At 47.0% G+C, this 144,179-nt stretch overlaps 1 protein-coding gene across 1 annotated transcript; it reads right to left on the reverse strand.

Moving 5' to 3' along the window:
- Nucleotides 1-6,979: 6,979 nt before the first annotated feature.
- ASTN1 (astrotactin 1) lies at nt 6,980-100,007 on the reverse strand. Its single transcript, XM_049635037.1, has 17 exons — nt 99,937-100,007; nt 99,734-99,871; nt 99,074-99,224; nt 96,504-96,641; nt 91,400-91,462; nt 90,513-90,679; nt 87,360-87,554; nt 85,855-85,982; nt 78,490-78,594; nt 76,074-76,262; nt 40,289-40,557; nt 33,378-33,511; nt 29,447-29,598; nt 28,258-28,393; nt 24,302-24,402; nt 14,618-14,801; nt 6,980-10,760 (listed from the first exon to the last, which is right to left on the reverse strand). Exons 1-17 carry the CDS (start codon nt 100,005-100,007, stop codon nt 10,523-10,525), a joined length of 2,559 nt encoding a protein of 852 aa, XP_049490994.1. The 3' UTR covers nt 6,980-10,522.
- Nucleotides 100,008-144,179: the final 44,172 nt, after the last annotated feature.

Raw genomic sequence — 144,179 nt, forward strand, 5'->3', positions numbered from 1 at the left:
CCTCGTGTCCTGCTGGCCTCACCCCGTCACTGCCTTTGTGGTCTCGTCTCTTCTGCTTCCGCATCTCTCCAGACTTGCCCCTTCATCCCACTGTCACCCACATTCCCGTTGCCCACCCGTGCCAAGACCCCGTCTTCTGTTTGATCAGACCGAGGGTTTCGAGATCCCAGGTCCGTGTCCCCGGTGAGAACACCACTTTGGAAGAGGAGGGCAGGCGGCAACAGGAGTGAACGTTTGCAGGGAAGAACTCTCAGAGTGCCTGCTCATACCCTGAAGAATGTCAGCCTCAGAGTTTTGGGGGAAAGAAAACAATTTGTCGATCAAGTCGCTTTTGGCTCTCTGTGGAGTTTTCCAAATTTCTTCTGGAAGGCCCCCATTCTGTGGCTGGGGGTAGGAAAACCCACACCTGGGAGGCCTGCTTGTCTTTTCCATGCCCGTCTTCATCCTGAGCATTCCTGAGAGGTACCGGCCGTCCGTGCTGGTGGCCTGGCCCCGGGCTCTGTGGGGAGGAACGCGGCCACACTCAGACATTCCAGCGGCTGCTCCAGGCCGGTGGCACTTCATGAAGTCCTGGACCACACCCTCTCTTTGGAGTGTTTGCTGGTGTTGCCATGGCAACCAAACACCCTTCCTTTATGTCACCCCCCTCCCATTCCAGTCAGCTCCGTCACCAACACCTCCGTCACGGGCCTCCTCACATCCCTCCCCAGTTGCCCAGGGACACAGAGCCTAGAGGGTGAGGATCAAGACCTCTTCCCCTGGCTGATACCCTGGAGTGAGACGGCTTGGAGGGTCCAGGGGGCTGACTGGCCTTTTCAGTCAGACCTTGGTGTAGACACAGCAGATGACATGGTGGAGCCAGAGTGCCGTGGAACGCTTCCATTCTGTAACTGTATAGACACCGAGTAGCTGAATGGTCTGAGAACACCACCAGGCTAGAGAGTGGGGATGAGACCTACGCCTTATACCAGTTAGATCAAAACCCCGTGGGCTCAGAGGGGAGTTCAGGGAGGAGTCCCACTTCCATGAATGCCAACAAACTCGTGTCACAAGGAGCCTTGAAAGCGCACAGGTCCTGTGCCACCGTCATGCCTTCTCCGCGGCAGGCACTGACTCCGTGCCAGTGACCCCGGGGGAAGAGGCACGATCGGACGTGTAAAGGTTGCCGTGTCTGCTGTGCTGGACGCAAGAAACACTGCAACCCCCTCATCGGCAAAACAAAACAATAGATCAAAGAACGGTCAAATTTTGCTGCTAGTTCAGTTCGCTCACCGTGGTGACCTAAGACAGATTCCAGGTTCTAGGGGAGACGGAAAGTGGCTCAAGCGAGCCACACGGCAGCATGCGGTAAAAAAAAAAAAAAAAAAAAAAAAAGACACACTGTGAGGGGTGCGTGGGCGGCAGCCTGCTTGGGATTCTTTCTCCCTTTCTGTGTCTCTCTCTCTCAAAATAAATAAATAGACATTAAAAAAAAACAAACAAACAACAACAACAACAACCCAATGATGCATTGTGGCTCGCATACTTAGCTGCTGTGTGGCCTTGGGCAAATTACTTAGGACCTCTGAGTTTCCTCTGAGTTCAGTGTAGACAGTCGCAGCATCTGTGCATAGGGTTCTTGTTGGGGTGATTAGACAAGAGAAGCCATGCCAAGGTGCTCAGACAGTGTTTGGGACATAATAAGCAATAAACACACGTTACTTGCTGTTAAAAACAAGAGCCTCTTGGGGCGCCTGGGTGGCTCAGTTAAGCATCCAACTCCAGGTTTTGGCTCAGGTCATGATCTCACGGTTTGTGGGCTTGAGCCCCGCACTGGGCTCTGCATTGACAGAACGGAGCCTGCTTGGGATTCTCCCTCTCTTCCTCTCTCTCTGCCCCTTCCCCGCTCACTGTCTCTGTCTCTCTCTCAAAATTAAGTAAACCTAAAAAAACAACAACAGCCTCTTTAGCAACAAAAGAAATCTCACTAAACAGGATAAACCCTCTTAAAGGAAGCTCCGTTTCGAAGATACGAAAGGATCTTTTGTCACATAAAAAAGAATGCATAAATATGAACTTAGAACATGTTTTCTTGCTACCCTATGTTGTCGATGTTATCAAGAGAAAGCTACTGATAACATCAGGGACAAATCTGGCTCCATTTTAGTGTCCAAGGGGCACAGAAGAGGGCCAGGGAGTACCCCTGTTGATGCTTACGAGGTGTGTTCCAGGCATTGTGCTAAGTGCTTTCAAAAGCATCCTCTCCTGCAAGCCTCAGGCTGCCTGTGTGGTTATTTAGCTACTGTGTCTCAGCTCAAACCCACCCTTTTGTATCCTGCTTTGCAATGCTGCTTTTGGAAAACTGCAAACATGGCTTCCTTTTTGTCTGTCAGTTCCATGTTAGGTTTTGTCCACAGGGGGCAGGAGAGGAGACTGGAAGGAAGGTGGAGGGAGACGGGATTGGTTCCTTCCTGTCTGCTTGCTGTGTGTGTCTATGCCATCCTACCAGTGGCTTTTCACCGTGGTAACAGCCCCATGTTATGGTCTCCATTATCTACATGTGCTCGAGGAACCTGCCTCATTATGTTCTCACAAGAACCTTCCAGCACTGGGCAAAGAACCTCTCCTCCTCGGGGGCATCCAGCTTCTGTTAAACCAACTTCCCCTCTTTGTTCTTCTAGCCCAAGGGTAGGGGCTGCTTCCTACAGTCATTATTAGTACCTCTGTGCTATTTTGGGGTTTCAAATATTTTCGCTTTTCTGATCCTCCAGTATCTTTTAAACAAATCCCTATATTAAATTCTCCCTGTTGAAATCTTAACTGAATCCTAACTGATACACTGCTCAAGTGGCAGAAACAGATGAAGACTTTGAAATCCTTCGTTTTATGCCACCTAACATACCAAATTAACACCATTAAGACTATCTTAAAATACAGATTTAGAAATGAAAATGGCCGTTCAGAAAACATAAGTAAAATGCTGTGAAATTGATTATGTAGTAATGGGGCCAGAAGGCCTCAGAAATGTGGTTTTTGTTCTCACTCTATTTCCATTATCAGTGCACAATGAACCTGTATTCACTTTTGGACGTATCATAATTTATATACGATATATGATGCATACATCGTAGATTTTCCTAAATAGTCCCGATTTCAGATAGTCTGTGCCAATTCTGCTTCGGCTAATTAGGGTGAACAAAAGAATGGCACACATCTTACTATTCACCATTTCCATACCCACGTGAGGCACTGATCATGGATCTCATCACTCTCTCTGGCTAGATACAGATGCATCCTCAGAATTCTTTTCAAATCACAGGCAGCCACTACCACTTGGCCAAATTTAGCACTCAAGTAGAAACCTATTCTCCAACCCTGTAATCAATCTTAGGGTTCATAGAAATTTTACTTTTAGCATCAAAATTTCATCTTCCAGATCATCACCCTGAAGAGCTACAACATTCCTGTGCCAAATGATATATATGTAATAATTTTTAGTTTGAAGTATATATTAAGACCCAGTCAGGAAACGGCACACATTTTAGGTAATGCAACAGAGGAAGTTCCAATTAGAAAGGTTTTGGAATAAAAGAAAGGGCATATAGAGAATTGTGGGGAAACCCAAAGATGAGCAGCAGGAAGCAGCTCGTACTTTGAGAAGATGAGATAGTGCTGCCGAAGCCCAGGAGGTGGCGCCACCGGAAGGGAGTTGTAATCACGGCAGAGCCGGAGGAGTTCCGAGACCAGATAGGCAGCTGGAATCATGAGGGAGATGCTAGAGACACTATCCAAGTCAGAGAGGGAGAGGTACCCTGGCTTGCTCCCTCCTCCTGTCCTCCAGTCTTCCCCCAAGCGCCTCCATTGTCCTGGACCCCCTCCAAGTGCCTCTATTATCCCACTGGACTGGAAGCCTATTGACATGAGAGTCTGGGAAATGTAGTTTATAATAGAGTCATCTCTATGTGACACGGAGCAGAGCAGCAGAAGGTTGGAAAAGGGATCTGAGGACAGACAGTTGGCTTTTGAGGACTGTAGGCATTACCATGTTATACTCAATAGTCACCAGGACAAATGCAGTGAGGGCATGTCCAATCTAGCCTTACTCTTGGGCACTTAGGTCCTGCGACATCACCAGGGCGTTGTGTGAGGTGGTTTCGTCTCTAAGCCGGTAGGTCTCAGAGCACTGTCTGACCCATGGGGCAGCAAGAGCCTCAGGGTCACTTGACATCTGAATCCTTCTAAACAAAGGAAGTTGTTCCCAACTGTTAAGCACAGAACATAGCTGAGGTTCTCCTACCCGGAAAGGTTGTAAGGGATCAGTTACACCCGATTCACAGCGCTGTGTCAACACGCATATTCATAAACTCTAACAAAGGGCACTTTTGGTGAAACATGGTGTCAAAACCTGCCCATTCTTACAGGAATCAATCCAATTATAGCCTACACTGCAAAGTTCCAGAACAAGGAGGAATTTTTTTTTCCCCTCACTTTGGAAAAGTGCAGACATGAGCCAAATCCTGGAGTCCCACATATATCCAGAGAAATTGTCAGCCATCCTACAGAATGCTGAGGTTTCATTTGACGCTAAACTGCTCATTAATTGGCACAATAAATTAGGCACTGTTGACGGGAGGAGGGTTGGAGGCTGCGAGTTATCAAAGTCAGAGCTGGGCCTGAATCAACAAGCCAAGGGATGCTGCCCTGAAGGGCAGAAGGTTTTTGTTCCCCAAGTTCTCTCTCAGATATCGGGTGTCACCATGCACGTATGTGCAACACAGAGACCAGGCCAAAGAACCCCTAAAGCCCAATACAGGGCTATGCCGAACAGAGCAGGAGTCACAATTTTTTAGCTCTGCATTACAGTCATATGACAGACAACACACCAAGCCGAGACCAAATAAACAAAAAGAGACAATGTGCTTCGTTTGCACTCTGAGCTGTTTTCTTAACGGTAGTGCTTAAGTTTGCACTGATCCAGCCACCTTCTCTCCTACTGCCTGAGATAGGGTAACAGGCCAGTGACCTGGGAAAATCTCAACGGGAGGAGTTTTTCCCTTTCTAGGAAACACAGTGAGAAACAAACTCCTAGGAGGCAGTGGCAGTATGGTTTCACGGTGAGAGTCAGACACCTGTGGTTGAAATGCCTGTACTTGCCCTTAGCTGTGACCTTGGGCACGTCGTATCAAGTCTCTGACACTCTGCTTTCCGCTTACTTAAGAGTAGTCATTTCACAAGACTCCCGTGAAGACTGAAGACTATTTTGCAGTGAAGCGTTTAGCACAAGTGCCTGGCACGCATTAGGTGTGGGATATGCACATCACATCCGGGAAGTTCCAAATGCAAAGGGACAGAGAAATACTGTCGTTGGAAGAAACCCTTCCCTTCCAATAGTTCTTTTAGATTCCAAATTGCCTTCTCCTTTCTCTTTCTTTCTTTTGCTGGCCCTGGAGCACTCATCCCCGCCCCTCAACCCAGGGTTTCCATGTAAGTTTCTGAGGTTCACCTGCTCAGATGTATTGGGATGAAGTGGCCATCTTTCTTTTTGCTCTCCTCTGTCAGAGCAAAGACTCAGCATGTTATGCATACATAGCCCAACCCGCACTTTCTACACTTTCTACTACACTTTCCTCTCCTTTTTGTGGTGAGTTCATGCCTAGGGGAGGGCAACCTCGATGCTCCGTCACTGGCTGGCTGGAATAGGTTGTTTTTGGCCACTGATCCGATCCCCTTTATTTAACAGACCCCCTTCGTGGCCTAAAACAATAACTGTTTTATTATGTTGCATAATTCTGGGGTCAGGAATTCAGGCAAGGTTTGGCAGGGTGATTCTTCTCTTCCATGTGACATTGATAGAAGTTGCTGGGTGGTATGCAGCTGGCAGAGAGACTCATCTTGAGGGTCTAAGACAGCTTCAGTCACATGTCTGTGCCTCAGCAGGAATGTCTAGAAGGCTGGCTCAGCTGGAGCCCTGGATCACAGTGCTTACACGTGACTCTCCAGCATGGTGGCCTCAAATTTCTTATGCGGTGGCTCAGAGCTCCAAAGGCAAGAGTTCCAGAGAAGGAGGCAGAAGCCCCAGGGCCTTTTATGACTCAGGCTGGGAACTTACAGCATTATTTCCATTGTAATCTATTGGTTAAAACAGTCAACCTGCCCAGCTTCAACGGGAGAGTCTGTAGAACACACGTCTAGGGGGAGGGTTTCGAACAATTTGTGGCCATGTGTGAAAACTGCCACAGTCTTCACCTCCAGATAGTTCCTGCTTGTATGGGGGAAACTGCTCTCATCACTACTTTGTGAGAGGGCCTACTAGGTGTGCAGACACTTAACGTCTGTTTTTTGGGGATAATGGGTGGCAGGAGAGAGAACATCTATTTAAAGTTACGTGGTAGAGAGGGGAAAAAAGTGGTTGAGTGCTTGGGCTGAGCACCATGAAGGATTTCATCCCGCTACCCTACCCCAAATGCCTCTATAGAGTCACAAGACAGACAAGTATCAGGGAGGGCCTTTTGCAACATTGGCCTTAAACACCCAAAGGTAAGTTTAGTGACTCCCACCATCCTGTACTTCTCTCTCATGGTTCTCTTCACCCCGGTAACGATGGACTCAATGTCTGGCTTTCCCCATAAGATGCCAGGTTCTGTGATGAAGAAGCAGCTTGTCTAACTCAGCAGCACACGCTGGGCACCGGGCATCGTGTGTGAGATAGGGTAGATGCTCAGTAAATACGTTTCATTGGCTAATTATCTGGATGGTGCTAGAAAAGATGAGAATCACTACTGCCTAATGACACGTTTATAATTGGCTGTGAGGTGTTTAACTTTTTGTTTTGGTTAGGATGGCGGGCTGTAAGGCACCTGAGGTGTAACGTCCGAAACTGGAGCAGTTCCCCGGTGGGTCCCCCCAGATCACTCTGACTGTTGACGGACACAAGGTAACATCCACACACCTGACACTTACTAACAGCTTTGTTTATTATTTAGTTGATTATTCCATTTTTTATAACCGTACAATAATTCTCTTTGAAACAATACTGTTATACCTGAAGTTGGTCACATGATATCCATTCTTCCTTCTATCGTAGTCAAGTGGGTTTTTTCCACACTCAGTGTTTTAATAGAACATCTGAATCTCAAGAAGTGTGCTTAACCAAAAATAATGAATGGACTGAACTCCATGGAAGATGACTGCATACTCAGTTAAAGGTCTAATGCTATTATGGTGGGTCATGTATGTTTAAGGGGAAACGCCAGGGTCTCAGGGGGAGCCCAGAGCCGGGGGAGGGTTGGCAGGTATAAGTGACTCCTTAAGACCTGTTTGTCAGCTTGGAAATTTGAGGTTTAATACTGGTCTGGTACCATCACCCTTTTTAGTCAGGATGGGTTCCTCCAAGCACGCTTTGGGAAAGGTCACCAGGGCATGATCAACAGTGTTTTCCCAGGAGCCAAGATCCTGCAGTTAAATCCTCAGAGGAAGTTAGAATCCTGCCCCACTCATGTTGGCCTTCCTTGTAACTTGAAAGTGGATGATGGGACCCAGCCATAGCATCTGTGTGTCTAGTGTGTGTTTAATGTATGTGGATAGTGCATGTGTGTGCGTGTGTGTGCGTGTGTGTGTAATGTAGGTGTGTATAGTGTATGTGCATATAGTATGTGTGTGTAGTATACATAGTGTGTGTATACATGATGTGTGTGTTATGTATGTGTAGTCTATTGTGTGTGCATAATGCATGTGTGTGCAACATATATGTGTTGAGTGTGTGTGTATACAGTGTGTGTATATATGTGTGTGTTATGTATATGTGTGTGTATTGTGTGTGCATAATGCATGTGTGTGATGTATATGTGTTGAGTGTGTGTGTATAGTGTATGTGTATACGCGTGTATGATGTATGGGTATGTATAACTTTTGCACATAGTGCACGTGTATAGTGTGTTGTGTGTGTAACGCGTGTGTGTGTGCTCTATGTACGTCTCGTGTGTGTGTGTAAGTGTATGTGTGATGAGTGTGGTACGTGTGTGTGATGTACGGGTGTGCAGGGCATGTGGTGTGCGTGTGTGGAGGTGTGTGTGTGAGCACACGTACCGCGAGGAGGGCAAAAGGGGACACAGAAGGAGGAAGAGAGTCATGGAGAAGGAAGGGATGAAGGAGGCAGGGTGGGGCCTGAGAGGAAGACGAGAAATCAGATCCAAAGCTAGAGGGACCTGGGGGAGGAGGAGGGGAGACTGGGAGAGAATGAGCCTCCTTATTTTAATAAACAGAAGAGGGGGGTCAAAGAAGTGTGACCCTGACGCCACTCGCCGTCCTCCCTCCTCAGCCCGTTGGCTCACGGGGCCAGGAAGTCAGCGCAGCCCTGGCGGCCCCCACCACGCTGCACAGACCCCGTGTTCCGGGCGGACTTGAACAGAGGGGGTAAGATGGCCTGTCTCTCAGCCTCGCCAACCGGTTGGGGACCAGCTGCCTGTGGCACTGTCCTCCCTGGCGGAGGTCAGCGATGTCCCTTTAGGCATCCCACCTGCGGCCCTGCACTGCCCATGAGCGGGAGGGCCGACTTTTCTGCTGGCCTCGGCTCCGGAAGTGGAGGAATTTCTGAGGCAGGTACCTTCCAGAATTCGAGACAAATCTTTCAGTCTTTTTACGGGAAGACGCAGGGCGGGCTGTGAGCCCTCCCAAACCCGCAGCCTCACCCCAGGCCCCGCCGCCAGACCCCGGGGGAAGCTCGCTCCGCAGACCCCTCGGTCCCCAGGGGTGCTCCGGTGGCTGAGTTCAGGGTGCACCGTGGGCACATCTGTCCCAGGCAGGTGTGGCAAAGGGAAAGCTCTCTGGGCGGGTCCCTGTGGAGCTTAGAGAAGGGACAGCTGCATGCCACAGGCAAACTGGCCTGTTCCTGTCGGGGCCCAGGCAGCGGTAAAGGAGGCATCCGGGGCAAACCGCCTAATGGGGTTCCTCTCTTTGCCTGGGGTTCCTCATCACTGAAACAGAGGCGAGAACAGCACCTCCTTGGTGGTGGGGGCGGGAGGCTGTCCTGAGGATTCAGGGATGTACGAAGTGCTCAGAGCAGCTCTGACACACGGTAAGCACGAACGGGATCTGTCATCACTATTTGGAAAAAATCCAGGAGAGTTCCATATCGTCCTGCATCTCTTTCCTGACCTTTCTCTTGTGTTTCCAAATGAGGAGCCCCGGTCAAAGGCAGGGTGACTGGAAGTGTGTGTCGAGGCCTCTGAGGTGTGTGGGCCACATGGCCCTCAAAGCTCTTACGGAAAGGCTGGCTCTCCTTTTAACTGGGCCACCACTTATATCTGTGGCTACCACACTAGGGTCATGGGACGGAGCCAAGGGCCCGGCCTCTACTTGCCTACACAGAACCTCGGCTACTCCCGGCAGCTGGATGGGAGGTGAAAACAGTGGTATTCTCCTGTGGATGGCCATCCAGAGAAAGGATCTGCAAAACTAGCGACATAATTAGGCAAATTTAGCAAGGGAGAAATGGACATTTGTTGCGTGTGTGTGTGTGTGTGTGTGTGATCAGTAAGAGCTTTAGTTCACAGAAACACTGACATGGAGGTATCAGCCCTTCCTGGACCAGAGTGGGTATCGGTCAGGCCTTCTCTGCCCAGGGTTAAGTGACTCTGACACTAAAGAGAATCCAGGCGTGCGACGTACATATGTGGTCTGGAGAAGTTCATCCTGGAGACACAGAAGTTTTTTAGAATAATCAACTCTACTTCTTTTCTAGAATATGACTGCTAACTAGTCTCCCAGGCAGACTGTTTCGAAGGTGCATTTGACAGGTAGCATTTTGTCGCCTCTTAAAGATCATATTGTCTGAAGGAGAGGCAGAGATCCACCAGAAGGAGATTTCATTCTAATCCTGTCTTAGAACGGGTGAGGATCTAAAAAATCCCGAAAGCCTGTTGGGACCCATGTTGGAGGCTCAGTTCACCTGAGAGGTGTGAAACAAGCAATAGGAAGGTGTGGGGGAAACCATGAGACCCGCACAGAGGCCACCCTCCCAATTTCCTGTGGTCTTTGTGAGCAGAGCTTAGGCTCCCAGAGTGAGATGCTTCCTGAGGAACGCTTGAGGCCAGGGCCCGAGGCCAGTCTAGCAACTCTCTGACCTCATCTCTGTCCCCAGCTAACGGACTCAGGGACTCAGTGAGCACAGGGTGCCTCGACCTGATAGACCTTTCATGGGAAGCATGGCAGAACTCTTGAGCATTTTGATGAACCTCACGGGAAAAAAAAAAAATTAAATGAAACAAATCAACTGTAAAACAAGCCCCAAAGTAATCCCCTGCAGAGAAATACTGCACGAAGCTGCCGGATGGCAGCTGTACCGACCATGCAGATGGAGAATGTCATACCAAAGAAGTTCCACCGGGAGCAAGGATCAGTTTCTCCCTGGTTTAGCTATTGCCTCTCCCTGGTTTAGAGGTTTTAATGTTCCATTAAAAAATATTAAAAATCCACAAACCAACCCAGATGTTCCTCTCCTCTCTCCTGCTTCGTTTCGGCAGCCACACCATCTGGCTTCATGGCGCTAGATGTCTTTGCTGTCCCCATAGTCGTTGTAAGGGACGCTCAGGGTCTGCTCCTCGCACGTCTTCCTGAGGTCCCGGCTGAGCTCTGACCAGTCAAGTCCGTAGGGCTTGATCTCACTGTAGCGGCAGCCCAGGTACTTCAGGGAGCCACGTCGCAAGCTTATCTTGGGTTCCTGAAGGAGGCCATTGCACCAACTGCTGAGATCGCCTAGCTGGGAAAGGATGAGGCCAGCTTTCCTATGGATCAAGCGTGGAGGATACTACTATTAGTGTGAGACTTCGTTATTTCTTTTAAAGCCTTATTTGCTTTTGAGAGAGTGTGAGCAGGGGAGGGACAGAGAAAGAGGGGGGCAGAGGATCTGAGGTGGGATCCACGCCGACAGCAGCGAGAAAGACACGGGGCTCGAACTCACGAACCTCGAGATCTTGACCTGAGCTGAAGTCGGACGCTCAATCTGCTGAGCCACCCAGGCAGCCCTAGAGTGAGACTTTTCAACTCCAAGAGGGCACAGCCTAGTATGTTCTACCTGCTGGTCTAGCATGGGCACTTAGAACAGGAGTCTTCCATAAATATCTGTCAAGCAACTGGTTGGATGGACAGATGGGCGGATCGAAGAACAGTCTGGCCGTGCCAAGTGGGACAGGCACCAAAACAAAAGAGAGAAACAAAATGCCATGAGGGAAAATAAAGAAGAGAAAATAACTGATATTTTAGTGGGAATTTATGCCCTTTGAAAATCATAGAGTTGGCAGTTTTGAAAGACAAATCAAATCCGTTTTCTTTACAGCCAGCAATTTACCGTCATCAAATGACAAATAATGCATGTGAGTGAGTATTTGCCTTTTCCAGGCTATTTCAGAACTAAGCAGAAACAGCTGATATACTGAACTTTGGAGGATATCAGTGTAATGAATTATGCCCGTATGGAGGTAGTGGCAGTGAACTAAGGGCCAAGACAGCAATGCCCTCAGGGCACATTGATGCAGGGCCATTCTTGGGGGAAATGCAGACTCACGGTGGCACACGTGACCTAATTAGCCTTCAGGTGAGCTCATGCTCCATTCCGACTTCTATCTTGGAAGGCCAGGAGGCCATGGCCATTGCGCCCCAATCAAGAGAGAGAGGAACAGGAGGGGACGAGAGGGCACCTGAGCTGCTGCAGATCGCCAGTAGAGAGAGAAAGGAACAGAGGAGAGTGAGGCTGCCCCAAGTTCACGCACACTGGAGTGCAGTGATCCCTCTGGGCCAACACCAGAGCCTGGGGGCCTCCATGAGCAGCCTCGGGGAAGCAGCCCCACAGTCCATCTCACTGGAGTACAGCCTTCTTCCCTGGGCCCATTTACAGTGTCAGAGAGAGGGGCTGCCTGACAGCCAGCTGTCAGACTCACCGCCTCTCTGGGCCCTTAGAAGCAGCGACGGAGCAACGTTTCCCTCACTCAGCTGTGTTCCTCTCATTCTACAAAGGCCTGAGTGCTCAGAGACCCACGGCATTTCTCATTTGAAAGAGCTCGTGGGAGGCTGTAAAATGCCGTCGTGAAAAGCTCAGTGAACAGCACCCCTTGCAGGATTTATCAGCGGCTAAGCTAACTTCTCATGTGAAGAACCACTCTTTTCTAATCCAATCAACAATTCTTTCCAGAAGATGGAAGTTTCTGCATTCCATTCAGGATGACCTTTCAGAGAACAATAGCCACATTCATTTCATTTCTCCCCTCCTGTCTGGCTGTGACTACCACCGGGGGCGATCTCATTGCGTTCCCGGGAGGCCATGCTGAGAGGCACAGAGATGATGCTGGAGGAAAGGTGTGGAGATTCAGCAGCACGGTCAAGGGGCTGAGAGAGGGTGAGGTCATCGGAGGGCAGTGGTATTTTCTCCGATGTCAGTGGTGGGTCAGAGGAAGTCAGACACTCCTCCTGCCGCAGAAATAGCATCTGATGCAGACCGTCTCTCCTCTGCCTCTCAGCCTCTGCAGTTTAGCCACACAGGCTTCCAGAAGTCGTCATCAACAGGGACTTTGGTGGCCCTTCCTCTTAATCTACCCCACTACATGTCATTAGTTGTTGACAAATTCTTGGAAGGTGAGAACAACCAATGTCGTTCTCAAAGTATTTCAACCCGCAAGTCAATCTGGAGGCCTCCGTGAAAGTTAAGGGAACAGACTTATCTGCTCACAGGAAGTATGTAGCCCACAGACCCTCTTCTGTTCACTCTCAAGACGAGCTCCAAAGTGGGCCGATGCATCTCAAGGCACAGCGCTCTTCCCTTCCTGTGGTTCTCCCTGAGATCCGTGACACTGGAAAGTAAAACTTGATTTCCACAAGCTAATGAAATTACACAGTGTTTTCTAATATATAGCCTTGAGAAACCAGCATCACACATGGAAGGGTCTCCAGGGAGGAGAGTCTGCGAAGAGAGTGTCAGGTCAGCAGCACGCCCTGCTTTACAGGGGGATCCACGATTCTTCCCCTGCTCCCTTTCTTTATTAACCAATTTTCCTCCCGACTCTTGAGGTACAAGAGAGAAATTTTAAGAGCAATCCTAATGCCCTTGGAAATCAAGATGATATATGCAATGTTAGTGCTATTCAAATTGTGACATTTATGTTCCCTAACCAAGAACCGTATATATACACTCAATAAATGTCAGGAGGGAGGAAAGGGAGAAGGAAGGAGGGGGGAGCAGAAAGAAGGGAGGGAGCAGAGCGAGAGGGGGAAGGGAGGTGGGGGGAGAGAGGTGGAGAGAGGGGATAGTATTAGGTATACGTAATAATAAGGGCAGGAGTAATAATGTATAGACCGGAGGGGACATATCTTAATGTGTATCTTCTCTCTAACCCAGGGTTTGCTTTTTACCGAAACTGAGACAAAACAAATGAAAAGCCCCTTATGTATTTCCCTCTGTGACATAGCTCTGGCATCTGTTTGCCCAAGAACCACCAGTCTCTATAAACTGCAGGAAATAATTTATGAAATGCAGAAAAGATTCTTCCTAAACTTACACTTCAAATCACTGTATTTTGGAAGATACTCCTAAACTTCCTCCTTCTTTCAAAAGTAAGAATGCAGGAGGGAATGTCCTGAACAATGGTCTTCTACGAGAGTTTATAATTTCAGGTCACAAGAAGCACTCTGACACTGGGCCTCCCTCCAGTTCGCTCAGAGGTCAGATGGGTGGGACAACTTCTGGGTGATACTTTCGTGCAGCCTATTGGCAGGAGTGCAAGGATTCTTCAAGTGCTAGAGGATTCCATTGTGTTGATTGTCTTCATTTTCTTTCCTTCTTTTTTTTTTTTCTTAGTCCTTGGCTCTCCCCTTTTTTCTTTATGAACTCCTAACTAATTCAAGGACATACAGGTGCCAACATTCCATGTGAAAAGCCTCTTACACCGTCTATCTGAACATTCCAGTGCTTCTGCTGAAATCTGTTTTTCTTGGAATATATAGCCATGATGTAGAAACAAAATGAAGTTAGTATCTGCACACATCGTCCCCATTTGTCTCTTTCTAAGAATGTTATCTGAGTTGTATAACCTATAAGCAGTAGGGACTGAGTATTGAAAAGTTGCAGCTTCAGGGCCAGGGAAACACTATATTGTCCTAACTTTGGCCAAGATAGCTGTCAAGGTGGGTACTGACCACCACGCTGTCTTTCAAAAGAATGTGCAGTTGAGCTGAAAATACGCCTGTGCAATGCATATTGCATAAGCAAAGTTCATATGCAATAAATATGTTTGGATAACCCCTTCAATAAAATTCCTAATTTTCTTTCACAAGACTAGGCTTCTGGCTCCTACTGTGTTTTAGCATTTGGAATGCCATGTCAGCGTGAAAAAGAGGTGGGTAAAACAGGTCAAGGGCAAAGATTTTTTTTAGAGTTCAAGAAATGTATTCATGACTTGGCTGCTTAAATACAGCTTATCCAAAACTAATCTATATGAACTGGGCTGTGTAAAAGCACAGAACTTCCTTCTACAAGCAACTAAGCTCACCCAGGAAATCTCTGTGAATTCGTGGATTCAGTATTATGGTGTAGGAGGTACCAAATTTCAAAGAGCTGAGGTCTTTATGAGAGGCAATGAAGTTTATTAGTTACCTGGGGCCCAGTTCATCCTCACACCGCCAGGTGAATTCTCCAAAACTCTCATAGTGCTGGTTGTAGTGGTAGAGGACTCGGTGTAGGGTTGGAGAACCCAGATCCAGGAGGGTGTTATAGGCCGTCTGTTGCTCCTTCCCACTGGTGTAGCCATTGAAGAGATTGTAGATCTTATCTGCTATCTCTGAGGAGGACAACAAAGGTAAATAAATAAGATTTTTAACGTTTGTGTATACACGTGCAACATATGAGTGTGCACGTGTATGTAGATGTGTGTAATACATATCCGTGTGTGTGTGTGAGAGAGAGAGAGAGAGAGAAAGAGAGAGAGAGAGATGTTGCTTAAATACCAAACCTGGAGGCTGGAGACAGGGGTTTGAGTAACTCACTTTATCTCTGCCCCATTGTTTGTAGCTCTCTTTTCTATAAAATGAAAACCTTCAAATGGAATATTGCTGAGGTCAATTTCAGTTAGAACAGTCTCTGTCTTTGCCCATGTTTCCTGAAAATACAGTGCCTGAGGCAAAAGACTTCAGATTAATACTTTATTGGCAAGTGCAATCCCAGGGAAGCTGGAAGGAGGGAGGAAGGAAATGAAGCGAGAAAGGGGGCTGAGTGACTCTAAGGGAAGTGTGCTAAGGGAGCAGGTGGTAAGTTTTGCAGGACAGGATGTATGAAGCTACCAGAGCCCCACCAGTCTGTCCCAGGAGAATGGAAGCCTTTACCCCCAGCTCCCATCTGTGAATGGTCTGCAGGGACTTCTCACATTTGCCTTCATGAGCCATTAGCTCTCCCGCGCTTCCGGCTTGCATATGCTTGGGTACCAAGTGGGTCCTGCAAAAGCTACTGGGAATCCCTGGGTGGCAGCGGGTAGAGATTTGGCTCAGGGATGAAGTGAGGTAGTCAGGCGATGCCAGGGCAGCATGAAGAACCCAGAGCCCTGAATGGTCACAATTTCTAAGGCAACCTTGGCCCCACGATTAGGATTTCAGGAACACCAAGCCTTTGCAAGCCCACCCCCCCGACCAGATATGAAAACACGTTTGCAGATCTGTGATGACACAGAAATTGAATCCAATACATCCTGCAGCTCCAAATGAGTAATCCTTCGGTTTAATTTAGAACTCTTATATTTCTCCTCCAAGGCATACATTGCTAAGACTGAACTTGGTGATGTGGCAAAGTGGCAATGAATTTGTATAGCCTTGGCATTTTTCCTATGGAGCTCCAAGCACTTTATCATTAAATGTTTTCGTATTAAACCTGTCAGAAGGGAGATTTGTTCACATTTCCTTCCTAAACAGCTGGGAACTGAGATCTGGAGAGCAGAACTGTGTCTCAGATCCAATGTTAAATCTGAGGATGAAGAAACTAAGTCTACAGGTTTCTGAGACAGAACTTTGCCCACTCGACCTCCTGTTAGCCAAAAGGCATAGCAACCTGATTCACTGTCACAACTCCAAGTGAACTCAGGGACTGTTGGTAATGACAGTCATTGTTGTAGGAGTTTTATGGGTTGGAAGGAAGAAAATTTCTACTCCTACTCTGTCCAGACATTGCAATGATTTCCTTACTTTTCTATCTTGCCCATCGCCTATGAGGACGGGGGCCAGAGCTTCTTCCATGTCCTGAGTGCCCAGCACAGGGCCAAACAACATAGTAGTTAAAGAACATCTTAGCTAAAAGAATAGAACTCATGATCTATCCAGTGATATTTCTCTATCCCACGCTCTACCAATCCTTTAGCAATCAAACTCTGATGGCCAGCACCTTAACTGCGTTAAAAATAACTTCAGTCCAGAAATCCACTGAGATATTCAGGATTTTTAAATTCTCAGGTTGTTAAAATAGGATCAAGAGGTAAAGTGGACAGTGACTTAGAATATAACGAGTACCTCTAGTTACTTATTAACGGTCTCTCGATTGTCAAGAAATTTACGTATATAAACTCTCATCCTCACACCATCACTGCAAGATGGATACGAATGTCTGTATCCTACACACGAGGACATTTGGAGAGAGGCCAGGTCACCCACCCAAGGTCACATAGCCAGTGTGGGCTGGAGTCACGATTTAAAACCACGTCTGTCCTCCGTTACTCTTTGGCACTAATGCTCAGGGGATTGGAGTGTTTCACCAATTTGAGACACAGGAGGCAGAATCCTGGTGGATGCACATCTGAGGTGACTGTTTCTAGTAGACCCATAGGTGGCCCCTAGGTGTCGAGAAAGAGGGACTCCCAGTAAGTATGCAGGGAGCCTGTCATTTCTGGAGCCGAGAGAGACAGGAGCAGAGAGACCAGTCTAAGAGCCGTATTGTTTGCAGTGAGAGGAGGGGAATGTGTACTGAGAGAAGAAAGACCAGGGGAGGAAGAATGTGGGCAATCAGACCAGAGCCCAGATAGGGAGGGCTGGAGTTCTGTTTATTGATGCCTCTCTGTTCTTATTTCTGGTGATGGGAAATAGCATCCCTGGCCCCAGGCCCTGGTTATGACTGTCTCCGCAGAGGAACGGAGATGGCTGAGAAGGTGTTTTCGGGTGTATTTACTATTCTCATAACACAACAGTAATATCCAACTAGAGAAGGCTGATGCTTTCCATTAGCAGCAGCACATATGCCCGAGGCCAGGTGGGAGACGCCCGGATGCCACCATAAATCTCCTAAAACCAAGATAATCTAACTCCAGGGTGTGCTTACAAGCCTACATCAGTAAGCGCGATGCTATATTCAGAGAGATCTATATGCTAGGTTCCTGGCGCGTGAGTATTTCTGGTTCCTCCTATTTCCACGGACGAAATTTAGAGATGTTATTTCATTAACTTTCATAGCATCTCAAGAAGTCATTAACTCAAAGAATGGAAAAGAATACAAGGTATTTTTAGTTATCATTTTACCCAGCTTTCAGCTTCACAGAAGTCTTGGGCTATCCAAAACAGGGATATGTCCTTCCTCTCTTTAAAATGCATGGTGTTCAGGAATACTTAAAATGCAGGTGGAGGGATGGCAGGGAGTCTACAGACATAACTCATCACAAAAAATCAAGCTGAGTTACTAGTTCTTAAAAGGGAAACGATACCTCTTAGGGAGCAGAATAAACCAACAGGGCTGGGACTTAAGCCCTCAGACACAGAGGATGGTTAAGAACAGGCACCGTGGCATATAGCATCATATGAAGGTGAGTTCCACCACACTAGCTGTGTGACCTTGGACAAATTACTTAACCTCTCTGGGTCCTAGTTGACTTTTCTGTTCTGTGACGGTGAATAATATACACCTTCCGAGATTATTGCGGGACTAAGTGGTGTTAAACATAAAGCCTTTCTTCAGCACAATGTCTGGACACAGTAAGCATACATGTATTCATCCATTCAATACAATCACCATGTACTTGGTATTTTTCTAGGCACTCAGGCTACATCAGGGAGAAACTGACAGAAGTCCTCACCCTTGAGGCGCTACGATCCAGTGGTAGGAGGCATTTAGGGGAGCAACAACCATAGCAAGTACAATAGAGTCTGTAAAAAAGTGGGAGAGAGTCAAGAGGAAGAAGGAAGAATGGGGGAGCTGTGTGGGGCCCTGAGATTTTTCAACACGTGGCCATGATAGGTCTTATTTTTTTAAATTTTTTTTAACGTTTATTTATTTTTGAGAAACACAGAGAGACAGAGAACGAGCAGGGGAGGAACAGAAAGAGAGGGAGACACAGAATCTGAAGCAGGCTCCAGGCTCCGAGCTGTCAGCACAGAGCCTGACACAGGGCTCAAACCCACGAACCACGAGATCATGACCTGAGCCAAAGTCAGTTGCTCAACTGACTGAGCCACCCAGGCGCCCCCCCCCCCACCATGATAGGTCTTATTGAAAAGATGACCCTGGAGCCAGGACCTGGAGGTCTTGGGAGGGGATGAGCTGCAGGGAGACGTGGGGAAGAGCATGCCAGGGAGAGGCAAGCCAGCACAGAGCTCCTAGGCTATGGCGGGCAGCATATCTGAAAACAGCAAATAAGCCACCATGTTTGGAGTAAGATGAGTGAGAGTCGAATGATGGTGGATGTTATTTTATTATTATTATTTACTATTATGATTATTACTGGTTCATCACTAGATCAAGCTTTTCCCAATGCCATGAGAGAGATACTGAAACACAGGAGTCCAAGAGACTGTGGGAAATAGTCTTATTTGAATGAGGGGGGGATTCCTGGGGCAGAAGTGAACTTTCTTTTACCCCAGCAGTGGCTGCTCTTTTTTTTTTTTTGTTTATTTACTTTTGAGAAAGAGAGAGAGAGAGAGAGACAGAGAGAGACAGAGATTGAGCACTAGGGTGTGAGAGCAGGGGAGGGGCAGAGTGGGACAGAGGATCCAAAGCAGGCTCCACGCTGACAGCAGAGAACCTGATGTGGGGCTCGAACTCACCAACTGCAAGATCATGACCTGGGCTAAAGTCGGACGTTTGACCCACTGAGCCACTCAGGCATCCCAGTGGCTGCTCTTTTTACTATGAAATAAATAAGAATCTTGGAAGCATCTATACCTCCTAATGGCTTCCTTGCTGCTATAACGAAAGTTCCTTGAATGGAGGTCCTAAGGCACCATTGTCATGAGTCCCTGGGTCTGTCTGGCCCCACAATGAAGTAACTGATCACAGAATTCTATATGAAAACATGAGGGCAAGGAACCCCACCTGGCTTCTATCTTTGTCCTTCTTGGCACTGTCCACACCGCCCGCCCCCACCCTCCAGCCTCTGTCCCCTTCCCCTGCAGCCTCTCACCTCCCCCGGCTGCTCTGTGCTGCCTTCACACCCGTGATTCTCAGCCCTGGGAATAAAATTTGATTCTCCACCTGGAAGTCCTGTGAAAAACACAGATTAATGGTTTCTCTGGAGTTCCTGATTCGGTAGGTCTCAGATGGAACCTGAGAATTTGCCTTTCTAGCAGGTTCCAAGGTGAGGCTGCTGCTATTGGTCTGATCACACTTTGAGAACCACTACTGTAGACAAATTAATTCTCTCAAGGGTTTCCTTGCTTCCTCTGGGACCGGCAATATGGCAAATAGCTCTCCCTTTCCCCTTGACCTTGGCAAACGCTCCTAATGTCCCTGTGTTGGCAGAAACCTGCCTGAAGCATTCTCCCACACAGAGGAATCCTCCCATGCCCCCAGAGAAGGGCAGCCTCTCAGCCTCTCATGAGTACTTGCAAACAATTTACTGCTCTCTCTGTACATACATAAATGTCCCTCCACCTTAAAAACTCACCTGCCTCTTCCTATTTCCCCCTGCTTATTTCCTGACCATTCTTCCACGAAAGAATCTGGCATCTAATTCATCTTTTCCACCTCATTTCTCATCACCATTTAGGGCAACTTCACTGTCGACATGAAAGTCCTCTTTAAGACTAGATCCCCCAGCCATCAGGAGTCAATTATCCTTTCTGAGACCTTCTCCAGCTTTGTCCCAGTAAATCCCAGGATCACATACTGTCAACACAACCTCCTTTCAAACTTCCTGTACTTTTTCCTGCCGTCAAATCTGTCCTTCAGTGATGGAAACCACCGCTCACTTCAGGCATCGGCTCTGACTGCCTCCTTCTCTACCTGGCACCATCCACATGGCCCATGGCCTGTGCCCTCAGCCGGCTTGCTCCATCCTTTGTCTCTTCTCTGTCTTCACACAGGCTCCTGGGATCTGCTGGGGGGACAGTCACAAGCCACTGAGCTAGGTAGTTCTGCTCGTGCTCCGTTGGCATTCTCAACACACCCCTGCCCAGCCCTTCTCACAACATATGACGCCTAGCATGACCTCTTTCTCTCCTGTCCCACATCCAAGCCATCGGCAGATCCTCTTGGTCCTACCATCAAAATAACTTAGGACTGGCCCACTCGGCACCACGGCCCTCGCAAGCGTCCCCTCTCCTCTGTCACTGCCACAGCCTTGGCTCCCCACTTCTATCTCGGACCTGCTATCTGGAGTCCACTCTCAGCACAGCAGATGAATGCTCCCGGACAATGTGAAGTCCAATCATGTCCCTCTTCCGCTTGAAGGGCTCCATTGCTTCCCTTCCGAATCCCAGGTTGAATGCTCAGCCCTGCACTGGGGCCCCACGGGATCCGCCCCACCGTCCCTCTGAACTCCTCTTTGCCCTCTCTCTTCCCCATCCCTCTCCACCATGGGGGCCTCCTTCCACATCTTTAAACACACCAAGCATCTCTTTCGTGCTGCTCCTCCTTCTGCAATGATTTTCCCCCAGTATCAGCGTGCATTCTTCTCCACCCTCTTCCCAAACCATGCCAGTTAAGATTCTGCCCTCAGCTTGGAGACCAGGCTGGTCTTATCATGGACACTAGCTCGTTCCTCCCGGGAAGGGTGCTTTCGGGAGAACATGACGAGAAACTCACTGGCTCAGTGGCTTTAGTGTCATGATGTGATAAAATTCTTCATAGGAAAAGTGTGCGTACAAGGAATAGAGAGAGTCTAGCTTCCTGCTGGGTAATTAGGAGCCGAGGTCATGCTCCGGGTCACTTAAAAGGTAATTCCCATTTGTTACTAGATTTAAACTCAGACCCAAGTGAGTTATATTTATGACCACCATCTGGGTTTGAAGGAGGCAAAGCATATGGTTTTTCGGTACAGCTGCTAGAACTGTATTAATTTGTGAGGATCCCCTCAATTAGTCCAGGCCATTAATCTGCACGTTTGCCCCCTACAGGACCCCCTTTTGGCTGAAGAGTAAAAGCACCTGGTGACGCTGTGTCATTCTCTCAGCAATAAATTGACTCTCCTGCTCCCAGCTGGTCTGCTGGGCTTCCAGACACTCTGCTCTGTCAGGGAGCCCAAGGGGGCAGCTGCACGTCTTGATTCACTTTGGGGGCTGAATTAACCCAAAGGAGCCCCACAGAGAAGCGGAAGAGTGGTCTCTCCCAGGCCAGCTCTCTACGTTGGCCATTCTTTGGTCCAGTGTCACGGTCTGTCCATCTGTTCCCGCAGGTAGCACTGTGCTACAAATCTCCTACCTGCTGATCCCGCCCCTGATGCCCCACCAGCCTGCGGCCTCTTCCGCAGGCAAGTCCGAGGGGCCTACTTCTGCCGGCAGAGACATCAGCAAATTTTCCAAAACAGAAATAACTGGGGCACCTTCCCACAACCTGCTCCTCTCTGGCTTGGAGTAAGAAATCAACAGATGATGACATAAGGGGGCCACCGGTCCTGTCCAGATAGCCTCTCATTGCAACCCCAGACTCTGGTTTCATCATCTAGGGATTTTGAGACCTTCCAAAGTCATTTGGTCCATACCCTATCAGCCAGGCAGTGCTCACTCTGGAGAGAAGCGTCCCAGTGGATTCTCATAGTTCTAAAAAGGGGGATTTTTTCCCCCCCGCCACCTAACTTGAACACTCTGCTTAAAATGTAGGTCTTTTATTCATTCAAAGACAGGTTTTCACTCTTTTACACAATGACCTTCTAAATATCTAATTTAACATTATAGGCAAAGTGGGAACTGATGTCAAATAATGGGTCTGAGTGCCGAGGCTGTTAGCTGCTCACTTTGTGACCCTGGTCAGCTGTTCACTCGGCTCCGAATCTCAATTTCTGCACCCATAAAATGGGGGCAATATTCTATCCATTCAGTAAATGCTTACCGGGTCCCTATCGGAAAGCAGACTCCGCATGGTTAGCGGCGGCATTTCTGTAGTCACGGAGACTTTGAGGCTGGAATTCTAAGCTGAGCCAGTTTCATCCAGAGAAATGTTGCGGCCAAGCAATTTGCTCATACCCTTTACATCACCTCATTTGGGCTCCTGACTCCAGTTGTATCAGGTTGGCCATGAGGGGCGCCATCTTAGAATGTATGTTCCCTAACATTTACTGCACCGTTCCTACAGGATGGGCACGAGAAAAAGACTTAAAGTAAATTCACTCATTTGATTCTTATTAGACTCTTATCAGGTAGGGTAGTCTTATCCCTTCCCCCATTTTATAGATCAGTAAACGGAGACATGAGGTGAGGTCAGCTGCTCAAGGTCAAGTAGCCAGCAGATCAGGAATCTGAACCTGGATGGTCTGACTCCAGAGCCTAAATTTTCCTGTCACCAGTCGGTCACCATGCTGCCTTCCTTCGAAGCGTTAGGGACGTGACAGTGAGCCAACAAACCATATTCCATTCTAGCAGAACTCACTGTCCAGTGAGAGATACTGGGCCCGTGAGGATACTAACAAACGGAGATGAATGTTCCAAAGGAAAGTAACGTGGTGCTGCGGAACCTCCAGCAGTGCCTGTCCTGAGGAAGGGACACTGGATCCCAAATCTGCAGGCGGAGGGGAATTAATCAGTTCGTTCAGGGCTGGGGGTGGAGAGCACTGGAGGCGAGACCGGCGGCGGGAGCGAGCGGAAATGGCGTGGGGGACCTGAGAAAGGTGGTGAGGCAGAGACGCAGAGATTGATGGGGAGAGGGGACAGGAAGAGGCTGGCAAAGTGGGCCAGGGTCGCCTCAATCAGGTCCCGTGTGTCTGGTGAGTATTTTGATCTCTGTCACGAAAGGCATGGCAATCCTTGAAGAGTTTTAAGAAGGGGCCCGAGCAGGGGCAGATCGCTGTGTGGAAAATAACCGCGCTCTTCACAGGCCACACGTGTTCAGTGAGGTGGTAACTGCGAGGATCCTTCCAGGAGCTGTGAGGGCTACCGCGTCAGTGGTTCCAGTTAACGTAGGTCTGGGGCACTCCTCCCCGTGTGTTTTCACATCACTGTGCGCGCCCCTGGAACGCTGCGGGGCCGTGTCCCTCACGGGCAACCCGATACACCTGGAGCCAGGAGCCACCCGGAAGGCCACCGGCGGGGCCAGCAATCAGCCTGGCCACCCCACTTCCCTTCCTGAAACTTGCACGGCTGGAGCTCCCACAGTCGGCCCGTGTCTCCGCTCACGTGCAAATCAAATCGGCCCTAGGCCACCGGAGAGACGGCGGTGGCTGGACAGGGCACTGTGCTTGGCGTCAGAGCTCTGCAGAAGGGGTGCCCAGGACGGCCAAATCCTGGCTCTGGAGGCCACATGATAAGCCTCAGAGCAGGGGACGCTCTTGAGACACGCCAGGGGGCAACATTTGGAAGGGGATCTCTAGCAAGTGGGCTGTTTGTGCCACGGATGTTGACGGAGGCAAACCCCTTAAGTGACAAGGGCCTATTCCGGTGCACTGAAGAGGGACAATTCTCTACCAAGGGACTGGCCCACGGATACTCTGAAATACAGAATTAAGGATTTGGAAACATCTTTGGCGGGGGGGGGTGGGGGGGGGGGGAGATACGGTAATTAATTCCCCACCTGCAGACTCTCTTATGCTTTAATTCAAAATAACCCTTCAGATGTGCACAAACACATGAAGCCAGCAAGTGCCCAGATCAGGGTCCTGAGGGCCGAGGTCACTGGCACTTCGGTGCACACCCAAGCGTTTGGTGTTGTCGCCTGTGCGTGCCCAGGGCTTTCGTCAGCGTGTCGTGCCAGCTGTCTGACTCTCAGACCGTGTGAAATAGCGGCAGACCATGAGGCTTTCCACCAGAGGCAGAGGCGGAGGCGATCAGACAGGTGCTGCCCCTGGGCTGGGCCTCGAATCCTCCTTCTCCGCGGAACCCACGTTCTGTCTGACTCCCTTGCTCCCGCTTTCGGCCCCCCGCAGGCTCTGCCGGCCCCAGCGTCACTCACCTTGAGCTTTGACATCATCCACCACGGGGCAAGGGGTCTTTACGATCACGTCGCTGGGCCTGGAACGCCGTCCGGTGTTGTCCACGCCCCACAGGGTGAACCTGGCAGAAGGGGGAGGAAACTGTCATCAGACAGAAGCTGAGGGCCTGGCTGACAGTCAAGCTGTGCTTGGGCGGGTTTGGCCCCGGCCGTTCTCGCAGCCTTGTGTCAACGTGCTGCTACCACTCACGTCATGAGGTGCGTAGCCCAGAGCCTCTCGTGGCTTCCCGGCGGGTCCTGGGTTGTAACGGGGTGCTTCGGGTATACTACTTGGCAGAAGGCATCAGGGCACCGAGCAGTGGTTCTCAAAGGGGGGCCCTCAGCCCAGCGGCATCGGCCTCACCTGGGTACTCGGCAGCCATAAAAGTTCTCCCGTCCGGCCCAGACCTACTGAATTGGAAACTCCAGAGGGGTGCTAACAAGCCTTCTACTTCTACTCTGACGGCCACTGAGCCGAGCGAAGACGTATGTGTCCAAGGAACCTGGGGTCAGAACTCGGGTCCGAGGCCCCACTCCCCACCGTGGGGAGTTACAGCTAAATCCTCTGAGCTCTACTTTCTCTCACCTGTGAAACGGGATGATGATGAACCCGCCTGCAGGTCCCTGTGAGGCCGAAATGAGATCATTACGTCCCGAAAGACCGAGGACAATACCCGGAAACCGGCGACACTGAGTAAATCACGTTCATTCTGTTCTGTCCTGTCTTGTGCTCAGATGGCACGGTGACACAGAGGGCCGAGGACAGTTTCTCCCTTTTGAAGTCAGAAGCAGAACAGCCAGCGTTGAGGGGTCCTGACTTGCCTGTGGCTGGGGGCCTGCTTCCCATGTACGGCTAGTTCCACCCCACCACGGACCAGAAGCCCCAAGTGGAAACGCGGGCTGCTGGGACTGAGAATGTGACGAGCTGCCTGGGGGCAGGGCCCAGACCACACCTGTGGGCCCCGCAGGACTGCCTGGGCTCCTGGCTGTCAGTCAGGCTGGGGCCGGTGCTAGGCTTTCCCTCCTATGTCCACAAGGCGGCTCAGTCTGTTCCACTGGCCTCTGCTCCTTGGTTCAGATCCACCATCTTGCCTGGTCCTAAACCTCATCTGACCCTGGTCCAAATTCCGGCACCCTGCTACCCTTCTCTCCCTGCCAGCCCTCTCCTCCTAGGTCTGAGTGGTCCCTCTGTGCCACACCGGCCCCACACAGCTTCCCAGTGGCTGCTTGGATCCTCAGCAATGGCGGTCACTGGAGTTTCTCATCCTCTGGGCCTCCCAAGCAGGCTCCACAATGTCAGTGCAGAGCCCGACGCGCGGCTCGATCTCACAAACTGTGGGATCTCAACCGGGGATTCTTAAACATTTTTGTACTGTGGACCGAGAATCCTCAGAAGAATGTTTTTTTAATGCATTAAATAAAATGCACAGATAGGATGGCAAAATAAGCCAGCTGGGCTGAAATGCACGTCTCCTTCCGTGGAGCCCAGGAGAAGAACCAGCCCTAAGCCTTCGTGTGAGTTAATGAGGTCATGGCAGCAGCCTGGAGTGGCTGGGGAGCGAGAAGCTGTGAGTGAAGAAAATGCAAACCCCGATTCAATTCTGAACCACCGCCACACCCCAGACAACCAGCCTGCAATTCTGCGGAAGTTACTCCGTGTTGCTGAACCTCTGTTTTCCTCAACTATAAAATGGGAGCAAAACCCCGACCTCACAGGGTCCCCGAGGCTCCCACGCATAGTAAGCACTCCATAAACGAAGGCTGACCTCTCCATTTTAATGATCAGAAAACTTAGTTGCAATCTTGCTTAGAATTACTTAGTGCTTAAAAACAAAACCAGGCTAGGGGCCAAGTGTTTCCAACAACTAATCCAGGGCTCCCTCCTTGCACAGGGACTGAAGGTCTGGCTTCTCCTGACCCTCTGCGGAGAGGAACGACTCTCCCGGGCCCTCCACGGCCCTCTTCGCGTGATCTGCAGCGCCACCTAGTGGAGTGCCGCAGAGCTGGCTGCTACTTCTCTCGCCACCCGCCCCCCCGGCGCCGCCCGCCCGGCGGCTTCCCCTCCCCCCCCCCCCCCCCCCCCCCCCCCCCCCCCGGGGCGGGTTCTCTGACTTCCCCGGTATTCAACACGGACAGAAAGTTCGTGTTTTACGAGACAGCAATACTGGAAGCTCCCCAAAGATAGCAGAGTGGGAGAAGGTATCGGTCTCCGGTCTTTGATCAGGAAATATGGCCCAGTCAGGCCAACATGAGGAGGGTCCCAAGATGGGTAAGGGCTGGCTCATAGGAATTTCAAAATTCCTAATTAACAGTTGTGACTTAGTGGCAGGAATTATTGAGCCTTTGTTAGAAATGAGAATTCCAGTTTCACCGAATTGGAGGCATTTGACAGCAGGCGAGGTGGTCCACCCTCCCTAATCTTTGCTCCTAAAGCTAAGAAGCTTTGCTCATACAGGGTTCGTGCTGCCCAACAGCACGAGAGCCGCTAAGAATCACAAGTAGGCTCTCTGTATTTCCCAGCTCCTCTAGAATATCCCTTGTCTTTATGTACTTTACTCGTATGGCCCCCTGGTTACTCTTTTTCCTAGACTGAAGATATGCAGGCTGAGCATCTAAGTTCATTTTGCAATCAATGCCACTCACACTTCTAGGGCTTTTCACCTCTGAATTCTTTAACTGTGGAAATGGAGATGATTTATTCTGGCTACTCTGACTCTATTCTTGTGACCTCATCTGTAAACTGTTACATGTTTTTCATACCGATGGGGTCAAAAGGTCCCAGAATGACGTCACTAGGAATTCTGCTTCTCCCCCTCCCCGCCAATTTTCCCATCATGACTTACACTCCTTCCATGTCTCCCTCTTTTGGAGTCTTTTACGTCTCTGCTTCACCAAATATTTGACAATTGTTCCAGGAGCTCAGGGCAAAATGAGGAAGAGCTCCCTGAGAGCACAGGGCTGTTCCAAGTGCCATGATACAGAAGTCCACTGTATTTCCTTTGAAGAAAAGTGCTGACCATCTCTAACCTCTAGAAATTCTCTCAAAGTCACTAGAGCTAGCTTTCTAAAAAAGCAGAGTTCTTGGGGCGCCTGGGTGGCTCAGTCGGTTGAGCCTCCGACTTCAGCTCAGGTCAGTTGAGCATCTGACTTCGGCTCAGGCCATGATCTCGCTGTCCATGGGTTCGAGCCCCATGTCAGGCTCTGTGCTGACAGCTCGGAGCCTGGAGCCTGTTTCGGATTCTGTGTCTGCCTCGCTCTCTGCCCCTCGCCCACTTGGGTCTTTCTCTCTCTCTCTCTCTCTCAAAAATAAACAAACATTAAAAAAAAAATTTAAAGAAAAAAAGCAGAGTTCTTGGCATTCTACACCTTTCATCTAACAAAATGAATAATCTCCCCTGACTTACAGCATTCACTCTATTTTTCCGGACTCACTTTCTTCCATTCCCTTTTACTCACCATCTGCTTCTGCTCTACGGGACTACTCGCTACTCACCTTCATGCCTCTTTGCTTTTGCCCTTGCTGGCTCCCTAGGCTGCTGTGCCTTTTCCAACATCACTCTACCTATGGAAGTCGTACACAACCCAAGTCAGACGATGTCCACTCTAGTCAGAATTCACCATTCCTTCCTTTTGCCTTCTACCACACGTTCCTTGTTCTCCCATCTAGCATTTCTTTCTTCCTACCCGATATGAAAGTGACTTGTTTGTATCTGTCCTCTCTGCGTGGCAGAGTCTCTGAAGGATGGGGCTATCCGGTCTTTCTTCATCCTCCCTTTCCAGGCCCTAGAAAGCTCTCCATAACGCTGATGGGGAGAGGACTTGAGAAACTCAAAATATTTCCCCAAGTTTCTGAAGGAACTCAAGCAACAAAACAGAAGGAGCTTAGAGCCTCAGGACGTTCAGGGTAAAGAATCGCTAGGCGGATGTGTGTCACTCACATGTAGATGGTGTCCGGTTCCAGGCACCGAATGATCAGAGAGATGGTGGTAAGCTGCTTGTCTGGCACCTGAGAGGGCATGGCACAAGGAGACTTGGCTCCAGAGATGATGTCGTCCACAAAGCTCAGCACCGTTTCTGCCCAGGGGGAAGGAACGGAAAAGGCCATGAGAAACAACAACGGCCAAGCGGTGAGGGCATGGCGTCAGTTCAATGAGAACTTAACATTAACACTGCTTGGTCCCCAGTCTTCTCGAATTGCTGCAGAGAAAAAAGACCTAGAAGGAATTGGCTCTTCTGTTTCGTGTTTCGTCAATTTAGAGCCGTTTGTCCAGAGTGAATGCAGATACAACTCCGGATGCAAGACATGCATACCCCATCTGTGAGCTCTTTTATGAAATGTTCTTGGCGAGGGCAGAGAACAGCTGCTGTGGTCAGTGGTCACTGCCAGACCTTTGCAGTACCTGTACACAGCAGGAAAAGAGCCTTCGGGGAAGCAAGAGACATTCTCCACACCCGAAGGCACGGCATAGGTCTCTCAGCCCGAGTGATGGTTTCAAAAGAAGCCATGTACCCTGAGTCGGACTGTGGATGCCACTCTCCCATTGGCAACCACACTCACGCGTAAGTCTTAGGCACGATTTATGTTGACCTTTCCCTACGTGTAGGCAGCAAAATCCTAAGGCATGGAACATTTCTCATGGGGCGTTTCCCATTCTTTAAGACTTCCCTCTTCTAGCTGGACCTGGGAAAGCAGAGTTTGCTTTAGGACAAGACACGGGGTAAGCACATCTGTTTGCACATGCTTGTGCCTGGAGGGGGGTTATTAGCAAAGGAATTTTTTTTTTCTGTAATCATGGCAGTGGTTAGCACAGAATTGTTTCCTAATTGTGGGCTAGGATAACCAGTGTACTGTATTGTTGTTTCTTTGTGAGTGTGCCTAGAGGCAGTGAAATGGACACCTCTGTAATAAACAAAAAGAAAAACAAAATCAAAACAAGACTTTGTCAGATAGCTCGCCATGCAAAAACTCTTATGTGGGCAAGATGGCTGTTCTAGCTTGTCCCCGCTCCTCCTGCACTGCCCTGGGACACAGGGGACCGGGAGCAAAGGCCAGGAGGCAGGGCGTTTTTCTTCTCTCTTCTTTTCACCAATGGATCAAGATGAGCCCACGAAGTCAGAGATGCTCACCTGTCTCCACTTTGGAGTGGTCCATCCTGTCAGTGACCTTTTCTTGACGGATGAGGTAATCTACAATCTGCACCCCGATCGGAGGCTCTGAGTGTTCCCACTCCAGGACCACAAGGGTGCTGCTGGGCTCGTGAACCGTGGAGAGTCTCAGCCTGAGTGCATACAGAAAGAAACAACACATGGGGTCCCTGTTGATACCTTCAATTTTTTTCTGATACTGGCCATCTTCTCAACTGTTACACCCTGAAGTCTTCCTTCTAACCTTTCTTAACCAACTGCTACAATGATCTCTCTGAGCGCCTGTCTCCTTCACTAGAGACCAATGGTTCTTGAAGATCCCGGAAATCTACATTTTATTACTCTAAGTGCCTGTTACAGGTTAGGAACTCAACCTATATTTGTAAGTAAGTGACTCAAAAATGAATGAACCCCTGCATCTTACAGGGTCAATGGATAGGGCTTATAGGGTCAATGGATAGGGCTTTCGGGGTGGCCCTTTATATGGCTTGGAAATACAGTTTCTGGATTTGCTCTTGAAAATAGGAAAATGTGCTTAAAAAAGCTCATACGAAGGCTCAGTGAAGGTGGTGTCTTGGAGAGCCCTGCATTAACAAGGCCATGATCAGCTCAGTTTCCATAGTGTTACCAGGATCTGCCCTGTTGGGGGGAACGCTGGCTTCCATCCTTGCTATGGATCTGCTGGCCAGGCTTTGCAACAGGCTCGGTGTGGAGGCAACACACATGGGGGCTTTACTGGACAAGAGAGATGTGACAACATGTTAATAAGTTCTCTTCGGGGTGATGTCCTGTGTCTGCAAACTCTGATTTCAGTTTCTTTCTTTGCTCTCGGGTTTCTTTGAATATCCTGATTCCCAACTCCAGTATTTCTTTGCTTTTTCCAGTTCATAGTCTCCTCCTTCCATGCAAATTGTCTATTTTGGCCACTCTTTTGCCTTCCCATCTCATACCTCTTTGTACTCAAGACACATTATTGACATTTGGTGGTATGGATCTCCTAATGGTCCCCGTGGTTTCAATTTGCTGCCTTGTTCTGACTTTGTATGTGTGTCTCACGTTTCTCACTAGCTTCCAATTCCCTGTTTCTTCCTAGACCACGGGTTTCTGGGGATGTTCCCAGTTCCTGTTCACTCCAGTCTCCCTCCTTCACATGCATCCCTGCCATTCACCCTTGGCCTCGGGTCCCATATCTCACAACCTCCCACAATCATCGTCCTCTGGTCTCTACTCAGGTCACAGATGCCTGTCACTGGTCTCAGGGATCACTGCGCAAGGTGCTGTGGATGGAGCACACTAAAGCAAAAGTCAATTTCAATTCAGCAAATATTTGTTAAACACCTATTGTAAGAATGACTTTGGGGCTAAAGATGCAGGGGAGTGGTCAATAGACAACTATACATGTGCTTATAATAATGTGTGATAAGAACTTTAAGAAGAAATCACGGGAAGCTATGGGAGCAATAGCAAGGAATTTAACCAGTGGGAAAATAATGCAAAACACATGCTCTTTAGTGGCTTACTATGAAGGAGCTCATAGTTTGCATATGACATTAAAGATGGAATAGACCCAAAACAGTGCGGATATTGACAAATTCATTAATTAGAGTCATATGCAGAGTGCTATTTTGAAGAAAAAGCATTAGGAAGCTTAAGTGAGTAACTAAGCCTTTCTGAGAACTCAGATTCTTTGAAAATATGGACTGAAGCCCCCCTCTCCTGAAAAATAGCGTGCGTGATTACAGAGACTCGTGTAAAACCAGAGTGCATTTCTATTTCCAATGACCAGTCAACATCAAAGAAACTAATGTCTGCCACTAAAGAAGTGATTAAAGTTGACACAAGAAGTGAAGTCCTTAATAGAGGTTCCTGCTTATGGAACCTCTGCTTATGGAAAGTTAGCCCAATTTGATCTTTAGCGATGACATATAGTAAACACAGGTTTGGAGAAAAAAATCAGCCCTAAGACACCAATGGTTGGCTCTTGTGTCCACCTAGTGATAGCTATTTGGCGGCTTCAGTGTTGTGTCAAAGGTTATTTTCTTAGTTGGTGAATCCATCCAGAAGCATCATCTGCTTCCAGTGGCCCCCTTTATACCAAAAGAAAGGACTTCTGACAATGAGCTTGATTCTCTTTTGACTCAAGAGGTCCAAGTCACGGCCGTAAAGAGCAAGAAACGAAGGGCCGGTGTATCTAAAACTACCCTTAGAGAGAGGTCGTGTAGACAACATTGGTCTGTACTGACCGTCTACTGTTGTGTCCTCCTCCTTCTCGGTTCTCTTCTTGCTCATCCTGGCCCGTTGGTAATGCCCACCTGTGCTCCCATGCAACAGGCCAGAGGGCAGCGTCCAACAGAACCAGCCCCCCACTTGCTGGTTTCCTCCTGCCGGCTCGCTCTTGCTGACTCGGCCCTCCTGTTCCCGCTGGTCCTGATCCTCCCTTTGGGCTTTCTCTGCCTCACCAACCCATGGGGCCACGCAGGTCCGGCTGTTCCTGCCAGCACTCTTTATTAGACACCATATGTCTGTGCTTCACTTCCAGGGCAGATGCCACAGTAGAGGCTAAGGCGGTTCCTGCCTCAGGCCCTTTACAGGAATTTCACCAGTTCTGTTCAGCCTTCCCCTGAGGGCAAGGAAATTGGACATGTTCACCGTGAACCACCCTAGCAGCCCTCTGTACTCTGTTCACTCCTCAAAGGCACATACCCCCTGATGCTCATCCCCAACTCTCCTCTTCCCAGTTTATACTTACTCTGGAGCAGCCCTTCTCATAGCTGTGGTTGCATCTCTCATTTCTTTGGGGTTGATTTAAATCTTATCTTTAGTGCCTATCTTTTTTTAAAAGTGTTTATTTATTTTGAGAGAGAGAGAGAGAGCACACTAGTCGGGGAGGGGCAGAGAGAGAATGGGAGGCGCAGAATCCGAAGCAGGCTCCAGGCTCTGAACTGTCACCGCAGAGCCCGACGTGCGGCTTGAACCCACACACCGTGGGATCATGACCTGAGCCGAAGAAGTCGGGTGCTTAAACGACTGAGCCACCCAGGCGCCCCCTAGTGTCTATATTTTCTACAGAGCTCCAGACTGTCTCTCCCTCTGACCACTGAACATCTATCTCCATTAGGACTGCCCTGACAGAACCCCAAGACGGGTCCACACGAACACAGCCTCCTCCTCAAGCCTGCTTCTTTTTTCAGCTGTGGCCTATTCATCTTCCCAGCCACAGGGGCAGGAGTCTTAACATCCATTCTCAACTCATCCCTCTTTCCCCCTCCCACCAACAAGTCACCCACTGCCCCCTGCTGGTTCTACCTAAAGTCATCTTTCTATCCTATCCTCCCCACACTATCGCAGCTGAGATCCCAGCTTCTTAGGTGGTGGTTCTGCTTCCTGCTCAGTGACCTTGGAAAAATTCAGTCCATCTGAATGCATTTCCTTATCTCTTAAATGAAAGTGATAACAGTACCTAATGGCTCCACACGGTGCCGCCACCCAGGGCATCCTTGGCCTAGTTAGCGGCTCGCTACAGGCCTCTCACTTCCTCCTTTTCGATACCACTTTATCCTCTGATCTGCACGTGCTGTCCTACCCCCTCCACCTTCAGGGAGAGATTCAAGGGCCACCTCCTTCATGAAGGCTTCACCATTCCCCAAATTCAGACTTGACCGTTCCCTTTCACACTTGGCTGAAACATCTCATAGAACTCATAGAACTCTTATTGTCTGTCTTCTACCTACAGCTTCTCTGTGTGCCTGCCTCCCCCGGAAGATGGAAAGCTCGCCGAGGGCAGGTACTGCCTCGCGGTTTTCTTACCCAGCACCCAGCCTACTGCTTTGCACACAGTGGACCCTCTGTAATCTACGTGTGCAGAAGCGTGCGGAGGCGTGCATGCAACAGAGGCAGAGAAGGGGAATCGTACACAGGCTGTGGGAGAGGCGCACAGGTGGGGAGTCCATCAGCTCCAAAAGCGGTGGAGTCACATCGACACCAGTCCTCGATGACGTCTCCAGTCCCTGAGCACCACAGGGAGCTCATGGTGGCCTCCTGCAAGAGCTGCAAGAGAGGGCAGGGGAGAGAGTGAGCGTCCAGGAGTCGGGGCTGGGCCACCACAGTCGAGAGACAGAATCGAGGCTCCGTCTGCTTCTTTGGTTTTTGCATTTTTAAAAACGTTCATTTATTTATATTTGAGAGTGAGGGAGAGAGAGAGAGAGCACACGAGTAGGGGAGGGGCAGAGAGACAGAGAGACAGACAGACAGACAGAGAGCCAAAAGCAGGCTCCGAGCTGTCAGCATAGAGCCCAACGCCGAGAGATCATGACCCGAGCCAGAGTCGGACACTTAACCAACTGAGCCACCCAGGCGCGCCAGGGCTCTGCTTGGTTCTAAATAATATCCAGGCAGTAGGCTGTGGCACCGCCTCACCATTTTTTGAGCTAAAATTCCTAATCCCTGGACACCGTTTCTGGGAAGCCAGACCTCGCAGGACCTGTAGGGTGCCTCTCTCTCATTAATGTGACAGGTGAAGGGCTGTCGCTTTGGAAGCAAGTCTTACTTCTCCCTCCTACTCCAGCCATCATTCCACATCCGGGTCCCTAGCGACAGTAACCTCTGTCCCATACACTGCCCTTACCTCCCTTTCCTCTGCCCTGAGGTCCTTGGCCCTTTCTCAAATGCCTCTCTGTGCCTCCTTGTGTGGCCTCTGCACCCTGCCCAGCATGGCTTCCTCATTCCTTCAGCACACCTTGTACCCCACGTACAATAATTACACAGTTCTGCCTTGGGTTGTGATTGTGTGTGAGGCCTCTCTCTCCTGGTAGAGGGCAGAAAGTGTGGCCGACACGCTAAGAACCGGGCTCCAGAGCTGTCTGCTCTGGGTGCGGACTTCGGCTCTGCCAATCACTGCCGTGGGACCTTGGGCCAACTGCATAAATGTTTCCTCACTGGAAAGACGGGAGACAAACAGCACTTTCCTTACAGGGTTGTGATGATCACATGAAATAATATACGCCAAAGGGCATAGCATAGTACTTGTGCTATGCACGCACTAGTCGCATATAAATAGTACACAGCAGTCATCAATAAATGTCAGCAATTATTATTGTGTTTGAATGACAGAGTGGGGTCTTATGGGGAAGCTTATAAATGCCGCAGAGCCTAGAACAATTCTTTATATACAGTGTTTTCATAGCAGATATTCACTATTAAATGAAAGCACAAAAGGATAAAATTAGACCAGTCAAGGAGCAGAACTTGAGATGGGGCAATTCTCTGGCGAGGAAGCAGATCCTGACGGGCACTGACCCCTCAGCGGGGTGCTGCTGCCTCAACCCCAGGCCAGGGATGGGCAGAGGGGGAGGCTGGCCGCATGGCACATGGCTGGCCAAGCTGGCCAAGGTCAGCTTTCTCTCTGGGTCAGCCCATCTATTGCAGCCGCCGCTTTTCCTGTGAGTCTCTTCTCTCTGACCCGCTCTTACCAAACCCACATGGAAAATTTGGGGCCAAGAAACTGAAAGAAAGAGACGGGGGGGGGGGGTGGGAGGGAGAAAGGAAAGAAAGAAGGAAGGAAAAGGAGAAAAAAAAAGAGGAGAAGAAGAAGAAAAAAAAGAGAGAGAGAGAAAGCCCTACAAAAATCAAAACGCCCACGCTGAAAGCCAGTATCCCAAGTTACGTTGCTTCAGAACTTGACATAGTTGAAAATAAGGGTCAATATTGATCTTCCTCATCCCAATCCCTCAGGTTGGGAGCGTCTAGGGAGGAGGGGCCAATTCCTGAGTATCACTATAATATGTGTGCAGTTTTAGAATCTCAAGGCCCTTGTAGGGCTAACACTTTAGTTTGAGCTCCTTGGAAAATGGTTATGATTGACAGTGGAGGACACTTAGAGTCAAAGAGGTGAGGTGAGCTGCTCAGGGTCACGGGCTAGTGAATGGGGGCAGTGACAGAACCTGAGCTCAAGGTGACCCATGCTACATCTCAGGCTCTTTCTAGCAAAGCTCTCTTCATACACGCTGGATCTGCCAGTTCCCAGCATGAAGCCGGGCGCACGGTAGGTGCTCACTTTATGCTCTGCCTGCCTGAACCAAATTCAAATCAAAAGTATACTTTTCTAAACTAAGAAAACAGACTTTCATTGAGATCGGTAGAATAGAGAGGAAATTGTGGCTGCCCGTTTACAGTCTTCCATCAACAATTACTAGCTAAGCACCTGTGGGGGTGTTTCCTGTGCTTGGCGTTAAGGATACAGTGATGCGTAAGACCTATACAGTCTCTGCCCACATAAATCTTGCAGCAAAAGAATAAACAAGCACAAGTTACATAAGTAGCCAAATAACTACAACTGGGTGGTGGGGACTCCAACGGAAAAGGGTGAAATGTGGCAGGAGGGACAAGGAGGGCGGCCGGTCTCACAGAGGAGTTTGGGAAAGCCTCCCTGAGGATGTGTTTTTATTGAACTTGGAGGGACAGATCAGGAGTCTGGTTACAAAAGATGGGGAAGTGTTCCAGGTGGAAAAACCAATATTAAGAAGACTTCAGCCTGGATGAAACCTGACCTCTAAAATCAACGGAGAAAAGGTTGCTCTGGCTCTAAGAGACAGAGTGAAGGGGGAAGAGGTTCTCAGCAAATAGGAAGGGGTGGGGCGTGTTACAGAGGTCGTGTGGGCCATGGTGAGGGGCAGTGTCACAGTCTGAGGGCAGCCGCAAGCCATTAAAGTGGTTATTTTTTATGGTTATTTATTTTTGAGAGAGAAAGAGTGGGTGAGGGGCAGAGAGAGAGGGAGAGACAGACAGTCCCAAGAAGGCTCCATACTGTAAGCACAAAGCCAGACTTGGGGCTCGATCTCATGAACTGTGAGATCATGACCTGAGCCGAGATCAAGAGTCAGACAATTAACTGACTGAGCCACCAAGGCACCACCCCCCGCTTTTTTTTTAAGTTTACTTTATTAATTTTTGAGAGTGAGAGAGGGAGGGGAGAGAGAGAGAGACAGACAGAGACAGAGAGAGAGAGAGAATCCTAAGCAGGCTCCACACTGACAGTGCAGAGCTTGATGCGGGGCTCATGAACCATGAGATCATGATCTGAGCTGAAATCAAGAGTCACACACTCACTGGCTGAGCCACTGAGGTGCCCCATTAAAGTGTTTTAAATAGGGGAACAACATTATCAGATTTCCAACCCAAAGGAGTAAGGACCAACACTTATGACAACAAACATTTCTTCAAAAGCTTTAACTTTCCACTTTTGACTTGCACAATTCCACGAGTTCTGACTCCCTCAATCCTGGGCCATAGCTAGCTGAGAAGGCAGGACAGGGTAGAAGAGAGGAATCAAGAAGAAGGCCTTTTGGAAAGGAAGGGGAAATAAACGTTTTTCTTAGTATCTGCAGTGTGTCAGGCATTGCCTGGGGGAGTCCTCATTTGTTATGAGATTTAATCCTGATTCCAGAAAAGAAATGGGATTTTCCCATTTTTGTTATTATTTTGTTCTAAGGAAAGCAGCTGAACTTTTGAGCCAAGTTCACCGGTCCCTTCATTCCTCCATTTATTCATTTCATTCATTGATTCAGCAAAGTGCTCGCTATGTGCCCACTACAACTCGCCACAGAAGAACAAGTGCTTCTCAGGGTCTCCAGGAGAGTGAACCATGTGAACACTTGTGATAGGAGGTGATATGCGTTCCAGAAGATGTATGGATACAGACAATGTGCCGTGAAGGCACATGGGTTGGCCTCGGAGAACAAGGGAAGGCTTGTCACAGCGGGTGATGCTTGAGCTGAAACCTGGAAACACTTCACAGCAGGAGTTTGCCAGTGACAGAAATGTATGACAAGCCATTCCTGGGAGGGAGAGTGACAAGTGTGAAGGGCTAGATGCACAACAGAAAATGTGTTTAAGGAGGTACAAAGAGTTAAAATTTGGAGGATAGAACATAAAGTATAGAGTGGGTACACCCTAACCGTGTAAGTGAAGACACCGTTGGGACAATGAAGGGCCCTTATAATGACATGCTAAGGATTTTAGATTGTATGTAACAGATTCTGCAGAACCACTGAATTATCTTGCTGCAGTAGGAGCAGATATCCACATCAGAGAGAAAACTCTGACTGGTCTCACAGGAAAACCAGCAAGAGGTTACTGTAACAAGATGGCGGCCTGATGTTACAGTGCATGACTGAAATAGTTAGGCTGTGATGGGGGTACAGTAACAAGAGAATGGATTCAAGGTATTTGTCTCTTTTTTTAAACTTTTAAAAATGTTTTTATTTATTTATTTATTTAAAAAAATTTTTTTTTAACGTTTATTTATTTTTGAGACAGAGAGAGACAGAGCATGAACGGGAGAGGAGCAGAGAGAGAGGGAGACACAGAATCGGAAGCAGGCTCCAGGCTCTGGGCCATCAGCCCAGAGCCCGACGCGGGGCTCGAACTCACAGACCGTGAGATCGTGACCTGAGCTAAAGTCGGACACTCAACTGACTGAGCCACCCAGGCACCCCCCAAAAAAATGTTTTTATTTATTTTTGAGACAGAGGTTGACAGAGCATGAGCAGGGGAGGGGCAGAGAGAAAGAGGGAGAGACAGAATCGGAAGCAGGCTCCAGGCTCTGAGCTGTCAGCACAGAGCCCGACGCGGGGCTCGAACTCACAGACTGCGAGGTCATGACCCCAGCCGAAGTCTGGACGCTCAAGCGACTGAGCCACCCAGACACCCCTGGATTCAAGATATCTGTGATCCCTGGTGATACACAGATGTCAGGGAGTGACAAGAAAAGGAAGCAAACTTGGTCTCCATTTGGGGCAACTTGGTAGAAGAGAATCCCATTCACTGAGATTGAAGCACAATGTTTGTGCTGTTTGGGGTGGAAGATGGTGAGTTCAAGTTCGTTGGGTCTGGGACACCTGGTGGGTTATACGGCTCCACCTCCTGGTTTCTGGGCTGTTTCTAATCACAGACTGAAATATGGCATCATAGATTGGTCCCAGAGAAGGAGGCCAAGGAGACCAAGAGAGGTTAGAAAATTGGTTCCAGACATGCCAGAGAGGTAGGGATAAGAACACACGCTGACTTACAGGTTTTGTGACTTAGCACCCCCACCCCCTCCTTTGCTTCTACACTCCACATCCTCATTCTTTGGGAGAAAGAGAAAATTGGAAGGAAAAGCAGAGGAGTAGAGAGAATGAGCAGAAAAGAAAGAGTGTGTCTGAGGAATGAGAAAGAACAAATACGTGATGGTGACTGAACCTATTCGGCCACCTTGTCTATGCGTTTAGAAATTAAAATATTCAAAATACGGCCAGATGCCTGGTATCTCCCAACCACTCTCGTGAAACCAGTGCAGGGAGAGAGGGAGGGGCCAAGATGTGGCAAGTAGGAGATCCAGAGAGGGGGATGATGAAGACAGATTCCTCTAGCTTCCCCATCATGCTCATGACGCCCCTGCAGGAAGCCATGAATCTCTGTCCTCCTCTCCCACCAGGCTCTTCCTTATTCTGCAGCTTTGCACGCCTTGCCCCACAGCACAGGGCTGGGAGTGTGCTCTCTGCCTCTGCTGTTCCCAGGCAAGTGCACAGGTGATCCTGGGGCACCAGCAGCCTTGGGTGCTCACAAAAGACAGGTAAGGGCGCTGGGTTAAAGCCACCGCAGCTTTGGGTCTCCACAGTGACACCAACCCCTCCTCCTCATCATCCTTGTAAACCCCCCTCTCGTGGGCCTTTCTCTCCAACTCCTCCTCCCCAGTCACTTCTACCAGACTGAAGAGGAATTCATAGGCCAAAGGAACCATTTATTCTTTTGAGAAACCTTGTCTTCAAACACTCAGTGAAATGTCTGTGGCAGAGGCGGAAAGGTGAGGGAAGCCCACGTGTGCAAAATCTGTCCTTGTTGGTCTGAGCATCACCTATGAAACAACATGATACACCAGGTGTCCCTTAAAGGAGGACAGAGAAAGCAATTATGGCCCCACCTCGATGGACACACCTCTCAGGCAGGCAAGCAGCTCTCTGCTCTGACTCTACTAAGTCTTGTCCCCAAGGCCACCTTTGCCTGTAGTCTCAAAAGTCCCACACCCTGAGCTTTCGTGTTTTTATTCTTGTCATCGTCATCACCGTTGCTGTTGTGTGTTTGACCCACTCTGTTCTGTCTGTCCTTGAGGAGATCAGAGAGCTAGGAGATGAGCTAAGCCACATGTCTCCAGCTTATCCCTTTGGGTCCATTCGTTTTCTCGCAGCACCTTTGGAAAGGGAGCCGCAGAGGGAAAGGGGGTGCTGCTGGGAAATGTCATGATCTAGTAGCATTATTTGAGGCGGAAGATTTGCATGGATGTGGTGTTTTATAGTCTTTGTTCTGAGAGTCAAAGTGACGGGCAGAAAACCATCCCCTCCAGGCTAAGACCAGACCCTTCCCTTCGGGACCTGGGCCTGATACACTCCTCCTAACCTAGCAGCTCGTCCAGGCTCAGGATCTGTTAGGGGAGCTGAGCCTCCTCTCATGACTGTCCCCTGAGGCTTTCTGAACAAGGCCTTTAGTGACTACGAATGCCGCGCCTCCCTCTCCACCTTTTTCTTTCCAGCCCTTGTTGCTCAAGGACCTACCCTAATGCTGAGTTGTGACTCCTGACTCATTACCATGGGTGTTGTGGATGCACTGATTTGATTTCATATGCAAACATGTAAATCTAAACAAATAATGTGCCTGGATTAGCTTAACAAAAAGTCTCACTATCCATATTCTAGCAGGGAGCTCAACTACACCCTGTCACCCCCCAGGCCATCTGGAAAGCCCTCTGTTGTTGCTCAGGCCTCCCAGAGTCAAGGGTCCCAGGCCTCTTACCCTCTGGGTCTGGTTGTTGGTCACCAGTTCATAGATGGGGGCTGCTCTGGTCACCTCCAGCAGAACTGGCTCAGCAGGAGTGTCAGGGCTGGATGTCACATGACACAGGGGGCAGGATGAGGGGCATCGTCCCTTGCTCTGGCACTCCATGCGGACCCCAGCTGCCATGCGCTTGGTGCCAGACTCTGACAGGCTGGCGATGTATTCTGGGAACGTCAGCACCTTGGGGTCTCTTTCCCGCTCCTCCGACTCATCGGATGGAGAGTTGCCTGCCGGACACAAAACGAAAAGGAACAGTGAGCAAGGATCATGAAAGAGCAAGGTCTTGCATGTTCTTGTGGCCCGAGTGCCGGAGTCAAGTCGTAGGGAGGTCATGAAATGTCACTGGCAGGTTACGGATGTGATTCTGACCTCCCATTGAATATGGGGAACCCATCCTCCCAGTAACCAACAGAGTTGGAAACAGCCTTCTAAATGTGAGATCAGGTTGTTTCCTTTCGGAGAATCATCAGCTCCACTGATCCCCTCAGAGGGAGGCATCTTCAATGCATGTGCAGGATCTAGGACTGTCATCAGGAATACAAACAGTAGCAACAGTGATTATTCCGGGACTCAGCTCCCTCATCCATTAAATGAAGATATTCCTAGTACTACCTCTAGCATTGTGTGATGAATAAGTGACAACATGTTTTTAAAGCACACACCCCAGTGGCTAGTGCATGGCCAACCACCATCATAACAGTCTTCATTATAACCACAGGTAAGATTTACCTAAACTATGAAGTGAGATCCAGTCCAGGCCTCCTTCAACCCTTACAAGAACTCTCTGCATGGACTTCCATCATTGCATCCATTTTATGGGTGAGGAAAGTGTGGTCAAGAGCCTTAAGATCACACAAGGGTAGTAGGTGGTCAGAGCTGGGATTTGAATCCAGTTTTGCCAGATTCCAAAGCCTTTGAGTCATTGGGGGAAGAAGAGGACTTCTCTGCTTCATTACCCATCAATGTATTGAATATGGGGAGGGAGTTCTGGCTTTTTCAAAAAGATCTGCACTCCAAAGCACTCCAAAGAGACAGATTCACATCACCCTTGATTGATGAGTAAAAAAGGTAGTTAGAGAAACTCTTGGTTTATTTTTGGTGTCAAAGATGAGAAATGCTTACCCGAACATAATACTTTGTTCCCTATGGAAGAAAGCATGGCTTGATATTTGTCCTCCAAGCCTTCATGATTTCCCATTTAACCTCTTCATTCCAGAGGAAGATGGAAGTAGGGTCCGTTGACCCAAGTCTACCTTTGCCTTGGGTTCCTTTCTACACCACTGCAGTCTCGAACATGAGACAATTTCATGCAGGCCACAGAGCTTTTAGAAACAAGGGGCAGATCTAGAACATTCATTCTGGTAGTCTTGGCCTGATCTGGGGGAAATGCAGTACTTGATGGGCCAGATCTCTGGGGGAAATGGTTGGAAAGTTCCAGAAGGTGACCGGGATACAACTCATTGACTTGATAACAAGGTTCTCTCTTGTGGGGTCCAGGGAGTGCTCTGCTCGCCTGTCTCGTTTGTTATGTAATATGAGCCCGTTTGGAAATGTCATGAGACATTTCAGCACTGTTGTCTCCCAGATGAACACCCTCATTATGTGGATGAGGCATCTTTATCCAGAGACTCCACTGACATGGCTTTCCTCCTGCTCACTAACACAAAGGATTCTCTCAGTGACTGCAAACACGGGATACAATTCATTTCACATTTGCTTTTTGTTTAATAACAAACCCAGAGTGGAACTGAAGCCTTTCCTAGTTTATAAAAACTGCATAACTACATGTACCAAAACCAAGAATGATGTTATCAAATAGGGAGGCCCAGGAGCCCACACCAGCGAGCCCCAAGGTCCCTTGAGCCACATGTAAATCCTGATTGACATTCAGGCTTATGCAACTCAGTCCCATGGCTGAGAGTATTTGTAAAATGACCACAATCTGGAAGGACTCTCCTCACCCAGCCCCTGGCCAGGCCTCAGTCTTCTTCAACAGGCTATATGGACTGGGCAGGGATAAGAAGTGAATGAGGTCTTGGATTCTTGATACGATTTCTAGAAAAAAAGGCCTTCATTCATTGGGGAAATGAATGAAACTCCAAAAAAAAAAAAAAAAAAAGAAAAAGATCAGTGAAAACACAGTGCGTCTTTTCAAGACAAAATTTAAAAATTTTTGCTGCACAAACCTTGCCACAGAGCTTGAGTGTCTCCTGGAGGGCCCTCGTGACCCTTCCGATCAGATTCATCTCATCAACCCACAGCCCTCCTTGTGGAGTGTATTCAACAGAGGCGGGGAAAAGAGGTCCCATGAAATGACCACTAGATGGCGATATCAAGTGTAAAATGACTTCTGTGAGAGGGAAAATCTTGCAATGAATTCTGTGTGGCCACTCTGGTACTACAGAAAATAAACTTGGAAAAGTAACACCTGGCAACTTAAAAAAGTGTGTGACAGTACCATTTTTTTTCCAGTGGAATAAGAAAAAAATTTAATGAGTAGCCTAATTCCAGAAAATGTATCCTAAGGAGAAACAATAGAGAGCAAGACAGGTAATTCTGAGAGACTGAGAATGAAAATCCTCCCTCAATATCCTTCACATGGAGTGACACTTCTAAGTGGAGATAATATGCCACCAAATTCCTTTCCTCTCGCCTTGAATCCCCAAATATCCAGGAACTCTGCCCCCCACTTGCCCACCACACACTCCACACGCATTCAGGTGTAGGACGCCTGCCCATTTATCACTTAGGGTGCACCGCTGTGACAGCCAGATGTGGCCACTAGAGGGCACCGAATCCCCAAACACAGTGGAGCTGAGTGACCACCTCCCAGCCCTCCAGCACTCCATCCTTAAGACTTGTAATTGCTGTAAACAGTTGAGAGGCTATTCCCTGGTGGCTGTCTGCTGACTGTCCCAAGCAAAATCAAGATACCACGAATCCCCTTCGATATCCGGGCAGGAGCACGGTTAGGGAGAAGAGAGGCGTGGGAAGGAGGATGCAAAAGAAGATGGTGGCAGACCACCAAACTCTTGTTTTGATCCAGAATCCTATTTTCTTTCTCCTGAAAATATTCAGGTTCATAGAAAGCAGGCCCTGTGAAGGACCCTCTAGCCCCCTGGTCATGCAGTACGGAGCTGTCTAGAGAGGAGCTGGATTTATACAGAAGTGATGAGCAGCGAACTCCCAAAGCCATCCATTCAGGCTCCAGCAAAGAATAGAGATGTGTGTGTGAGAGAGATTTTTCAAAGAGGAAATGCATTTTCCATGCGCAGTTAAAGGCACAATTGGGAAATACTCCTTAAAATGATGGAGTCCGGTGGTGAAAGCCCAGATAAATCTCCCTTTGCCCAAAGAGAGCACCTATAACATCATGTCTGTGGCAAGCGAGAGAGTAGTTCAAATCCTAAAAGCTTTAGGGGAGTCTGATCTTTGACATTTGCTTTTAACTCCCCCTCAGTGTTGGAGCGGGAGGCAGAGAGAGTGCATGGAGAGTCAGAGAGGAGACCCCCCTATTTCCTTATTGTTCAATGGCTCCCCCCTCCACCTCCTACTCTGGTTACATTCCTTAGGTACTTCTTGCCTCTTCTGCCCTCTAGATCCCTGGTGGAAATTCTCTAGTACTTTAAGTCACTACGTTGTCTCTTAATAAAATGAATATGCAATTTCAACAAGTTACAGAGACTCTGGACATAAGAAAGGAGCTACAATTAAGGGCATAAAAGATTATAATTGGCAAAAGTGCCTTCTGATCAAGGGCATCCAGGTGCCCAGAAGGGGCGTGGCCCCCTCTTATCCCTGTTTGCAGAATTCATCGAATTGCTCTCAGGGAGGCTTTGGAGTCCAGCCATGACACTTAGCTTTCATATAAGTAGAAGAACAGCCAACCTGGAATGTAGTTAACAACCCCAAAACTGCAAAGCATTTTGCAAATACAGTTTGCTATAAATAAATGCCATTTGCTTTAGGCTAAATCTGTATCCTACAGCACCCAGTGGATGAATTTCCTCAATAGAATATTGTAGAATGAGAATGTTGGCATCCTCAATGTTCCGAATCTCATTGTGGATGTGCCCATGGCCTTAGGCGTGTACATACTGACCCACCTAGACTCAGGAGCCTACGAGGATGATAAAAGCGAGGGACCCATCCTCATACAGGGTCTGCTCTGCTGGTAGGAACTGACAGGTCATGGAGGTGGATTAGTTGTTATGAAGTAAATTGGTACAATTCCTGTAGGATTCGGGGACTGCTTAAGACTCTCCCTCCTGAGTTGGTGCCCAAGGCAATGAGATGCTAATGACATCACAGCCAGAACTACAGAGGTAGTTCATTAGGCAGCAAAGAAATCAAATGCAAACTAATTAGATCCTAGCCCTTGGAGACGGCACAGGATCTACAGGAAAGAAAGCTTGACGTGGGGCAGATGAAGCACAGCCGTGGCAAACCGCACCCTGGAGCCCCCCAACACCCTGCATTCCACCACCCTCCCCGCCGCCAGCCTGCTCCTGGTCACAAAGGGTGTCCTGGAGGTATCTGAATTCACATTTCCATCCACGCCCTCCGGCTCAGATCAGTCTCTCGGGATGTTTGGTCACGTCTTTGGACAGAGAGGTTTAGGTCACTTGGGATGACTTAAAATGAACTCCTAGACTTGCCGTAAGACAGTCTCTGAGACCTGAATAAAGTACAATGTGATGGGTTAATAATCAAGGAGAAGGGGACAGGGCATAAACTGGCCACTTCTCTCTACTTCTCTGTAGAAGACAGCGAGTGTTTGGGGTCAGTAATTGTGTTTCAATTGGGTTTCATCTTTGAAACTCCTCTACCCATTTCAAGCGTATCCATATCCCTCCTCTCTCTCTCTCTCTCTCTCTCTCTCTCTCTCTCTCCATGGATATATGTTTGGGGGGGCAGGGTAAAGGGGGTGAATATAACAACCACGACCATAGACTTAAAAGTTAAAAACAAGTCAAACATAAAGAATAAAACCGAAGCATTTGTAAACAGTTGCTAGCCTCGTACTAAAGCTTCGAAGGATCCAGTGGCAAGAACAAAGCGTTATCCTAACCACAGCCAACTCCCCGTCTCTAGCCGGGACCTCTCCCACCGGTGTTAACAGAGCCTTGTCAATAGCTTGCTTGGAAATCCATCTGAATGTCCGACGGGCACCTCAAAGCCAACATGTCCCAAACTGCTGTGGTCATTCATCCACACTCTCTCCATCAGCCTGCCTCTTCTCTCCAAGGTGCTCGTCCAGCGAATGGCACCAGCTTCCTCACTGCTCAGCATGCGAGGCTGGGCTTTGTTGTTGGTTCTTCCCTGCCCTCCCAACCAATCACCCAGTCTCCACATTCTCTACCTCCCCAAACCATCCACTCCTCTGCTCGCCCACGGCTGCCCCAGTGGCACAGCAGTTTAAAGTGTGAGGTCAGAGTCAGACTGCCCAGGATTGACTTCTGACCTTAGCACTTGCTAGCTGTACAATTTGGGGTGAGTTTCTGAACCTTTCTGGGCCTGGGCTTTCTCGTCCATAAAAAAGAGACAGCAACTGAACTGCTTTCATAAAGCTGTGGTGGAGGTGAACTGATATAATCCATGAAGAGAGCTTTGCCGTACCTGGGACACAGTGAGGCCTCTCCGAAGTTAATTACTCTCATGATGCCTGTCTACTTGCCTGCTCTGCCTGCCACCAAACGGGCTCCTTGAGGGGCAAAACTGTGTCTAGTTCTTCCACTGTAATGTCCCACAGTGTTGTTATTGCCTAACAAGTAGTTAATGCATTCGACAATTCATTAAGCAAATATGTATTGAATGTCTACCGACGTCTGTCGAATTAATAAATCATTTATAATGACTTGTATAGGACGTGACTAGGTACTAACCAGACAGGCAGGGTTTCAATTCGTTTCTCGCCTTGCCGTCCTGGGTTCTTTTGAGATTTTCTGGTTTTCTCCTATAAAAAAGACGGACGTCCATCCAGAGCAAGTTCCACCCCTCTCAGGGACAAATGTGAACTGGCCCGAGATAATCTGATTGCAAAAATTTGAGGAAATACCGCAAAAGTACACCTTGCAAAACTGTACTTTTGCAAAATCTCAAAGGCTATGGCTGTACATGGAGTGTTTACCTTGGGATAGAAGGAGTTAAGCTTAAAAAAAGGAGCAGCCAATTGTGGCACCGACGAGCAGGCAGTGGTTTTCCCGTGACTAGTAAATGTGGGAGCGCTACAGCCACTAATGTCACAAAGTGGCAAACGGATATGATTGGTGTCCTGGGCCATGAGGCCGCGGGTATCCGACAGCGGCTGAGGTGGAAGGCACATCGCTGTGGGGGGCGTGAGTGACAGCATTTGTACTGGGATTCAGCATCGTGCATTCTACTTCACCAATAAAAAAAGACAGTGGTTGTAACAGCAAGAGCGGGGGGGATACTCTAGCCCCCAAGAATGGCCCTAAGGAGGAAACATGGAAACCTATATCTTCTGCAGTTTTCCTACCTTGCCCCATCTCAGCCTGTACACAGGAGCCCACCCACGTTTCCAGGCACACATTCATCATTACCCATGAGCTTAGAGGAAGCACATCTTTGGGGATGTGCTTTTGGGATTAAATACTAGAAAACCATTGGTTCACAACTGGCCAACATGTTGGACATAGAGTTTATATTCCTGCCCTTCCCTACACATGAATTCACAATTAAAAAATATCCTATGTCAGGATGTATTCTTTTGGCCCTCAAATTAAAGTTTCTGAAACTTCAGATCTAGTTCTTTGGTACTTCTTCAGGAAGCTTCTGGAAATAGCAAATGGTCTTTGTTATAGGCATGAGCAGCATCTCTGGGTGTGGTGAGGTCCAGTTAAATAATTAGCAGTCGTCAAACATCCACTGGGCACCTTGGCAAAGCACAATTAACTGTGGGGTTGAAGAAAAGGTGTCTTCTGGAAAATTGAATTTTTTGTTTAATTGATACTTAGCCAGAAAATGCTTACTTTTCCTCCAATTCCTGTTGACATTTTTCTTCTCTAAAAATGCAGTTTTCCAATTTTCTGCCTGCCTCGTGAAGCATTGCCTACCAAACAGAATTAAGCCTTTCCTCAAGGCACCTCAGGTGATCGTTTTGTTTATCAATTATGACTGTGCAGATTTAGAAGCTGTAGGAGACAGAAATAAAACGGTACATATACCCCAAAGGGCTTTTGAAAAGTTGATCGATAACCTAAGGTTACAGTTTCTTACGATTCCCTCTCCCCTTGATGGGCACGTTGTCAAACAAACGATTGCCTGGTTGAGGTTCCTGGCTAGTTGGGTTCACGTTAGACTGAAGTTTTGGTGCAGGTGCAGTGCTCTGTCTTTGCCAAAAGTCGTTAGTCCTCTTTGGCATGGGAACAGTTAATCGAGTAACGAACTGACCAAACCTCTGACCAAAACTCACCAAAGCCTCTGTCAGCCTCTTTTTTGGTCAGTAATACTGATGGTCCGCTTAGGAGGAGAGGTTGAGTCCAAAAAATGGAATAGCAGCACCTGCCGAGGGATTAATAAAAACACAAAGATGGTCTTTGCCTGGCTGTGACTCCATCTGCACCCCCTTTAATCTTGAACTTAGTGAAAAGGGGAAAAATGAAGAAAGCTCCATGAACCGCCGCTTTGAGGATGCCTAGAGACCCATCTTTATGCAGCCCCATGTGTCTCAAGAGGATCGATAATAAAATCCAAGAATTCCTAGGAAGCCCTAAAGCTTTGTCAAACATGAGCCCTTCTCGTCAGCTAGACTGCCAGTCCCCAGTGGGCCAGAAAATGCCTGGTTCTCACCCAATGCCTGGCACTTGGTGAGCATTCAACAAATACAAAGGGGTGGCAAGAAGCAAAGGGATTGTAGCTCTTTCTGGTCTCTCACCGCCTGTAACTCCTCGAGTCCGTAACACAAAGCCTCATTAGGATTCACCATAAAGTTGAGGCCAGGAAACCTGATGTGGCTCAGGGGGTTATCTGGAGACAGTTACTAAGTGCATATGGGAGATGGGGCTGGTATCACTGTCCTCACACACCAAAAATTCTCTCTTCCCTCCACCTTTCTCTATACATTTATTCATTTATCTATTTTAAAGTTTATGTATTTTGAGAGAGAGAGAGAGAGAGAGAGAGAATGAGTGGGGGAGGGGCAGAGAGAAAGGAGGACAGAGAATCCCAAGCAGGCTCCGCACTGTCAGCACAGAGCCTGACGTGGGGTTCAACCTCACGAACGTGAGAGACTGTTACCTGAGCCAAGGTTACCTGAGCTTAATGGACTGCACCACCCAGGTGCCCCCTTCCTTCCCTATATATTTATTAAGATCCTCTCTGCTCCCATCGTCCCTAATAGAAGTAATTCCACTGGTACCTGGAGCCCGTGTCCAGAAGAGCACCCCACCACTGCATCAGACTGAGTTTGGTTCCATGTCTTGTCTGTCCCACTCTTCTCCAGGATGGGGCCTTACTCACCCATATGTCCCCAGAGACTAGCACTGGGTCCTCCGCAGGTACTTGCTCAGCCTTGGCTGAAGTGTAATGAATATACGTGCACACTGTCGAACACCCTTTTGTAATGTTGACTTGATTCCATTTTTTCATTTGCCTCTTACAGCCCGACACGTTATTCACCAGATGCCTTTCATGCGACTCTGAGTGGTTCTCCAAGGTTTTTGTTCTTATCAAGTCTCTCCCCCTTCATTTCCTAGGGCTGCCAAAACAAATCAGCACCAACGGAGTGGCTTCAAACAATTTATTCCTCCAGTTCTGGAGGCACAAAGTCCAAAATCAAAGTGTCCACAGGGCCACGCTTCCTCTGCAAGCTCTCGGGAAGAATCCTTCCTCGCCTCTGCCAGCTTCTAGTGGCTCACCTCATGGCATTTCTTGGAGTTTCTCGGCTTGAAGCTGCACCGCTCCGATCCTGGTCTCAGCTGTTATGCGGTCGCCTTCTCTGTGCCCAAATTTTCCAAGTTTCCCTCTTCCTTCTAAGGACACCAGTCATTGGATTTGGGACCCACTCTGTGAATTATATAGGCAGAGAACCCGTTTCCAAGTAAGGTCACATGAGGTGGGCATGAGTTTTAGGGAGACGCCACTCAGGATGTAAGAGCTGCAGTCCCTCCACTGCAGTGTCCATAGCCTGTAGCATTGTGACATCAACCACTGAGCTCTCCCCTGATCGACGGCCAGTGATGCCTGGGGGCTGGCCATGCACCTGCTGGACTTCCTCCCAGGGCCCCAGGCAATGGGAAGAGAGAAGAAGTTTTCGGCTCCCTCAGCATCCCAAGGCCCCGCTGCAGCTCTGTGCAGCTTCTCGTCAACATCAAAATAAACCTGACATCGAGATTCAGAGTCACAGCCTTGTGGATGTACAGAGCTGCACGGGATTATCCCTGCTGACAGAGCGGCATGGGGAGGGAGGCGGAGGACGGGGCTCAGAGAGAGGGGAAAATGAGGAGCACCCGTGGGATGGCTCTTTGCGACCCTCCACTAGTGGAGAGACCACGCGAGTGAGTGGGCACGCTCAGCGGGCTCCCAGCAGAGCCTCCCGTGCTCTTGTCCGCAGGTTAGCTCTTTTCCCCAGTCTTGTGTGTCCTGTCTGGGAAGCTGTGCTGGGAAGCCAAGCACACCCTCAGACCACTCGGGGGCAGAAGGAGCCAGGATCACTCTGGGGAGTAGCCCAGGCACAAGTGGAGGGAGAAGCCTGGACCAGAGAGACACGGCTCCCAGGACCAGCGTGGGCCTCTCTGAGCTTCCGGTCCTTTCCGGAGTGGAATTAACGATGCTTCCTCCTATTTCCCAGGCAGTATCATTTCCCAGTCAGGGGTGCCCAGGAGTCCCCTTCGCTTTGCCAGAGCCATCCCCTCAGGGACATTCTGTGTGTGACTCCTTCCACCTCCTCCTCCATGTATTCAGTCTCCTGCCCTTTATGTGCTCCACCTGGGGGCTTGTCCTCTCTTTTCCTTCAGACTTCAAATCTGGACAAGACAAGCATAATGGAGAGAAACTCCTTGACATTCTGAAATGGGTGGAACTGGCATGTGACCAGTACTTGCCTTTGCTCCACGTGACAAGAGCCTGGCTTGCACAGTGTGTGTGTGTGTGTGTGTGTGTGTGTGAGAGAGAGAGAGAGAGAGAGAGAGACAGAGAGAGACAGAGAGAGACAAAGACAGAGAGAGTGGCTGGGATGCTGACATGACTTACACTCAGGTGGGAGCCTCTGGGGGTTATGTGGCTCCGCAGAGGGAGATTCAATGCCTTGCTGAGACACTGCGAAGGCTGGTGTATAAATATCTTTAACTACCAAACGGTCTAGAAATTTTTAATAAAAATATTATTTAATAATAATACTATTCCAACCAGCAAGGGAATGTTGTAACGGTCTCCATTTTCCTCTTGATACTCATCTAGCTTCTGTTTTTCAAATGAATGTGGATGTTAAGTCCTTTTGCTGCCCTGACCAATTTATTCTGCAAATTAACTATATATGACAGAAGTTAAAGTCCGTTACCACTTAGCTTTGCCTCACTGAAATTTATGCTGCTGTCCTGCCCGTTGGAGCCACGGGCTCCAATAGATTGTGGCTCCTGGTGGTGATTTGGATTCTGCTTAAGTCCTTTACCTCTTGGTCCTCCTCTCTTGAGTTTCAAATGTGCTGAGTGGACCAGGATCTTTTCACCTCTTGGTGACCTGTGCTCTGTTCTCAGACATATGGTCCCTGCAGCCACCCATCCAACCTTAATCAAACTCTCCTTATGAGACATAGATTCACCCAGAGCTGTAACCCACACTGGTCTGTGAGGGAGGGCTCACTGGCTCAGCCTGGCTGCAAGTGGTGGAAACAACCAGATGCACGGGAAAGCAAGGGTTGCAAGATGAACAGGCCAGCAATGAGCGGCAGGCGGATGTAATCTCAGGCTGTATTTAAGAGAGTGCACTGCCCATGCAGTGATGGGCAGAAGTGGTGTCACGTCAAGCCACCCTCCAAGAGCTGGTTCACTTCTGGGTGAGTCAGGGAGAGACATACTCTGACAACAGGGAGGGCAGTCAGGGTTCTGGGGCACAAGGACCCGGTATCCTATCAACAATGGTTGAAGCAGATGGCGGGCAGAGTCTGGAATGGATACCAGGAGACCTGGAAGCGGACTTGGGAGCTCTCTCTCCAAGGATCTGAAGGGCTGTCACATGGACGTGGGATCACATGAATTCTGTATGTTTCAGAGGTAGAATAAAGATCCAAGGAAGGAAATGGGAGAGAATGAGTTTACTGAGCCACAGGTTTTCACTGAGTGCCTACTCTCTGTCAGTACAGTACTCAGTGCTCATGTGCACAGACACATTTTTGCCAAAAGCTAATTTTTCCAGTGTGTGAGGTGGGAGAGTAGATAGAAAAGCAGACACTGATATGATGGGGAGTGATATCAGAGGCTTCAGAGACAGGCTTAGGGCATGCCCATGAGGAAATTTGGAAATCCACTTTGCTGGGTATGGGGGAGACTGAAGGAGGACTCTAGATTCCTTCAGGGACACATCTTGTAATAACTTACAACTGATACGAAGTAAGATGGGCCGCCTAGGAGATGGTGGGCAGAAGCATTCGTATGGAAGCCAGACAGCCACTGCTAGGGATGTCATGGCAGGGCAGGCAGGCGGGGGGGAGGGCTCTTCAGAAGAAGAGCTTTGTGTCCCTTTTAACAGCCAGATGTTAAACTGCTACTTTCTGTGACTTCATCTTCTTGGTCTTTCTCTAAATCAGTGCAGCAGGGCCAGGGATGTGCATCTTATCAGACATACCAAAGGATTCTGACTTCGGATAACGCGGCCATCCTCACATGACATGTTGGGATTCGACACCCTACACAAGAGTAATTTATTTTATAAATATTGCCAGAACACTTCTTAAAAATTCTCCACATTATCCCAATATGTAAAAGAAATTAAAGTGGGGAATAGATTCCTAGGCGTTTGGCATCTTGACTGTTTGGTAAAAAATAAACAACTCTATTGTTTATGGAGCCATTCAAGCATCTACTCAGAGCCCCAGGCACAAGCAGCCTAATTTGAAAACTACTGATTCAGACTCTGATGACATTGGCCTGAACTATTCCAGAAGTAACCAAGCGTGCTCCCCAGCCAAGAGGACCGCATGCTGACCCTGAGAAGGATATTGCCACCAGCAGCAGATTCTATTGTTGGCTATCCAATTCTATTGTTGGTGCTTCCTGGATTTTGCCAGACAAAAACCACACTGTGTGGTCAGTCCTACTTAGGTGATAATAATCAAAGTCAGAAAACTTTATACTCTTGACCAAGCATAGATCTAGTCAATCATGCACATTCATCTCATAAAGAACTTCATGGAGACGTGAGAAGGCCACATCCATGCAGACAGTTCTGTTCAGGGGGACAATAAAATGAGGGGCAGATGCAGAAGCCAGATCTAATGCTCTCCTGCAGACAGTGAGTATAAAGGTGTGTATTTATTAATACATTTCATTATTAACTCATCTCGTTCAAATGCCTTCAAGAGAAATTTATCATTATGTCCGACCAAGGTGACACTGTGATGTTACTCTACTTCCCTGCATGCTTATAGCAAGAGTAGAGATCAAGATGATTACAAATGTTAGAATGACCTGTGAGGTTTCTTCCAGCCAAGGAAGAAAGAGGCTGTTACTCAGGTAGCAGGGCCCAGCTGTCATCACCCATAAAGAAGGCCATCTTGTCACTTTGGCCATTAAAAGCCCTGACACCACAGTCTCCATTAAAGCCTACCTCACTCTTGTGCATACATACAATTTTTCTTATTTCAATAAGGAAATTAATGGTTGATGGGGAGAACAGCCAGCCAGCCAGCCAGCCAGCCAACAGCCAGGCAGAAATGGCCCTGCCTAGCCCCTGAGCCAGCAGAAGCTCCCAGACCCAATGATGTGTGAGGACATGGTCAGTGAGGAGGGCCGTCTCTGAGACCTTTGATACTGGACCACCAATGAAAGCAGATGTCTGGTGTTGAAAATGAAGGGAAGGCCAGAAAGGGGTGAAGCCCCATCTGTCTCAGCATAAACCGTTGAGACAGACACTGTAAGCGTATCATATCCCAGGCCACCACCTCAGCTGGCAAAGACCTTCTTCACCCAGAATTCCTCATCTCCTGAGAGGAGGCAGTTAGGCCTGGGTTCAAATTCAGAGGTCTGGGATATATTATGAGACGCTTAAACTCTTTGGGCTACAGTTCCCTTGTGAGTTAAATTGATGAATAACACAACTTGTCTCACTGGGTTGTTCTGAGAGTTAAATGGGATAAGACATGTCAAACCCTTAGCCTGGCCTCCAATAACTTAGCTCTCAATGGTAGCCATTGTTCACCATTACATCTCCAAAACCTAGCCCAGTCTTGTAGCACAGTCTGAGAACCCAGTAGGTACTCAATACATACAAAATGAGTGAAAAGTGAACAAACATTGACGATCAAAAACAGAACAAGGATCTTCATGAGCTAGAGACAGAACAAGAATACTCAGTAGTAAGTGAGGACTAAACTTGCAGGCTTTGGATCTGTAGGAACCTAACACACCAAGGTTGCCAGGAAGTCCGTTCCTACATAGTTAAGGGATCAGAAATCCCCCACATTGTGGGGAAACAGACTATGATTGAGGAAGGGCTCCACTACTTGCCCCCCAAAAGTGAGGCCAAGGAAGCCATGCCTAAGTCCAGGCTTCTGTGAGTACTGAGCTGCCTGCCTGAGATGGCAGGAGGGAGGAGAGCCAGAATGTGGCTGACCCACTGGCTTTAGTACTGGAGTCATGACAGCCCCATGGGATGGGAGAGGGGAAGGAAAAGATGATGCTAAATTCATAATTCGTTTGTGACCACGTGCTTCCATGTACACCTTTGATGCATGACAATCAATCAAAAGATGTGGCTGGTTTGCCTAATGGTGGCCTCTCAAGCATCACTGTTAGTAGTATGCTTGTTCAAAGTGACATGGTCCCTATGGTCCCAAGGTGACCCTCAAGGCTGGCAACCCATCCCTTCAGCAGTTGGGTGATCTTTTCATTAATCCTGGGGGGAAAGAGGGGACACCTGGGTGACTCACTTGGTTAAGTGTCCGATTTCAGCTCAGGTCATGATCTCACAGTTCGTGAGTTCGAGCCCCACCTTGGGCTCTGTGTCTCCCTCTCTCTCTCTGCCCCTCCCCTGCTCATGCTCTCTCTCTCTCTCTCTCTCTCTCTCTCTCTCTCTCTCTCTTTCTCTTTCTCTCTCAAAAATAAATAAACATTAAAAAAAATTTTTTTAAATGGGGGCAAATGGGTAGAAAAGATGCTGGTGACCATGTTGAGCTTTACCTATTTCAAATAAAAATGCTACATAAGATTAAATTTTGATCCCCCAAGCCAACCTTTCTAGTTACAAAATATTTCTCCCTGAAATTCAATACTACTTGGATGGTTCCTGCACAGGTGGGTAGTATATAAATGGCAGTATTTAAGGACCTTGAGTAATGATCTATAATACTTAGGGGTTAGTACTAAGAGAGTGCTAGGACTTCTAGATTCTTTTTTATTTTCACAGAAGAGAGAAAAAGCAAATCCCTCCTAGGTTTCAGGAAGACCTCAGGGGTATCTTTCCCTTATATCAATCTGGAATCAAAAACCCACAGAGAAATACAGAAGATAAGCCACTTTAGATATATCGAGTCATGAATCCTATCTTTTTCTAAACCTTGTAGCTATAGGATCTTGGATTTAATTTTCATTCCTATGGTAACAAGTCTACTGGAGGACAATTCGGATATTGTCTTCATTCTAGTCTAATGTCAAACAAATAAAGCCACACAATGTAATAGATGTCTGCCCCTGTGTGCATGTGTATGTGTAAGTGCACATACTCCTAACAAAATACAGTCTCACCCCAGTGCCAGGAACTTAAGTGATATCAAGGAAGCTGGGACAAAAGGACTCCTTTAAGATGGTTGATAAGAAAATTAATCATTGATATTTCCAAATCCCTGAGGCACATCTAACTGTACTTTCAGAAACAGAAGAAAGTGAATGTTGTCAACAAGCAACCAAGGCTGAAATTTTGTGTGTATAGTGGGAAGTACTCATCTCAAGGTTGTTACCAATATTTATTTTTTTTTTGAGAGCAAATCTTTTTAGATACTTCTTGTGCTTCTGTTTTCAGCCCTCCTAGGACTTTCTTTCCATCAAAAAGTTGGTTGACATCAAGCAAAAGTCAAAAGACCCAAACTGGAACTCAATTCAATTTAATAGAGCAAATACCAAGTTATTGAATGTCTATTTACAAGGTACTGTGCAAGTCTTTTGAATATACCAAAATGAATTATGTGTAATCCCTACATTCAAAGGCTGTATTACCTTGTGGAAGAGATAAGACAGATATATGGAATTTCAGTGCCTTTTTTTTAAACCAAATCATCAGATAAGGACCAGACAGTATCAGGATGATTAGACCATTCTAATCATTGAGGAAAGCTTCATTGAGGAGAGGGAGCTGTTGGGCTAGGCCTTGAGGGATGAAAGCATCCTTAATAACAAGAGCTACCATTCATGGTAGGAGTTGGCAACTCTTTCTCTGTAAAGAGCCAGAGAGTATATATTTTAGGCCTTGTGGCTCACCAGTCTCTGAAGCAACTATTCAATTATGCCTTTGTAGTGCACAAGCAGCCACAGACTATATGTAAGCGAATGGCATTGCCCTGTTCCAATAAAGTGTTATTTATGGATACTGAAATTTAAATTTTATATAATTTACACACATCGCAACATGTTATTTCCCCTTTTATCTTTATTTTTCAAATATTTAAGGAGGCAGAAATCATCCCTAGCTTGTGGACCATACAAACACAGATTTGCCTGTGGGTCATATAGTTTGCGGACTCCTCATCTCCTGAGTTCTCACTATACACGCGATGCTTTACAACACATGCTCTCATAGAACCCTAACCTGTTCTGTGAGGTAGATGCTATATCATTTCCATTTTCTAGATATCCGAAGTAAAGCTTAGAGGACTTAGGTCATATAGATTTCAAAAACCCTGCTCTGAACCACTAGGCCACCCTACCTCCTAGTAATGGTAAGCAGCTCAGGGGAATGGTGGAATTAATAGGTTTTCTTTAGCCAGAGGCATTCAAAGACCTAAAAAAACTCTTTACAAGGAGTATGAGGTTTGCCATCATGGCTTGCTCACAGTGAACTCATCTTAGATCTCTGTTACCATCATGTTCTCTCTTTTCACAGGTCATGCAGGGGGTGGATATAGTGTTTGATAGCTTCTACTTTCCAGAATGTAATATTCTCCCATATCTGAAGGAAAAAGGACAGCCTTCAAGCATTCGTTCCAACCTCTAGAGCCCGCTGCCCCCATGACCGCCCAGAGCCCACGCGTGGACCTTGCTAGCCCGTGCAGGAAGCGGGCATGCTCACATTCATCATTCTCTTCACATTGCTAACTTCTCTGCTCACCACTCTGAGCGGCAGTTCTCTCTTGTGCGACCTCCTGTCTCTTGTTTAAAAGCAATTTAATGTGCTAGAGAAGACGGAAGGAAAACAGGAGTTTCCATGTCCTTCCATCACCTCTTAGGATATCAGGTGGTGGTCTCCATCCTTCCTTGATCACCTTCCTTCTCTGAAAGAGCCGAATGCCCTTCACACCGTCTGTGGGTCACAGCGGATCACTGGCTTCCAGATATGATCCCGACAGCTTCATCAGTCAGTAAATATGCAACTGTTAAAGATCTGTGATGTGCCCAGCATCATGGTATGTACTGCGGAGAGTGCTCAAGTATAAGATACTGACTTCCAGGAATGTGCAACCTATTTGAGATAGCAAGACTAACAAACATGTGGTAACGGTAGTAATAACAACAGCTGATCTTTAGACATCTTGCCACTCTACCGAACACTTTGTATATACTCTGCCCACGAAACAGCAAATCCGGACTTAGTAAGGAGGGTATTATCCAAAAGGATTATTGCGTGGTACACGGGTGGAGTGGGGATACCATTGCAATAGGAAGAAGGGATTATTAAAATAGGGAGAACGCTCTGGTAAGGTCTGCAAGCATCTCAAGAGTTAGGAAAAAAGAGGTTTTTTTTTTTCTTTTACAGAAGGCAATTAACAAAGCTAGAAAGAAACAGGTGTGGTGAAGAGGTGTGAGGCCAGCCTATTCTCCGAAGAGGCAGTATGTTCCGTCAGGTTGACTGTGGGCCAAAGGCCAGGGGTATAATAAAGTTTGATAAGCAAGCATTTTGTTTTGATAGATCCGTGGGGACAAGCAGTTTGGGTAATCCTTTATAAAGAAAAGAACGGGGATTTGAGGGTCTGTATCTGGCCTTCTCATAAATAAAGGGGACAACCATGACTCTTATCACAGTCTCATAGGGAAGCGTAGTTCTTTGTGGTAAGCCATTTTCCAGAACACAAATGACTGGATTTCTTACCGTCCAGGCCAGATTCAACACTGTCAATTCTTCATACGGACCGTAGTGATTGATGCTGAAACTGTCCCTACCTTCTGGATGACAGGACTGAGCAACAGAGAGGTAAGTCACTTTACTCAAGGTCACAGAGGTCTAAATGGAAGTGCAACGTGCACCTGGGCCTGATCCTAGGGTGCACAATCAATCCCGCATAGTATGGTAAAGATTGTCAGCGTTACTGGAGTCTGGAGGGACAAAGAAGTCTCAGAAGGCTTCCTGGAAGGCCACATTCTAAGAATGGACAGGGGCTGATGAGGTTGTCAGGGACAATGTGGATGATCAGGTCAAAAAACAGAGGCGAAGGTGGCCAAGGAGGTCTTTAAAGAGTGTTAAGTCTATGCCACAGACGTTTTACATAGATAAGGTGACACAAGATGGGGTAGGGCCGCACTGAATGGGCCCCTGAAAAACCACACTGGGACTTTTAGGCTTGGGGCAACAGCTAGGGACAAGCCTCTGCCAGAGCTTGACGGTAAGTGGCATGGGGCACAGAAGTGGGTGAGGAAGATGGAGTGGGTAGTGAAACGTAGACCGACTTTGAATGACTGAATGTTTGAACAAATGGGAGACTGGAAGCCAAAGCGATCAGCCACGAGGCTGTAGTAACAAGGCTGCTTGTTACTACTGTCAGTCTGCGGTCAGACTGGGGCGACTCTCACGTATAAGAACAAGGGGCAAACCGAGGTGGGCGGAACTACAGAAGAAATACGAGGATTTGGCACCCTATCTGGATAGAGGAGGTTAAAGCTTTCACCTTATCAGAAGGTCTGTAACAAAAGCTTTTTTTCTACGTAGACTTCATAGAACTTTTGTTTTTCAGATCTGCTAATAACATTATTACAAGTAACAAATAGAGCGACAAATAAAAAGATGTTCAAGCTTTAATGTGAACGAACAACCGAAGTGAAAGTTAAGCAGGGTTTTGGGCTTTTTTTTATATCTTCAGAAAGCCTTTAGAATCCTAATATGTTTTACAAATCTCCAAAAAAGAAATACCGCATCCAACGTTGTTAGAAAATAATGCGAACGTGGAATTCATCTCTTGCAGAATCTCTTGTTGGACGGGTGTGCTACTGGAAAACAGCTTAACAGTGAACATTCTTGAGGACCTACTATGGGCTAGATGCTCTAACAGCCTCAAGACTCTTAGTCCTCACAATGTTCTGCCATATTCTCCTTATCCCATTTTGCAGATGAGGACACCGAGGTCAGAGGCTGTGAGTCACCTGTTCTAAAACTGCTCAGCCAAATCCTTTTCCTCTCCACTCTGCACCATGTTTCCTTCCACATCATAGATACACGAGATCTTCGAAGTCAGACTTCCCTGGTTTTCTCCAGAACACCCCCAATGACTGCATTTTGCTGGGTGGTTGTCAACGACTTCTGAAGGCCTTTCCTGGGATGCAGGATTTCCCACATCAAGGGCCTGCGGATATCACCTTCCGATCTATTGGCTTTCACCTGCCGTTACCCAGGGCTTCTGGCGGTATCATTCCAATTTTAGATGACTCTTCTTTTGTTCCCCCCAACCTGACATCTATAAACGTGACAACACGGGCAGGAAAGGGCACGATGAGCAATCTGCAGCTCCTTCATGCAGGCTGGTGTGATGTGGGGAGGAGAGGGAGGGCACAGATAAGGCCTGACGTATCACATGTCCTTGGAATTAACATGCACCACACCAGTGCTCACAGCCGCTACCATCACAAACTGTTTAGTGTTAAATTTAGAATAAAAACCAATTAAAAGATAACAAGGAGACATATGCTCAGAATGGCAAGAATCAGAGTATTTACAGAAATATGACCTCTAGCTACTGCAGGGAGGCAGCAGTAGGTTTCACGAGCCTGAATCTCCCCGCCTTGCCCTGTCCGTTCTCTGTCTTCACCAACACCCGAGGTTCATCTCCACCCAGATTGCTTTCGCAGGAAGAACTACGGTCATGTTTAATACGGTGGATGGACTCGCTTGTACCTGAACACCTGAGACCACACACGTCACCGCTAACCTCGTTCCCCCTGCGCTAGGCCAAACGACTGATCTGGGTTCAAGGTGCCTCTCCTTGGCGTCCTGCCATAGCACAGGCTGCTTGTGAGATAAGAATACAGGTGAAAATGCAGGTTCCCCATTCCTCCCGTATATCTCCATAAGGTGTGACTGCAGTTCAGGAGCCCCCCACAAGTGAGATCTTGCTAGGATGAACATTCCAGAAAGGTGAGTTTGCGCTCCCTGGATCCCCAGCCTTGTCAGCATCGAGAAGCAAATTGTACTATCACAAAAAGCAAAAATTCTGCTACTCAAAAATCCGTATCAGCCTGGTATAATGTCTGAGCCGAAGAGCTTTATTTATTTATTATTTTTTTAGTTTAATTTTTTAAGTTTATTTATTTTGAGAGAGAGAGAGAGTGAGCAGGGCAGGGGCAGAGAAAGAGGGAGTGGGAGAGAACTGCCAAGCAGGCTCTGCACTGTCGGTGTGCAGCCTGAGGTGGGGCTTGAACCCACAAACTGTGAGATTGTGACCTGAGCTGAAACCAAGAGTCGAATGCTTAACTGACTGAGCCACCCAGGCGCCCTGAGCCAAAGAGCTTTAAATTCTTGCTGTTGCACGATGAGAGAAATCACTGCAGGGCCCCAGGGCTTTCTACTTCCATCCATTTACCCCCTCCTTACCCTCTTCATCCCTAGAGTCACTTCTGGGGGACATTTCCCAAATTACTGTCACATCCACCATATGCTTGTTCTTCCCCTTAGTCCAGACCCTCCACACTTCGGACTGGTCTACTCCAAAATTTTCCTGATGGCCATCCTATCTATAGGCTTTATATCTCTCACTTATCCTCCAAGATGTTAACGGGTGTGTGCTTCTAAAGCATCCTGGGAACATACCTTTTCTCTGCTGAAATCCTTCAATAACTCTCAAATGGCTTTAAGGTAAAACTAAGGCAACTGGGATGGCCAGCAGGCCCTTTACACCAGTCCCTTGGCCTCTCTCTAGCCTCATTTCTCCTGAATTCCATCCCCCCGCCCCCCGCCCCGGCCCCGGGTCTCCTGTGCCTTGCTTTGTTCCTACTGAGAATGTCCTTGACCCAGAGCCTGCCTGCTAACATCCACTCACCCTCAGTTCTCCATCCAGGCAACATCTCCTTCAGCAGGGTTTTTTCAGTCCTGCCCCAGTCTGGAGCGGGAGGCCCTCTTCGGTGCTTTCTGTTCTCAGGTCTCTTACAGCTCTTATCACAGTATTACAACTTCAGGTTTGCTGGACACCTTCCCACGTATTTTATGAATGACTTGAGGGCAGGGCCTGGCTCTTACTCACCAGCATACTTTCAACCCTTGGCTTAGGGCCTGGCACTCAGTACACTTTTAGCAGCAGGTGCTGAGTGTTTGCTAACTTGTAGACTGGAACCCTCTCTCCAGGGGTGGGACGGCCAGCTAAGAGGTGGGCTGAGCAAGGATTTTATCTTGTTTGCTAGTATGCGAATAACGCCCAGCCATAAGGAAACTGTTAGGAGTAGATCATGTCATGGCAGATCTGGCATCCTTACGGGATGGGGCGCTCATCTTGGGTCAGCATTACGGCGGATCGAAAATTCAAAGAGAAACACCGGGACAGTGGAACCGGCGTCCAGAGCCCTCCTGGGCTTCAGCACATGGAGAAGCAGATGCCATAGCTCTGTTGAGACTGGGACAATGAGTGACCAAGCCTGGGTTCTGCCACTCTCTGTGTGACCACAGCCTAGTGTCTTCACATCATGGGCCTCAGGTCCTCCCCTCTGGAATTAGGGGTGCTAGACGGCCAGTGGGGGGCGGCAGAGTCCTACTGCAAGGGTACATGTCAGCAGGCAGATGTCCCTGGGGGAGGAAGGCTTCCAGTGTTCAGGACCCGGGGCGGGGCCATCTGGGACAACACATTCACCTTGCAGATACCCCAAGGGATGCAACTCTGGTCTGCAAGGGGCCTTTCGTGGTTTCACAATTCAGAGGGACTGAGAACAACTCACAAGAGACCCTTCACCAAAAAGGGTCATAATATATAACCTACCCCTTCCCTTCATAAAGTGATGAGAAATATGGTATATGTGAAGTACTAACAATTGTAAGTTACCATTATAATGATTTCTCAGTGCCTTGGTGGTTTTAATATTTTACGATTTTCTAGATGAACCAGGCAATGTTCCCAGGGAGACACAGAATCTGAAGCGGACTCCAGGCTCTGAGTGTCAGCACAGAGCCCGATGCGGGGCTTGAACCCATGAACCGCGAGATCATGGTCTGAGCTGAAGTTGGATGCTCAAACGACTGAGCCATCCAGGCACCCCCCCCCCCCAATTTGCTTTTATCTCTAGATTATTAATGCCCTTTGCCTGCCCGAAGAATGCAGGGATACGTGATGTACCCAGCTTCCAACATATTAATGACCCTTGACGAGAGAGACTGTGCAAAGTTTGAAGGGATAACATCTCTTCTTTATATTCAGCCCTGTAAAAGAAGGCAGGGACCAGTAAAGCTTGGAGGCTGGCGTCTCCGGATATCCTTGTCCACATTACTGTGATCAATACTGAAGATGAACCCACAGTGAGCAGAAGCTAAGGCAACATCTACGGGGAGTCACAAAGAAGCGGGCCGAATCCCTGCTCTCTAAGGGAGGAGTCAAAGCAGACCAAATAAAAATGCATAAAGCCATAAATGCCCCCAACACATCAATATATATAGAACCAATTACCACAGTAATCGACTGGATTTGTAACAAATTGACGGGAGGGGCCCTGGCAGTCAGCACAGGCAGCCAAGGCACGCACAAAGAGAGACTTTATAAGCTGCCCCTGTGGAATCAACCTGACTAAAGAAAAACCCCAAGGAAACAGAAAAGTGTCAAGGGAGTCCAGGCTGTTGGTTTACCCGATTAGGTTGTTTTTCCCTGTCACGGGCACTCACATTTCACCTACAAAGCACGTATTTTACCTGGCAGATTTACTAAGAAACTGAGCGAAAGAAATGCTTCTTTCTACTTGCCTTTTTCTTTCTTACTTTGTTACCATTTTTTTTTTTAATCATCAAAACCAAAAATGTTTTTGAACCTGCTTGGTTTTGCAATTGCCTTAAACTGAGGGCTCTTTGCTGACATCACGTTCCAACTAAGTGGACTGGCCACTGTCCCTTGCCGGACGTCATCAAGTCTATGGGCCTCGTGCGGTTATGATTTAGCCGCGCTGTCTAATTACACTGGTTTTTAGGGGAAGACCGGTGTGACGCAGGCACGAACCCTGTGTAGGCAGGCGCCACCCCTTCTCCGCCTCAGCGAACAGACAGCCTTCCCAAAGCTGCAAGGTCTGGGCATCCCACATGTCCCAGGCACAGCCCAGTCCAGCCCAGCAGCACCTCTCCCCAGAAACGCTTGATGTTGTGAAGGGTCTTGCACGTAAAGCTCTGCACACAGGTCCCTTTGCTTCCCTCCTTCCGTGTGTCCCAGATTCCTCCTGTGGGCAGCCACCATGAGCCCAGACTCTTTGGAAGTTGACAGAATGTGCATAAGCCTGCCCCCGAGAAACCTTCCAAGGAACAGGATAAACTCCCAAGGTGGAAAGTGTGTTTTGGACCTTGCGATGGCTTCCTTTGCCTCGTCTGTGGGTCCCCCTGAGGGCTCAAGCATGCTGTCCCACAGATACTGACTAGCCAGTTGCAGGAAGAGAAAGAGGTAAGGTAAGGCTGGCAGAGAAAATAGGCCTTCCTTCAGCATCTAGAATTCCACAGTGGGTCAGGAGCCCTCTCTTATTAACCACTGATGCCTACCACTGTGCCTGATCTACAGTAAACACTCAATGCACATTTCTGCATGAATGCGTAAACATCCGTACCTTGCAAAGGAACTCAGCCTTCCCTCAACGTGCTGCTAACCGGGGTCTACATGTCACGGACTCTGCTGACGGCAACATATCGGCAGGAAAGTCAAAGTGCATGTGGGAATTTTTAAAAGAGGGACGTTGATCTGATCAGAGAACTATCTTCCCCTCATCAGTAATGGAGATAGAGATGATATATTCTGGAGCCTTTGACTGATGCAGCATTAATCATCTAGGTTTTGTAGTGTAGCTAGCTGGCAGCCGGGGCCAGGTTTCAACGTGATGTCGACTACTCCCACTTTTTTTGCAATTACTTACTTACCTGATCCATTTCTTGATGATTTCTTTGACATCAGTTTTTCTTATGTACTTTTTAATTTTCTCTTTAATTTATACCTTCTACTAATTGACCCAACTTCCCAAGAGTTCCGTGAGATTCAGAAAGAATCCTCTAACAACAGAGGAATGGCGATTAGGAACGAACCAGAAATGGCTAGTGGCCACACAGAGAAGCTCCGATGGACACGGCTTGTTGATTTGTTGGTTTAGGTCGAAATGGTTTTACGTCTTGTGTTTCATTTTAAATACAAGCTGTGTGCTGCACCTAATACCTATCCCGCCCTTTTCCCAAGAAAACTTTCCTACTTGCTTTATAAAAGAAATGTCAGGAAACGTGGTAAAAGAAAGGCTGCTATTGGCTCCTAGAACATTAACTGGTAGACAGAAATTGGGGATAATAAATCACAAACTGAAGGTCCACACACGGATTGACTCCACTTTCTAGTATTTAATCCTAGTCCTACCTTGTGCTGATCACCTGATTTTAATGTCCAGCCTATTCTTCTAATGCCAAACCCCAGGACAGGACATTATCCCCACCCCACCCCACACTCAAAACAATCAAACCTGGAGATAGGGGGAAGGGACAATGAAAGGGTGGACTAGTGCCGGGGGCTTCGGGGCAAGGTGTTCAAGGAGATGTTATCTTAGCCATTCTGCTGTCATTTCCCTTGGAAAGGGAAGAGGAAGAGAAAAAGTATGGCATTCACTCCTATATTCATTCCACCAATACTGACCGACTGGATGCTAAGTGCTGTGCGTGGTGTTACACATTGCTGGAGATGGGGTAGGCATGCGGGGTGAACCCAGAGATCCGTAGATGTTCCTCTAAAGCGTCCGTTAATGGAAACCAGGCCAAGATAGGGGTCTAACAAAACACCGAACTGCTAACGAGTTCTCTCTCAGCCCCAACATCACTTACGTTGGAACTCTGGCTGTAAATAAGGCCAGGGACCCATCTCTGGGGCATGAGAGGAATCAGTGTCTGCATCTGTATGCAGGCAGTGGAACTAGACGGCAGAGGCTTTGAATCACAGGTAAAAGGAAAGGCTGGTACAGCTGGACACATTCATGAATTTTTCTCCCTTTGTGGAATGCACCTGGCAGCTCCTTTGCACTTAAAAGGCAGAAACACCCAGGCTGCTTATCAAAAAGGGCTCCCCAGGGATCCTTTTCCACAGAGAGCACATTCTCACAGTCCCCACCCCTTACTCCCACCAAAAAAAGAGTTGTGCTTACTTCCTGATCTTTTCCCAGCAGGGGGGTGCTACAACTGGAACTGAAAATAGTTGCCAAAGGATGTGATGCTGATCCTGATGTTTGGAAGGAAGGTTTGGGCCCCCTGTTCCACGAGCCTGATGAGTAGGTGACTTGTAAAATATACATCAGCGTTTCTGTGAAGCACAGAATTTACCCAGGGCAAGTTTTACTGATATCCCTTTGAAATTCTTATCAGTTACTATTTTGTTCAAAAAAAAAAAAAAGCTGAGCTGCAAATTTATTAAAATAATTCTAATAATAGTAATAATAAAAAGCCTTATACTGAATTGAACACTTACAGAATACTAGATATTGTGCTGCATATATAACTATTATGTTCAATCTTTACACAATGCTCACTTGTAACATAAGTATTAATAGCCCTATTTTATAGACATGGAAACTGAGGCTCACAGCCATTAAAGAAACTTCTCAAGAGTTACAGCTAATAAAAATTTAAAAAAAAATTTTTAATGTTTATTCATTTTTGAGAGAGAGAGAGCAAGAGAGAGCAGGGGAGGGGCAGACAGAGAGGGAGACACAGAATGTAAAGCAGGCTCCATTCTCCAGGCCCTGAACTGTCAGCACAGAGCCTGACACAGGGCTCGAATCCATGAGCTTTGAGACCATGACCTGAGCCAAAGTCAGATGCTTACCCGACTGAGCCACCAAGGCGCCCCAGCTAATAAAAATTTTGATTGAAATCGGTCTGACTTTAGAACTTACTACAAAAGCAACTACACTAAAACTCCTTTTATTGTAACAGCAGTTGCATTAACCTATTTAGCCATGAGCCAGGCATAATTAAATGTTCCATTCTGTTATCAGAAGTAGAAAACACTGGCTGAGTATACAGAGTCACAGAACCTTAGAAGTAGGAGAAATTCTAAGAAGTATCACCTGATTCAAGGTAGTTATTATACAGGTGAGAAGAGTATTTTGAGGAGGGTTAAGTAATTTACCCAAGGCCAAGGCTGGCTAATGGTTCAGCTGAGACCAAGAATGTAGGTCTTCACTCCCTACCCAGTGCTTTTTCCCTCAACACGCTGCCTTAGAGTCGGATGGGCGATAGAGACCTATTACTACTTAAGAAACAGGCACTCATCCCCAAAGACATGAAAACCCCAAGTGAGGTCAAACGTAGATTTTCACATTTGATGTGGAATATCCCTTTGCATCATCTATCTTGTACATTTATTTCTGACATTTTTTTTCAGAGATTAAACTATTAGTTGTGGAATGGAGCGCATAACTTAAGATCGAAATCAAAATACTGGTGGATATATGTATTGTGCCTTATGCTTATTTCTCTTGGTCTATACTACCACAGCCAGCCCACATGAGCACTGATCTACATGCTGGATAACACGGGATGGGCTAATATAACACTGTATGTTAACTATACTGGAATTAAAATTTCAAAATAAGGAGGATGGGCTAAACATACCGGTCCCATCTCAGCTTGCTGAATCTAGGAAACAGAACAAGTTGGGCTCGAAGTGGAGCTTCTTCTCTTCATATTCCATCAGAGAATCCAGGCTCCTCTGTTTTCCACAGTCATATTGATCATCAGTCTGATATTTACCAAGTAACTTCATATGCCCTCCTAGAAGCATTATGCTAGAAGCTATGAGAATTTAAAAACAAATTATGAAGCCTTTGCATTTGCTATTTCTTCTGCCTGGATGGTTCTGTCCCAGGTCTTTGCATGGCCAGCTCCTTCTTGTCTTTTCCAGGTCTCAGCTCAACTTCACGCCCTTATCATCATCACTGAGGCCTTTCTGTGGCCGCCATCTTCATCAGCCCCCAGTCCTCCAGCCAATCTCTATCACATCACCTGGTTTCAGTTTCCTTATAATATCTCTCTCTCACTATCTAGAATTATTGCTCTCATTTGTCACCTGCCACTCTCTGTCTCTCTTCAGTAGGATATAAGCTCCACAAAAGCAGGAAAGTTTTTTGTGTCATTCATCATTATATACCCAGTGCCTAGACCAATGTTTAGATAAATCAGGTGTTGACTAAGTGAATGAATAAGCCCTCTTCCAAGAAGCAATCAATCAAGTTGTGAGGGCAAAGCTTACATGCTTGGAGTAGAAAATAATCCAGAATACTATATAATTAACTACTAAATTGTAGGTATGCACAATATGTCACTATTGTCAGGCCCATAATTATATGAAAGGAATTTGATATCACTACCAGAATTGTCCCATTAACGAAAATGTTAAATGTTAAACTATGAAATGTTAAACTATGAAATTCTGTAACCATTTGTGGATTCTAGAAGAAAAAAACCGGGGCCTCATAAATACTAAATTTAAAAATACCTAGAAAACGCTTGAGATATTAAGATGAGAACAGTGTTGCCTATAGTACAAAATTTAGAAAAATCAGCTTATCACCTTTAGTCCTGATTACTGGCATGTTTCCAATTCCTTTTAGCACCTGAGGGCTTAGGACTGTTCAATTCGGCACACAAGCCTATCGATCAATGGCTTAATCAGAGAAAAGTCCTGGACCAAAGTGAAAACCATTCAGTCGAGTCCTCTTATCTGTGACACTCCTCTGTGGGGATGACACCAGGATAGGCCCCTGGAGGCCACCGTGCCATGGCTCCATCATTAAAGCCCCTGCACTGGACAGGACGAACAAGGACAGTGGGGGAGCCCATTCCTTGTTGGGTCTTTGAGACAAGTCTATCACCTTGCTCTTCAAAACAGGTCCTTGGACAGGCAGCATTGGCATCAAGTGAGAGTTGTCAGGACATGCAGAATATCAGGCCCCACCCCGACCTACCGGATCAGAATTCCCATTTTAACAAGATCCCAGGTGATACATATTGTGCAATAAATTTTGAGAAACGCCGCCATATAGGAAAACGAAAAACTGCTGCGGCCACTGTGCCATTGCTCATGGCCCCCCGAACCCACAACAATCAAAAACTCCAGAAAACTCAAGGTGAAAGGCAGCGGATCCACTATGCAGTCTAACGAGGGTTGACATCTGGCCTTGTCGAGCTCATCTTAGACCAGTGACCTGGCTTCAATGACGTCCTGGCCCCACCTCCATCTTGTCCACTACACTTCCCACCTTAATCTCTTCTTGTACCATTGGCAGGCAACATGGCATGCAGCTGCCCACAGTCTGTGTCAGGAGGTGAAGGTGTCCTGACTCTGCCACTTACTAGCTATGTGACTGCATGCAAGTTATTTATTTAAGCTTTCGGAGACTTGGTTTCCTTATCTATAAAATGGGGAGGGTAAGACCTAGGGATTAAATGAGAAAAGTTATATAACATGCTATTTGGTAATATTATTCACAGTGGTGTCTTTCTGCAGCCTAAAGATCCAGTTTACTCTGGACTCTGCATCAGAGCCTAGGGGACTTGAAGATTCAAATTAAACCTCACCCATATGTTTAGGAAAGCTTAGCTCCTTTTCAAAGCCTCTGTTTATGACACCACCAGGCTCAGCTTCAGCAGCACCTTCACCAGGCCGTCTGCCTGGGAAAGCCATAGAACAGCTGTCTCCTCTAAACCTAAATCCCCTCTCTGCTCACTACAGGGCTTTGCGTGGAGCAGGCCCTCAGCAAATGTTTGAGGAACGAATTAATTAATCATTTAAAGAAAATAGCTATATGCCATAATTGCCTTGCCACTTGAGCGCTAACTTCATCGTTGTAAACGTGCAGAAAAAGAGCCTTTGGAACTGGCTTGCAACCTAGGGTTGTAAAGCATAAAGCATTATAGAAACGTGTTTTATTGCTCTTTGTTGGATTTCTATGTCGCGTCCTGAACTTAATCAGGTTTTCATGCCATTTACCACGATTATGTACGTTAGCCTGCAAAGTGCACCAGCGTCACGTGTCCCACCCTGGGTCTCTGCTGACCAGCACTCACAGACCAGGATCAGAAGGCTGGCGGCCGATCCAGCTATTGTTTCTGCTTCAGCCATGGCAGACATCTGTTCATTATTCTGGGGAAAGGGACCAGCTGAGTCTGTCTCGGGCTCTATCCACCCAAAAACAAATCGATGGGAAGTGGAAAACGTGGCATCCTGTGTGGTAAAAACACAATGCCATGTAGGTGGTTTACTTTTCTTCCTTTGACTCTAATCTGACTTAAGACTTGGAGCTAGAGAGTCACCTTACTCTCCACCACACCCCCACCCCCAATACAACCCTCAGCTCCGTATCATGGAAGAAGAAGAAGCTATTCTTCTTAGCTTTCCCCACGGAGAGGAGGCAACTGGCTAGAAACAAATAAACAACAAAAATTCAGTGGATTATGGACTAGAAAGTGCAGCAGACAGGAAGAGTTTCCTAACTCCCACCTGTCAACCCAGATAACCCCACTGATGTGCATGCACCAAAGGCAATGGCAAGAAAAGATAATGACAAAGGTCAGATCTTAAGGAACAATGGAAGTGGTATTGGAAAAGGAAAGGAAGAAAGCCCTGAGGAAATCCGCTCCTGAATGGAGTATTAAAAAGAAAAAAAAGAAAAGAGAAAGAAAGAAAGAAAGAAAGAAAGAAAGAAAGAAAGAAAATGTACTGGGTGTGTCAGTTTGAGGATGAAAATTAAGCCCTTGGAAGTTCTTATTTGAAGAAGATTCGATGTTTTCTTTTTCCTCTCTTTTCTTTCTTTCCTTTTTTTTTTCCTTTGGTCATTTCTCCGGAATCTACATATCTGTAACTCTTTACTGGTTTCTTTTGAAGTATGAACAAAGTAAAGGATTCATTCCTTCAAAAACAGTGAATGCTAATTATATGCCAGGCACTGCGTCAGGGATGCAGAGTCAAATACCAAAAGGAAATGATGACATTGTTTTGCACTTCCTCCCAGATTTCTATCCCAAGTTCAGCTCTCTGTAGATACAATTGTACGTTTTGTTTTGTTTTGTTTTTTAAGTTACCTTTGTAAGTCTCCGCTCCACGGTAACACAAACTTTTCAGAATGTATTTTTTCCCATGTGTTAAAAGAGTTTTATTGTAAAAGTGGCACATGCTTGTGGCACCTGGGTGGCTCAGTCAGTGAAGCGTCTGACTTCGGCTCATGGGTTCAAGCACTGTATCGAGCTCTGTGCTGACAGCTCAGAGCCTGGAGCCTGCTTCGGATTCTGGGTCTCCCTCTCTCTCTCTCTGCCCCTTTCCTGTCCATGCTCTGTCTCTCTCAAAAATAAATAAACATTAAAAAAAAGTGGCACGTGCTTATTGTGGGAAAAGCAATACAGAATTTTTTAGTACAAAAAATAAAAGTCTCTACCCCATAGCCCTAATCTTGGAGCAAACAGATAATGTGTGTATACACACACACACACACACACACACACACACACACAAAGCTATTTTGAGATTATATACATATGTTTCTCTCTATGTAGGTATATATATACATAGACATACTGTATACACATATACATATTTAGTGACAGATTAGAAGATTATACATATATATTTATATAGTGCGTATTGGCATATATTTATATGTATAATTTTTAAAACGGATGAGACCCTAATATATCTACTCTTCTGCAATTTGCTTTGTTCACTTGCAAATGGCTACGGATGGAACCTCTCTGGATGGATAGACAGTAAACTAGCAACAGTTGCCTGGCTGCCTCTGGGGTGTGGAACTGGAACACTGGGAACTAAGAGTGGGAGGGAGATTTATTTTTCACTTTATTCTGTTTTATACATTCTGGATTTTTTAAATAAATAATCTTTTTAAACCAAAAAAAAAAAAAAAGAGAAAGAGAGAGAGAGAAACAGGGTAAGTGCTGTGCCATCCATTATCGCGGGAGACAGTCCTACAGGGAAATGGCCACACAGAGAAATGAGAAGAGTGCTGCCGGGGGATAGGATAGGATACAAGGGGCTTTAAGAGGCAGCAAAGAACTCCACCCAGAGGATCTGGGAAGGGGTGGTGGGAGGGGTGGCACGTGAGCTTCCGTCAGCTGGGAGAGCAGGAAGGAGGGGACTGTGGAATGGAGGTGGAACAGAGGACAAGGTGAGACAGGCAGCACACGCCCACAGGCTCAGACATGTGGAAAAGGCTCCAAGCCCTCTTCCAAACCCTGACCCTGGACCCAGAGTTGGGGCCTGAGCCTGGGACTGGGTATCGTTTAATTGCAAATGGCAATTTATAGAGCTGGAGAGGGCAATTAAAAAACAAAAGCAAGAAACAGAATTCAGAGCCGGAAAGACTCATTTGCTGATCCTAAGGGGCTAAGGAGAGAGGGAGATCCTTCCAGAAATTAGACAACTGAACGGACACCTGGGAAAGGAGAAAAACAGGGAGCCCCAAGAGGAGACAAGACAGGGACCCAAGAAAAAATTTCTGAGTGAGACAGAAACATATCTAGGGCCTTGGACTGGGGCAGGGAGGGAGCCTCTAAAGCCTTTCACTGTCTGGAAGCAAATGCAAGGGTTTGGGATTGAGAGCGAGCAGCCTTGTTATCATCAGAGTGGAGGATACTTGGGGCATGGAATGGTCAGTGATGCAGCAGCTGCAGAGGGCAGAGATATAGCAGGTTGGAAAGGGCTCCCAAAGATGCCCAGGGCCTGATCCCCGGAACTTGTGACAGTCACCTGTGAATGGCAAGAGGGACTTTGCTCATATGCTTAAATTAAGACTCTTGAGATAGGGAGATTATCCTGGATTATCTGCATGGGCCCAATGTAATCCAAAGGGTCCTTACAAGAAAGAAGAAGCAGGGGGCGCCTGGGTGGCTCAGTTGGTTGAGTGCCAATGATCTCACGGTTTGTGGGTTCGAGCCCCGCGTCGGGCTCTGTGCTGACAGCTCAGAGCCTGGAGCCTGCTTCATATTCTATGTCTCCCTCTCTCTCTGCCCCTCTCCTGCTTGTGCTCTGTCTCTCTCTTTCTCAAAAATAAAAAATAAACATAAAAAATTTAAAAAAAAAAAGGAAAGAAGAAGCAGGTAGGAGTCCTGGCAGACAGCCAGGTGACTCAGAGATTGGAGTGACACATCTTAAAGATGGAGACGGCCAGAAACCAGGGAATACAGTGGTCTTGAGGAGCTGGAAGGGGCAAGGAAGGAATTCTCCCCTGGAGCCTCCGGAAGGAGCCACCTTATTGATACCTTTAGTTTGGCCTATTGACACGGTATTTGAACCTCTGGCCCCCAGAATAGTCAGGGAATAAATTTATGTTGTTTTAAGCCACTTAGTTTGTGATTTGTTATCGCAGCCCAAGGGAACTAATACCAGGGGTGAGGTCATGCTCACGTTGAGAAGGCAGCCAGGGGTGAGTGAACAGCTTCAAGCTGAAGAGTCTCATGATTAAGTGGCATTTTAAGAAGATAACAGTATGATGTTGAGTGGACTAGAGTGGAAGGAAACTGAAGAAAAGGAGACAAGTGAGGACGCAATTTCAGTTTTTCTTATGAGAGCTGATACCATAAGCTCATACGGCTTCGAGACATGGATAGGAGAACCTACACCTGTTGAAGAAGTATTTGGGTGGTAAGAAGAACAGAACTTTGTAAATGAGTGAGTGTGGAGGACGGAGGAGAGCATCTAGACGTACTCCCCACTTTGCATTTTGACCCATCGTTGCAGTGCACAAATCTACTAGTGGGTACAGAGAAAAGAGATGGTGACCGCTGAGGTCCCTAGAGCATATCCAGGTAGAAATGCTCAACACTCAAGGGCAAGGTTTCAAAATCTCAGAGATGTAGGCTAAGGTAGACACAGAAGAGAATCACCCAGCAACGGGGAAGAAGAGATGAACATTAAAGATGAAATTCTGGAAAACAAGCAAGGTGTAAATAATTTCTTCAGAGGAGGAAGGGGAAAAAGGCTGAGAAACAAAGGCCAAAGATTTATGAAGAGAATCTAGAGGGAATAGAATCAGGGACTTGAACGGAAGAGAGAATTTTCAAGATGACAGACCTGGTCAAGAGGGACAAATTCTTCAGTTGACATAGATACAATGGTCACCGAATGGAAAAGTAAACCTCTGACTGAGAAGCCCTTGATTTCCTTCTCCACTATTTCTGTAGGGTGACAGGGATTGAAAGCAAATAATAATAATCTGAAGAGTCAAAAAAGAATCTGAGGAAGAAGAGAAGAGATATACAAACTACTCACTCAACATCTGGTAGTCCTTATTTGCTCTGTAAAAAAAAAAATTAGGATACACTAATCCTGAACAATAAGTGGGAGTTTATTTTTCACAGGTTTCAGTCAGACTTATTGAAAGACAGATACTCCTCAATATTGGTGTGGCCACACCATGTAGCGGTAGTGTGACAAATAGGTGCGTGATGAATGAAAGGCTGGCTTCTGAGGATCTGGCCAAAAATATCCATCTGTGAGTTTCCGTCAGCCAGGCAGAACTAGAGCACTTTGCATGTCTATAATAAAACCCACTTGGAAAGCTGCCGCATGAGAAGGGCTTTTCCTACCATTCCCACAGCCGCAGCCACCGCCATCACCACCCGCTGTCACCATAACTGCCTCCATCACCACTAACAACAACCACAGTAAACAACTGTTGGAGACTTACCATGTGCCCGGCTCTGTGTCAGACCCTGGGGATTTAAAGTTGAATAAGGCATGACACCTACCTTTGAGAAACTGTGCAGTGATTTGTACAGAGAAGAGGGCAGTCTTTATTCTAATGTCTGACCTGAGAAAGCTGTTCACATAAAGAGGAACGTGTAAGGATCCATACACTCTCGGAGCTGGGAGGAACCACAGAGGGCATTACAGGGGAGGTCCGGGCCGTTAACTGACGAAGCAAAAGTCACCTGACGAATTCTAGAGACCCAACCCTTAAGTCCTATGCATTTTCCATTTCATTTCACTCCTAATAAATCTCCTTTCCTATTCAATCTGTGAGTAATTTTAGGCATCTCATCACAGGCGTAAAAGTGAGCAATAGAGAATCCCTTTCCACTAGAAGGTTTTGAAAGTTAGAGTGGACAAGAACATATAATCAAGGGAATCGAGTCCAAGAAGATGGCACTTTTATGTCATGGTAGGTCCAGCCCTCTCAGAACACTCATCACCCCTAGCGTATAAATCCCATCCTGGAGCAACCCTCTCAGAGTGCAGAAAAGTGGAAGAAAATCTTCCTTCGTTTAAGGTATTTATAAGTCTTCATCAGGAGCATCCTTCTTTTGGAAGAAAAGGAAATTAGTCCCTACGGAGGAGAAGAATATTTAAGAGTAGTAAGCAGACCAAACAATAAAAGAGATAAACTCTATGACGCAGAGGTAAGACTTGGGAGGGGGGTGGTACCCATGGATAACTGAGAGATATCAAAGTAGACATACAAAAATGTTTGAATATCTTCTGAGATCAATAACAGGCAAAGTATTGTATACATAATACTTATGAGAACTAGAGTCACCAGTTGGACTGTGACAAAATGAATTTGAGAATGGCTTGAGATCAAGATGGGTGTAGTGCCAAGGTCATGGATACACCTCCCTCCTGGGCTCAGGGTTTAACTTCAAGGACATTGCAGTGCTCGGTATAGAAGCAAAGAACAGAACCAGGAATACAAGGGAAGGTCAGGCTCATTTCCCTGTAGTCATAGAACCTGGCCATCCCTGAACCACTGGCAAACAGAAGCAGGGAAGGAATTAGCCTTTTGGTTCAATCATTAGGCTCTGGCATAGAAATGTAAGAAAGCTTTGCCAGCTGGAACTGGTCTTATCTACATTTGCTTACATGACACTCCTTTCTTGGCAAATTGGAATAGAACAGTATTAGGAGGCTGAAGTTTGAAAGGATACTAGAAGCCTGTGATTATGTCCTTGGGTTTAGAGGAATCAGGGCTTGGAGGGAAATGGCTGCAACAACTGGGAGCCCAGACACAAGCCTCTTACTGCTTCTGGAAGAAAAGGATGAGCTGGAAGAGAGGCCCTCATGCCTCTGCTACCCACCAAGTGAGACAAAACAGAAGTTTCTATGGAGCTCAGAGAGTGAAGAGCATCTCAGCCATGGGGGCACATTTTCCCAGTCCAGCACTGCTGACATAGGGGTCCCCTCATTTCAGAGAGACTCTTGATCATTAAATCTTAGGATGACTTACTTCTTGAGTTTCCATCGCACTAATTTCATGGCTTGCCCTTTAGCAACTCACACATCTATAACTCGGCCTCATCAGAATGCCATGAGGCTAAGCTCGGAAGAAATTCCACGAATGGCGATTCTACATCAGTCTTGGTTGATCAGAATACATTATTTGCCAGCCAGTACTCCTCCCATACCAGAAGGTGAATTCAAAAGGTTTGAATAACTCCAATTTCTTATACTTACTTGGACAGAATACTAACCGGCTATCCAAGAGTAGACAAGGATTTATTTGTAAGGCTGTTATTCAGAGCTTTATAAACACTTGAGCCAATGGAGATTTCCTCTTAGCACAAATCAGTGGGGAAAAAATGGGCCTAAAGATAGGGCAGGATGGGGTGAGAAGCAGAAAGTGGTGGAGACTGCGACACTCTCTTGCTCCTCCCACATTCCATGAGAACAGTCGAATACTTTGCCCTTGCCATGAATGCACAGGGACTGGTAAATACCCTTAGTGGACTCTTTTCATGGTAACTCACAAAGTGACCATACAGTTTTGACCCCATCCTGTATCTAAAGTTTCCCCAAACATCCCAACCCTGGCAATTTTAAGGATGGGCGCAAAGCATCAAGACAGTATCTGAATTAGTCCTTTGCCAACAGACTCCTTTATTTTGGTCCCATGATTTGCACCTAGACAGCCGTACCTGCAAGGGTGTAGAATATGCTGGTGAGCACATCACTCACCTTTGCTGATGTCTTCATATTCCAGCCAGAGTCGCCGCTGCACCTGCTTGTTTGGGTACCATATGGAACAGGACTCCTCAAAGCCGTAGATAGCTTCCTGGATGTAGTGGTTGCCAAACTGGTCCAACAGGGCCACAAAATCCCCACGAGACGTAGCTCCATCCAGGGAGTGGAGCGCATTGCTGAGGGCTACAGAGAAACATCACCCAAAAGTAAGAGTGAGGTCTCACAGGGTGGGGAGCATCTGGATTCCCAGGCCATTCAGCCTCAAAAGCAGAAGTACCTCTGTGGCCCAAAGTGATGCTGGAGAGCTGGCTGAAGTATCAGGTGAACTTCTCCAGTTAGCTACATCAGACACTTTAGTCCCTAAATGAGTATCTTTTCAAGGCAGTTGGTTATGCTGTTAGCTTCATGCAGGCATTACATTGCCAAATCTAACGCCCTGCTTCAGTCAATCTTGGGTTTTCTTTTTCAAATCACAAGTCATGACATCAAATTAATTTAGTGAGCTCAAATAATAGCATTAAAAAAAAAAAGAATAGCATAGTCTAAAATAGAAACACAAACACCAGCGAAGAACATTTCACATCGTAAGATGATGTACTGTTTCATGAAACTTCTTTTGTGCGTATGTGGGGGTGTGCATATGCACAAGGTCGCAGTGTAAAAAAATGTATTCTAACTGTGGGTAATGACCAAAAGAGTTTTTGGAGACAGAATATTGCCTTCAGACACAGACATTGGTAATGGGAAGATAATGGAAGAAGAGGAGTAAGGAAAGTCCCTAATACACTATTCATATTTATTTCAGAAAATCAAAAGTGTACAAACAGGGAAATACCAAATGGAGGAAAGGATCTGTCCCCCCCCCCCCCAGCACATCTCCACAGATTCATTTTCCCTGTTTAGGAGAATTACACCTGTCAGAAAGAGAGCCCACAACAAATTTTCCAAACCCAATGCCTTCTGAACTTGGACAGCTTTAGTCTGACTTCCTCTGTACACACCTGTGTCCTAACAGGACAAGGCCGAGCCCGGCCCAGGCTCAAGACCCTTAGTGCAGAAGTCCACATCACCTGTGATGCCACCTGTGGCTTTGAAAGGCATGTGGCAACAGAGATGTCCCCCTGTTAACCCTTGATGTGCATAGCACCTGTGCTGGGTGCAAACTCAGCACGTGAACAGCCCAAATTCTCTACTGCTACATTTCCCGAGAAGGAAAAGTAGCTTAGTTCTTTCAAGGATTTTCTGTACCAGCAGAGTTTACTTCAGGAAGATTCCCCAACCCAATCCCTTCCTGCCAAGAACTCTTTCACGTTAAAATAAAGTTCTGGGCCCCCTTGCGTCCTATGGACATGTTCTGCATCCTTAATGCAGTTTCTTTCCCTAGACGTAAAGCTTTACTTCCGTGAGGATATGGCTCATTTCCTCTTCATGCTTCTCTACCTGTCCCCTACCTTTTACGTCTCTCCTGTTGGCGCTAAGACTCTGCCTTTCTGTTGTTGACCCAAAGGTCTCTCCTTGTCTTGTCCTCCTGTGCCAACAGTGTCATCTGGCTCTAGTTACCTTTCCACCCAACACAGAGAAACAAGACCCTATGGCATAAAGTTCACATCTGGCATGTTCTTTAGGTAGCTTCAGAGAAAGAATGCGAGTAACGTTCTCCTGGTCCCAGGGGATGACGTGGAATGGAGGTGCGCACCTGTATTAAGGCCTTGTCTGTAGCAGTTTTCCCATCTGCAAATCACACATTCAAATAGCTTAAGTGCTAGGAAAAACTTGATTCAAGGCATTGACCACTAAAGTGTAAAGACACTTGTACGAGCACCTCACTGTTGTGTTTTGGCTCAATTTGTCCTGAGTTTTGGAATTCACTACTCCTTAACTTATTAGCTAGCTCTCTCTGTTATCTATCATCTGTCTATCTTTTGCTCACCTGCTAGTATTCCGTGACCATAAAAGCTGTTTTCTATCCCCTCTCCCACATCCTCCTCTTTCTTGCTCCTTTGCCCTTATTTCTTTCATTGTCTGAAAACTCTAAGTCATGCTCTTTGCATGTGGACGGTTTTATTCTGTCAATTTGTACAAAGTCTGCTTTTGCACATCCTCTCTCTACACTGTGTGACCCCAGGAAGAATGATAAAGTAGGTGTTTATCTTCAGCGGTTCCCGCCTTGCCCTTCCCATCTCTTCTTCGGTCCATGATAAAATGTGCAATAATTTAATCTATACTTAGACAAGGATCTGATTCCAGGGGCTTGTCCTTAAGGGTGAATCTGAGTGAATAGGTTATGTATCTCGCTGAAGTGGCTACATTTTAGACTGCTTCTTCAACAATGGGATAAAAGGCCTGTGCCCTTGGAAAGAATTCTAAGCCCCAGGAGCCAGTGGGACGGACGGCTTGCTGCGGTGCTCACCCTGAGAGACGGCCACTTGGTTGAGTTTGATGTGGTACATCACAGACCGGACCTTCCAGTGCTGCAGCACAGGGTATCCAGACACCTCACTGAAGTTCACCATCCCTAGGGGTAGAGGAGACGCGGGCTCAATGTGTGCAATTGATTCACAGGTCCCAAGTCTACTAGGTTAGCAGGTGTCATTGTGAGAGAATGAGAAAGCATTCTTTGATGGAGAGAATTTCTGGAATCACAGTGACAACAGCTATCATTTTCTGAACCCTTACTCTGTGGCAGACATTTTGCTAAGCACTCTGCATGTATAAAGTCACTTGATTGTCACCAGACAGGTGTTATTATCTGCGTTTTATAAATGCAGAAACTGAAGCTCAGAGAGGGTGTCTGCATAAGGGCCCTAAGCCACCAGCTAGAGCCAGGGTGGAGATCCAGATGTCTCTGAGGCAGGGTGGTGCTCTTAACCGTTCTTTTTTTTTTTTTTTTTAATGTTTATTTTTGAGAGAGAATGAGAAATGCAGAGTATGAGTGGGGGAGGGTCAGAGAGAGAAGGGGAGACACAGGATCCGAAGCAGGCTCCAGGGTCCAAGCTGTCAGCACAGAGCCCGACGCAGGGCTCGAACTCATGAACTGTGAGATCATGACCTGAGCCGACGTCCGATGCCCAACCGACTGAGCCATCCAGGTGCCCCTGTTCTTAACCATTCTACTACAATATTCCCTGAGTAAATTTATATGAAATGCTAGGCTTACTGTAACACACCAGATTTTCACTCTCTTTAATAGCTGCAGTAATTGACTCAGCTCACGTACCTGATAACATTGATTTTTCTGTCCCATTTAACTGATTTGTGTTCAGTATTTAAGTTTTAATTACTCTGAAGCTGATAATGCTTATTTCTTCTTCACCAGGAGGGACAGGGTCAGCGTGACTAAGTCATTAAGGGGCAGGGTGGCCCTGTATTGAGTGCCATCTATGTGCCAGACAGTATGACAGACACTTTATTTGTGGTCTCCCTTTTTACCAATGGGAGAACTGAGGCTCTGAGAAGCCAAGGCACTTGTCCAAAGTCATTCTCAATAAGCACATCCTTGTAGGTGCTTAGAGAAGATAAAACAGGCTATTCTTGCTTGAGCACCTTGGAGAAGGAGGGGCACCCTATTTGAATTCCAGTCATTATGATAAATATAAAACTCTACAGAAACAAAATAATTATGCTGTAAGAAATTTAAAAAAAAAACACCTTGCTAAGTTTAGAAAACCAATTTTAGCTTCATTTCTATGCCTAATATTTGCTGTGTGTGTAAGTTATAGGAATAAATATATATGTATATGCATATGTGATATGTGCATATACACATATGTACATAATGTACATATACATTTATGTACATATATGTATATGCGTATACACATATGTACATAATGTACATATACATTTATGTACATATATGTATATGCATACCACATACGCATATACATATATGTACATAAATATAATGGCAATATGTATAGAAAATTTAGATAGACAGTGTGTTTTTTTTTGTTTGTTTGTTTTAATTTTTTTTTCAACGTTTTTTATTTATTTTTGGGACAGAGAGAGACATAGCATGAACGGGGGAGGGGCAGAGAGAGAGAGGGAGACACAGAATCGGAAACAGGCTCCAGGCTCCGAGCCATCAGCCCAGAGCCTGACGCGGGGCTCGAACTCACGGACCGCGAGATCGTGACCTGGCTGAAGTCGGACGCTTAACCGACTGCGCCACCCAGGCGCCCCTAGACAGTGTGTTTTAATATAATGTGTATAAATGTAATGGCGATAACACATACGCAGTGAGTTACCCTACCAATTTGACCCATGCTTCCGTGAGGCGAAATCAACTAATTTAATACATAAACTGGATGAAGAGGGGGTGGGATTAATTAGCTGCTTGTCAACTCTGGTCAAATTAGCTGAGTGACTACCAAATTTCCATTTCTGTGTGAATCATACAAGAATAATTATTGGTGAGACAAAAAGAAAAAAAGGTCAGAAGGGGCACTTAATGAATCAATCGCTTAAATTTCATGTCAGGCCATCAAAGATAAGTTACTTGAAACTAAAAGAAGGTTTTCCGTACTTTTTTTTCTTTCAAATGTTCTTCTTTCAGGGCATTAAGCTTGGTGACAACAGTCATACTTTGGCTTTTAACCTTTATGTTAATTTTATTTTTAGTTTTTAAAGTTTATTTATTTATTTTGAGAGAGTTAGAGACAGCATGAGCAGGGGAGGGGCAGAGAACGAGGGAGAGAGAGAATCTCAAGCAGGCTCCATAGCTGTCAGTGGGGCTCGAACCCACGAAGCCGTGAGATCATGACCTGAACTGAAACCAAGAGCTGGACTCTTAACCGACAGAGTCACTCGAGCACCACCCCCTTATGTTAATTTTAAAGGCATATAAATGAAATTCTAACTTTACAGGATTAACATCCCGGTCACATACCTCAAAGGCACATTTCGGTAGAGCACAAAACGTGCACTCTTTGTAGAACTATTGTACGTAACGCGCGTTCTCTAGTCACGTCAGCTCACTAGCTTGTGGTTATTTCAAAAAGACTATTAATAAAAAAGTGAGCAAGTCCAATCAATGAGGCCTTTTCAGTATATTGGAAAACATTCCCTTTAATGGAGCTGCTTCCTGATGGGAAAAGGAACAGGCAGGAAATGCAGTTCTAACACTGGCCATGTTGCTAGAGGGGCCCCTGGCTGAGTTCCTCTCTGGCGACCTAGCTGGGTGATCTTTTGGTTGCTGGAGGTTTCGTCTGTAAAGGCAGAGGCTTAGCAGAGGCGATCTATTGCTTCCTTTTCAATCCTGAGATTCCAACCAGCTGTGTGACTTTGGGCTGGGCAAATCCTAGGTTTCCACTCTCCTATCTGAAAAGTGGCGATAATGGTATTCACCTCGTCTGCTTTACAGGTGAGCTGCCAGAACCCAGTAAAGTTACGGGTATAAAGGTATGTTGGGATAAGATAAAGTATTATACCACACGCGGCTTCTATAATGTTGTCTTCTGCCTCATCACCCCTAATTGTATAAGCTTGACATTTCTTTATAGATGCTTTTATTATAAATTCCTAGGCTTTAGTTCAGAACAACAGAGGAAAGAAAATTACAGCAGGGATGTCAGGGGTTAGGAAGGGGTAACAGTGTCCCATATTCACTCAGGATGAGCCAAGTTCACTGTCACTTAGCTGTCACTTAGCTGCTGAACAACAATCCTACCGAGTGCATTTCGGCTCCACCATGATCAGGAGACAGTTACGGAACTGTCAGTGCTTGGGAGGTGTTACTTTGTGCCTGCATGTGGATAATATGTCCATTAGTTAGGAAGAAAGGGGTATTTTAAAGTATATGCTTTCTAGCCGGGTCATAGGATTCTTTCTCAGTGTGCCCTTGACATGCAGTCAGTTCTAGTTTTTTTATTTTATGTTATGTTATGTTATGTTATGTTATTTTATTTTATTTTATTTTATTTTTATTTTTATTATTTGGGACACATCTCTCAATGACTCTTTTTTTCAAACAAAATATCTGACTATGTTTTCTTTAGAAAGAACATACTTTCCCCTATCTATGCTTGAAAAAAGGAATGACTGAATTGATTTATGCACAATCAAGAAAGAAAGAAAGAAATGAAGAAAAGATGGAAGGAAGAAACAAGGAAGGAAGGAAGGGAGGGAGGGAGGAAGGAAGGAAGGGAGGGAGGAAGGAAGGAAGGAAGGAAGGGAAGGAGGAAGGGAGGGAGGGAGGGAAGAAACAAGGAAGGAAGGAAGATTGGTTTCTCCTGTTATTTTATTTGAAATGTCAGGGAAATGTATTCTGCCCAGAAGTTTTAAAAGTCTGTTTCCTTCAGATGAACCCGAAGAAGTTCCAAAAAGATCAGAGCTCTAAATCTTTACGCAGGTTTAATTATGGCACCCACTGGCCCATAAATGTAACCATCAGCCTCCTCTCCCTCCTTGGTCTGCCTCTGGTTTCTTCTTTTTCTCAACTGAGAGACTCAAAATACAGACAGGCATTGGCCAGACCATATATAAAAATAGAACTCTGACCTCTAATCTGCAGCAAAAAGCTCAGGAAACCAAACTATTATCTATAGTAAGCACCCCAAGAAGCTAGTCTACTGTCTATAAATCAGACTTCTAGAAGTCAGACCACTATCTCTGTCAACCAGTCCAGGAAGCCAAACAATAAGCCCTGTAAAAAGTGGCCCAACATGACCAGGACTTGACTGATACCTGACAGCATTCCTATCTTTGCTGTTGCTCCCAATTTAGGTCCGACATATGTGCCCCTAAACATCTACCTGGAATGCCTCACTCCCAGGTAGTTGGCCCACCCTCATGCCAAAAGCGTCCAACCTGGGCACATCCGAGGCCCTCCCTTCTTTCCTCTGCAGCTTTCCTACTCCTCTGTCAGCCCTTCAGTCTTGGCCAAAATGCAAGTGACAGCGGCTAAGTCTCTTGCTATAGCAAGCTCTGAATAAACAGCCTTCACCTGTTTTAATTTGGCTGCTCTTCATTTATTTCCACACAACTTACAACACAAAAAAGGCTGGCAAAGCTCAGGGTTCTCAACTCTTATTTTTTTTACTTTTTTAAATGTTTGCTTTATTTATTTTTGAAAGAGAGAGAGAGAGAGAAACAGAGCATGAGCAGGGGAGGGGCAGAGAGAGAGAAGGAGACACAGAACCTGAAGCAGGTTCCAGGCTCTGAGCTATCAGCACAGAGCCCGATGCGGAGCTCAAACTCATGAGCCGTGAGATCATGACCTGAGCCGAAGCTGGATGCTGAACTGACTGAGCCACCCATGTGTTCTGTGATGAAGAGGGAAGCATTCAGCAAGATAAAGCACAAAAATCAATTATTTTCCAGTATGTTCTTCCAACCAATATTCTGAAAGATGGAAATGGCTATTAGGTGTAAAACGTTCTCTAGTTAAACAGGTTTGGGAATTGCTGGGTTAAGCGAGGCAGAAGGGATTTCATTGCTACAGGGCTTCTTGGGACCTGCTCTCTCTATGCTAAGGAGTTGCAAATTGCTGAGAGGTAGATACTATAGTCTTTCTAAACAATATTTCAAGGAAGAACCTATTTATAGTAGAGCACTGGTTTTTCATGAAAAAACACCACCATGCTTGTAAATGCTGATATTGAAGCTTCTGAAGATCACTTTAGCTCTAAAATCTTCTAAGCTTGTAGGTTTATGGGCATTATAACCTATAATAGCACCTAGGGCAACATGATATGATATTCTCTATGTGACTCTCAGGAAAGATACGATTAAAATGTTACCAGAACTAGAAAGTTAATACAGGAGACATTTGGTCAAACGTCTCTTGAATTCTTCTAGTCATTCTGGGCTTTTAAAAAAGCAAGATTGAACCTTTGTGCAACAAATGTTAGACTTCACTCTCTCAAGGCCATGACAAGTGTAAATGATCTATATAGACATCCTTCTACTCCTTTTATGTCCACTATGCCAGACTAGGAGAGGCCCAAGGGTACAGAAGGGAAAGAAGTTTCTGTTGTGGATGAGGACTGGGCTTGGATTTGTTCCTCATTTCCACAGACGTAGAGTCGAACGTGCTCTTCTGATATTTCTCAGATCTCTCCTCACTCCTCCAAAAATGCCTCAGGTGGTATCCAGGACTCCTCTCTGTCCTCCCAGCCTAGCGACTGAAGCAAAGTCCCCTCACCTCCACAATAAACTACTACGCATGAAGTCTCGGTGGACCTTTAAACAGGAGACAGGTTTCTTTGGTGTGGAACCTGTCCTATTTCTGTGTGTCATTGTACCCCTCTCTTTCCGGGCATTTTACACACACACATGGGAAGTATTGCTCAGCAAGTGACACGGAAATGAGAAAACCGGACTGCCTACCACTAGACACGGAGCACCAGGAATATTCTACCCACTTTACAAATACGAATTTATTTACTCCTTGTATCCATTCCATAGGGAAGACATTTTTTTATTCATTTTCACAGGTAAAAATATCGAGGCACAGAGGAGGTAGGTAACTTGTCCGAGATCACACAGCCAGGGAAGGGTTGAGCCCAGCTGTCAGGCTCCAGAGCCTACGTTATTAATTGCTACGCAATGCTCCCTCAGACAGACCTACTTCTAATCTGGTTCAGGTCTAAAATAAAGTTTGGACCATAAGGTCATGAACTTGATATCTTGAAAAGGTTTGCCCTCAGCACAATCCATTCTTCAGAAGAGGGAAGAAAAAGGAGAGAAAGGTATTGGATGGGGGAGACACAGAACGAGGAAGCGAGAAGAATAATGGAGACTTGAGCACAGCAGCAGTGTAACTGAGCTCACATCCAGCTTTATAGCAAGTGATGCTGAGTTCCTGGTCGGCTGTCCCTTAGGGGTCCACTGGACTTTTGAAGTGTCTTCTTCAGTCCAGGATGTGTTAACAGGGTAGGTCTCCAGAGGCCCAAAATGGAGGAGCATTCCCTGAGGTTCCTGCCTCTTCCAATCAACCCATACTTTAGTTCCATAATGAGCCCAGGGGAAGAATGCCAGCGGGCTCAAAACAGCATTGAGGGCCATCATCCCCAACTTAGGATGAGGCCCATGAGCCCCCCAGAGACTGCACTGCCTCAAATCACACAGCTAGAAAGAGCTGTGACTCAAAGCCAGGGTCATTCGACAACAAAACTCTACCATTTTCTCCTCCCTCGTGCTGGTCCATAAGTACCTGCCAGGGAACCCAGAGGCCCCAGTGACAGATATCCTAGGCTATGGTAGCCATCCACCTTCTCTCTGACTTCACTTTCTCGAATCCACCGAGACCTCTAAACCATTACATATGTGCTATGCCATTTGTTTTCACAGCAACCCAATGAGACTCGCAGGGAAAAGTACTAACACTACCATTTTGCAGATGATTATATAAAAACATTGGCAATTTTACTGACAAATAATCCTACCAGTGTTTCAGGATTAAGTTCTTATTATTTATTATGGAAAATACTCACTAGTTTCTCTTTTTTTAATTTTTTTTTAACATTTTTTTTTTTTATTTCTGAGAGACAGAGACAGAGACAGAGTGCAAGCAGGGGAGGGGCAGAGAGAGGGAGACACAGAATCCGAAGCAGGGTCCAGGCTTTGAGCCATCAGCACACAGCCCGATGCAGGGCTCGAGCTCACAGGACACGAGATCATGACCTGAGCTGAAGTCAGACGCTCAACCAACTGGGCCACCCAGGTGCCCTGGCTGGTTTCAAAACCAAAATAAGTGAGGTCAAGAGTCTTGATTTTATGAAACCATCAGGAGCTGCCTGCTTTTTGCCAGTTGAGTGGGGCAGGACATACTCACCAGTCAGGAAGTCGGGGTCAGGGGTGGGCTCCGAGATTTCCTCCAGGCACTGATTCTCCAGGGGAACAGTGGCCACCACAAGACCATCTGGCAGTTGCTGGTCTAAACCCCGAGCAAAGTTGTTTTGCCTGGAAATAGAATAGATGGTCATTTCTGAGTGTTAAGGTGAATCCCACTTCTTGGTGGGCAATCTAGATCTCAACCTACAATAAAAAAATTCTTCCTAGACCAAAAGGCTTCCCTCCTCCTGAACCCCACTTGCTGGACATGCCTGGAATAGGACAGGGTGTGAGAGGTAGGGTGAGGGCCAGAACAGACGAGACATAAATCAGCTGAAAAGGTTATTCAGAAGATAGAGAACATTCTTCCCTTCCTCCCATCCCAGACCCTACCTCCTGATCCACACTCCCCAAGATCTGGGCATACACAGTCTTATTTCCAGACTACAGAGAAGATTCCAGCCACCGCAAGATTAGTTATGACATCTCACTGCTTGCCATTGGCAAATGAAGTCCCAGCCTAAAAGGGGAAAAGTCTACTGTCTGTAACAGAAAAAGCAACTGATTCCAAGAACTGGCTTGGGTATTTACTCTTGGTTTGCTCATAAGGGTCCAGGCCTAGGATGTTACCGATTACTGGTCCATATTATAACATTCTCCTCTTCCTCCTCCCCTTCATCATCATCATTGTCTCCTGGGAAGCATGGGCTCTGAGGAAGATGTATTCTAACAGCCTAAGACAGACTAGGAACAGGGGTCAAATGGAGAATCTCCAAGAAGTATTCTAAATCAATGTCTTCAAATATTTTGCTCTCAGGACCCCTTTGTAGTTTTAAAAGTAAATGAAGGCCCCACATAGCTTTTGTTTATTTGGATTTTATCTGTCAATATTTACCATATTAGAAATTGAAAGAGAAATTTTTGTAATATGTATTAATCCATCTAAAAATGAACATATTGTGAAAAATGATGAGGGGAGTGGCATTAGTTTATATTTTTTGCAAATTTCTTTTGCAGCTGGCTTCTCTCCTCCGCATGCAACTTACTGTAATGTACTGTTAGGGTTGAAGTGAATGAGGAAAATCCATTCTCTCTCTCTCTGTAGTTCGGAGAGGCAGGACCTTGTATAGCTCCTGAAAGGATCTCAGGGACCCTCAGGATCCTTGGGCCATACTTGAGGACTACTATTCTAGACTGACTCACACACTGATTCTTCCACTCAGAGCAAATCAGAACATGAGGATTCCCTGGTGGCTCCCATGGGAAATCTGCAGTCCCTGCCTGGGCAAGACAGAAATTTATTTAACACTTTTTTTTCACCCTGAGGAAGCACGGTTCCCAGATTCTGGAAAGAGGAGAAGACCATGGGAGAGAACACAACCTGTCCTTTTAGGATGCCGTTCCCCTTGCTCTAAGATACAAAGCTTTATGCTGACTTTAAAGCTCTTCAAGGAAGAAGACCCACCAATGGCGCCGAATAATCAGTTCTATAGACATGAGAATCACCTGAATGTTCCTTTCAGCACTTGCCCAGCAGCGACTTCCTTGGAATGGTTGTTGTAACCAAAGAACATTTCCCCAAAGAGGGTCTGGTTCATGGGAAGCTCCCTGCTTTCCCCACAGTCACCGCCCTCTGGGCAGGTCTCCGCGATGAGCTGGCAAGAGCGTCCATCCACACCAAGCTTGTAATCCTCGATGCACCTACCGTGGTGGAAAACTCAAGATAAAAAGCTGTTCCATCAATGAGATACGCAGTCAACTCAACCCAACAGATTGGGAAGAAACACCTCTGGGAGAGTGCTGGGTGGTAAAGATTATGAGTCTCCCAGGTTCATTTTGGCCCCTTTAGAACTCAGGTTCTTAAGCCTACAAACCGAGGCTCCTTCCATTATGTGATCATACAGAAACTCTCACCTTTCCTCTGCAGACAAGTGCTTTCAGAGCTTCGGAATGCTTCCTTCTCTAAGTATATCCTCTCCCAAACAGATCAGGGGAAGAGTCACTGGCCATAAGCTTGTAAGCGGGTTACCACATTGAAATCTGAGATATTCTAGAACCTTTCTCCAGAACCATCAGTGTGGCCAGACCCTGCATTTGTTTGGAGGGTAATTAGGCAGCAAAAGGAATGACACTAGGCTTAAGAAATTAATAACCTTCTCATCTGGTCCTGTGACAAGTCAACTAGGAAATTAGAAAGATCGATCATCTTCCGACTGTGTTCTGGGTGAATGTATCCAAACACAAGATCGTCCCATGTTAAACTCCCCCTCCATTCCGAGTAGCCTTCCTGAACTAAATAGACGCTAGGGCACGCTGTGTGAACACCTCCTTGGCGTCCCTCCCCATTAAGCATGTACAGTTACTCTAACGGAAGAGCAGTACTGATGTTGGTAAATATGGCTCAGTGACCCAGCAGTCATTAATGGGACCTTATTTGTAGTTATACTGAGAAAAATGTAATTTGTTAGTTCAAGGACTACTTTGATAAACCCGTCATTTAAAAAGCAGATTAATTTAATGTGGGTTTCTCCTTAAAATATACCGGATTTAGAATTTATAGATGTTCGTGACATGAAAACACATCATTTATCACTATCTATGGTAATTTTCGTAACAAGATAAAGACCTCTCTTCTATATGGAGGAACAAATAATCACAGTGTTAAGTGGTGAGAAGCGATGACGGTGCCCTTTACTGGGTGACCTTGGGTGAGTCGATTAAACTCTCTGAGCTTCAGTTTCTACATCTGTAAAAGGAGGGGGAAAGGCTGCTTTGCAGAGCTGTTGAGAAGATCAAGTGAGACAACGAACTTAAAGAACTTACAGTGTCCCCAGCAAACAGCAAATACTCATCAAATCCTGCTATCGCTATCATCAGCAGAGGGACAAATGAGGTCCGTGTTACCGCAACTTTAATGGTTCATATTCTGCATTTGCCATTTACAGATTTGTATTAACCGGTATGAACTATAGCTCTTTAAGTGCCTGTGATTTAGTCTTTACACAAAAGTGTGAAGTCTTGGAACTCTTTTGGCAGGCCATATACAGGGGCTTGGAGAGTGCTAAATTCACACACGTACCAAATTCTGACTGAGATCAGAAAGAGATTCTACGGCTCCAGCCTACGTCTGGGACAAGACAGTGAAGTGGCTCCTTCCTGGAACCATAACTCACTGTTTCTGGAAAGAACCGTGAAGCCGGCCGATCCCCTCTCGGTCCCTCCTAAGTGTCCTGACAGCTCCCCCTTCCGCACTGCCCCACTCGCCCCTCCTCCTTGGTGTTCATACATGTGTCCCACTGTAAACTCCTTTGAAGGCAGAGGTCAGTCACCTATCCTGCGGTCTCTCCTGTATCTAACACTTACCTAGGTTCTCTGCACAGACCAGATGCCCATATGTATGTTTACTAAATAATTTATGAAAGTATCTCTATTAATTGAAGCGGGCCAGCCGTACCCCACGACATTATAGAGACGTTGCAATTTAGAACAAGTTGCCACTTACAGAAGGGAATTTTACAAGAAACTGAAGGTAAAAACTATCAATTCAAAAGAAACAAAATACAATGAAATACAATAAAATAACATTAGCACTCCACCCAATAATCCTGTCATGATTATTCAGCAGGCACTGGCTTTTAGCGACAAGCTAGCATAGCTTTATTATTATAAGCATTGATTTTCATTGCAAGACTCTTAGATTATGAGATCCTTGAGGGCAAGAACCATATGTCATTCATCTGTGCTGCCCGGGAGCTGGCATGGTGTGTGGCATAAAGCATGCACCCTCCCTGACAGCGGGGGAGACAGGGGTGGGGAGGGGGAGAGGAGGGAGGGAAGGGAAGGAGTGGGGAGAGAGAAGAAGGGAAGGAGGAAGGAAAGCAGAGGAAAGGACAGACAAGCAAACCATGAGTGTACAAGAATGGGCCAAATGGTTATTTACTTTATAAATATAACATGCAATGGTCTTTAAATATAATTCTAGTCAGTGGTATAAATGTAAATTTTGAGGGAACCACAGAATTAGAGAGAGAGAGAGAGAGAGAGAGAACCTGGATTCTAATCCTGATCTTCCCGCTTACCAACTCCCAGTCTTGAGGAGCATCTTAACCTCACGGTGCATTGGTTTTCTCCTCTGTAAAATGGGGTGGCGCTGCCTGCCCTGTTCCCTCACACATTTATCCTGGGAACAAATGAAATGAGGGCTCTTTGACTGCACCGAGGAATGACCAGGTCAGGGGGAGGGTGGCTGCATAAAACGCTGGGGCTTTGGGGGCAGTTTAATCATGTTTCCACTCCTCCAACAACTTCCCCCTCCCCTTCTCTGAGAATTAATTTGTTTTACACAATCTTTCCCAAGCTTTTGGGCCATGAAACCCTTGTGTCACAAAACACAGTTAACATAGTTGCGCAGAACAGTTTGGAAAATTCTGGGGTATGCTGGCAATGACTGCGGTCAGCTTCCTCTCCCACGGGGATGGGACTAGACTTTCCCTGAGGGTCCTCTCAACTCTTGACTTTTAAAGTGTTGCTCTTCCGGTCCTGCAGGCTCTTTCTTCAGAGCCTAAGGGCTGGCCTAGGGTGACCGGTTCATTTAGATTTACTTTCCTGGCTTTAACACTGACCATCCCACATCCCAGCCTCATGGGCGGCTCGACTCACCCACAGAACATGAGGATGTTGTACAAGGTGGGGTCATCTGGGAAGGGCGCCATCTGCTGGAGACACAGCTGCTCACAGCCGCCATTGAAGCCATCTGAGCAGTCCACCCCAATGTGGCGGTCGTAGCAGCCAGAGCTGTCCTTCATGGGGCTCAGTCCGGACGGGCACTGGAACAGTCAAAAAAACATCCACGCAGGGAGGTGAATCAGGGGACTGAGTTCTCGGGGAACCAGAGTGTAACCACTCATGCCTATTCTTAGCACTCAGCCTTGAAACCATTAACATTGGCAAGTAATGCACGAATTTCCCACTGTGCTGGACTCCCATTAAAAGCAAGCGACCTTTTTGACATCTTGCTTCTTTTCTCTGGGCACAGATCACACACATTTGCATTAAAGCCAGTTCCTCTACACGGGCTAGAAGGGGACGTCACAGCAAGACAAGAGTGAGGTGTGCTGGCCTCCCAACTGGGTGGCAGCGGTGGGGCAGAACTGAACAGCAACAGCAGAGACTTCTTTGGACTAGTTGGACTAAGGGGAGGGAGTGCTACTGTCTGCACTTAGTATTAATAGGACTTTTTTTTTTTTTTAACATGCAAACATGTTGCCAACCAGATAGACGACGGTGTTGGAGAGAACGGGCAGAGCCAGGACTTCCAGCTGGAAGGAGGAAGTGGACTTTCTCCGTGACCCTGGAGGGAGATTTGACTGCTCTCCTGGAGGGAGTGGCCGGACCCACAACCCTCCTGCCTCAAGGACGCCTGCGGAGGACGCGACACAAGGGCTTCTGCTACATGAACACCCACAGGTGCTGCGCTTGGGTCTGGGCTTTGTCCCAGTGTCCTGGATGCTCTTATTGTGCAACGATTAGGTTCTCTGCACGGCTACGTCCTCAGTAAATTCCCCAGGAGTGCCAGCAAAGATAATCCAGGCAGAGATGTCAGCCAGAATCTGGGCAAGACAAAGGGGCTTGGTGAGCAGGGGGAGCCCTCTCACACACCAGGCCGGGTCTAACTCATCGGTCTTACTCATTCAGCTCTCGACACATCCCCTTGAAGTACGGAGCATGATCGGTCCCATGGGACAGGCGAAGAAGCCGCAGCACAGAAAACTTAACTTTCCTAAAGTCCCGCTGCCGATCAGGCAGGACCACACCTAAAACCTGGCAGGCTGAGTATGGGGGTCCGCGACTCGGCCGCCCCATCATTAGCTTCCACAGCGATCCGTCTCTCGCACCGTAGTCACTGTTTACTGAGCACTTACTAGGAGCTGGGCATTACGGTGGTGCTCTGGGTATTTCGTCTCACAGCACCCTATAGGAGGGTCCTCATTTAATCCATGCGGAAACCATTAACATTGCCAATTAACGGCACTGGGGCCCACCAAAAAAAGTCAATGAATGTGTTTCACCTTCCTGCTTCTTCTGTCTGTTCAATAGATTCGGCACATTTGCGCTATGGCCGGAAGAGGGGTTAGTAACCTGCTCAGGGCCAAGCCACTAGTGTGGGGCCGAGCTGGGGGTCTGTCTAGAGATGATCTGCTTTTAATGACCGTGCTACACACACTATCAACTAACGAACACGCTCCTCCAAGACCAAACTGGGAAACGTTCAAAACCTGGTGGAACAGCGTCAACCCTCCCACCCTCCTCCTGCCCTGCTGCCTGGCTGCTTCTTTCTCTCGACTGCCAAGCACTCTGGCCTAGGAGCCCGGGGCTGCCGCAGGTGGGCCTGGGAAAACCCGCCTCCCCTCCCAGCAAGATCACAGCAGGATGCACATTGTTTGCTGACATTAATTCTGCAATTTCCCAAACAAATGGCCCCTCGGCTGGCCCACCGGGCTACCAGGCTGGCCTATCCCCTTCCTCCCCACGAAGCCAGCTGGAGTGCTGGAAGGTGAGGGCATTCAAAGCCACTTCCAAGGGCTGCCCCATGCGGTGCAGACCCAGATGTTCCAGATGATGGTAAACAAGCAAATGAGGCAGCTGAGGATGGCACCCCATGTTTTGTTAGCACCCCCACCCATCCACCTCCTTGGCCATCCAGCTGTTAGGGCAGATGTGCCACCAGAAGGGAGCTGGCTTCACCACTGTGAGGCTGCCCCGCATGGATGTGGAAGTTCGACTGGAATTAAATGGGCTGCCCTGGTTGCTAGGAGTCCTTTTTCTTTTCTCCCTTCTGTGAAGCTTAAGAAAAGCCATCCAAGTAGAGACAAAGCCAGTCCTCCTGTTGTTCCCACGTGTGGTTTCCACCCTTGCATCGGCGAGCTCACCCGCCAGGACTCCCACCTTCCCAACCACCCGCTTTTTTTTCCACCTGCTTTTTTCCATTAAGCGTGATTTCTGACGAAGACTTCACCAAAGGAAACCCAAGCAGGCTTTGTTCCAGAATTCCAAAGCCTGGCATATCCACAACTTGCCTGGCCCTGATGTCTGGATGCCCACTGCTGTGCCAAGTTGGACCACCTGATATTTACAGTCTCTCGGGAGATCTGGAGAGAAGATGGTTAGCTGCCTTGTCCCAGTTGCATTGCGTTTGTTGTTCTTATAAGCAAAGCGAAAATAACAATAACAGCCATTGGGAGTTAAGCAATTCCGTGTGCAGGACAATCAATATATATTATCTTCAATCACAACAACACAGACTTTTTCTCACCTCACTTTACAGATGAGCAAACTTAAGACTCAGAAAGATTAAGTAGTACCTTGTTTCAGGTCACAGAGGTGGAAAATGGCAGAATCAGATTTTGGAACTAGATCTATTTGACCTCAAAGCTCAAGTCTGTCTCTTCTACTCTGCTGTGCTGCTTCTCAGGTGTGAGAAAACGTGGACTCATTGGAATCCCTAATGAAATAAAGTCAATACATCAACAGGTAAAGCAATCTGGTAGACTTGTTGTTTGTTTGATTGTTTTGAGCAACTCCCAGAGTACATTCTGGGATCAATTATGGATTTGTAGGTTTAGCCTAATATTCTTTTTATTTCTATTTCTCCCTGTGTCTCTCACTCACCCTTCTCCTTTACACACACACACACACACACACACACACACACACACACATTATGGGTACAAATATTTATAAGGCAAAAACACTCAAAACGTCCAGAGGGATGACCCTGAAGGCAAGACAAGCTCCTCAATCACTGAAAAAGATGCAATTATCTTCACTGCACTGTAACTCACTTGGTCTGCAGTTCAGGGAAAAATATTCTTGAAAGATTTCCAGGAAAAAGAAGGCCGAAACCAAAAATACAGTTTTCTTCTCAACCCTGGTGGAACCAGAACACCCATTCTCCAACAGGCCCGATCAATCAAGTTTCCCACGGTTGACGTTTGTTTTTGTTTTTGCCCACATGTTCCTTGTACTGTTGTGGTCACATTCTAGACTCCTCAAAATCTGAATCTCAATACAAAAAAAAACTACTGGCTCCAAACCATGCCTTCTTCTTAGAAGTATTTGCAGCCACAGCCCAGTTGTCAGGAGAGAAATCTTGCCTCCAGGAGGAGCTGGTATTTTCTCTTGGCAAGTGTTGGCCATTCTCACCTCCTGGCTTGTGCACAAACTCTCCACTTACTCCTTAAAAGAGCACTGTTTGCTCAGGATGGAGCCCCAAAGTCATGTATTAACTCCTCTCATATTAGTTTACATTTAGCAGTCCCAGAGCCTTTAGAAACGAGGGGCTTAAAAAGAAAACTCCGTTTATTATGGCAACAACCCTTCCCCATCAAGAAGGTCTAATAAATGAGCTCATATTTTAGCGACCCCTAAACTACACAAGGTTAATCATCTTTCATGAGATGCTCATGGCTTCTTGACTTATTACTGGTCTAAGGCATCATTTGCTAATGAGATTAAAATGATCCCCCCCCCCCAGTTCAACTTCTTTTCTTCACTGTCTCTTCCCTCTTTTTCTCCCAATGATTTTTGGTTGATTAATTACTTATGAGTCTAGTCAAATCTCACTAGGCCCAAGACATACACCCTTCTGTTCCAGATTATGAGGCAGATGCTGTTAGCCGATGAATAGGAGTCATGGACACATGAGCATGTTCGGGGCCCCTGGGAGAAGAGGAACACTTTCCCGCAGGTGAACCTGCCTTGCCTTACCTGGATGATTCATAAGATATCCAACCATAATGTCTACTCCAAACAAGCTCCCCTTTACTACATGCTGATCTTCCTTTTACAAATAATGATTTCCCTGACTTTTCGATGGGCTCTGACATGCCAACCCAAGCCATGCAGGACTTCTCCCAAGGGGAAAGTTTGGTGGAATTAAATTTATGTTTCAGCTTCCTGCCCCCATTTCTCTGAAAGCCTCTGAGGCATAGGCTTCTGCTTACTGTCCTACGGAGAGAAAGAGATATGGTCATCTGTAATGGTCTCTGCACATCTGTGTTCCAGCAGAGGTGAAATGACACATTTGGTGGGAAACCACTGTGGGCAGCATGTGGACAGAAGGGCGGCAGGGTCACTGGGTAATTCAAAGCTCATTAGAGCATAATGCTCTGGCAGGCAAGGTCATGTGTTCATTACACGGGAATGCGGGACAGCTGACCCCTTGCCTTCCAAGGCCACGGTCTGCTTACCTAAGTGCACACGGATAGTGTACAAAGCAGAGGCATTTTTTGGCCACTTCCAGGAAGAGTATGGCGATGAGGAAGGGGCAGTAGAGCATGGGCTTTCTGTTATTTTAGAGCACTGGAAATAATTTTCAAACCTTCTAAGTGTTTTAACTTAAAACTCAACAGGTAGGCTGGATGAGAAGAAGCATGGCCTGGCTCAAGCTGGGAATGGGGACCAGCATCCTGCCCACCACGTCTGCCCCAATCCCACTGTCATCTCCCACCTGTGGCCCCCAAGAGTGTCAGCAATATAACCTCCGGAGCCTGTGAACACGTCCCCTTACATGACAGAAGGCGCTTTGCAGGTCAAGTTGAGAGGGGGAGATTATCCTGGATTATCCAGGTAGACCCAACGTCATCACAGGAGCCCTTAAAAGTGGATGAGAGAAGCCGAAGATCAGAGAGCAGGTGCTACAGAAGAATGGTCAGAAAAAATGCAACATAGCTGGCTTTAAAGATACAAGAAGGGGACCAGGAACCGAAACCGGAGGGCAGACTCTAGAAGCTAGAAAAGCCAAGGCAATGGATTCTCCCCTGGAGCCTCCAGAAAAGAATGCAGCCCTGCAGATAACTGATTTTAGCCCCATGAGACTCCTGTTGGATTCTCACCTAGAGAGCTGTAAGATAATAGATGAGGACTGTTTTAAGCAACTAAACCTGTGGTCCTTTGTTACAGCAACAATAGGACACCAATAGAGTCACTTCGCAGGACCTTAGGGAACTTCACAGGACACAGAGCCCCCGCTCTGGTGCTTTCCAGGGAGGCACTACAGCTCCCACCTCGGCACAGTAAGGACAACGGGTAGAAGTAAGACCCAAGTTATCAGCAGCGGGTGGCTGACCTCTGCTCCGGGAACCTTCCCAAAGGTTCAACAATCCCCGCTTTGGGAGAGTGTTCTGGTTGGGGACTGAGAGACCGTGGCTTCCACAGGTCTGTGCCTTTCACGGGCATTTGTTTCCTGTCCTCAGAGACAACATAAACAATAGGGCAATTAACTGGGTAGCAATTAACCCTGTGGGAGTCCATGCATAACCGAGAAACGTGTCCTGCCTTCCTAGAAAGAATGAAGATTGAGCAGCCCATGTGCACCAGCCCCACCTGTCTGGCTTGCATCCAATCGGGAAAATACACAGGTGCCTCCTCTTGTCCCACATCCCTGCCCCTTTCCCAGGTTCCTTCATGGCCAGTGTGTTCGGAGTTCCTCACCTCTTTCTCCTTCCACAAAAACATGCCTCTCCTGAGAAGGCTTTCGGTTGGGCACCCAGAGTACTGAATGTCAGGGTTGACGTGGAGAGGAGAACGGCAGCCCAGTTCACCCAAACGGCACTCTGGTGCCGCCCAAAGGCCCCTGGCCCTGGCCCACACCTCCAGACGACTCTGGAAGGCTCTGCTATCAACATCAGAGCTCTCGCACAGTGCTGACGTCTGGCTCAGCTCACCGTAAGTCTCAGCCGGATCACAAGGGTCGAGACGCGGCACATCGGCCCTCACCCTCCAGTCCTCCTGTCTCAGGGATCACGCGAGTGATGGCCAAGGAAAAACAGTCCGTTGGATGGCCTGCCAGTCACCCAGCCCCAACAGCCACGTGGACCAGTGACTTCAAAGTATTATGCTAATCCCAAGCACTGGTATAATTGTGTGACTTTCTGCCGCGGCTCCAACTCTAAAACGCAGCGCGGCCTTATTGCAAATGCATATTCATCAGAACTATTCCTGCTAGCTTCGTCTCACAGATTACAGTGTTAAAAGTACAAAAATACACCAGCAAGGCTACGTGCCAAGTAAAAGGGGCTAGGATCACCAACAGAAGACACTTGACAGGCAACCGTTCGGGGCTCAGGAAAGGGGCAGAGAGGTGGAGAGCATATCATGTGTAAGTGTACGAAGGTGTGAGCGCGCTCCGATTCAGCTGGGACTGCCCGGGGTCGGGGGGAAGGTATTCGTGCACGTGCACACAGTGTTTGAGGACTCAGAGGGACCTGAGAGAGTGGCAAGGAACGAAAGGTTGAAATCTGAATGAAGAAATGCAGGTTGAACGGTAGGGAAAAATGTGGCTCGGCTGGGAGCTCCATCAGTGAAATTGTCTCCCAAGGGACCCAGTTGGGAAGCTCATTGCTTAAGACGTCTGAAAGCGGACCAGCCAAAGGGAGGGGAGCCCTGTGGGACACCAACTTACCCCCCCCCACACAGCTGCCTCTGGAAGACAGAACCCGCAGAGCGCTTCTCTTTGTCCTTGCCCGGTGGTCCTGTTTTGCTTTCCCTTCCTTTGATGGACCGGCCAGGTCTCCGCCTATCTGCCCCTCAGCTCTCTCCCTTTTCTTTTCTTCCCTTTCTTTCCCTCCTCAGATGAATTGGGCTCCTGTCAGCTGCTGCCTGATCTGTGAAAGTCCTGGGAGGCCTTAGGGCTGAGAGAGTCCCACCCTGGATCCCAGGCACATATCCGTCTTTGATGGAGCACAGCTCCCGGGACCAAGCAGGTGCTCAGAGACAGGGAAGGGGTGTGTGAAAGAGGGATTCGGCCCAGCCTCCTCACAGCTTGCCCCTGCTCTGGGTCCCTTTCCTGAAACACAGCTGTCAGATTGGGAAGCAAGACGAGGCACGGTATTCTCCCTCAGCTGAAGGCTCCTGGCCCTGCCCCAGAAACACAACAGAACTATGTGTCTCAACAAACCATCTCTCCCTCTCCTTTATGCCCACTTTACATCTGGCTTTCCTGTCTGTCTTCCTTCTTTGTCCTCTCCTCTCTGTGAGGATTGCATCATTCTGCCCTTAAAAGAAAGGAGGGCTGGTAACAGAAAACAGTGCTGCTGAGCATGAAAATGCCAATATAAAGGCTCGGGCAGCTGATGGCTTCATCCGCTCCTGCCTCCATTTACCTGCATGGTTCAGTCACTCTTTATCCACAGTGCAAGAGCTATCTTAGTCCGCTCTCGACCAAATGGCCTATTTAGGTACTGGCATCGCATATTTACATGTAGCCAAAGTCTCCATAGCCGATAACAAAGCAGAAAACCACCTTCCGTGAAGTAGAGTTCATTGTTATGGTGGCAAAGGGGACATATTTTTACTTTTCCTACCGTACCCGGCGCAACTTACTTCTTTCATCATTCTGGTCCTAGGTAGGTTTCTCCTAAAATCTCCTATTACAGCCAATGTGATCTGACCCTAGACAAAGGTAGAATTTCCTATTATGGTCAATACAGTCTATTTGCTATTAGAGTCAATGTCATAGTGTTAAGCAGCTAATTAATTCTCAAATTGTTTGGGGGTAGCCCTCACCAGTTAGATTGTAAGACTAGAAACAAAGAATCCTGCTATGTGATCCATGAAATTTCACTAGGATAGTTATAGTGCACACAGTAGGTGCTCTATAAATTCTTGATTGACTAGTGATTAGCTTCTCATCTCTGTCAAGAGAAAATTCGCAATTTAGACTAGACAGTGGTTGACAACTAGGGAGGGATCATTTTGACCTTCTCTCTTTTTTAAAAGTACTTTTAAAAGTTTATTTATGTATTTTGAGATAGAGAGACAGAGAGCGAGTGAGCAGGGGAGGGGCAGAGGGAGATGGAGAGAGAATCCCCGACAGGCTCCGCGCTGTCAGCCTGGAGCCCGACGCGCGTCTCGAACTCACGAACCGTGAGATCATGCCCCGAGCTAAAATTAAGAGTCAAATGCTTAAACGACTGAGTCGCCCGGGTCCCCCAACCTTCTCTTTCTTCTTTTTTAAAGATTTTATTTTTAAGTAATCTCTACACCCAACGTGGAACTCAAACTCAAGAGCCCGAGATTAAGAGTCACACATTCCACCTACTGGGCCAGCCAGGCACCTGGTCTTTCATTCACAGTGTATTTGCGTCCGCATATCTGCATTATGTGTTATCCTGGGCGCCCCCCAACCCACTGGAATCACAAGCCTGATGGGGCAGACGTACCACACAACCAGTGGAGTCCAGCTTGCGGTCTGAGATGCAGCGGAAGTTCTTGCTGCAGCCCCCGTTATCCTTGCTGCAGTCGCGCACTGGCCCAAAGGAATCTAAGAGAACCTCCAGGCTGTCAAAGGAGGACGAGGTCATCAGCTCCTCTCTGTGGGGAGACACAGGGGGAGGGCGAGGAGTCAAGGCAACTCCAGGTACATCAAGTAGCATCACCTTCCAAGTTCCTCTCTAGTCACCCGCAGCACGTCTCACTCTCACGAAAATTAAAGATCAGCCACATTCTGAGCCTTGAACTAACAAATTATGGACATTCTCCATATCTGGGAAATGAGCCAAGGCTGTAATGCCTGGTCAAAGAAGGAGGTCTAAACTTGGGCAAGGAAATTAACATTTTATTGCCTGTCAGTCCTTAGGGGATGTGGGAAGTGCTTACAAACTCTAATTTTATGTCCTCTCCCAGAGCATGAGCCTTGGGGTGTGCAATATTGACCCAGATAGAGTAGATCCTGGCACTGCGTACAGGGAATCTGAAGGCAGCCTGCCAACTTCTCCTCTCGGCTCGTTGTGACTCCTTTCCTAGCTCCTGGCACGGGCAGGTAGTTCCTCACTCAGCGCCCCAAGCCAAATGTGGCCCCAGCACCCTGGGCCCGGACTCACCTGACCTCCACAGCGTCCTCCATCACTGTCATGTCCGTCTTACACTTTGCCGAAGGGTTGATGGCCAGTTCAGCCGGTGGGATCACAAAACTCTTGCTGAGGGGCAACCACATGCCCTCCCCAAGGGTGTAGGTGAATCTGCAGGGACACCCAACACCAGGGGGTTACAGCTGGGGAGTAACCACCCCGTCAGGGGACCTGGCCTTTTGCTGTCAGGGGCCTCCTTCTCGGCCCTCGCCGCCTCTTCAGGAAAGGGAGCTGGCCGCCATGCCATGGATAAGATGACGGAGTCCCAGAGAGGCAGAGAGGCCTACGCCTGTGCACATGTCCAGCCAGTTGGGGAAACGGATTATGGCGCCCACTCACCAGCTGTTTGAAGTGGTTTTTATCAAGCCCTAAGAAATCGAATTCCAGTTTCCTTCAGATGTAAAGCTGGGCTTCCTCAACCCTATGTCAGATATAATTGGAAGCATTTTAATTGAAGAGACAGGCTGGCCTCCCACCGTCCCCAGCCCTCAGATTGCACACCCACAGTGGTAGCGACGGCTTCTCTTCTTGTGCCTCAAGGAAGCCTCCAAGGGAAAGGAAGACGGAAGCTCCCTCTTTTCAGGTTGTGTGGTGCACACAGAAATGAGGGAAGGCAGCAGCCCAAGGGAGAAGAGAAGAAGGAGAACGGGGCAAGCCTGGATGTGTTTGCCACACTCCTACCCACATCCTCAGCTAATGGCAGTAACCCTCAGGAGACAGAGGAGTTTTTTGTTTTTTGTTTTTTTAATTCTTATAACAAGGGCTGAAAGGAATAGAAGAATCAATCAGCATTTCAAGGGAGAGCTTAAGAAAACCGTGAAAGATTATTTGTTTATTTATTCATTCATTTTATTTCAAAGGCATTCAAATACCCTGTGTTCACAGTCAAAAATAGTCTATGGGATAAAAGCCAGTGTGGGTGGGATATCACAAGGCTGTGGCAGTCTGGCGGCCCCTTCCAACTTAATGTGGAGGAAGGAGCAATTGAAGAATGCATACAATTAAACAGAACCCAGCCCTGGCTTGATCAGCAAGCTGGTCACAGAGCACCGCTTCAGAATCCTGCTCATCCGTCTCCCTTAACCCACATGCTCCCTTCTCCACTCCCTGGGGTTGCTTGAGATGATGCTAGGAAACGAGACGGATGGCTTGCGATCTTTTATGAGAAATGCAGTCCTCTGGAATGCTGGCCGCGGAGAATGCCCACTGACCCAGGCTCGCGTGATTTTCACCCACTCCCTAACGGACAGGCAGCCCTGGGTGTTGGAACAGCTGACAGAAGAGAAGGCGGGTGCCCAGGGGAAAGGCAAAACCACTGAGCAAGTGGGATGGGGCTGGGTCTGTGCAGGGATGCAGGGAGGGGTCTGCACCAGGTGAGGGAGGCCAGTTAGTAGGGGACAGAAGAAGACACTTGCCACTTCATTCTTCTGTGAAGCAGCTGGCAAAACGGAAGGCATGCCAGCCCCTTCTCTCTCTCTCTCTCTCTCTCTCTCTCTCTCTCTCTCTCTCATCTGGCAAGATTAAGGAGCCGATTAGGGCAAATGATTGCCCCTAAGTGCCCGGAATTTGAGATTCAGAGGTGGAGTGGGTTCGAAGGCAACAACATGCAAGGTGTTGCACTGACATGGCATTTCAGAATGGACATTCTTGAGGGTAATATTACAACAGGCAGGCGGGGGTGAGGACACCACTAATATTATAAGTAAGCTATTGTTTCAGTGAGAACATACACAAGTGTGAATGGTACCAGGGAGGAAGCAGTTTATTTGTTGATTTGGACACAGAGGTGAATTTTTGTTTTCTATTTTGGTTATAAAATTACAAGTTTGCACTGATGCAGAGCAACAAATCTGGGACCTGTAGCTTATAATTTATGAAACAGATTTTCGGAAACAGTTGGCAGTTCTAGCATATTTCTGACGGTTAATTTTTCTTTTGGAAGAGAGAGTTCCACGTCCCTCTGTCTCAGTGTTCCCCTCCTCCTCTGCATTCAGCAACAATTCAGAGGGAAAAGCAAGCCACCTCTTTCCCCAACTGAAACTGTTCAACAGCACCCTGGACCCACAGAGCAAAGTTTACATCTGCAACAGTGTCATCCTCACCCCCTTCTTCAGCCGCTTCTTTCCCCAACCCCCGCCTCACATTTTGTGCTTCTACCCTGCAATCGGACTGTCGTCTCTAAAGTCGCCTTAATTTCCTCACCTCTTTGCTTTGCTCTTAAGAATCCTTTCGGAATTTGCTTCCCTCTCTTTGCTGCATTCCAGCCATGTTAAGACTAAGTTAAAATCCCCACCCCTTCCAGAAGGCCCTCCAGGATCTTCATGCTCAACCTCAGGCTGAAACAAAGGACACTCCTCTGTGCACACACACATGGTCCCTGGCTGCCCCCAGAGATGGTGACTCATGGCCACCTTCTCATGTCTATCACCACTCAGAAGAACGTGCTCTCTTGCGTGGCAGGGGAGGTTTCTTTGCCATCTTTGTATCCGCACTGTCCACCACCAAGTTTTGGCCCAAGGAGGTCACTCCATAAATATTTACTGACTGTTCAATAATGAGATTCAGTTATGTTCCCTAGTTTGCATAGGCTCCGGGATGGATATAATCTCCATTGTCAAACTTAAGGGAGAAGTGATGGCGAAGATCATCCTTTACTTAGAGCAGGATGTGGGTCAACCTCTGGGTCTGAATGGATTTAGTGGTCAAGATGGATCTGGGTTTCATATTGTGAGGAACCTCCAAAGGGCACAGTAGTTTCTGAGACATAACACTGTACCACATTAACAAGAAAAACAGTGTAATCTTCGATGTCTGGTAGGGCCGAGGTGAAACCCTGTAAGAGGAAGCAAAGTCAGATGTGGCTGAGACTAACCTCAGTTGAGAACTCTCAACACAGCAGGTGCTCTGTATGCTGCTCCATTTACCCTCAATACAGTCTTCTCAGATTGGCCATTTGGCTACACTTTACTAATTTGTCAACTAACATTTTAAGGAGTTTAGCAACCTCCCCAAGGTCACCTCTCCATAAGTGGGAAAGACAGGGATTGGTCTGATACTCAAGTATGGCTCACAGCAGCTTTCCAGCCCATACTGGCTCATGCCTATGAAATTCTAAAGTTTTCTTTTCTCTGCAAAATTTACTGAGTAACTCCAAAAACCAAATATAGAACAAACTGTCAGAGAAAAAGCTGTGTCCTGAAATCTCATCTGTCCCTCATTCATGTAGATTTGGCAGGAATGACTTCAGAAAGCCACCAAAGAGAAATTGGGAGAGCATCTGGAATGCTTTCCCAAGTTGGGCCTTCTCTTGCGACAGCTGGTGGTGACCACCACAGTTGATGGCTTAGCTGTAGGCTGAGTCCTGCACACGACACTGTTGAACTAGCACTTGAAACTTCTGTTCAGAAGCGAACCCTTGCCAGAGAGCACTGGGCATAATAAGCCTGTACTCTCACTGTGGCTTGGCATTAAACAGAATGTGGGGAAACTGACGGTTAGCTCTTGGCATCTTCACTCTTCCCCAGGTCCGGCCATTCCGGATGAGATGTTGTTCCCAGGGACACAGGTACACATTTGGAAGGAGGGTGTCTGAGAGAGAAATCTGGTCTGCGCCAATCCCTGCCACCAGAGGGTCTAAGTGAAATGGCACGATCCTCACCATAATGGAAAGAATGTCTCTGGGTTTGCAGAGGAGACTCGGTTCAGCTTCCTTGGACCCTTTGAGTCTAGCTTGGGCCCTTCCCAGATTCTTTGGGATTGCAGATTACCAAGGTTAGGTTGGGTAACAAGGTCTTTATTAATCTGGTTTCAAGCCCTTCGGAAAAACCTGAAATGATCAGCTACAGACATTTATTGGAGATTTACTGTGTTCAAAATCATATATTAGATAGTAAATATTTAAAGCCATGTAGGGTATTACCCCTTCCCTCAAGAAGACAATCATTTCATTGGAATAAACAGGCAACTAAAAAGAAACATGAGATGAAATAATTGACAAATAAATATTACAGTCAGTATGTTATAGATGTTTGGAGGTGGGGAAAGTCTTTGTGGATTTGGAGAAGCTTGAGAGCAATGTTTCTCAATCCTGGGTAGAGATCAGAAGAACCATGGTGATTTTAAAAAACTTGTGGCCTGATCCCATGCCCCTGAACTTTTCAATTAATGGGTTTGTGCCGGGGAAGATCACTGGCCATTTTTGAAGCATGCTGGGATTCTCCTGGAAGATCGGGGTTGGAGAACAATTCTTGGATGACATTGTAAATTTCTTGAAGCCATGGGCTATGTCAATCATATTTGTTTGGTCATATCTACAGCATCTAAACCGGTGCCTTGCAGTGGTAGGTGCTCAGTAGATAGTGGGCTTAACTAAGATTTGACCCAGACCATGAAAACGGATAATGTTTATATTAGAAGAAGAATATATATTCTTGCTAGAGGAAAGAGGATGAGCAGAAGTGTAGAGCGGGAAGTGTTCAAGTTGCCGGGGACGGTGGATCAGGTAGGGAATAGATTTGACTAAGAACAGAAGGTTCCGGGGAGCCTGGGGGGCTCAGTCGCTTAAGTGTCTGACTCTTGGTTTCGGCTCTGGTCATGATCTCACGGTTCGTGAGCTCGGGCCCCACAATGAGCTCTGCTCTGACAGTGTAGAGCCTGCTTGGAATTCTCTCTCTCTCCTTCTCTCTGTGCCCCTCCTGCTCTCTCTCTACTAAAAAAAGAGAAAAAAGAATGGAAGTTTTCATAGGAGAAGGGCAACTTATAAAACAGCCTTGTACATTGGCATTCAAATGTGGAACGATTCAAATGTCAGAAATGTGCAGTGGCTTGGAATTCATTGGGATACTAAATCATGGGTGAACAGAATGGCAAGCAAACAGTCCTTAGCTTCTTGAAGAGATTACAGTCACTGACCAGGTCATAGAATTTTCCACAGTAGCCATTGGCGGGTGGTTTACTCCGATCCCAGGGTGGTTTTGATGAAAGTTCTTAATACCTAAAATAGGTAAATCATGACCCATTGCTTTTACCAGACAGGCAAGTTATTGTCATGTTAGGGCCAACATGATCAATTACCCCACTGGCTCCTGAAATAACTGCAAGGGTCAAACCATTCAGCTGACCCCTCTGCAGTGCGTGGGTATCACACGCAGTTGGCAGCTAACATATCTGAAAAGAATAAATACTTGTGGGGATGGAAGCACAGTTTTTGTACAGGTTCTGCTCTAATAGCAATTTCATTAAGGCCCCGGTTTTTCAAAGTGTTGGTTTCTGACTTTTAGGGGAGAGGAAACTTATGCACATCAATCTGCTGAACTCCACCAGGCTCTCCATCTGCCTTAGCTTTATCACCCTTGGAAGGTCTTAGCAGACCAGTGGTAGAAAAAGAGAGAGAAAAAAAAGTCAGCCAAACGATAAATCCTTGTTGGAAAGTTTAAATGCCCAAGTCATAGTCTAAGGAATATAGCTGACATCTTGTGCAGCACGAATCCTCAAAAGCAGCCTGCGGCCAATGCCATTAATGTGACCCAGCCTCCCCTGAGAGAGACATTCAGGAGGGAAAAAGGCAAGGGGAGGCCCTGTGAAGAAGCAGCTCTATAAATATGCGCTCTTGCTAAGAGCATGCCTTAAGAGAACACTGCAGGGGCCAAACCCAGGCCATCTGGGGCCAACACAGAGGAGGAACCAGAGAAGCTGGGGTAGAGGAGTCTGCTCTAGGGGGCAAATGCAGGAGCAAAATTAACACCTAGGCCAGGCCAGGCTGACAGGAAGGGTCCAGGGAAGGGACCGGAAAGGAAGCGGAGAATATGGAGACTCAGCACTCTGTACAAGTGCAAGAAAAAGGAAACAAGCTTTCCATTTGCCCCACACGGCTCGCCTTTTCTCCAGTAGAGCCCTGCACTAACTTAATGCATCCTTGGCAGGACTATTTACTTCCTCCATCAGAGGGCATGCACGTAGAGGGACATGTATTCACATCCATACTGCCTGGCCACAAGCAATCTCAGGTACTCTGCCAGTAGTCAGCAAATACTCATTAAATGAAGGACACGCTGACAAAATAAACGCATGCTAAGATCTTAGTTTGGAAATAAAGTTGTGTTCCGGTTAAAGCCTCGCGTGAATTAAACTTCATGAACATCCAATAGTTCACGGCGGCACCCAAATTCTTCCTCTGCTGGTTGACTTTTCTAGCATGTGCTATTCCCAGGTATGTAGGTAGAACTTTGGGAGGGACTAGAAATATCCAATTTGATTAGGAGGGTGGTAGATAAAAGAAAAATAATAATGAAGTAGAGCTGAGAAAAGGAGGAGGCAGGGGCAGGACAGATTCTGAATAAGACTTGATGAAAAAGGTGCAAATTAGATGCAAAAGGGAGAGGCAGAAACTGACATTAATTGCCTGCTCTGTGCCAGTTTCTGTGCCAAGGGCTTTCCCTGCATTATCTCATACATTCCTCACCACAATACAACCAGGCAAATAACGCGGCCCCATTTAGCAAACGCAGAAACTGGAGGCTCCAAGAGGTTAAGTAAATTACTGGGGCTCACAGAGCAGGCAAGCAAGGAAGCCAGGACCCAAACAAGGGCTGTCTGCCCTCAAGAGTGCTCCATGCTGTCACTGGGCGTGAGTCCGGGGCCAGCACTTTTGTAATGAGAGGGGCAGAACAGCTAGATGTGCTTCCCATTTTCTACTTTATCTCTAGGGAAGAAAGTTCAGTGCCAAGTGAGACATGGGGCTTGTAGACATACGTAAGCGAGTCCCTAGACAGCCACTTACCTGAATATTTTATCAGAAGGCTGTTCTCCCAAAACCAGGTCAAAGCCCCGCTGAAATATTGTGTAAGGCCAAGGCCTAAAAGGAGAAACATCATTCAATTAAAGTCAACTCCACAAACACTCTCTGAACATCTACTTCGTGCCAGGCACCATGCTGGGTACTGGAGACCCAAAGACACGGAGGCCTCATCCCTGCCCTCAAGGATCCCACTGACGGGAGCTCACGTAAGACCCTGAATGCTGGAGCCAGACCCAGAACAGGATCAACATAAAAATCACTGAACCACTAGGAAAGTGGAATGTAACAGACATGACAACCACAACTACAGAAACAGTAAACTTATATTAAGGTGGACCTCACGTAGCTGTAATTCACAGTCCTTCTGATGTAGATTTAACTGACACTTAGCTTTGCCTCACTTAAAAAAAGAGGGTCAGCATGACTTCTTGGGAAAGACGAAGCCTCTGGAGTCAGACAGTTCTGAGTTCAAACTCTGTTCTGCTGTTGGCTTACTGTGGGCAAGTTAGTTGCCTTGTTGAGTCTAATTTCCTCTTTGGTAAAAATAGAGTCTGTAATAGCTGCCTCCAGACCACTATGAAGATTAAGCAGACCTCGTAGGCCAAAGGCACAGCTCATACAGGGTCCTTGACATGTTCCCCTTCCCTCCTCAAAATGACAAGAAGGTTAACAGGTTCCAGATGTTTTCAAACATTTTAATGCCATTCCTCCAAACAGAAACAATTGAAATGGTATTTTTTAAATGATTCTTAACTACAAGTCTCCCTTATGAGCTTCTAGGTTCTGTCACTTATAATTGAAAGTAACAAAACTATTTTATTTAAATAGTACATATATCTTTTGACTAACCCAAATGTCTAATCCAAAAAGTATTTACTCATTTGAGGCAGACTTAGGAAAGCCCACGATTGTGCTGGGTACTAAATATTGTACACTCTGGATGAACTGAGCCCTTGTTCCCACGGAACCCAATGATTGAGGATTTTACTGGAGACTAGAAAAAGTCAGCAGAATAAATTGACATAATTATGATTTGGGGCTAAATCTAATGCTAGGAACCAACCCAGTGGTTGTCAGTGTGGGTGCCATCACCCAAGAGAGTGCATTTGGGGACATTTATGGTTGCTCTCCCACATAACCAGTGGACACAACGATTGGAGGACACTGCTGGCATTTAGAGGGCAGGGCTAGAAAGGCTAGAATCGGACAGCGCTCAAGATAGCTCTGTGCAACAAAGCATTTCCGTATGTCCTACAAACTACAGAATGTCTCACTACACATTTACATAGGTTAAAACTTGCCTGTCGTGACCTGAGCCAAGATGCTAACTCCATTTACACATAAGCACAGAGCAGCTTGTACTGCTTTAACCTATGACAAATTTTCTGGGTGCGCATAACTATCATGTAAATCGAGGGAAGATTATACGTTGTTACTTAGAAATTTTACCAAGAGGTGTTCATAAGTTTGGAAAATCATATCATTGTCTGCAATGCTGCTCACGATCTTTGAATCACCAATACAGCACATCTGGATCAGTGGGTACTGCTCTTGGACATATCGTACATCATATGTTACTTTACTTATTACATTATGGTGAATCTACATTCGGGGCAAGTGTCTGTCAACTTTATTAAATTCTCCTGTTGCAATAGTACCACAGCATTTACACATTAGAAGCTACTCTATCATTATAAATTACTGCCTTTTTATTTCTCTTTTAAACACTGTTAAGGCATTACATTTATTTTTGAAATCTTGCGTATATAGATTTTACTACTTGTGAATTTCATGTAAGGGGTGAAAATATTTGTTCCATTTCATGTAAAGGGGTTAAAAATATCTGTCATAAAACAGAGTGTTGGGTCTGACAGGGTTGAACACCACCAACGTAACTCAACTAGTTAGCCAATTAGCTAGCCAAAGGAGTCAGTATTTGCAAGGGGAGCTCCTGGGACTGTAAACCGAAGTGGCTGGGATGAATGCATTCTTTTTTATGCTTACTACTTATAAACACTTTGTTCTTGGAATTCAATTTAGAAATACCCTGAAGCAACTAGAGTTGGCTCCAAAAAGGACCCCACATTGTATTATGAATAACCCCTGCATCAAATCAACAGCTCTCCCCCATGTGTCTTTCATGTTTGTTCTGTTCATTGGAGGTGAACCCACAGAGAGGGGTTTGAATATGATTCTTTTTTGCTGAACAGCGAGTGGTGGCTTATGAGTTGCTAAAAATTATGCATTAATTGAAGAAACAGTCTAGAATTCATGAGGGGAAAAAGTCCCATGTGATCCTTGACACCTAGAAAGGGGAAATACAGAGAGAGAGAGAGAGAGAGAGAGAGAGAGAGAGAGAGACGTAACTTTATCTCTCTGTTGGGCAAAATAGCATTTTATTTACTATCAGTTTAATAATTTTAAATAACACACATTTTGCCTTCTAGTCATCTCTAGTGCTCGAAACTGGTACGATGTGTAATTAGAGTTAATTCTTGGCATGGGTCCTAGGTTGTTTGAAAATATATGTTGAGGAGCCAAATTTTAGGACTGGCATTGATTACAATGTGAACAATTAACTGCGTAGAAGAACATAAATAAACCTGTATTCAAGCCATAGGTAATAAATCAATGAGCCCACTGATTAAGCACACATCAGCATGTTGCTAGGTAGGTCAGGTCAAAGAGCCTTCCTGCTCTCGAGGGGCCTGGAGATCGAGAAAGACAACTCAGAATCCAAGGGCGCAGATGTGCAGGGTAGAGCTTGCCCAGATCACAATGAGAGGCAGCAGGGTACATCAATTAGGATGTGGGTTCTGGAGCCAGTCTGCCTACTTTACATTCCAGCTTAGCCACGAATCACTGTGCGATCTTGAGCAAGTCCTTTAATCATTCTGTGTCCCCATTTCCTCACCTATAAAGTAAGGCGGATGGTAACAATTATATCCACTTGGCGAGGTTGTTACGAGGCAGAACTATTTAATATAGCTAAAGGGTTCAGAACAGTGTTCTGGCATTTAGTGAGTGTCCTACAAGCATTGGCTAAATTAGTTAAATTTAGCAGTTACCCGAATCAAATACAAATATTCTAATAAGAAGGTTTTCAAATTTCTATACAGGAACGAGTGTCTTGCCCTAGGGTGCGAATGCCGTGGCAATACCAGGCTTGAACTCGGGTTGTACATGTATGCGTGCGGCCTGGAGAGGAGGCAATGATGAATATGGGAACACCAAGGCCCCACCCCCACCTCCCACCCAGCGGTCACTTCACAGGACCGTGACTATACCGTGTTGACATTAAGTATAGGGAGAGGGGGAAGAGCATGTGTGAAACAGCGAGAGAAATCAGAGAGGTGGGATTGCCTATTTGATTTATTTAGCAGATATTTATGGAGGGCTTATTGGGTGTGAACTGTGATATTAGACAACAGGAGTTGGGAGAGATTCTTGCCCTCAAAGGAATCTACGGTCTTTCTGAAGAAACACGTCTGGCCAGACAGAAGAGAGTGGAGTAAACGGGAGGAGGGACGGAGTTACAGGAGACCAGCTAAGTGGTACTGCAGTGGTCCAGCAGTCCTCCCGGCCGCTGGGAAGGCTGGGGGTTGGCAGGGCATGGGATGACAGCAGCGGGGAGCTTGGTGCCCATGAGCAGAGAGGCTACGGCGGGGGTGGGGGCGGCATACAGGGAAAGGCAGGGGGTAACACCAGCTTTCAGAGCTGGACCTGAAAGCCCCAAAACCGCTTTGGGGCCGAGTTATCCCTGACCAACTGAAAGAGGGAAGGCCTCTGTGTCAGGGCTGTCTGGGTACAAGTCCAAGTAAGACAATGGAACTGGCCTCACCAGAAAGAGGCCCATCACGGAGACTCTCCTATCCAGGTTTAAATGGAAGTTGCCGTTGGAGGGGGGTGCCTGGAAACCGGGCCCCAAGGCCCTCAAATTGTCCCTCTCCTCTCTTTGTTTGGTTTTTCACCTTTCAGGCTTTATTCTCTCAAAAGGCCAACACCCATGCTGGAGACTTGGTCTCCAGCAGCTGCCACTCCTGTCTTTCCAGGGTCAGGCCATAGAGGAGATGTCTCCCCTCCTCATTAGGAAAACATAATCCATGGAGGAACTGCTTGACAGGTCCCGAATCACGTGAGCAAAGCAGACCAATCTCTGGGGCCAGGGAAGGAGAGGCATCTAAGCAGAGGCAACCCCTGTTGGGTTTTCAGGGCTGGAGCTGGGAGGAGGGTGAATGTCAAACACATTTCCACCCCAGCTTCTACCTGCTTGTGGGGCAAGAGTGCTGCCTCCCTCAGAAGTGGGTGGCATTACTGAGCAGACTGAGCCAATACGAGTTTTGTGGAAAGAGCACAGGGCTGGGGAGTTGCCCACGGACAGCATCAGGATGGATGTGGGGCAGAAGGTGGAAACCTGCAGTTGGAAAGAAGCTTTACTCTCTTGACTTCAACTCAGAGGTGTGGGCTCCAACATTCTCTGTCCTGCATTGGATAACCCTGTCCCCTCTTGTTAGTTTGGGAAAATTAGCAGAATCAGAAGTCAGGAAAGAGTTGATTTGTTAATTTCTTCATTCTGACAAATCAAGACCCTGAAGACTGTCCTCCTGTGTGGGCAGCCATAGACGGCCTAGATTCAGGGTCACAGGCCAGCAGGGGAACCATCCGGAACCATTGCCTCAAGCGGAAACACAGTCTGTGCCGCAGACAAGCCCCACAGTAATGCAAACTGGTATGCTAGAACTATTCGCAATCTTTTATTTGCCTCTTCCTCTCTCCCTGGCTCACACAATACCCAGTTTATGCAGAACCTTTCCTAAGCCCGGGCAACTCCCAAACTTTCAGCTACTCTCCTCACCCCTTCCTCTTCTTCTCCAAGACACATCAGTACTCATGGGGTTCTCCCTTTGGTTCTGGTGTTGGGCTGGGCCAGAAGTTGGCTGTGGCCTTGTCTTGACTTGACTGGGTGGGCATTTCTTCCATGATACCACCTAGACCTAAATGAGTCAGTGAACACTCTGCATGGTCTGCTCCACTGGAGGAGCCCTCACACGAGCTCTCCCAGTGCAGAAAGAGACCATTTCTGTTGCAAACGATTTCAAATTCTGCTTTTCGATCATGTGCAGCCTTCCACTTAACAGTGGCACCTAGAAATGGAGCTTGAAAGCTTTTGGTCGGCATGTCTGGTTAATAGGCTTCCTTGTGGAGAGCTCAAAACTCATTGCCTGGGAGGGAGAGGGGGAATAGAGATAGATAGATAGATAGATAGATAGGAGGGAGGGAGGGAGGAAGGAAGGAAGGAAGGAAGGAAGGAAGGAAGGAAGGAAGGAAATAAGCAGAGGGGATAGAGAAAGCAGAGAGAATACATACATGTATGTATGTACATATGCACGTATGTGGGGTGTGTGTGTGTGTGTGTACACAGTTCAGTGTGGAGAGAGGATGCTTCAGCTGTAGGCATTGATAAATAAGGCATATCATGGAGCTTCTTTTGAACTTATATTTTCCTCCACCTGTCACTAAAGAGAGTATTTTACAAATGAAAATTATGTGTCCATAGTTACATAAAAGCACATCCTTTTAAGCTTGCCTCTGGCCCACATTCAGCTAAGTTTAGGGTGGAAGCATAGTCTCTGAAATTCCAGCCCAGCTAGAGCTACACTACGGGGCTCTGGTTTAGAAGATCATACCCATATGTAATATGACAGGCTTTTGAGCAAACGTTCCTTTCCCTGGCTAGGTAAATGCATTTGCAAGCAGGGAACGGTGAAACAAAGAAAGAACAGAGGTTCATTAAAAAATGCTTCTGGAAAGAAGGTAGTTTGCAAGATATACAGGAGAAAAGGTGAAGAGAAAAATGGTAAAAATGACTTTTCCAGCTATGCCGTTGGCTGAAACATTCCATGCCTCAATTTATCCTAATGATAAGAAGGGGAGATTATTATGTGCCACTGTCTTCACAATCAGTACCAGTTCTGGAAGAAGTAAGTACTGGAACGACTGATGTCTCAATTATTTGCTAAACCCATGGCTTTGTCACAAGTTAAATAATAAGGATAATGATGCTTGATGTATCCATAGGATGCTTTAGGGCCTGGGGGTCCTTGCAGATTTCTTTCTTTACCTGGAATTTCTCCCCCTCTCATTTCTGTGGGTAACTTATACTATTCTTTTAAGTCTGGCTTAAAAATTACTTCCCAGGGGGCGCCTGAGTGGCTCAGTCAGTCGAGCGTCCTACTCTTGATTTAGGATCAGGTCAAGAACTCACAGGTTCATGGGATCGAGCCCCGAGTCAGGCTCTGAGCTGACAGCACAGAGCCTGCTTGGGATTCTCTCTCTCTCTCTCTCTCTCTCTCTCTCTCTGTCTCTCCCTCTCTCTGCATCCCTAGAAATAAATTAATTAATTAAAAAATAATTACTTCCCCAAATAGATCTTCCCTGGTGCTCCAAGACTAGGTCATGCCCCTTATTATATAAAACACCCTGCACTTTTCTTCAGAAAGCCTATAAATCTAATTAATGTATTATGTATTCGGTTACTATTTGCCCTCATCAGATACAAAGAGCCCTGCCATCATTTTTGCTCTCCCTTCACTGTCTAACATCACGCCATCACAGAACAGGCACTCGGTGAAGAGCCAGATGACATGACAAATGAGGCCAGACCCGGTCTGAGTCTGGGAGGACGCAGTCCCACTGTGCCACACGGCCTCGGGCAAGGCACTTAATTTCTCTCAGCCTCAGTATCTTCATCTATAAAATGTGGAGAAAACAGTAGCTGGAGTCATATATAAATGAGGGTGTATATATTAGCACAGCACCTGCCACACGGAACAAATTCAATGGCTAGTAGCTACGGTCATTATAACCAACACCACCATGTGATGAATAAAATGCATTTCTAACATTACGCTCTACTTAATTTTTTTCTAACGTTACATTTCCAAAAACACAAAACAAAACAAAACAAAAACCACCGTGATAACCGTGGTATATTTTACAAACTCATGTTACCTTTAAGCATGTAAATCTCATGTAAAAACAAATGAAATATTGATACGACTTTATTCATTATTTAATGTCTGTTATTTAGAAGTTTTTATGTAGCAGAATACCATATTTGTAGGTTTACAAATACCAAATTCGTAGGTTTAAAACCTGGCTCTACCACTGACTAGCCCTCTGCCCTTGGTTAAGGTCATGAAATCCTGCCACCAGAACATTCCATGCACTTGCTCCCGTCATGCCCAATCCCATCCTGCCCCCATCTTTCCCCGACATTTCAGTGTCTGGCTCACTGTCCTCTCTGACACTTCGCCATAATTTTTGGTGACTTCAGTAGCCACTAAGATGATGCTTCCAATTCTTAAGCCACTCAGCACCTTGACTTTTCTTCCTAAAGGAGCCTGTCCTCCACCCCTACTCCCATGGTAACGCCTAGACTACCAATGTCTGCAACCCTTCCTTGGTCATAATTTCAGGAGTCCCAATATTTGATCATCACCTCCCACCTTCCTAGATCATTCCTCCTAACACCAGAATTATCTACGCTCCCGAGACTTAAAATCCATTCATCCAACCACCATTTTATTGACCCTCACCAACCTCACGTATTCTCCCCCTCTTCACTTAGATTAAATTCTGTGGCCCGTTATTGGAATCACATGTAACCCCCACTCTCGCCCGTCCACCGCTTTATCATACTTGTCTAAAACACTCCAACTCTGGTTCAGCTCAACGACCCTGTGGCTCCAGTCCCGTCTGTGCAAATGAATGCAGTTGGCAACCGGGCTGATCGGTCTCATTTTAAATCCCACACCAGTGACCTCAAGTGGGTTCTGAATACTGCCTACATCACACTACATTTTCCTTGTCTGTTCACTCTCCCACTCTCTAGATCATATTTCAAACCTTCTTCTTTCTCCTCAAAACCTCCAACCCCTCCTCCCCCATCCTTACCCTCGGCTAATGATCTGCTTCCTACGTAACTGAGAAAGCAGAGGCAATCAGATTAAAAGCTTGTACCTCCACATCCACCCACCTACCTGCCTCTTGCCTCTTGCTTGGCCCCTCTTCCAGTAATTAGGCACGAACACTTTGTGTTCCATCCAGAATGCTACTATTGCAACTAACCCTCTGACATCTTATAGGCAGTGCGACAGAAGGGAAGGAGTCCTAGGTGGAGGTTACAAATCCCAACTCCCTTCTGCTACTATGACTTCAAGTGAACACGTGTGCCCCACGGTCTCAATTTCTTTACATGAAAAATGAAAACCATGAGGTATATAGCATATTCCATAAAACAAAGTATGTAGAAATGATCATTGATAATCTTTGATCATTCACGTGAATCGGGTTTCTGCAGTTTTATTCTATACTTTGTGTGTATGTGCATGTGTGTGCTTTACAGAAATTAACTCAGGTAAAACAGTGGAAGCCGGCAGAATTCCTGCCTCCCCGTGGCTCAGTTTTCTTGTCTATAAAATGGGACATTAACAGTACCCACCTGACCAACTGCACAGGATTAAATGATCTAAAATATGTGCCAATTACTCATAATGACCTTGGATATATGGAAGTTCCGAATAAATGCTGGATTTTATATTTCACACATTATCGGGAATGCTGGTTCTAAATGTCGAAAAGGGTTTTTCTTGAAGAAATTTTAGATATAAAATGATTTTGAAAATGGCAATAATGAACAAAATGTTGAGACTTCCTGCCCCCCCACCCCCCGCAATTTTAGAAGAATACAGCCTTGAAAAAAAGGGGCAATAGGCAAAGACAAAGGCACAGTATGATGGTGAATTTTATGTGTCACCTTGATTGGGCCGCAGGGTGCTCAGATATTTGGTTAATCCTTATTCTGGATGTTTCTGTGAAGGTGTTTCAGATGAGATCAACATTACAATCAGTAGACAGAGTAAAGCAAGTTGCCCTCCCTAGTGTGGGTGGGCCTCATCTGATCAGTTGAAGGCCTGAATAAAACAAAAAAGCTAAACCTTCCTTTGAGTTAGTGAGATCGCCTCTTGCCTGATCAACTTTGAACTGAGACATTAGTTTTCTCCTGCCTTTTGACTCGAACTGAAACATTGCCTTTTCTTGGGTTTTAAGCCTGCTGGCCTTCAAACTGGAACTACATCATCAATTATCCTGGATCTCAGGCCTTCAGATTTGGACAAAAACTATACCATCGGCTCTCGTGGGTCTCCAGCTTGCTGACTACAGATCTTGGGACTTGTCAGCCTCCATAATCACATGAGCCAGTTCCTTACAATAAATCTTTTTTTCTATATTTGTGTCTGCAGCTTCTAGGTTCTGTTTCTCTGTAGAATACTGACCGATGCATACATATAAACACACACACACATACACAACTCTAGAATCCACGCTTAACCTTTTTGTCAACACAAAGCATTTCAGGGGGACACAAGCATGGACCCTAAGTAAGGCAGGGGACATTGCCTTGACCCTGAACACCTGTCTTATGGAGAGAGAGATACATGCCTGCCTCTATAACTCAGGGGCCATCACAGAAGGCAGACGCAGAGTCTATCTGCCCTCAGATGGAGAAAGTTGGCGCAGAGACTTGGAGTTCCCCTGTATGTTCTGGGATCGAGGCTAGTATAAAGTAGAGAAAGAAATCTTGAATAGGTCAGAAAAAAGCTCGTAATAATAGCTGCCATTTGTTGAACATTTGTCACATGCCAGGCAGGCACAGCCACCCGGAGAGCTATCCAGCCTACGGTTACTATCCCCATGTTGTAAAGGTAAACAAAGGTTCAGCAGGGTTAAGTAAGTTGTTCAAGGCCACACAGCTAGTAAGGGGCACAGGTGAGTGTTATCACGGACAGCACAGCCCACACTTTCTCCCACACCTTGCTCCCCCTCCTCTCCATCAGAGGCACAAGGATGCTGGAGAGAACGTACAAAGACAGCATTGCGTCTGCAGGCAAGGATGCTACTGGGTGCTGGTCTGGCCTGCCCACCACTGGCTTCCAGGTGCAGTGACAGGTGGTGCAGGTGCTATCTATAGCTCACAGGAGGGATCCCCTGCTTTCTTTCCCGTGTTTGTCTGGGGCAATTCTGACATACACCAAGTGGTAAAGTCACTTGTTTATCTGTCTTCCTTTTTTTTTTTTATTTACTTTTGAGAGAGAGACAGAGAGAGCAAGAAGGGGAGGGGCAGAGAGAGAGGGACACAGAGAATCCGAAGCAGGCTCCAGGCTGCGAGCTGTCAGCACAGAGCCTGACGTGGGGCTCGAACCCACGAACCACGGGATCATGACCTGAGCCGAAGTCAGATGCTTAACCAACTGATCCACCCAGGCGCCCCAATCTGTCTTCCTCTTAAATGTTCTCTCATTGACCCAACTACTGACTTTCCTTTCTCCTTGCATCTTTTAGAAATGACACTTAGTAGAACGGCTCTCACACTTTGGGGTACATCAGATTCATCCTACATATGGGATAATAGTTGTCAAACTTTAGTTGCTCTCATTTCACATATCTAAGGTGAAGCCAAGCGTCAGTATTTTTAAAAAGTTAGGTGGGTGATTGGAAAGCACACAATAGGTTGAGAATCTCTGACCTGATATGTGCCCGCTCACACCCCAGCCAACCTTTACGAATCAGTCCGGCATTCTGTAAAATACAACTGCCATAAAAACAGAAATTGCAACCTAGCCCAAGAATTCCCTGGAACCTGCTTTTAAATTTCTGAATAATAATGAGAGATGAAGCATACTGAGTTCTTTCCTGTCCCTTTTCCTGATGAATTAAGATATCCCAAATCTCATTACGAGTACACGAGATGTACATTTGTTTTGTTTTGTTTTTTAACTGTCAAGTCATTTTGACTTCAGTGAATCAACATTTCCATTAAAAGAGTATGCAGCATTGAGATTTTCATGCATTCATAAATGCATTCACAGGGACAGATGTCCTCCCCCCCATAATACACACACACACACACACACACACACACACACACGAGCCCATGTTCCACAAGCACACACATTCACAAACCCTCACGCTTGGCCACAGCCAGCTGCAAAAATTGCTTTGGGGGAAGGGGAGTCAGATGCCTGGCAGGGCTCACAATGGCTCTCCTCCTCCTCCTCCTTCTCTCTTTACCTCCTGGCAGCTGCTCTGGACACTGAAAGCCGACGTGCAGGACGGGGCCGTGGAGAGCAGGGTCCCTTGTAGAGGAAATCAGCACTGGGTCTCCCATCACTCACACAAGTCACCCCACGGTCCAGCTTCTGAGGGTGGCTCGAGTCAGGCAGACCACAGTGTGAGTCCAAGGCCTAGATTTGAGGTCCCTGCCAGTCCTGTGAAACTGACCAGATATTTAACCTTTCCACATCCCTCTTTCTTTTACTGTGAAATCGTGGTAATAATAGCTGCCTGTTACTTACAGGGCTATAAGCAGATTAGATGAATGAATAAATACCGTTTCAGTACAATGACTGAAGTACAGTTGTCCTTTCCAAATGGAAGCTCTCTCCCTCCATTTCTCTCTGGCCTCTGAATCCGAAGGCTTGGTTGATTTTTACCCTGGGCTAATGCAGCCGGGGTTTCAAGTTCAATCCTCCTGAAAGCTTGTTAGTCTCGCTTACCACTGTCCATGGGCACAGCCTGGGCCGCGTGTCCCCGGACACCCATCTTGGCTCACAGATGAATCGGACCCGAGCTTGGTAATGGATCCGTCCAAATCCATCTCTGTGTGAGAGAAGAAGTGGGGCACCTATTCACCGCGGAGGGTGACCTCCCTGTAAAAGAGGAGGGTGCAAACCTGGGGTTCCCTCCTCCTCCAGAGATACCTGCATTCAATTCCCGTGAGAAGGTAGGGGGGAGCCAACAGCATTAACACAAAAGAGAAGAGAAGAGGCAGAGGAGGCTTAGGTGAAAAGGTAGCTTCCTATCTGCCTATGATTTTGCGTCAAGAGAAACTGACAGTGTAAATGAACCAGAGAAGAATCACAACGATATCCATCGAGGACCTGTATTTAGTATGGAGCTTTTACCCCTTCCCCAACGTCCTTTCCTATCTCCTAGTTTCTTTCAGTTCTACTAATTTGTTTCACGATAAATTCAATTTCTCCTTCACATATTCATTTATTTATTTACTTGAAACATATTAATTATCCAAGTGCCATGTAAAAAACAGTTTGCTAAACACCGTCAAGGGACACAGAAATGATTAATACACGTTCCCTGCCATCAAGGACTTCATTAATGTAGTGAGTCATTCCTTGAGCAGTTATTACACACCTCTGAGGAGCCAGGAATAATGGGGTGTGCTGGGACACACAGATCAAAGGCTGGGTCCCTGTTCCAAATCATGGTCTGAGAAGAATGACAAGTAAACAATCCACGGTGTTTGGTTTGTCAATTTTTATGGCAGAGCAAATAAAAGCCATTGTTTATTGTGCATTTACTAGTAGTCAATGAACCAAGTGCTTGCTGCTTACTACTTCATGTAATTCTCATACAAATGCATAGGCATTCTATTAAACCCATTTCACAGATGGGGAAAGCAAGGCTTAGGAGGGTTCAATAACGTTAGCCAAACTCTCACAGCTAACACATGGCAGAGCCAGGGCTCAGGTGTGGCGTTCTCAGATGTCCCGGCTCTTGCTAGGACCTCAGTGGATCACCTCCACCCTGCTGCTTCCAGAGAAGGAGGGGGGCACTGAGCGGCACTGGCTGCAAGGGCGAACCCACACAAGTGTCCACATCCCCAGGCAGACGTGAGAAGGCAAGACTGAAAAGGCTGAGCTTCAACCGTGAGCTTGGGCAAGATGTGCAGCAGGCAGCTAGACAAGCAGGGCTGACCTTGCCCAGAGAGGGGAGCACAGAGATGGAGAGTGGGAGCGAAAATAGAGACCACAGGAGCAGAATAGAGGTAACACCGGCCCCTGATCAATCATTCACTAGACCCATTCATCCCTGCTTCAGCGATAAGATCACCGAGGCTCAGAGAGGTTACATGGCCAAAAAACCATACGGAAGACAAGCGAGGTAAGATCATTCGTTCATTCGTCCACCTACTTATTCAGCAAATATGTATTCACTGGCTGGCATGGGCCAAGCTCTGTGTTCCGGGGATACAGATGTGAACAAAAGCAAAGATGGTGAGGTTCTGCTTCATGGAGTTTACACTCATGAATAAATATAATCACAGTTGAGGAGAAAGCTCTGAAGGAAGGAATGCGGTCTTGAGTGTGTGTGGTCAAGGACAGCCTGTCTGAGAAGGGGAAGGTTAAGCCCTGCGCTAAGAGGAATTTTACATACAAATTGCATCATGCCACTCCCCTCTGTTAAATTCCTGTCCTGGCCCTCAAGGCCTTCCTACACGACCTGGCCCCCTGCTTAGCTCTGGCTGGCCAACTTCATCAGTAACCTCCACCTCCCTGCTTGTTACTCTACAGTCAGGTTTCTGGAATGGGCCGGGATCATCCAGGGAGAGTGAGGCCTGGAGCCTCTGCCCCTCCCCCCTGCTCTGGCCGGTACCTTCTCATCTCTCAGCCTCCAAGGCTCCAGATTTCAAGTGACCCTGCCCTTCCCTCCCGTTAGCCATCCTTGATGAGCCGTCTGTTTCCCTCACTCTACTTCTCACGGCCTGTAAGTATTCTGGCACATGTTTGTTTTATTGTTTGTCCTAGTGCCTTCCCCACCAGAGTACACATGCCTTGAGGGCAGGAATCCCCAAGGTTTCTGCAGCCAGTGGCAGAGCCTAACATACGGCACGAATGTCATTCCATGGGGAAAGAATGAGTGAATGAGTTGGGTGATTACAGATCAGCAGAAGTGTGTGACAGAAACAGCAAGGTCTATGTGTGTGGTGTCTGTGTGTGTAAGAGGGAGGGGGGGAGAGAGTGATTGCCAGACTGAGTTTGACGTTTCAAGGTAATAATTATAATAGCATCATCAACTGACAATAAGAGCAGAGACAAAATACATACATACTTCCCTTAAGGCAGAAAAGGAAATGAGAAAAATGATATGGAAAGATAACAGGGTCAAGGGACCACCTAACATTTGAATAAGGGATAGAAGGTGGCCAGGCGTAATAGTAGATGCAAGAGAGAGTCGGCGGAGGGGCAAGACTCTACGGAAAGCGAGCTGAGTCGAAAGGACAAATCGAGGCAGAGTTCAGCTGTGGCACTGAGGACACAGCCACTTTCCAAAAGGGCAAAGATGAGGAGAAACCGCACGCAGACACAAGGAGGGCAAGGACCCTGAGCCACAGAGCTCTGACTTTGCTAAGTGAGATCTGAAGTTATGGGCTGAGCATCAGAGCCAGGATAGGACTGGATGATTGAGGACGGGGAAGAGGGTTCTGGCCCATGACGAGAGATGAGTAAGAAGACTATGACGTTGCTCTGAGTCCCTGGCTAGAATTCCAGAAGGACTACCCATTAGCAAGTTTCTTCAGGATTCTCCCCAGCTCGAGGAAGCCCCAGAACAGCACAGAAACAAACAGAAACAGCCATTATAAAGCTTGGAGCAAGCTAGGCAGGTGGGGCAGTGGGAAAAAAGGGTAGGGATTTGGGGGTGATTGTGAATGTACTTTCATAAATGGCTCATGTGAGGTCTAGGCTAGCTCAGGATGCATATAGAGCCAGGAGAGAGACAGGGGAGGATACTGAAAAACGAAGTCCAAGAGTAGACTATTTGGGAGGATGGAATGGGACAAGGAGAGGCTAGGGAGGCTGTGAAGAACTTGAGTTCGACAGCCTAATCGTGAGATGCTTTTAAAATACACTGCCATCAAGCAGTGGCTCTGCCGGCCATCACCTAAAATCGAGAAGAACCCGAAGATACTGGTGACCTGAGACATCAGTTAGAAGGACAATTAACATGTATGGTTCTTCATTTGTGCATTCATTCAGCAAAGAGCTACTGAGGGCTTACTATGTGTCAAACACCATACTCATCATTGGGGAAGTGGAGTCAAGTAAGACATAGCCCCCTCCTCAAGGACCTATATAGTCTAATGAAGGAACCAGGTAAATCAGTGGGTTAATTGGCTTCTATGGGGAAGCAGCAGGAGGAAGGCAGAGAGCAAGGTTCCAAAACCAAGGCTTTATCAACTGCATGTATTCCAGGAAGTAATCACAGCCGTGCGAACTGAGGGCAGATGAATCACAGTGACTACTTCTCCAATCCCATTCAGTGACTGCTGAATGCATCTAGTACAACAGCTGTTCTCGGCCACGGCGGCATCAGAATCCCCTGGAGAGCTTGCTGAAATTCGAATGGCTGGGCCCCACCTCAGAGTTTCTGATTCAGGAGGTCTGGGATGAACTGGAGAATGTGCATTTTAGCAAGTTTTTAGGAGAAGCTGATGCTGCTGGCCTGGGAATCACACTCCGAGAACCTGTACTAAGGGCGTTAAGCTTCACTGGGCGTCAGAATCACCTTGGGAGCTTTCAACCCCACGACTGCCCCAGAGATGTCCGATTTAATAGGTCTGATATGGGGTGTGGCCATGGACATGTTTCAGTACACCCAAGGAGATTCTAATTTGCAGCCCGGCTAGAGAACAATAGCATTGCTTTGTGACCGGCACTGCGAAAGATGCCCAGAACACAGAGCACAAAGACCTGGCCTAGGTCATAAGGAGTTCAAGGTCTAGAGGGAGAATTACACATATGCATATATTTACATAAGGAAAGGGAGGTGAGCAGTGGACGTTTGGAAAAGTGCAGGGCGAGGCTGAGGGCAAGCGGGAAAAGCTAGAGTTGAGGAGGAGGAGGTGGGATTTGGAAAGGAGACTGGAAGAGAGGAAAGGTTGGACTCTTCCGGGGTGGTAAAGCGGAAAAGGAGCAGTGGTGATGTCAGGACAGGTGAAGTTTGATGATGTCCGGGTGGGGGTGGCTGCAGTCCAGGAACAGGAGAGAGCCTGAGAAGGCGCTTTGCTGGATAAATGCAGGTGGCCCGATGTGGCTGATGTGCCAAGGACATGGAAGGTGAAGCCTTCGCAAGGCGAGGCAGGTCAGGAGGCAGGACGCGGGCCAGGCCGAGGCTCTGGGCCCCCCAGTGGGTCTCGGGAAGCCCCTGAAGAGCTCCCCACGGTGGCCCTGGTACCCTCCCTGGGCTCTCTCCCTCACCTCACAGTCACAGCCTCCCCCTGAAAATCATCACAGCCCCCTGCTTTTTCTTGCTATTTTTCATGTAAAAGACAGATAGGAAAAAAGCAATTCGGTGCCTCAGTCTCGTTAGACTCGCAGTAGATTTCAATCCCCTTTACTTATTTATGGACCTATTTTTCCCAAGTGCTTCTTTTCCCTGGTATATTTGTAAACACCATTTTTATTCCTCTTAATCCGTTTGGCAGCATTAACTCATTCTGCACTCACGGCCCTTATCTTTCCCATGAAAAATGTTCACAGACGTGGTTAAAATTCACAGATTTTTCGTCTTTCCCAAAACTTTTTCTGATTTGGGGCTTGGGAATGTTTCCTTGCCTAGGCCAGGTTTTGCTGAAGGCAACTCACTCATCAACGCAAGATACGTTTCCTACATTTTGCATCTCAGTGCCCCCGCGCTGCGCACACGAGCTTTTCTCACACGCGCACTTAAAGCCTGGAAAGTATTCGCTCTGACCTTGGACTTGGGCACAGTGGTTGGGCAGCCTCGGGCCTCTGGACTAAACAAAAGATTTCAGATCCCCGTGGCTATCCCTCCTGCATCTCCTACCAGCCTGAGATCCACTCACACAAATGACAGCTGCTGGGCCTGCCCCTGTCGGATTGTGCCACTGTAGAATGTTCCAGCCAGAGCGTAATCCATTCTGACTGCCAGTGGAGACTTGAGGAAGTCCAGTGATTGTAACGGCCCAGCCAGAGGCAAGATAGAGAAAGACACAACAGCGGACGGGGGCTGTCCTCCGTGCCTCATTGATACCGTGAAAGCTCTGTGATTTCTGGGGTCTTTTAGCATTCTCCAAGATGGGGCCTTTATTCTCCCTCCACACTGCTGGTGCAGCGGCCAGGAACAAAGGCCGAGGCTCGGTAATTGTTCAGCACAGACAGCAAGGAGAACGGAGTGTTTGAAAGTGCCATTCTGCAGCATTTGGCTTTTGATTTCCTCTCTCTCCAATTTAAGTGATGGGGGATGGTAAGCATCGCTCTGGGGAAAAGGAAATGGAAGGCCTTTACCTCCATTAGAACCATCCAGAAATGAGACTCATTGCCCGGCAGTGAGGTTGCCATCATTGCTGAAAGCTGACAGGCTGGAGCCTTACTGGGGATGTGGAGATGATCACAGACTTCTGGGAAAAAAACTGGATTTTAGGAGACCATAAAACCCAGTACTGAGAGGCCACATCCCTTACCCACCTCCACCGCCACGTGTCCACTGAACCACTGCGAGCCTCAGCTCCCAAACTGCAGAGATTTCAGAAGACAGGACGCTTGCTGCCTCCTCGAGCAGAACGTTCTATTTTGAAACGGTGTTAAGCATTCAACGCTTTTCTTATCTGAATTAAAATCTGCTTCCTTCTCATTTGTACCTATTAGTCCTGGGCCTGGCTCTCTGGGGCAAAACCGAGCAAGGCTCACTTTCTTGCTACAGTTATTACCATGTGCTCCCTTCACTTCTCCTCCTTCTGCACTGAGCACCTCCAGGAACTTTACCTGACCGATCTCCAGTCACTCTCATCTGGGCGCTGTCCAGCTTGTCACTGAATGGCCCTGTTCTAAACCTTGAAGGCTGTGACTGACCAGACCAACACACCACAGAGCAAAACTCACAAAGCCTCCTGACGACCCTCTCGCCCCACTCGGCCCTTTTCTGCACACTCTGATCCCACCAACCTTGTGCAAGGCCACCTTAGGCACAGCGTAGATAAGAGCTGTCACACTCCCCACGAGTTTGGCACCTGTGTCAGAGGCGGATGGGAACATCCACGTTCTTCCCACTCTGCCCGCTGTTGTGCACGTTCTGGGCCACCAGCCGGATACCCACGTCAGGACCCAGGCACTGGGAGTGTGGCTGCTGATGGAGCACACCTGGGCCCCCCCACCCCACCCCGGGCCCTGCCCTCAGCTGAGGGAGCTGCTTTGCCTTACGTAGGCCCCTGTCTCAGGGCAGCTCACATCTAGGGATGGGCCCGTGTGGGGACCAAAAGTCCAGGCCCCTGGCCTCTCCATTTGGGACATCTCTAAAGGGCTGTCTCAGCTCCTGGAGGGCTGGCAGGGCCTCTGTTGTCACTGCCTGACAGGGGAGCATCTCCCCCTGCCTAATCTGCTTCTCTCAGTCCGTCACGGTTGTTGCCCCTGAGGAGAATCTCCCCAGAATGCGGCCTGCACGCAAACCCTGCCTTGGCCAGTTTCCTGGGGAGCCCTCCTCTCCCACACAGGCTTCGAGTCCAGCTTTCATGCAGTGGTGGGAAAGTAACAGTGTGCCCGCAACTTCCCTAAGTTCTCACCTTCTGCTTCGCACCTGGGGACTTCTGCCCTCAGGACACCTGTCTGGCCTGGAGAAATCGTTCTGTGCACACCAAAGGCCCTCTCTCACTTTCCCCTCCTAGGGGCAAAACAAAGCCTGGATAACATGAAATGCCTTTTCCTGGGGCAAGTAAATCTCAGTGAGGAGAACCCAGAGCCCCCCCTCCCCGCTCCCCCCACCCAGCTCCCGACTCCCACCTCCATTAACCTGCAGAGAGTCCTGTCCCTGTTCTGCACTGTTCTGTCCTGGGCTGCCCCGCCCACCCTGCTTTGTCATGCTTCTCTTCCCACCCCCGATCCTTGGTCCCACTCTTCCCGGGTCTCAAGACCACCGCAGGTCTTGCTTCTGCCGTATGATCCCTGCCCTCGGCAGCCACCACACCCTCACACGCTCTGGCAGTTACAAAAGAGTAAGGAGTCTGCGCTGGGCTGAGTGGCCCAGAAGACCCGAAGCATGAGCTCCTGCAGTCGCCATTCCCCTCTGCCGCTCCCTGGGGCCTGCCCCAAGCTGGGTCCTCCCGTGCACCTCGGTCCTCTGCCCAACGCTCTGGGTGCCAAAAGTCCCCCTACTTGGATGGGTATCAGCTGCTCCATCCTGTCCCTTGGGGTACAGCTACCTGGCCCCTGTTCTCCATCAGCTGGGCTCGTTTACTTCCAAATTGTAATCTTGAGCTCTTTCGTTGCTTCCCTCTCTCCAACACGTTCTCTTTTTTCTTTCTATCCATTCCATCTGAATAAAGAGGGCCTAACACGCCTGACGAAGACGGGGCATTTTCTCCTCTCGCTGCAGACATGGCCAACCCCAACCTTCACCTTGAAGCAAGCCCGGATAAGCTCAGCAGGCCTGTGAGCCGGGGGGACTGGTTGACAGGGATGGCAGCCGAGATCCGGCTCCCAGCACCGCCTCTGAAGCTGATGCTCAAACCTGCTCTTTTGTCCCTTAGAAGGACTGTCTCCCTGTATGAACACCTTCCAGCTTCTTTCATGTTCCCGGGCTTATCTCCCGCCCATTTGTCCTCACAACATCTGCACTCTCTACGGACGGCACAGTCAGGAAGATGACAAAACCGTTGCCAGGTCCAGGCAGGAAACAAAGCTGAAGACGGTGCCAAACCACAGGAAAGGGGTTGTTATCTCTTCATAAGAACCGATACGAAATCACTAGTTAGAAAGCAAGGTAGAGCGACGGAGAACACGAATACCGAGAAAGGGGACCATGACGATGCGGACAGTCCCAGTGAGTGTGTATTATGCCTGACGTATACAGCTCTGTGGGGGGGGGGGGGGGGGGGGGGGGGGGGGGTGAGGAATAGGAGGGGGCGGTACCTTCACCGTGCAGAGACACCTGAAGACCTTCTCTAGCTCTTTGGGGTCAGAGCGAAGTAAATGCTTTGGAAGTGGACAGAAAGGGATAGCTCAAAATAATTTATTTACTTATTTTCTGACCATGCCTGTATTCTCGAGGCTACCAGGACGCATCAGGTCTTTTGGTTCATGTCACTCAGGGCAATCTCATGGTTAAGGAGTTCAGAAGCCAGATGACGTGAGTTCAAAAGTTCAAAACATGGCTCTGCCCCTTATCACCTGGATGCCCTTAGGGAAGTCGCTTTACCTTTGGGTCTCCTTCCCTTCCCTGTAAAACAATGATAATAACCATAGTCACCTTATGGGATACTAATGGTAAAACAGTATCCACCTCACAGGACTGCTGAGAGATTAAAGAATTGATAAATGTAAAGGCCTTCTAGTGGCAGACACGTGCGAGGCACGCTGAAAATGTTTACTGGCATCACCCTTACCTGCTGGACTGGCCTAAATTGCCTCCTACATTGCTGGCTGTACCACCATCTAGCGGGGGGCCGTGCGCACCTTCTCTCTTGCCTGGGCAATGTCTGCAGGTCAGGGACATCATTAAACATCCTACAACACACAGGACAGCTCCCAGCCCCACAAGGAATTGCCAACCTAAAATGTCAGGAAGTGCTAAGTTTGAGAAGCCCCAATCGTCTGCAGGAGTCATCAAACTTTTTCTGTGAAGGGACAGATAATAAATATTTTCGGCTTTGCAGCCATATGGTCCCTGTTGCATTTGTACTCAACTCTGCCTTCGTAGCAGGAAAGCAGCCATGGACAATATACAACCAAATGAGCACAGCTGGGTTCCAATAAAACTTTATTTACAAAAACAGGTGGCAGGCCAGCTTTGGCTTGAGGATGACAGTTCGCAGATCCCTGCATTAATGCCTCTTACGCCTTCCCGAAATACCATTTCCATCATCCCATGCCCTGCTCAAAATATATTCTGTGGCTTCCCATTTTCTACTGTGGGAAATCCAGACTCCTTGTTTGAAATTCAAAGCCTTCTGGTCACTGCCCGCCCACCTTTCACACTTTTCCTCTATGCCTGTCCTATCAGATCCACTGCCTATCACTCTATTTCCCGAACAGGCCATGGGCATTTCTGCCCCCTGTCCTCACAATCTGCCCATATGAACTTGCCTATCATGAAATTCCTCTTATTTGCAGGTTCTTTCCTTCTCATCCGCCCTCCTTCTCAACAGGTGCCTAATGGCAATGGCAGTGGTTGGAAAGATGTTGGCAATTGTCAAAGGTAATGGATTGTCCTAGAGGAAGGCTGTAGCTTTGGGAGTAGAGAGGAACCGCTGGGTTTGAGAGAGATTTCTGAGAAGAACAAAGAGGATCTGGGGGCTAACAGGGTGTGTGTGAAAGAGAGAAAGCAGAAGGTAATTGTGGGAGGTGGGTCATGGAGAATGACCCCCAAGTTTCTCATATGGGAGACCAAGTGATTGTTGATGCTATTTCTACAATTCTTCACACGAGAATTGTAGGAGTTAGAGCAGGGATCAGGGCAGGTGTGGGCTTCATGTTCCATTCTGGACAAGTTAATTTGAGATACTTGTAGAAAATCCATGAGCAAATATCCAGAAGGCAGTTGGAAATGGAGTCTGAAACCAAGGAAAGAGATTCGTGCTAGAGATACAGATTTAGAAAACACAAGCGTACAGATCACGTTTGATTCTCTGGGAGAGGGGCAGATCACCCCGGGAAAACAGGCAGTTTAGTAACAGAAGGGAATCAAGGACCCTGCCAAAACCTCCACGAAGGGGTAGGGATTGCCGAGGGTGCTATTGGGAAAAAAACACAACTTCTTTTCAGATGCTTAAAGGTTTGACCTTTGTCCAGGACACTTTTAATGTGGGGAAAGCTAAAGACCAAGGTCTCACTTGAGGTTATTTGCAAAGTAAGAGACATTAAAAAAAAACAACCCTCTTTTCCCTAGGTATAATAACAAAGCAATTTCCAAATTAATTCCTGACTCCTTCAAGAAAACTTGGCTCTGGGTATAAACCTACATTCTATCCAAATCTAAATGTTTTTGAGAGTCTCCAACTGATATTAATTCTACCCTTGGATCTGAAGATCGGAAGCAGCATTTATTCCTTGAAGGGATCTAAGAAATATAATTTTATTCGCCTCTCTGCACTCTTCAAAGATATTCTGGTATGAAGATCTTGGAAAGTTTTCAGAGTTGCAGTTAATAATTACATGTACCTTCATATGTCTGGTACGAATACACCGTCATGGCTAAACATAGGGGGCGAGAGGAGTAACTCACTGATGAAGGAAAACAAGCTGCAGCATCATGAGGCAGGGCCCAGATGCGACTTGCTGTTTACACAAACACACACATTCTTTTGTCTGTTCAGAGGAGGCTACAGTGATTGATTTTATGTATAAGGAACATTGGTTGTGATAGTCACTCTTTTGTTAAAACCGCAAGGCTTCGAACAATGGGATGTATGCAATGTCTACAATTATCAAGGTTGACGTTTCACCAACCGAGAAGTCTTAAGCACTTTCTAGGCTGAAACCCAGGAGTACAAAGAGGTACTCCCCAATTTTGGCTTTGTCCTGGCCTTCTACGGAATCGGATTTGGGAAAATACATGGGCCGCTGCTGTCCTCGCATAGGGTTGTAAGCGTGACAGGGAAGAACACTGGAGTAAGACCATTCATTTTTGGTGTTTGGGATTTGTATTACCTTCTGATTGACTCCAGGTTTATGCATTCAATCTACTCTTACTTAGCAACTTTTTATCCAGCTGTCAAAAGCATTAGATCTAATCACTGGCACTTTCTTTACAGAACAGTAAACTCTGCAAGGAGAAATTTTTTCTCCTTTTCAGTGGTGGCAAAAGAGCCAATTAAGCTTCATCCTGCAGAGGTACAATGGCCTCACAGACAAAACATAAACCTAGCAACTCCATTAAACTTTTGCATTCGTATCCCTGGAAAAATGAAATAGGCAAAGATGATGTCAGCCACTCCGGGTCTCCAAGGTTCACTCACTGTTTCTAAAGCAAGAATAGGTGTGACCCCTTCCCTCCTGTTTATTTCTTCTCCCTTCCTACAGAGCACAGGGGGAGGAGGAAGAAGAGAAAAGAAGAGAAGGGGTTAGCCAGGACCATGATTTTCACCAGTAATGGACGAATAATGGCTCATTCCAGGAAGACAGGGAAAATGAGCTAAATTAGAAAACATTTCACAATGCCAGGCCTCAGCATCAAGTTGAGCCAAACTCAGTCCGGCACAGCGATTTCCCACCTCCCAACTGTGACTGCTCGTGCTCAAAGCTCCAATTATATCAGCCTGAATGCTTCTCCTAAGACGGCCCCTTCTCTTGTCCGCCTCCCCCTGCCCCCATCCACAGCGCCCTGGCTCCAAAAGGCAGTTTTGACTGTCAGTGCCTTTGGGCTTCGTCCCCTCCCTCAGCTTCCTTGAGCCGCCTCTCTCTTCTTCCAGCTTCCTTTATTAAAAATGCTAATGCTACCATTCTCTGCCTGGATTTCCGAAAAATGCAGCATAAAGGAGCTGAGGCTGGAAGGAAACACGAGAGCAGAGATGATCAGAACCAAGGAGTAGCTTTTTATCGGGCTGTCCCTCAGCTGACGCTCCCAGCCCAGAAGGCAGTGAACGCACAGCAGGAGGAGGGAGAAGAAGCTGCAATTTTTTTTTTTCCTTTTAAAATTAAAAACTCTAAAAAGAGAAAATGCTGTCCTTGTAACTTGGGCAGGGACTCGCAGCTTTTGTTCTCTTTGTCGGAGTGGCAAATTTCGTCTTCTACTTTGGAAGAAGAGAGAGGAAGAGCAAAGGCCCGGAAACCTGGACTACGCCAGGTATCAGAGAAAGACGAGGAGGGGGATGGGCGGGCGAGAATAACCAGAGAGGAAAGCAGGCAAATCAAAAGTGACTGTGAGGATGAGGGGACAAAAAGCAGCAAAAGGGAAAAAGCAAAAAAAAAAAAAAAAAAAAAAAAAAGGGAAGAAGAGCCTGGAATGGATATAAATGAACAGAAAGGAACCCAAGGAAGGGCAGAGGACACAGTCGAGGACCAATGCAGAACTGCAGTCGTTAAGGAACCGTGAAAATCCCAAATAGAGAAAACTATCTAGATAATTCCTTGGGGGTCAGTGTCATGAGGTACCTCTCCAGAAAGCTCCACCCGATCCAAATTTACAGAAAGCTGACCCTCCCTGCACCGGCCAATACATAAATATCAACATTGCATTTTCAGCCTCGCTTCTTTCTCCTTATCACGTTTCCTACCTATGTCCCCTAAATAACTTCCCTGCCCTTTCCTCTGACATTTATACCACTTAGATATTAACAGATGACGCCACATCCCATTTGCACTTGCTTTAGCCAAATTACACACTGCATGATTGTTCTTTTCATCTCTCCCTGTAAACTACACCCTTCACTGCCATAATTAGTTGTGGTGCTGTTCCCCAGAGCACCTCACTTCTCTGTGCTTCAGGTAATAAAACACCTTCATCATTTCAATCACGGAAAGTGGAGTGCAATAATGGGTGGCTGCCCAAGGCTGGGAAAAGACAGAAGTGTATGTAGTGGAGAGGAAATAATACAGAACTGAGACTCAGGAGACAAGATCTCTAAGCTAACTCCTCCCGCTCATCAGGGGTGTGGCTTGGGCAGGTTGTAAGTTGGGCTGAATTCCTGCCAAAGCCCATATTAACTCGGACAGTCTAAGATCGGGTCTTCATTAACTCTGCAGTAGAGAGACCGTGGAGGCACCTGGACTTCGGGGGCTGGTGGACTTGGGTTCAAACCTCGGCTGTACCACTGACACGCCTTTCAGATTCCTCTGATTGTTAGTCTCCTCAGAGATAAACTTGAGAAAATAATGCCCACCTTACTGGGGTCACCGCATGAAGTAAGGAGAGGTTCCTGGACTTGCCGCACTCCCCGTGCCCCAAATGACAAAATAATTTTCACAGCTCTTCCAGGTCCAAAGAAGTATCTACTAGTTTCATTTATTAAGTAGGTAGGTCCAAACAATTTAAGTATTAGTATTATTGACCTCCTAACAATTCAGCGGTTACTTGAAAAAAAAAATGAATACTAAATTCTAAATTCTAAATTTCTAAATTGAAGGTAGAAAGTAGGGTATCTGACAGCTATCCCTGTTTCTGCTCACGGAGCCCCTGTAAGATTGCTGTGGCATACCACATCCCTCCGTGTGTCCTCGGGGAACCAAGGAAGTAAAGTGTAGGTAAAGCCCTCGACAGGCAGAGAGAAGTGACAATCAGATCACTACCTCAGCGTCTAACCTGCACCCACAGGAGTGAACTGAAACAGATCCCCACCAGAATCGTTTGCTTCTCCACACTGTTAAATACCGGTTCTGGGGAGCTGAAAGATAACCGGAGAAGTAACCTCCTGGGTTGAACCCCGCATTCAAGGAAAAACATACACTCTGAACACCGTGAATGAGAGCCACAAAGACAAGCTTAGAGAATGAGAATTCTGCATCCAAACTCATTAAGGACCCGTGGCTGGACCCCTGAGGCCCCTGCCAAGAAAAGGCAGACTAGATGAGGATCAGAAAGGATCCTTCTCAACTGTCTAGAATGAAATGGCAAAAGAAAACCTTGTCTCTCTTCCTCTTTCCAATAAGATTTAGTATCTCTCCTAAGATGACCTTTCTTGAAATCTCTATCATCAGGTATTACTTTGGGCGGTGGATACAGAAAAAGAGAGAGGCGAGAAAAATTTGCTACTTTTGCTTTTTGAAAAAGGCCTTACGGTAGATCTCTCAGCCACCTGCTACTATTTGTTCATTAATTCAGCCATTGATTTAATGTTTATTGAACACCTACTGTACGACTGAGAGGCCTAGGCGTCGCAAACACAACAAGGCAGAAACAGAGCCAATAAACAGTCTGTGTCTTCAAGGAGTTTTCCACCACTGTCCAGTCCAGCGGGGAAAGAGACAAGAATGCCAGTATAGCACCGAATTATTCTCCCATTTGCCTACACCCAGGTGCGAGGAAACCCCAGGGAAGAGCCTTTTAAATCTGCTGTGGCAGGAACTAGGAGCAGAGCAAAAGCAGGAGCATTCTGAGATGGGTTTTCAGACCAGTTCTTAGGGGTACGTGGGAACAGGGTATTTATCCTTGGACACTACCCATCCCCACTGCCAAAAGCGTCTCGGAGCTCTCCCAGAAAGACTCTCCTTCCGGAGAACCAACTGCTGTAAAGTCTGGCTGCATCTGTCTCACAAGTACACTCTAGGTGGCCTAGCCTAGGTCAGTGGGGACTCTGTCAGCTTGTCACCTTGCTGTGGAGACTCACATTAGCACTCGGGTTATCAGTGGAGCCACTGCCGCACCTATGTACCTCAGTCTGTGCTTCCTTCTCATTCTTCGATTCATCTCAACTTGCTCATTCATTCATTTGTTTATTCATTCATTCATTCATTCATTCCTCTGACTACTTACAGCCTCCAACTTTCCTATATTTCAATCTCTTAATCCTGTACTTCCTGCACTTTGTATATTACCTTAGGCCAAGTGTGAAGTTTTGTAATTCTAACGAGATCCCTCACTTCCTCACTTGAGGCTGACCCTCATCCAAGCCTCAGCTGGGCGGTAACGTGTGTGTGGCGGGGGTGGGCGTGAGAAGGAAGTGAACAGAATGGGCTCCATTCACTCTAACGCTGTGTTATGTCCACAGAAGTTAGCATCCCCCAGAAGAACTAGGAGACTGGAAAGAATCAGCAGATAAATTGCACCCTCTTCTTGTCTACCCTCCACCCTCACGGACTGATCAGAGGTACACATTTCCACAAGGCCTGCCTATACTACTGTCCTATGTGTCCAAAAACTGACCTCTTGTAAAGCTGACGCCAGCTTACCAATGTAGCCCCGTCCTGTCTCAGTCATCTCTTCCCCTCACTCGGCTCCCGTGGGATTGTTCCTTCCTAGAAAGCCTTAACATTTAGGTTTTGTTTCTAGACTACTCGGGCTAGGACAGTCTACGTTCTTCAATGTCATCGATTACAAAATGAGGGGAGATGGTGACAGTACCTTCTTCATAAAGTTGTTGTGAAGACGGAGTTAATGTGAAGTGCTTTGGACAGTGCCCAGCATATAATAAACCCTACATGACTGTTGGCTAATATTATTCATCTTTTCTTTTCAGGAACACCTAACACAATCCCTGAGACATGGAAGGTCATCGCTAAATGTTTTTCAAGTGAATGAATCATGAAAGTGCACTGCTTTAGTGGCCCTTGGAAGACAAACGAGTTGACTCGGAAAGGAACACCATGCCAGATACTAAATAAAAATAAGCTGAGTTCTCTTTTGTGGCTAAGGAGACCTAAGCACCAGGAAATGCACTGGGAAAACCATGGAAAGGTTTACACAGAACTTGCACGCGTACCCTTACAGGCAACCAATCACTTATTCATTCAACAAACGTGCACTCAGCGCTTAATACCGAATGCGACAGGAAATGCCATAGAGTTGCAAAGGTGAGTAAGACATGGTCCTGAACTTGAGGAACTTGCAAGGTGGAATAGCAGAGGCAGATTAGTGAACAGATGATGAGAATTATCAGATCGTTATTTTATGGTGTGAAAAAAGTGGCCGAGATAGGTATGGGGAGTCACAGGACCAGAGAAGAACACTGGGTAGCATCAGTTAGGTGTCTCGGAGGGGGTTATCCGGATGCAGACTTCTACACTAAGTTGGGAATAGCAAGAAAAGTTTGGCAGTGGGCTAGGGAAGGGTTTAGGAAAAGCCACTGCGGGCACAGAACACCCCACAACCAGGTGCCCACATGGTAAGCACAGACACACAGGCTGGACAACAGATTCAGTGTCACTGGAACATAACAGTGCAGGCAAGGAGTGACTGCAGTGATAGGGCTGACCTGGCAGCAACCAGGTCGCAAAGAGGCTGGAGGCCACCGCGGGAAACCGCACATTTATTCTGTAGGGCCGTGGGCTCCCCTGGTGAATTTGGGGGCAGGGCGTAAAATGAACAGCTTCTCTGGGTAATCTTTCGGTGGCCGAAGAGGATGGATTTGAGGATAAGTCATGAGGCAGGGAGCCAGGTGAGAAGCCTAGCGTGGCGACCCAGGTGAGGGATAAAGTGCTGGCCTGGGACACGGGTGGGACAGGTGAGACCGTGTGTGTGTGAGGAGATGCTCGCTGCTGGAGGCCACTGGGGCGTCCCTCGGCCTCAGCACAGCCCCCAGAGAGCTGGACTCAGACGTTCCCCCACCACTTAAGAACCCATGATGGAGCTCCACCAGCCGATCTTCCGAAGACAGGGCAGGTTAGCCTCGGCAGAGGCCTCGGACATCAGGGCTGAAATAAGGCCCAGGTTCCTGCTGAAAGCGAAGACCTAGGCCTAAGTAAATGTTTCCGTTAAACATCTCATTCACAGTAGCCACTGAACTCTGAAGGGGTCAAGAAACTGAAAGTCAGAAATGAAGAGGCAAGTAAGAGGTAAGGCCAGGATAAAAATCCAGGTCTGGGCGGGTAGGGCGCTCAGTCGGTTGAACGTCCAACTTCGGCTCAGGTCACGATCTCATGGCTCGTGGGTTCGAGGCCCGCATCGAGCTCCGCGCTGACAGCTCAGTGCCTGGAGCCTGCTTCGGATTCTGTGTCTCCCTCTCTCTCTGTCCCTCCCCTGCTTGCATTCTGTTTCTCTCTCTCTCAAAAATGAATAAACATTAAAATTTTTTTTAAAAAAATCCAGGTTTGTCTGGTTGAAGTGTAGGGACCCCCCCCCCCACCCCCGCCACACACACACACACAGAATTTTAACTTCACTGCAGATTCCTCATAGTCATTACCAACTACATTTTCAGTATCTGGAGCCTCAGAACCACTGCCTCCCTTCCCAGCTCCCAACTCTTCAGCGTCTTAGATTACCAACTGGAACCTTAACCATGCCCCACATCCCCCATCCCTGGCCCTAGCAAGTTTAATCGCTAAATTGGCTGAAACTGAAAGAATGGGGAGAGGTTTTGCGATAGCATCACTGGCCCTGTCCCTGGGCTTCAGTTCAAAGGAATCGCAGTTCAGGGCCAGAGGAGAGAAGAACAGACTTAATGCACTTGTAGGCTCTGCTCTCTCCCTCTGCAATCCTCTGGTGCACAAGGGCACAGCAGGGGTTGCTGGGAAACAGGAGTCTTCCTCTGGTGCACAAGGGCACAGCAGGGGTTGCTGGGAAACGGAGCCTTTGATGATGTGTTCTCCCTGCTGTGGAGACTAATGACTTCAAAGAGGGCATCCTGCCACGCTAGGGGCTTGCGTGGAAAATCTGACTGCGGTGTAATTAGGAAGAAGGCTTGAGTTTAGGCTTGTACGTCCAACAGCACCCTCCTCTGCCTGTTAGGAAACAATTTGGCAAAGGGAGAGACGAAGCTTTGACGAGCAGGGGTGTTTCTTCAGGATGACTGCTTTGATGCTGACAGAGAGGAAAGAAAGTTAAAACCAAACCAACCAACCAAACAACAACAACAACAACAACCCCAGCCTGGGCAGGAACTGCTGGTCAATGGTCAAAATTGAGAGATTTTAAATAATGGAAGCAAGTCCTCCCTCCTGAAAACCATCTGCCTGGCAGGTATTATGATGCCTGATGCTAACTCCCATGCATTAGATACTCTCACTTTCCATGATTCTCATTTACCTACCTTATGAGGTGGGTATTATTATTATTATCCTCATTCACAGGAGAGGAAGTTACGGCACGGAGAGCTTAAGTAATCTGCTCGAGGGAAGTGGGTAGAGCCAGTAAGTGGTAGAACCAGGATTTGGACTCAAGGGGTATGCTTGTACAGTCCTAACCAATATGCTGTACGAACTCAGTTCTTCACTTAAGTTCCTAGTGGACTGGACCTTACAGGACTACCGTGAAGATTGAATAGGGTGTTTGGCACAGAAGAAGTCCTCCGTGGAAGCGATGTGCTGTGAGTGGTATCACGACCTTCCATCCTTCCTGCCCCTGACATAAATGTCTTCCCTGATAGTCTATTTCTCATAATGCTTGAAATCTCACCAATTATTCGATTTTTATTGAGCACATATTCTATGTCTGACAGTATGTGCTTGAGAATGAGACTCAAAATTACGCTCTTGCTCCAAAGGTCTTATGGTCTACAAGGAGTCAAGACCAGTAGAGGAATAGAAATACCAAGGCATAATGTAGCAACTGCCACAAGGTCTGAGGCAGTCCAAAGGAGGAAGAGATGAATTCCAACTGGTGAAGGAGGGAAGACTTTATGGAGGAGCAGGTATTTGGGCAGGACCTTGGCAAATGGATAGAATTAACTGAGAGGATAAGGGGGGAGTACTTGGAAGGGAAGACATGTCCTGAGGAAAAGTGGGGAGGGGGTGAAGTAAAAAGTAAGTATGGTCAGGAAGCAAGCAGTTCAATCAGGCTGGAAACAAGTGCTGGGGCCTTGGGTGCTGGGAGGGCCTTACCCTGAGAGGCCACATGGTGGCCATACTTGTCCTCATCCATCACACTGAGAGCCTAGACACAGGGTCAGACTGCTGGGGACATTCCATCTCCTGCCATTGGTACAGTGTGCCCTTGAGCACATTATTGGACCCTCTATGTCATGACTTCCTCATCTGCACAATGTGAAGAGGGAACGATATGAACATTCTCAGAGCATTTACAAATAATGCCTTCATGTAGAAAGCACCCTGTGAGTATTACCCATTATTATTTACAGGAGGTAAGAGATAATAGTGTGTTAGGATGTGACAATGCAGTGAAATTCGAGGCATTATTCATGCCCTGGTGAAGTTTAAATTCCAGCGGTAGGTTATTCTAAACCCAACTTGCCAAACTGATGTTAAGATCACATCATTTGGTGGTAGGTCAAAGAACATAAATGAGGCCATGCCAGTGCAAAACTCAATGCCATCACTTATAGAGAGCTTCCATATTTTATTTAGCATTATTGAGTACAACATATTTATTTATGTTTTCCTCATAAACCTTATAACAACTCTATGAAGTCGATACTTACTATCCTTATTTTTACTGATGAAGTTGAGACTCAAAACTGTTACGAATTCAGCCCCAAATGCAGTGCTTTTAAATAAAAGAAATGAGATTTGAGCCCAAATGTGTCTGAGTCCAACTCTATGCTCTTCCCATTATGCTCTGCTGCCTCCCTTACAGTTGAAAATGTAAGCGGGTGAACACTAATCCTCTTGGAAGTGAGGAACCCACAGCCTCCCTGCATGGATGAAATGGTTTTATCAAGGCTATTAAGTGAAGTTTAGTTAACGATACCCAATCCTATCCCTGGAAGGAAAAACCTCTGAGCATATTCCAGACAACCTTTCTGCTAGGCCAAGTAGCTTGGGGAAGATGGATGGATGGCTCAAACATGAAGATACCACTCCTGACCTATTGGGCAAGAGCTCTGAAATCTTTGTGAAAAACAAGGACCTGAGTAGGTGTTTTATTTTCCCTCGATTGTGCTGGTAAATGAGTAAATGTGATCCATACAGGCTCTGCCATGTCCCCTGCTATAGTAATGGGCCATCTTGACTTGAACACATGGCCGTGGTTCCACACTGGCCACAGCACAGAGCTAGTCAGTAGCAGATGCCTGCCCCTGACAGACAGTTACCAGCCTGGGGCCCCCAGGATGTGTCTGAGTGCTTTTTCAAACCTGGATTGGGCAAGAAGCCAATGACATTTACTGTGTTTATTAGGTCTCCAGTAAGGTCCCTCTAGTGACTTGTGGCTTTCCCTGGGACTCTACATCATTTTGAAAGAGATGCTTAACTACAGACCACACACTTGCCATTGTTTTAATCCAGACGTCAACTCATGGATCCCCTGCCCCTAGAGCCCCAAGGCTGAACTGTGGCTTCTCTCTGGCTTTCATTTCATTTCGAGACTCTAGCTCTTGAGGGATTAGACGCAAGAAAATTCTCTCTAGGGACCAAGATTCTTTTTCTTTTCTTTTTATTTTTTTGGCTTATGAGACTCTCAATATTGCTGCAATATTCAAGAGGTTCACCTATAGAATGGTGACAATAGTAGTTACTTCATAGCATTGAGATGAGAATCACATGTGTTGGTACAAGAAAAATATGGAGAAGAGTGGCTGGTGCATCGCAAGGACTATGGAAGTGTCAGCTATTATTATTACTAATATTAATATCAATTCTATTACTATAGCACTTGAAGGGCAGAGTGTGGGGGGAGTACTATAACACCAGGCATGCAAAGTATTATGGCTCCCTGGCACTGATGTTAATTCTACTCCACATGGGCTGCTTTCAGTGTAGACTGTGTTCCCATTTATGACCATCCCACAATGGCAAGACCTCACTCCATTTAAAGTCACCCTTCTCCTGTGGCTACAAATGAAGGAGTCCCTGTTGTACGTCAGGATGGGAGGAAGTCCATGCTGAGAACTGTGGTCTGGGCAGCTGATGGGATCATCCACCTCCCAGGCTAACTAGGCTAGTGCGGCACTGGGGCTCTGAGCAGCTGTCCAAGGTCCTGCACAACTGAAATTTGGGGCCCTCTACATCTGAGGGTCTTGGATCCAAAGGGCAACCTTGACTGGAAAGCTTGATTTTGGCTGTATCTCCTCAAGCAAATAATGCTACTCTTGGTGTGGAAAACCTTGTGGAATGGTTAATAAGCTTGATGGAAAGGAGCCTATAAGGTTGGAAAAAGATTATCCCAATTGTTAAGCTACATCATGGTTTAATAAGAGCCTAGATGTTGGCATCAGACAGTTCTGTTTACCACTCTGTGATTCTGGTCATCATACTATTGAGTCTCAAATAATACTAGGCACCGTTTTCATTATACATACGTGTGTGTGTATGTGTGTGTGTGTGTGTGTGTGTGTGTGTGTAAAACAAAGCAAGACCTATAACAATATGATGCAATTTTTGTTAAAAAAAATATACCTCAACAAACAAAAGGTCACAATGAGTTCCCTCCAGGGAATGGTACTTCATGTGGTTTGGATTTTCTTCTTTTTACTGGTGTGTGTGTGTGTGTGTGTGTGTGTGTGTGTGTGTGTGTTTTCCCTAATTTTTCTACCAGTTACATGCATCCCTTTTATAAAAAGAAAAGGCAAAAAACAAATATGTAGAGACAAAATGTTTGCTCTCCAGTTTCTGAAATTACATGAAGTTAAAATTTCAAAAAGTTCATTACAGGATGAACGTCTGAATAAGAATCCAAAAATACTTCTCTAGGAAGAATAAACCTTACGATTATTTTTACTAAAATTGTTTTCACAGAAATTGTAGGTGGAATAACCACTGCTAACTACTCACCTCTTAATCAGTTTGTAGGATTTTTATCAAGATTAGTGATATTAAAAAACAAACACTGAGTCCAGCATTATCACAGCTACTAATCAGCATTATGCGAGGGCTCAACGTCTTCAGTGACATTGAAGTTGTACTGCATTAAACACTGTGCTGAATGTGAGGCTCACTGCTTGGGGTTCATCCAGCCCTTTGCTATCCAGACCTACAGAAATGTTTTATTAGAGTTTGACCAGAATGCTAGACCCTGAACCACTTTCTCCTTTCCTCTAAAATCAGGTTAAAATGGAAGGTTTAGCCATTAAGAGTAACTTCCTCATGGGGGCGCCTGGGTGGCTCGGTTGAGCATCTGACTCTTGATTTCAGCTCAGGTCATGAGTCCAGGGTCATGGGATCAAGCCCTGTGTCGGGCTGCATGATGCGCACGGAGCCTGCCTGAAACCCTCACTCTCTCCCTCTGCCCCTCTACCCTATGCCGCGCTCTCTGATTAAAAAAAATAATAATAATAACTTTCTCGTGGAAAAAGTCCTGACAATAGTAATGTACCACAAAGATACTTTTAAAGCTTCCTTCCTTATCTTTTTCCTCCAAATTCTGTGATTATAAGAGTAATACATGCTTATTGTTAAATTATGAAAGAGAACAAAAATATATACAGAATCGAGGGGGGCAGTGGGAAGCAAAACTTTTGATGCATAGCAAAAGAAATTGGGAGGAAATGTGCCAAAATGGTAATGGTAGTTTTCTCTGAGCATGGGATAATGAGTGGATTTTTTTTCTATTTATTTTAGAGGGGAAGAAAAAAGATATATAGCCAAGACCTCCAAAGCCAGGGAAAATGACAGCACTCTCAAACCTAGTATTCTTAGACCAAAACCCAAGGAAGCTGAAGGTCCAGCGAGCATTCCTAGTGGAAAATAGCCATGCATTCACTAGAATATATAAATTCAGGACACTATCTGGAAAGCATGGGCAAGACATAAAACATTCATTTCTATAAAATTGAAACAATTTATCTTCCATTCTTGAGCAGATGGGAGGGTAAATTGAGGTTGATTTTTTTTTCACCCTGGTGGTCATGTTGGAGGAAATATGAGTGTTCCCGCCTCCGGCACTGTTTAAAATAAGTCTCTTGGTGCCGTGACTGGACTAGTCAGAGAGAACACTGTGATAGCTACACCCTCCTCCAGGGGGTTGGCAGTATAGCAGGGGGCGACTGCAGACGCTCGTCACTCAGGGAAGGGTGGCACAGTGAGGCCCCTCTGTCCCAGGGGGAGGAGGGTTCGGAGAAGCTGGTGGAGAGCACAGAACGTCCACCTCTCATCTACAGCTGGTAACTGACCTTCAGGGTGTTCTATGCGATTCACATTGTACTCCCTTTGAAACCTATATTTACCTGACTGACTTAGCTCCGATACCCACCCATCACTGTCAAGTGTGGCCACCGGCTCTGTAACCTTAAGCAAGTTTCTTCACCTCTCTGGCTCTCTATTTCCCAATCAGTAAAATTCAAGGATCCTTTAGGATGCACTCAGCCACAGTCTACAAATCCGTTACTTGCATTGCAGGGGGTGGGTACAATGACAAGAGGGTGCCCTCCCAAGGGGTCTGGAGACTCCACTTCCAGCTCAGGAAGGGTTCTTAAGTCTTAAGACTTAAGCATTAAGAAATGCTTCTGGCTGTGCTTCAGAAGCATTTGGGGAAACTTTTTGTAGGTACAGATTGTGGACTCTCTCCCAGACCTGTGAAATGAAAATCTCTAGGGGCAGAAATCAGAAATCCGTATTTTAAATAAGCTGCCCAGATGCACTGGGGAGTCAATTACTAATGACGTATTTTGCTTCTGTATCATCCTAAGTAACCAAGAAGGTTACCGTTGCCTCTAAGAGGGGAGCAAAGGGCACCACCTAAAACGACCACAGCCAGGCTCAGCGCAGCTCATTAAGCGCCTCTGTGCAAATTAGAAAAAGGGGCCCATCTGGACAAACATCGCCTTTGTCTCAGGGTTTGCTTGCCTTGGTGAACACGGGCTAGGTTTCAGGCTTCAGTTGCTCTTCTAGCCAGATGTCTATCTGCAACATACAAGGTCTAGCACTGTACTCAGCGGACTGACCGCACGCTTTTTGTGAAAATGGGTCAAGTCAAACATGTTTTCACTTGAGAAAATCCCCGAGAACGAGGTGCAGTTTCCCAAGCCGAGTGGGGGAACCGATCCCATTACACCTGACTGAGGGGGTCCTGGCGGGTGGAGATCTGTGTTCAATTGCTCAGTTCCCGCCTGCTTGTCCAGGGAGGGGTTGGTTCTCCTTCCATGGACAATATTTCAGCTAGAATCAGGTTACAGCGAGGCTTCTAAAGAGAGAGGAAACTAGGAGCTTTAGATTGAATTCTACGAGCTAAGATGAAGATCTGTTTGACATTGAAATGGGTGCGAGAAAGGACAGCCACGTTTCCATCGACTCCTGGGGGAAGTAGGGGAGACAGAAGCAAAGAAAAAAGGAGGGAAGAAAAGAAGAATGAGAAATAAGGGTCCAAACACTGGGAACCCTTGTCAGGAATATGTGAATAAGTTAGGTATAATTAGAAAGAGTCACATACAACACACACACAGAGAAACAGAGAAAAGGAGAACAAAAAGAGAGCTAATGGGGAGATAATCCCATTTGTGGATGGCATGGCAGTGACAGGAGCTGGCACAGACAGTGCGGTCGGGAGGGCGGGGGGGGGGGGGAGCGCACCCAGAGATACAAAGAGCAGTACCAGGCTGGCTTGGAAATCTTGTCTGAGGGGGTGGGGGAAGGTGAATGGGGCATCGGTGACACAGAAATCAGTGACACGTGGGTGGGGAAATAAAAGCCAGACAGTGAGCTAGAAATGGACAAAGGGAAGTCAGGAAATGTTGTATGTCACCCAGGACTGTCTGACTCTGTCTGAGTCACTTCTGAAGAGACTTTGGGCAGGTCAGCGTAGGCCAAACACCGCCCAAGACTGGGACTTGGGATCAGAGATGCACGTCGGCATCCCAGATGCTGCCGTCCAATGGGCGAGCAGTGGCCCTCTGTCAGACAGTTGTGAGGTCTTTGCTCAGGTCTAGGTGGTCAGGAGGTGAGAGTGGGTTTGGGATCATTTTGAGTAATCGGGGGAGCCTGGTCTCTGCTCGATACCTAGAACCCAGAGGCAGAGGCATCCTCTCCACTGAGCTCTGGTCATTGTACTGAGAGTTGTCTCCAGACAAATGTTACCAATGGCATCATTTGGGCAGCCCCCCTCCCATTTACTGCCATCAAGGATGTATTCTGAGCCAGAAAGAGGGACTGAAGCTAACCATGACCGACACCGTCCTCATTCTTGGCTTGAAAAGGAAACTGGATTCTACAGGGTGGGACATTTGCTCCTTATATGGATTTAGAATCCCCAGGCAGTCACTCTTGGGAGGGTGCAGCAGGCAGACGTGGTAGAAATAGAAGGAGAGAACAGTAAGCACCTGGCACAATGGAAAGGCCAGATTAAGGCAGCGTGGGCTGTTTGAGAGAGAGAGAGCGTGTGTGTGCATGTGCACGCACACATGTGTTCTTATCTGGGGATGCCATGGTGAACGTGTTGCCTCTTGAGCAGCCAGTGAAAGAAGGTTCTGATGAGCAGGGCCATTCCTGACAATGGCTTCTACAGCCTTAGAGAAACACCTGTTCGTTTCCTACTGCCGGCTCTTCCCCTCTCATGAATTATCACCCGATCACAACCCTTCCACATTGAAATCTAGTGATATGTGATGGTTCTTTAGTGGGAAATCTCCTTGGTGTTGCCCTCTGTATCTGAGATGCCAGAATAAGAAGTCAGGCTATTATTTACAGGGAATCTTCAAATGCATGAATTTTATCTAATGTGGTGTCCTGAAAAATGTATCTAGAAGCCCTTGGGCACACTTTTGATTTAACAACAACAAAAAACTATTGATAGCCTTTCTTAATAATCTCCAAAGTAGCTAAATAAATTTGTTTTTTTTTCCCTCCTCTAATGTGTTCATGTAAATCAATCTCTCTTGCCTCCTCCAGCCTCATTTATTGGTTTCATTTCTTGTCTGTGAAAATTTTCCATTTGTCCTTGTTGTCCTAGCAAACAAATACTAAATACATACTCTAATAGTCTCTGGCTGTATCTATAAAGCCACAGGGATAGGAGGCTGAGGGTTTTTTAGTGAATTCATACAGGTTAGACAGAAGACATGGTAAAGCCTCATACTGGGGGTAAGACCCTTTTATCCTGGGTCCTCTGCTGGACAACCCTGTCACCGGGATGCTGTGGCAGGAAATGATTGATTTTTGTTGCCAACCTCGAAGACCAAAAATGTAACCTCAAACATCCCATGTTCTTTTAGTAACTCATTAGAAATCTGTCATTCATGACTTCGTTTAAATCTTTTTGAAGCTATTTTTACTTCTATTGAACAGGAGCCTCTTGTGTAATGAGTTCAACAGTTTTACAACTTGTGACCTGATC

This window comes from Panthera uncia, chromosome F1 (assembly GCF_023721935.1).
Source record: "Panthera uncia isolate 11264 chromosome F1, Puncia_PCG_1.0, whole genome shotgun sequence".
Taxonomy (NCBI): domain Eukaryota; kingdom Metazoa; phylum Chordata; class Mammalia; order Carnivora; family Felidae; genus Panthera; species Panthera uncia.

What these genes read in the sequence shown, in the direction of transcription:
- ASTN1 (XM_049635037.1), bottom strand. Translation starts at nt 100,007, where the DNA reads ATGGCATGGCGGCCAGCTCCCTTTCCTGAAGAGGCGGCGAGGGCCGAG. An exon ending in GAGGCCCCTGACAGCAAAAG is followed by an intron (nt 99,872 to 99,936) that starts GCCAGGTCCCCT and finishes GTGTCCCTGCAG; the next exon opens with ATTCACCTACACCCTTGGGG. An exon ending in ATATGAAGACATCAGCAAAG is followed by an intron (nt 40,558 to 76,073) that starts GTGAGTGATGTG and finishes TGTGTCCGGCAG; the next exon opens with GCAACTCTCCATCCGATGAG.